Genomic DNA, 144,179 nt, shown 5'->3' with positions numbered 1-144,179 from the left:
TGTGTTGTCAGTAGTTCGGCGGCAAACTGGAAAGCCTGACAATAACCCTGAATATACCTTGCACTACCCTGGGTATATTCACAGTGTTGCAGTGGAGGATGAACACTGGATGAACACAGACTGAACCGGTCTCCATGTTCACTGTAACACTGGCACAAAATGTGTATGGGAAGAGTACATTGATCAACTGCTGATGCTCTGAACTGCATGACAATTTCTTTTATTGTGTGAAGGTGCTGATAGTAATACATTTGTTTTAGTTTACCTCCTGTTGAGTGCAACTTGGAAGGGCTGTTATTTATTAACACATCTATCAGATATTTGGGATAAGTCTATCTTTAGAAACAAGGCCATTATTCAGCACTTCAGCTAAATGTTCTTAGATACTGAAATTCAAATTTAAAATTTCAAAAAATGCGTGCAGTGGGTTCAGGTGACCTCAGCTTCCAGGCCCAGTAGCAAGGGGGTTGAAGGCAACTACCTTGAGGCCAGAGACCATTTGTATATTTACATACCTTTGTAAACTGGTTACCGAGGCTTAGTTCTTTTCTGGTACCAGTATCCCCTGGGCCGCCACTCTGCCTATTCCTTACATTTGAAATTTGCATTTACTGCTGTAGTGTGAGAATGCCTTTCATGAAAAGGAATATAAATTAAGCTTGCCAAAAGAAAAATGCCAACAATGTGTTGTTTAAAGTCTTGACACCAAATAGGGTTATAAATAAAGTATGTATTGATTTGTAATGTGACTTTTCTGTCTTTCTTGACTTTAATTATCAGTCATGGATCATTCAGGCAGCCCTAGCACACAATTTAAAGTGTTTTCTATTCATATTTGTTGTTCGAAGTATGCACAGATAAGTGATGAAAATACGGCTTTAGGTGATGCTTATTTTTGACCCTTCTGGGACATCAAAATAATGAGCTGGCAACCCTAATCATAAGACTGTAAGTTTGTTGCAGGATCAGCACATTATTTATTTCCTCCACCCTCGATCCCTGATTAGCGCCATAATAGCAATAGTTTAACTTATATCTGAAAACCCTTTGCCGCTGTCAATAACATGCTGAGTTACTTCAAGTGTTTGGGAATGCACCCTGCATTCAGACAACTCACTCCTCATTCTCGCCCTTCACTTGTGCGCTCACCCTGCACTCACAGCGATCACCATGTACTCACACTGATCAGCATGCACTCACACTATTCACCTGCTTACCCTACACTCACAGTGACTACACTGCATTTATGCTACTCAACATGAACTCACATCGATCTCCCTCCACTTACCCTGCAGTCACATGAGCACACCGCTCACTCTGCACTCGCAGTGATCACTCTGCACTCACAATGCACTTGCGCTGTTCACCCTGTACCCCACCCTACAGTCACACGAGCACACTACTCACCCTGCACTTATGTCACACTTCACTCCCCTGTCATCCTCACTGCTCAATCTGCAATCTCACTAAAACAAGCCCATCACTAACCATGCATTCTTCCATCCCACTCTGCACTTACATCCGCACCCAAATTAATATGGTCACCTCACTCACCCTGCAGTCAGTCCTCTTACCCTACTCTCACACTGTCGCATCACTCACCGTGCACTCATATGGTACTCCTACCACCCACAAAGTGCAGAGGGGTAATGTGCCTGCTACAAAGAACATGTATCATGCACATCACAGAACTGAGTGTGAGTAAACTATGAGTAGCGCTATAAAAAAATGAAATGTTTGTCATAAAGGTGCTATAGAGAGATGATGTGCATTGTTGGTGAGTGGTAGTGAGGGAGTTCATGGAAAAAGAAGAAATGTGGGAGGGCGTACCGAAAAAGATTGTCAGATGCCATCCAGAGACTTTTTGAGGCATGGGCAAAGTGGGCTTTCAGGGGGCCCCCTGATAAGACCAGCTCTTTTCTGTAGAGTCTTGCCCTGATGGAATTAAATGATTCTTGAACCGATTGTTTTAAATACAACTTTCCTTCGCCTTTTTTAAAATATTGGTGATGTGTGGTTCGAGCAGGTCGGTGTGGCGTCGTTGGCTCAACATACTGTGATACTGGGGATTGGGGAAAAATCATTAATCTCCCATGCCTAACAAAAAAGTATGTCGTTCTTTCCAGTGAGTCCCTGTGTAGTTTGTTCCATCATGGATGTTGCAAACTCTCTGTTAACACTGTTAGTGAGTTCGCAAAGTCCATGATGAAACAAACTGCATACTTTTTTGTTAACACACTCTTTGAAGTGCTTCAAAAAGTGTTAATATTTATATAGCAGGAATGCGACCCGAAAGTATTAGTGCGGCTGGCTTTACATGAGCGCGCCAGTCAGTGCTCGACTTGGTGTGTATGAGGACTGGAGGGAGGACACTGCCTCATACCAATTGTGTCCTCTGTGTGTACTGACTGGCGCGCTCATGTAAAGCCAGCCGGCTAATACTTTCGGATTGCGTTCCTGCTATATAAACATTAACACTATTTGAAGTGCAGAGTGACTATTTCTCTAGATTTTGCCTACAGAATTTGAACAGTACGTTAATCATAACATTTCTTCTTGAATGGTGCTTCTTTGTGACCTGTTTAGTTGTTTGCAGTTTAAATAAAAAAATCTGTGAGGTTCTCAGCATTGTATCTTGTAGTATGTTATGAAGCTCTGTGGTTATACTGAATAAGCAGCTACCATGTTGTTGTTATATGACATCCCTTTATTAATGTGATAACTGCACTTTCACAATTGCTTTACTAACCTTCTTGCTTCTCACATTTGCTTGAAAATGCACCATTTATCCACTCTTTTTTTCAAACTTTTCTCAGGCGGAGAACCCGCCTTTAATTTTTCGGGATCGCGAGCTATGCTCGCTCGCCATGGTGCTGTCCCACAGAACGTTTACGCTACACCTCTTTCAAATGTCACCCCCCACCACTGATTGTCAGTAGAGTTTTTATGGAATTGCAGGTTTGGGTTTGTCTTTCAAAGTTTCATGTTATTGTCCATTAATGTCAATTCTAATTCAGACCCTTCATAGTTATTCATAAGCCATAGGCAGTTACTGAGACAATATGACCGCTCTTTGGCATTGTTCTGATTGCTGCCATTCCTGAGACAATAGGATTGTTCCTTGGCATTGTTCTTATTGCTGCAGTTCCTGAGACAATAGGATCGCTCCTTGGCATTGTTCTCATTGCTGCCTCAGCTAAATAATCTGCTTTTGACATTATTGTTACAAATGGCGTAGCTTATATAGTAAGAGGGTTGCCCTCTTTCTCATTAGAACTTTGAGAAAGACAATATAGAGGCAATTAATTTAAATGTTGGAGGTTTCAAATCAAAATATGCCAGTTTTTTGGGCGGTGGAGCAAAGTGGTAAGTGGGGGGCCAGGCCGCCTGGGGGGCCACCTCCATGTGTTTTGCAGGGGGGGCCCCTCAAGTTTCGTTACGCTACTGGTCTGCACAGGAGCTACCGTAGTGGGGCACTGTCTGAGGCTGTGGGCATGGGCTCCAGCTTCTGTAGGACAACTGGGCTTGAGCCCCAGCAATGTTTCATCTGCGAGGCTGAGGCTTGTGAAAGCACACAAACGCACGGCTCTGCATGACAACACAAGGACCAGCATTGAAGTCTTTGTTCATCTTCCTAATCTTCTGCACCTTCACCTCTTCGCTGATTAGTCTTTGATTGTTTCCAAAAATATAGGCTGAAAATCACAACCTGAAACTGGTTTTTAAACTTTTTACATAGTTGCCCATTGTCTTTTGTGACACCTTCAGCCAGTCCTGGCTTTCCTTTTACCGCAATGCTTCATTCTGGGACATGTAGCTATATTATTTTGCATTGTTCCGTCTGACAATCCCAACATGCAGAGTGTTACTGAGTAAAAAAGCGATGGTTGCGGCGTCACTAGGGGGGTGCGGGGGGTGCGGACCGCACCGGGTGACACCCTCACACGGGGGTGACACTATCTGTAATGAGTAATGAGTAATGTTTTGTTCTTTAAAAAAGCGACCGCTATGCGACGTAAAATGCCAAAATAAACCATGCAGGCACTCAGTTTCAAAAGCCTTTCCAAAAGGCATTCACCTTTGAATAAATAAATACTTTACCGATTCCGCTCGCAGGTACAGATTTAGTTGTGTCCATTAATTCAGTATGTGCATAAGAATGAATAAATAATGCCAACATTTGGGATTTTACAGAAACTCCGTGGCTTATGGTCTTCTTGGCATCTGTGGAAATCTCAGATATAACTAAACTGAATTTAATTCCACTTACAATTCAATTTATATTTTTATATCTATATAGCAGCACTAAAGTAATATATCGCATCCAGGCACTAGAACAGGAAGGAGGTTTAACAGTCGGATGCAGGAGGAGTTTTAGTAACGTATTATTAAGGGAATAGTTGCTTTATGGCTTTTCTAAAGACAATAAGAGACGGGTGTGAACAATCATTTGAGACCTGGAAAGGAACATTTTCTGTCACTTTTGGATTCACTTCGGGAGAAAGGGTGAATCAAAAGATGCCAGCCTGGGACACGGAGGCCAAGTGGGTGAACCGAGCCCAATTCTGCAGGGTACGAGAGAACAAAAGCAAACAGCAGTATAGTTAGCAAAGAGGGGCTGGCGAGGCATAGTGTAAACCTTTGACCAAGCAGTCTTCTAGCGCTTTGCATTTATGGCAGGAAAAGAAAGAAACTTTGAAAGATTTCTTTCAGGGTAAGGAAATTCTTAATAGTCGGGCCAGCAATTGCCAGGTATATGAAGAGGGTGAGAAAATGGGTAATTTCCTGGCCTGGATGGCCAAGGAAAAAAACAATCAAAATCAAATTACTGGTATAAAAGATCCCGGTACGGGAGAGATAGAAAGAGACACCGGGAAGATGGGGCACATTTCTGAATTATTCTTACTCTCTGTATAAGGGACACAGAGTCAAGCACGTGACCTGATACAAGCCAAGCGACACAGGACCCGCAGGTTCAGGCAGACACCTGGGGCGTGTCACAAACAACGTGCGTCTGCGCAAACATTTGCACATATGTGCGCTGCGAGATGGTGCAGGCAGAGGGTGAGATGGTGCAGGCAGAGGGGAGATGGTGCAGGCAGAGGGAGTGATGGTGCACGCAGAGGGTGAGATGGTGCAGGCAGAGGGAAGGATGGTGCAGGCAGAGGGAGGGATGGTGCAGGAAGAGGGGAGAGATGGCGCAGGTGATGGGGAGATGGTGCAGGCATAGGGTAGATGGTGCAGGCAGAGGGGAGATGGTGCAGGCAGAGGGTGAGATGGTGCAGGCAGAGGGAGGGATGGTGCAGGCAGAGAGGGAGATGGTGCAGGCAGAGGGTGAGATGGTGCAGGCAGAGGGTGAGATGGTGCAGGCATAGGGAGAGATGGTGCAGGCAGAGGGGGAGATGGTGCAGGCAGAGGGGGAGATGGTGCAGGCAGAGGGGAGATGGTGCAGGAGAGGGTGAGATGGTGCAGGCAGAGGGGAGATGGTGCAGGTAGAGGGGGAGATGGTGCAGGCAGAGGGGGAGATGGTGCAGGCAGAGGGGAGATGATGCAGGCAGGGGGGAGATGGTGGAGGCAGAGGGAGAGATGGTGCAGGCAGAGGGAGAGATGGTGCAGGCAGAGGGAGAGATGGTGCAGGTAGAGGGGAGATGGTTCAGGCAGAGGGAGAGATGGTGCAGGCAGAAGGGAGATGGTGCAGGCAGAGGGTGAGATGGTGCGGGCTAAGGGAGAGATGGTGCAGGCAGGGAGTGAGATGGTGCAGGCGGAGGGGAGATGGTGCAGGCAGAGGGGACATGGTGCAGGCAGAGGATGAGATGGTCCATCCGGTAAGTTGTGAGGGGGTGACACCATGAGTTACCTGCACCGGGTGACACCAACCCTAGTGACGCCACTGGGAGTCAGTATTTCATAAAATCAACTGGATGCTGTGATATTACATGATATAAAGTAGATTAGTTTATTTATTTTTATTTACAGGTTTTATATAGCGCCTGAATCACCCCTAAAGGGGTATCTCTGCTCTTTGGACTGTGCTGCTAGACAGGCTGACGACATTAAAGAAATAGAGAGGTCTTGAGAAGTTTCCTGAAGCGCACGTAGTCGGGGAATTGGAGGTTCCAGAGGAAGGGATCGAGGTAGGAAAATGATTCCCCCCCCAGGCTAGTTTTCCTGATCCGGGGGACTAAGAGGAGCACTTTGTTTCCTGACCTGAGGGTCCTAGAAGGGGCGGAAGGCTTGAGTTTCGAAGAGATGTAAAGAGGACCTTTGTTATGCAGAGCCTTGTGGACGATGCAGCAAACTTTAAATTTAACACGCTTGCGGATTGGAAGCCAGTGAAGCTGTTGAAAAAGGGGAAGGGAGGAAGTCCTCGGAGGGGTATTCATGACAAGGCGCGCTGCAGTATTCTGGACCACCTGCAATCTGCTGAGCGAGTACTCATTGCAGTAGTCTAGCCGGCTCATTACCATAGCCTGAATGAGGGTTTTATGAGTGGAATCCATTAGGAGAGGGAAAACTCCTTGTAACAGACCCAGCACATAAAAACCGGATCCGGCGGTGTGAGCAGCGTGCTCCTTCAAGGACAAGGCGCAATCAAGGCGATTGCCCAGGTTTTTAACAAGGGCCTTAGGGCTGTGGGGGGGCCAAAAGCTACCAGCCACCAGTCTGGTGTCCACAGCAATGGTGCATCTCCCAAGAGCATAATCTCTGTCTTACCTGTGTCAAGTTGGAGAAAATTGCTTTTCATCCAAGTTGCGATGGCTGTCATTCCCGCAGCAGAATGTAGACTGAACCGTCATGTCAGATTTGCTAAATGAGAAGAGGTGCTGGGTGTCATCAACACATGAAATGGGCGTTAAGCCACAGGATCTGAGAAGGTTGGCCAAGGGAGCAATGTAGATGTCAAACAGAGTAGGGCTCTAACATGAGCCCTGGGGAACTCCCTTGGTCAATTCCACCGACCTCGACCGAAAAGGGCCAAGATTGACGATCTGGGTGCAGGAGGACAGGAAGCTCCTCTTCCACTTAAGACCAGGTCCTCTAAGTCCAAACTCCTCCAACCTCCTGTGCATGACCTGGTGGGATTCCGTGTCGAACGCTGCAGTAAGGTCCAACAGCACGAGAATCGTTAAATGGTTACTGTTCATCCTGATGTTGTCCGTGACCTCCAACTCCGTGCTGTATTTGGGCCTGAAACCAGATTGAGAGGAATCCCAAACTGCCTGTATTTTCGACATGGTAAGAGAGCTGTTTATTAATGTATTTTTCCAATACTTTGCTCAGGTGAGGTAGTAAGGAGATGGGGCGTAGATTAGAAAGCTCTTCCACAGGGACCTTGGGGTTCTTACAAATAGGGATGCCCTGTGCCGCCTTCCATTCCCGGGTAAGGTGTCCCTCTCGCATAGAGAGGTTGAGAATTGTACCTATGTGCGAGGACAGTTGTTTGGAGAGGGAGGTGACTACTTTGGCTGGAATAACGTCAAGGGGGATCCTGATTTTATTGTGTGAAGTAAGGCTTCCACCTCTTTGATGGATATAGAGGGAAAGCTCTCCAGCAATTGTGTAATTACGGAGGCTGGCGGATCAAGAGGCGGAGCAACCGGTAGCTGGCTCCTGGAGTGGGAGATCTTGTCATAGATAAGATCAATTTTCTGCGTGAAATACTGGGCAATATCATCACAGAGAGCTTGGAATGGGGTCTCAGGATTGTCACAAACCTTAGGGCTAGAAAAGGATTTAAGTATCTGAAATAAGGTTTTGGGAGCGTTCTCTGCCTAAGCTAGCTGTAGGGCAATAAAAGCTTTCCGTGCACCCTTAATATTTTTATGATTGGTGGAGAGGGCTCTCTTAAAACTGTCTTTGTCCCTCGCCTCCTGGGACCTACGCCAACGTCTCTTCAGATTTTTTCACTGCCGTTTTTCGGCACAGAGCTCGGAAAAATTCAGACTGTCTGAGGGTGCCTGGCTAAATTAGGTAATGGCATAAGGGCCGCACGCAGGTCAATGGCACTTTTTACAGCAGAATTAAACTGGGCTAGACCCTCCTCCGTGTAAGAGGGTTCCACCTCCCAGGGTGCCAGAAAAGCAGCCTGGAAAATGTCCTGGCAGATCTTATGGCATTGTCTGTCATAGTTAGTTTCCAGAACTGTACCTGATTGAGCCACACGTGAAACCAAATTTAAATATGGTACAACTATTTTAAGGAAGTCCACTTCTTTATTCATACTTGTAACATGCATTGACATGGATTTTTGAATATTGTATGGAGAATACGTTTTTTCTGAGCTTCGCTTAAAGGCAAGACATGTATATCAGAGGAAGCAGAACTGCAGGCTTTTCTAGCACAATACAAGCAGGGTGGCAGATGGGAAAATGAGTAGCAATGTGTGTGAGTGTGACAGAGTAGAACTATACGAAAGGGTGCAAGTGATATAGTAGGAATGAATGTGAAAGTGTGTAAAACTGACTGTGTGGCGAGAATGAGTGTCTGTGAGAGAATGTGTATGTGTGTGGGGGTGAATGTGTTATGCTTGCAAGTATGCTGCTGGTCTGGCATACTGGAGGTTAATCTTGCCTTGTAGACGAGTATACTAATGGCATATGGATGTGAGTTGACCACATGTACATGTACATGTACTGGTTGTAGACTGATTTACAAAATTGCAGAATTTGCGACTAGTAAATGCGTTCGAACATCTGGCCTAAAGTTGTTTAAAGTGACACTAGACTAGTCTGAGTGTCTCCAGTGGTTCTTTGCAGCTAAAATGAGGGCACTTCTCAGTGGAAACTTCCAGAGTCTAAATTTCTGCCACAATATAGCCGGGGGAGCCCATCCGTAGAGGCTGACTATGGTGTGCCGCAGGAACCCACTGTATATGTGGAGCCAAATTTGAGGAGAAAAAACTATTTGCAAATATTAAAATGAAAAAAAAACAGGTTGGGGTGTGAATTGCATAGTTCGCCTCCTGAGGGTTTTCTACAGCTGTTCCTCAATTTGATGGTATTCAAGTTATCGACCTCTGAAAGAAGTACGGTTGTGTTGAGTCTGTCTGATTCAGGTTTGTGGCTGTGCCCGCTACAAACATAATCCATTGAGTACCATAGCTGAATCAGCATGTGTTTATTGTGCAGCCTAGGGAGTTTTTTCATGTCATGCGTCACCACCCGAGTTATGTTTCGTTGCTATGCCTCTGCTTACATTTAAATGAGTGAGAGAGAAGATGCTTAACCATTAGATTGTAATTGAAGGGCAGAAGCGTGTGAGTTCTATCTGGTATATGTTTGAAGTGTTTTGGTGTGTGGATATTGCTAAAACTGCTGAAACTGTGTCATAAACAAGTATGTAGCTAATGTGTGAGGATAGATGCGGCTGCACGAGCCAATACTTGTCATCTATGGAGCGGCCTATACACATACAGTTTGCACCACATAGAATACATGGCTGAGAAAGTGTACAAACGTGAGGGGCGCTACCCATGGGAGGTGCAAACTCATGGATTCAGGAGGTTTTGAGGCTTGAGAGTGCATTCAATCACCTCCCAACCCGTCTCTGTGGAAGGAAAATCCATATAGGTCAACAACTGATCAGAAAAGCAGACTGAGGTGTTAATTAGAATCAGTGATAACACCTGATGTCACAATACATACATTTTTTGTTCAATTTCTGTTAAATAGTGCCTGATTTTATGAATGGGCTCAAATCACTGAGAAAATAAAACAAAGCAAGGTATCAGTGCTTTGGGCCCCTCAAGGGTTAGGAAAGTGCTATGCAAGAGACAATACAATATCACTGCTTCTTTCTCTTACATCCTGACGGGATTCCTGCATTTTTTTTAGTTTCAAGTGTACTGAAGTAGCCCCGCTGTGTAGTTGTAAATGTAGTGGAATCTGATAAGTGGTCATTTCATTCCTGTTGATCGATATCCAGGCACTTTAAGTAGCCTGTCATGGTCCAATTACACATTTTGCAGTACCAGAAGGTTGCAAACTCCGCACCAGCGATGAGATGGTACTGTACGGTAAAAACTCCCTGGTACCGTGCAATTTTGAGATAAAGGCACAAGGAATCAGGAATTTGTTTAGGACCCGGATTTTACCAGACAGGATTCCGTATGGCATTCCTTTTTCCTTGAGGTTTAACACACACATATACCACCTGCTTTAAGATTGTACAGGGGCTGGGAAAGAGTTTGCAGGGGACTGTTGTAAGGCAAGGGTGAACAGAAAGGTTAGGAGAGTGGAAGAAGGTCTGGAGTATGTTAGCTGGCAGGGTGGAGCATGTAATACTCCCCTGAGCCTTGTCTGAGCTTCAAGTAGGGTTTTTGGAACGGGTTCCAGGCAGAAGCGGCTCCTCCGTTATGCGGGGGACCATAGCCCCATTGCATAAAAATATGTAAATTAAATGATAATAATGCAATTAATAAAACTGCTTTATTATCATTTTTTTTTCAATGCTGAGCAGAGACTTAAGGGCTTATCCATCCTCTGACAACAGCAGGAGGAGTGGTGGGCACAGGGCACTGCAAGTGCACATGACGGTTTGGCCAGCTGTCTTACGATGGGCAAGCCGACATGCGCACTTAGCTATTTTCATGCTGTTGTAGGAGGAGCTTTAAATCAACAAAGGGTTCTGGCCCATAATCAGCAAGGCTAGGCCTATACAATAGTCTACACAACAACAGTGCCAGTGCTGATATCTATTCAACTAATCTCTCATCTCAATCACTCATAACACTCATAGTGATGTGAGGGAAAATAAATTTGTTTTTTAATTTTTAAAAAAGATTTTAATTTCAAACTTCATCTGTTCATGTTATTATTTCAGTGGACATATTCTAAGATCACCGGACCACATAAAAAATACAAACATACAACAAATTACTTATTAAACGCAACAATAGAAATACATTACATTTCATATTTAAGAGCAATTAAGAAATCTAGAAAAAGCTCGAGTTTCAAAGAAGAAATGAAGAAAGAATATATAGAAAAACTCAGTTTGAAAAGAAAAATGAAAACTGAGCCCAAGGTAAAGTTAAGAGGTAATCGTGTTATTTTTAATTTTGTGGAAACTACACAACCCTAGGACAATGTCAACCAAACAGTCCTGTATTCAGGCCTTCAAACAGCACTTTCATTTAACATTATAGGGTACTTTTCCCCTCAAGACCTGATACATTCAATTTTAGATCCCACTTGTTTAGTTTAAAATAGAAGTTCTACGCGTTTCAAACCCTTACGTTTTTTATAGGGTTCTCCTCAGGACCTTGAACAGGGAGCTAGAAAGCAACAGAAAAGAAAACGTGTACGTGTTAACATTTAGTCACAACTCACTTCCAGCACTTCGACCTAAACAACACCCTAATAGTAAAAAAACGTTGTTCACCTTATTTAAACTTTGTGGTGGCACCACCCGTGCCTCGACAAGTGCGTGGCAATTCTCACTATTAAACAAAACCAACAAAGCTTTTAATTAAATGAACAGAAAAAGCCCTTGGGCTTTTTATACAAAAGGCTACCATCTTTCCACTTCAAAGAAGTCTACTCACTTAAACAAGTATGCGCCTGATTCTTGAGAAATTTCAACTCAAATTCAAATTCAAGTTCAAAGTCCTTTATTCGGTATTTAAGAAATACCATAAAAGTGCAAATTGATACATTTAAAAACCAATGATAAACTACAATTCATGACAAGTTATATTAAGGACACTTGGCCAGAAGTTAATTCAGCACAGCCCTCTTGAGTGCCTGAGTCTTAAAGCAACCTTAATGAAATTCAAAATACATGTCAGAGTCAAAGGATCACTAGCCTTTTGCAAGAATAGAGGGCAACCTTTGCATGTCTAAACTTAGCCTGTTTTAAAATTCATACTAAAAAACTACGCCTGGGTAAAGCATAAAATGGGCATAATAATACAAAATGAAGGGTGTCCTGCAGAGACCTATTGTCGCAGCCGCAGGCACCCTTCTGCTCAACTGTAACAGTAAAACCTGGTGGATCAGCCAGTAAGTGATGTAAAAGGTTGAGCCTAAAACGGGTTATTAAAAATCTATCCTGTGCATTATACAAGAGAGCGAAATAAGGTTCCATTCCTTCCCCTGTTTTTACCATTCTATGGGTGCAGACTGTGGGCTTCCTACCTTCCATAGCAGCCCTACGTGAGGCTACCGTGGCCAGGAAAATTCTTTTAATTCTCCGTTTATCTTGGGGGACAAATAACTGTTGGATTAGTAAACAGGTCCTTACACCCGATTCCCTCAAGGGTGGTCTTCACATATTTTAGCAACGGGATGCTCATGCCTTTGTCCCTATCTATACAATCTTTAATGATTTGTCTACTCAAGTCTGTCTCCGTGTTTGACCAGATTTTTAACCAGGCCATAAGGGGTCTAGCCTTAATAAGGTCCTCGATATACACCCTGCCTAATTCCTCGTGAGTAACGTAGGCGGGTGTGCTTTATGGGGTCTTAAGTACCTTTCTCAGGTATTTATTCTCTTCTATCTGAATCTGATTAGTAGTTACAAAACCCCAAACTTCAGATTCATGTACCACTTTGCAGCAACAGATTGAGCTGTACAGATTCATTACCTGTTCCGGGGACCACCGGCCCAATCTGCGTTTAGTTCATTATGGACCCAGTGGAGGCCACTAATTTGGAACACCGCTCTTCAACTAAAAGTTTAAAATTTAAAAAGCCATCAAACAACATACCCAGGAATGAGAAGGTTTGTACCTGCTCCATTTTGTGTGTGCCTATTTTGTAAGAAAACTTCTTGCAAGGTTTGGATTTAGTTAGGTTAGCCGATAAGTCTAGTGTGTCCATAAAAGTGACGAACCCATCTATCAGGCGCTGAAGACCCTTAGGTGTGCGGGCTAAAAGAACCGCATCATCGGCATACAAAAGCACTGGGATCGAACGGGAACCAACTCTTGGGGAGTCTACTTTCAATGTGCCTAGTGCCTGGTCTAAATTATTAATGTACAAGGATAACAGGAACGGGGCCAGAATACATCCCTGTCTTACACCACTAGTACAAGGGAAAGATGCCGTTGTGCCCCCTTCGAGGTTAAAACGCACGTTAGCAGAAGTATTCCAGTGAAGGGCTCTCAGAATGTTAACCAGGCCCTGGTCAACTCCTAGTCTAATCATCAGGGCCCACAGCTTCTCTCTATTAACATGGTTAAAGGCTGCAGTGAGGTCCATAAACCCTAAATAAACTGCCTCGTTGCTAGCTAGAGTGTATTTGGCCACCAATAGATACAGGTTCAGGCACTGGTCCGTTGTGGATCTACCTGCCCTGAACCCATACTGTGTGTCTGTGATAATTAGATGTTCGTCGGCCCAATCCATAAGGCGTGTTAAAACCACTCGACCCAGAACTTTAGTTGTGACATCAATCAGCGATATGGGACGATAGCACAATTGTTGCCGTTGACCATGAGCGCGGAAGACTGGTTGCAACAGCTGCGTTTAATACTCTTGTGAGTATGGGGGCCCACAATTCTACGTTGCTTAAATAAAGGTCTGGTAGAATGCCGTCTGGGCCTGGGGCTTTGTTTTTTGTTAGACCTTTAATACCCATTACGATTTCATCCAACGTGAATTCCGTTGACGGAACCCACGGGCAGCCCTTCCCGTCATCCTGATTATTCTCGACGGTATGATTATATAAGCTTTTAAAGTGGTCAAACCATTGTTCTGGGAGGATGGATGTGCCAACTTCTGGAGCATTAGCATCCTGGAAACATGGGTTATTTATTATTTTCCAGAACACACTGATGTCCCTTCTATCTGCTACGCCCCTTAGGTCTTCCCAAGCTTGTGATTGTAGGGTGAGTTTCCTGTTTTTGATCGCCTTTCTATATGCACACCTACACTGAGCAATTCTTGTCTTTTCCCTTGGGGTGGTTTTCAGACTTACTTTGAGCTCTTTCTGGGCCCTAGAGCAATCTTTATCAAACCATCTAGATTTCCTGTTAACTTTCCCGTGCGGAATAGCCTTTAACAGCCCATCTATCAGATGCGCCACTGCCTCAAAAGTTTTAACCACAGCAGGTCCATCCATGGATAGATCCAGACACACCTCAATCTCCTCGGTGCCTTTCTCCATTAGGGATTTATAAAAGACCTCCCCGTCCAGTTTTGCCCATCTAAGTCGTCTCCCCTGGTCCGTAGCCCTCTCGCTACTAACGGCCACCACGCCTCTCCTTTCACATCAGGGGGACAGATCCTTTATATTCAAAACTAAAGGGTTATGATCGCTAAATATGCTCCGTTCGATCTTGGCCCTTCTAATCCAGTCCGTGAACAGGCTGGAAAATACCACGTAATTGATGAAGGAACGGCACCCTCTGCCCTTAAATGTTGGGTTAACCTCAGCTCCTCCTTCTGGGACCACCAAGTCGAGTGTATGCACTAAAGCATGATTTTTCAAAACCCTATTTAATTCCGTCCCCTCCATAGAATGTTCAAAGTGCGGCCCTTTTTCCACCCTACAACGGAACAAGTTGCCATTAATTGGTCTTAGATTTAGACACAAGTGGCAATTCAGGTCACCCACTAACAACACACAAGGGGCTACTGCACCCTTCTTCAAGGCAATCTCTGCAGTTAATTTCTTGTCTAGTTCGCCTATTACAGGACCCTTCCCCTTCACCGCTACTGCATTGTACGGGTTAATCAGAATCACATTTAACCCTTGTGTGTGAAACCCAAGGGCCTGCATGTTATTAGAGTTCCAATTTAGGTTAGTCCACACACCTTCTTACTGCAGATCCACATATATGAGTAACCCTCCCATGGCTCTTCCCGAGGCTGACTTCTGTGCAGGCCCGGAGAAGCACTTATACCCCGCTAAATAAAGGGGGCTACAGTCCACTGCCCAGGTTTCCTGCAAGCAAATTACCTGGAACCTGGTAATGTACTTCCTCCATTCCTGATTGTCAAATTTGGATGACAGCCCGGCTATATTCCATGATATCAGGCTGAGCCCCTGCTGCATTGATCTCTCCTTAGAGTAGGGTGTAACTGGGTTATGAATGTGTGTCCTTTCATTATTTTGATCCTCATTCGGCCCAGGCCTGTTATATACAACATCTGGGTCATGAGGCTGGTGAAAAATATAATCCGATCCCAATGAGTCCTCACACCATACTGGCCTAGCCTGCCTGCCCTCCAAATTAGCTAGAGCAGGGATAGTTATAATGGGTTCGCCAAGGGTCCTATCCAGGATCTCCACATCTTTGGTGAAAGACGTGTTCATTACCTGATGATGAGTTGAAGATATGAGCGGGGAGATAACATACGTACTACACTTTTCAAGGGGATGGGATTTAGGAGGGACACCAACACTCTTCAGTCATTCCAACTCCTCTAAAGAGGTGAGGGGATCAAATCTATTTCTCAAATTTAGCACACCCCAGTTTTCGTGCAAAGAATATGTCATTGGGCGATAATGGCTTTTCCCCCCCGGAAGAGTATCCCATCTGCTTCGACTGATGGTGTCTTTGCAAAGACCTAATGCTCCCTTTGGATAGAAGAAGCCAAGGGGCTTAGATCTAATGATGCTTGATTGGCTAGCCGGTCCCCAGCTTAATATGTGTCTACTGCTCTACGGTCCCTAAAATTTACCACCACACAATCCCCAGTGCTATCCTTCTGCCTATTACCCAGCCAACTCACCCTCCGCACCAACAAAATTTCCCCCTGTACATTCTCTGATATTGGCCTATTCCTATTTCGCCAAAACATCACTTTATTCTTGAGTTCATCATGAACTTCTGTCTGGCTAGGCTTCAACTCTGGGACCCCAGTGAGGATAATGACATATGGGGCCGCTTCTGGGGGTAAGTTTATACAGGGTAATCGATTAACTGTCCCTTTGGTCAGTGTCTCTTTCGATTGCGGTGGACGTAACAAGGATGTTGGTGGCGCGTGTCTTTCTTCACCGGAGCTCACGATCTGTCCATTAGGGACACTACTAGTGTGCGGTAAATTATCAGTTGGGGACTGTAAAGGGCCTATATTAGCAGGTGTTTTCCCAGCTAGAGGTTTGCTTGAGTGTACCACTGGCGGGTTTGTGATGATTACATCCGCAACAATAGGATTAGCCTGTGGTAAAGGCGGCGAAATACTTCCCGTGCCCGCACCCTTCGTCTTTACTAGGGTTACCACTTTGTCTAGCCTGCTCATGATTAATTTCATCTGGGTGTTAATGAGCTGCTCAAAGTGGTTCTGAAGGTCACTAATTATTTGGGACACCCAACTCAGGGGTACTTGTGGGTTTGGTGTGTGCCCCTTGTTTTCCCCTGTTACCACAGTAGTTAGGACGTTTGGGGTCGGGGTAATTTTACCTTTCTTCTGTCTGGGTTTCTTTTTGCTACACCCTTTTTCTTAGTGGCATTACCCCCCACTCCACTGGATAATCATTGTTCCCAATCTGGGCACACGGAATGTCTGAGACAGGAGTCGTTAATTAGATGATTGGGGGGTCAATGCCATCTCAATCTCCGATTCCTGGGTCAGGGAAAAAAGGTCCAATTGCGGGGTTAAAGATAGGCGCCTCTCGGTCGGCTCGATTTCGTTAGAAACCTTGCTTATAGCTTTGCGCAGCATTCTATCAATAGCTGTAGGCTGTGCACGCTGTGACGCTGTTCAACTCCGTACGTGAAGACTTCCAAACGCTAAAACATGAGATCGCTGGGGAGTTCCGGGAGCTGCGCCGAGAAGTACAAGGCCCGGGGGAGAGAGTGGCAGCCGTTGAAGGGGCAGACCAAACGAGAAGTGAAGAGGTAGAACAACTCCAACAAGAGATCATCAGATTGAAGGACCAGCAAGGCGACCTACAAGCCCATGCGGAAGATTTGGAAAATAGATTCCGAAGAAATAACATACGGGTCTGGGGTGTCCCTCTTAAGGAGGAAGGGGCAAATGTCACTGGCTTCTTGCCAGGCTTGTTTCGGCGCCCCCACCCGATATTTTTGCATTTCTCCCGGATTTCCCGTTAAAAGAAAGGATCCTTAGAGAGGCGCGACAGATACAGCCCATTCAGTACCGGGTACAACCTGTGGCTTTATATCAGGACTTATCCGCTATTACACTTAAGAAATGGAAGGCATTCCAGGTAGCCACGGACTTCCTGCGCGACAATGGGATCCCTTACTCATGGGGGCACCCCTTTAGACTAATTTTCAAATGGAATGGCACCTTGCAACAACTGAGGTCTCTCCGGGACACATGTGCCTTGCTGGGGATTACACAGAAGGAGGAGCCCGCCTCCCCAGGGCCGTCCCAGCAACACAGTAGGGGAGGTTGGCAGAAAGTCCGACGCAGGCGATACCCGTCCACAGATCTGAAACCAGACCCACAGGCTATATCTCAGGAGAGGGCCCTAGCCATCCAGGGAGTTTCTAAGGTGACGTCACCGACGGACTGAGTTGTTCGCGATGGGGGGAGCTCATTTGCATTGCGATGTTGCAAGGTCCGGGGAGGGAGCGCGCGGGGGCCGTAGAGGTTGCCACAACAGTTCGCTCCAACAAGTAATTTCACTGCGGGCCTGTGGAACGGACTTTTGGGCCTGAGACTGAGTTCATGGGGTTAGTTTTTGGTGTTGGGGTTAGGGAGGGGGAGGAGGCCGGTGTTGGGGCACTCAGGTTAAGAAAGGGGGGGCAGGGTTTGGGGGCTGGCAGCCAGTTTTGGGGGGAGGGAGGGTGGGGTGGGCTGGGGGGAGAGGCGAATGGAGCAGGGGAGGGACCAGTGTGTCGACAGGGGCTGCGGCCCACATGCAGGTGGCAGTGCGCAAGGCAGATATCGGAATGTGCAAGAGCTACAATCCTGTACTGAGATGTCTGGAGATACGTTGAAAGTTCTTACATTGAACGTGAAGGGGCTCAATAACCCCATTAAGCGGCGAGCTGTCCTGTCATATTTAGAAAACTCAGGCGCCGCAATCTATTTACTCCAAGAAACCCACTTACTCACCAAAGATTGGCATAGGATGAGGTCCTGTGCGTTCCCTCAACAATTTTTCTCCTCAACTCCTGACAAAAAGGCAGGGGTAGCGATTCTGGTTGCCAAACACTTTCATGGTCAAGTTGGGGATAAGGTTGGGAAGATCAAAGGCAGACTTCTTGCCTATAGTATCACGGTGGGAGGCATGACGATGACGGTGGGATCCCTTTATGCCCCTAATACGAATCAGGAGCCCTTTCTCAAAAATGCCCTGTCGGAGGCCCTGCGATACCCCGACCCATCCTCCTTAAGGGGGGAGACCTCAATCTGGTGATGGATAGAGAAAAGGACAGATCAGGCCACCGCTTTGGCAACTCCGGAGCCATTTCGGCGGCAGGGAAAGAGTGGTTGACGCAAAAAGGGGCTGAGGGACCTGTGGCGAGTTAAACACCCGAGATATTGCCCTACACTTTTTAATCTCATGTACACTACATGTATGCAAGATTAAATCACTTCCTAGGTTCCTCCGAGTTGGAGACTCGGGTAGTGGATGTGGATATTACTCCGGCGGCCCTTTCAGATCTGAAGCAGTGGAGATATCGTTTAGGGACCCACGCATCAAGATGCCATCCGGCCGTTGGAGGTTGAGGGAACCTCTCCTGCAGCGTAAGGAGGTCGTCCAATGACTCCAAAAATGCATCACTGACTATATTGAGCTTAATGGCCGGCCGGACACGTCTGTGGTGGCTGTGTGGGGGGCTCTAAAGGCAGTGGTGAAAGGATAATTGACAGCCATTTTGGCAGCGGAGGTTAAAGACTGCAAAGCTAAGCGGGAATCCCTGTTGGCCAAAGTGGTTGAATTGGAACGGGTGCACAGTCGCACCTGGGCCCCAAGATTTTGGAAACAGTTAAAAGTTGCCATAGCTCAACTGGCAAGTCTAGATACGGATCGGGCCGAATATGCGGCTCTTAGACTGCGCCATTGGTACTAGGTGGGTGGGAACAAAATGGAAGGCCTCTTAGCAAGCGCACTCCGGGCTAAATTTCAGCGATCGAAAATGTTGACCTTACACAAAAAGGGAGGGATGGAGATCCATGATGAAGCACAATTCGTGGGGGCGTTCAGGGAATACTATGCGGCTCTCTACCAGGCAGATCCCACATCTGTGGATGGTGCCGACACCTACCTGCACGGCGCAGCAACTACCGCGCTGAACACAGCAACTGCAGGGTCCTTAGATGCACCTATCAGAATTGAGGAGGTGATTAGCGCCATCTTCTGCCTCAAACTCCTGAAAGTGCCAGGCCCTGACGGCTTCTCCGACGGTTTTTACAAGGTTTTCTGTCCATTTCCAGCAATCAGATTCTGTGCTGCTGGCCATCAACACTGAGAAAGCGTTCGATCGAGTTGACTGGGGCTTTCTCGAGAGGGTTCTGCTGCACTTTGGCGTTGGGGAACGCTTCCGTGCATGGGTTGCAAGTTGCTACCATCATCCAAAGGTGCGGATCCGCATCAACGGGTTGAGCTCACGCCCCTTCGAAATCCAACGTGGCACCAGGCAGGGGTGCCCCCTGTCACCCCTCCTGTTTGCGCTCTATATTGAGCCGTTAACACAGAGGGTGCGCGATAACCCTAATATTCGCGGCATAACCTTTGGCGGAGAGCCACACCCTATCGGCCTATAAGCTGACGATATTTTGGTGGCGCTAGACAACCCTGAGCATTCAGTACCGGCCTTTCTAGAGGAGATGGAGGCCTTTGACATGGTGTCGGGCCTCAAGATGAACAGAGGGAAGTCGCTGATCTTACCACTTGGTAAAAATGCTCACACGCAGTTCGGAGCACTCACGTTTGGTGGGGGATTATTAGTTCAGGTGCAACTTCCTTACTTAGGTATCATCCTTACGCCATCCACTGTGGCCCTAAACTACGCCAAAGTAACGTTGCAGATCCACAGCGATATTAGGCGATGGCAAGCACAACCATTGTCCTTGCTAGAGAGGATTCCGGCTGTGAAAATGTCAGCACTCCCCATGATATTATGTATCCTTCAGACTATTCCAGTACTACCCCCGGCCGGGACTATCAAGACGCTGCAGGAGGCGCTTCAGCACTTTATCTGGGTGGGGAAGAGACCACGTATGAACAGGCAACTGGCTTTTCGTGGGATGGATGAGGGGGGCCTAGGGATTCCCAATTTGCATCAATACTTTCAAGCGGCAAAACTGAGATATTTGGTGGAATGGTACAGGCCCGAATCAGAGAAGAGGTGGCTCTTTCAAGACAGGGCTATGGCCCAGACCTCCTTATGGAAAATACCATTCCTCCGCCACACACACCGGCCGCGCTACCTACAGAAATCACTCATTGCGCGTACGATATTGGGAGTTTGGGACTCGGTGGCTATCAAGCTCACATCATTCCGGTCCCCGCTAACTTCCTTACTAGATAACCCCGTCTTCCCTCCGGGAACCAACGCCCACATGTTTCCGCAATGGCGAGGCTCCAACTGCAGATCGCTGGGACATCTTTTTGACCTAGAGGGCTTCCTACCTTTCGCCACACTGTCACAGTTCTACGATGTCAAGTCACCACAGCTCTACCAATATTTTCAACTCCGGCATTGGCTCACGCAGCCCGAGATCAGTCCCTTAGTCGGGAGGCGCATGACGGGATCTGAAAAATGGCTAGTCACAAAAGAATCGGACTGTGGTTTAATTACGGATCTCTATAAGATGCTTTTTCCCCCCTCCGAGTCTCACCGTTCGGCCAGTTAGAGGCGATGGGAAGAGGAATTAGGGAGAACGCTCACAACCCAGGAGTGGCAGTCAATCTACTACAGGGCCAATCACACGGCTAGGAACACAGGGGGTAGGAAGTCAGCCGTGAAAATAGCTACATACTGCTACTTAACCCCAGCTAGGTTACACAGGAGCAATCCATCCCGAAGTCCGACCTGTTAGAGGGGGTGTGGTGAGATAGGTACTCTGACGCACCTTTTGTGGGACTGCAAAGAGCTCACATCCTACTGGACGTCCGTCCTCAACGACATAGACCTCTCCCTTGCTACCGAAATGCCACGGTTTCTGGCTTACACCATTCTAGGACTCCCGAATGCGCTCACTTTCCCGCTGAAATTCATTAGGGGGCAACAAATGGTTCTAGCATTGCAGGCAGCCTCCCAACATATCCTGACTCTTTGGAGGACTAACACACAACCCACTCACACGGGCTGGTTACACAAACTTTGGTACACACTGGGGATGGACTGCATTCAAGCCACACTTACGCAGAACACGGCCACCTTTCACACGATCTGGCAACCACTATTAACACTTTTATCCCAGAAATTCAATTAAATAACGTGCCCAAGATACCTCCGCCTGCTACGCCTAACAGATGCAAACCTTGCCAAAGCAGAATCCGAGTCTGAGGCACGGTGAACGCTCCGCACTTAGGCTCTACTTAATCCACACGTGTCGGCACACTGGTTGGGGCAGGGGTGGTTCAGGGGGGGGGGTTGTTGGTCTTGTTTCTCTTTGCTTGGGTACACGGGAGTTTCTGGTCTAGCTTCGCAAATTATCCTGGGGGCACACACCGAGGGCCATTGTGGGGCCCGAAAGCCCTTATAGGTAATGTGCAGCTTTATGTAAAGAGGCTACTCCAGGTTGCCATCGGCACTCTCTCGTGGGCTCCATACTGTTTTGTACTGTATCTGTTTTTCTCTGAAACTAATAAAACACATTTAAACCCTCCCCCAAAAAAACAGCTATACTCTGGAACTCTATGCCTGAGCATCTGAGGAAGACCAAATCGGAATCCAGGTTTAAGAAAGCTCTAAAAATATGGCTCTTCGGCCTACCCTAGAGCCCCCTGTCTCCTTGATCTCTCTCCATAGGTTAAATGCACTACTAGCACCAGGACACTTCCGTTGGAGGCAGCTGTGCGCGCTACAAGCTGTAATAATAAAATAATAATAATGCAGACGTTCTGTATCAGAGAACTGAACTTAATTGGCTTCTCTGGATTAAACATAATATACATAGGATTTCTGATGTAGTTATGCAATCTCACTCTATAAATTAATTTTCCAGTTTACAACAGAAACTTGATTTGCCTTCATCATACTTTACCAGTAAACATTCAACTAAATTCACCCCTTCCTTTACGTGTGACCAAAAGTCCTGACATAACATCTCACTCTCCAATGACACTGTATATTCATACTTGGAGGCATCTTAAGGGTGCAGTTTCCGCTCTATATGCCATTCTAATTGATTCTTCATTCTTCACTGAAACTTCCCATAAGTCATGGTGGTCCACATGTTTGAATATAGATTCCTACGAGGAGGAATGTGATATAATCCTAGACAGCTGTGTAGGAAGCTGGCTCTGTATATACTATACCCAAATGAGGTATAGGGTGCACAGAGTCCTGTTGAACCCCAAAGGTAAGCAGAGGTAAAAGTAGATAGCACCTTACTCTCTATTTGTGGTAGTGTGGGCTTCTCACGGGCAGTTCATAAGGTGGAGTGAGCAAAGCTAACACCAGGGTGTTAGGCTCATGGCAAAGGGGGATCAGAGTTAGCACCCTAAGTACACCTCCCGGGTGCAGGGGCGGCGGGGTGCAAGGTGCTATTTTGGAGTCAGGTGCCCTGTTGGTTTCATCTAGGATTCTCCGGGTGCAACAAAGACTTCAGGCTCGGGGACGAAGATCTTCTGGAAGTGTCTTTAGGCATCGGATTTCCTTACAAGCACCGGTCGCGGTCGTGGAGGCCCTCCAGAAAGAGATTGCAGTACAGGCTTCATTTGGAAAATCAAGGCAGGTCAGAGATCACCAGACCTTAGGTAAGGATCGCCGGGGAGACCTCCTCGTGGTGTTGGGCCACTCGAACTAGGGCTGTGGGCGTCTGGTGCAGACTTGCACTTTTGGCTGGGGCCAGAGTCTTTTGGTGAGTAAATCCGGTGCTTACGGGGGAAAACGTATTTGGCTTGGAAGGTAGGGAATGTCCTTCGGGTTCTTGAAGCTGCTGGCTGCAGGACACACTGGGATTTTTCTTGAGCAGGTTCGAGGTGGGGACAGGCCGGTAGGGCTTGGGCCAAGTCAGTGGGAGTCCTCCTATTCTTAGTTTCAGCACAGCTTCTTCGGCCTTTCTTCTTCTTCTCTTCTTCTTGTCGATTCGTGTCTGAGGAGGCAAGGTCAGGGTTTCCCCTAAATACTAGATTTAGGGGCGTAACAGTTAGGTAAAGGTTGGGACCAATGGGTCCCTTCCTTGGGGTGGGTATACCCACTATTATGCCACCCTCCAATGGGAGGTGGGCATATGCCTCAGTCCCACAATCTTCAAGATGGCAGAGACTGAGAGTTGTGCGTCACCTCGTCTCCCCCACCTCAGGGGTGGGGTTGGAACAGGTGGGCACACCTCCCTTCCTCACATGGTTTTTCTGCCCAAATTGGGGGGTCAGACCTGATAGGGCCGGTTGCTGGAAGCAGCAAAGACCTGGGGTAGCTCACAAAGGCGGTAAGCTTCTGAAGCTTCCCCTTCGTGGGCCCCACCCATCCTGGGGGAGGAGGCTTGGCAGCTCGGCCCAGGATGTGCATTGTTTCAGACCCCCAAGAGCAGCAGGCTCTCGTCCCAGGAGTCGAGAAACATGTCTGGAGGTGGCAGCTGGCAAGCTGTCACTCAGCCTGGAAACTAGTGTTAGATCGTTTTTCATGGGACATCTCTAAGATGCCCTCTAAGTGTGTTTTTCATTAAATCCCACACTGGCATGAGTAGGGGTTTAATGTGCTGAGAAGTTTGATACCAAACTTCCCAGGTTTCAGTAAAGCCATCATGGTGCTGTGGAGTTCGTAATGACAAACTCCCAGCACCATATACTTTTAATGGCAGTACTGCACTTACAATGTCTAGGAATTGGTTTAGACACTGTAGGAGTACAGGGCTCATGCACCTGTACCCTCACCACTGGTATAGTGCACCCAGCTAGAGGTGTGGCTGACCTATGCCAGGGCAGTGGGTTGTAGGCATGGAACACAGGGAACTGTGCTGTGTCGACTCTTCACTTTGTTCTGCACCAAAACACGTAGCCTGCAAGGCAGTGTGTGTGTGTATAAAGGTGCAGGGCCTCTAAGGGTGAAAATTGCAAAAAACACAGTTGATGGACAGAATGTAGAACAATGTCATACATTCACCCCAGTACAAGGATCTGGGCCTAAATCCATCGTTTTTTTGCATCCACACCACCCTGGGTTAGACACTGGCTATATGCAAATCAGCTCTGACCCTGTGCCTCATGGGAACAGTCCAGTGTGAACTACCAAGCCATGTCTTTCCCAGACCGGAATCAAGCATCCAAGGACCGGTTTCTGGCTATCAGCCTTCATCAGCCTGGATAGCTTGACTCCAGTGATGTGGAGAGCCTGGGACTCACGTCTGAGCATACCCAGCCCACTCTGGGTGAAAATTGCAAAAAACACAGTTGATGGACAGAATGTAGAACAATGTCATACATTCACCCCAGTACAAGGATCTGGGCCTAAATCCATCTAAGGGTAGCACAATAAGAGCTGCAACCCTTGGAGGCCTTCCCTGGCTACAGTGCCCATGGTATCTATGGTACTATTTACAAGGGACTGACGTGGCCAAAGAGTGCCAATTGGGTTTTGCTTAAATGTAGTCTTAAAGGGAAACATAGGCCATGGGTACCTGTTTGGCAGGATCCCAGGTCATACTCAGTCAAAGTACATCAGCAGTTTAGCAAAAAGTGGGGGCAACAATACAAAAAGAGGGCACTTTCTTACACAACGCCCGCCCTCCCAAACGAAAGAGTATTAGACTAAACTTTCACTAGAGAGCCTTCATTGTCTAAGTGGAAGAACCTGGAAAGTCCATCTGGATTGGCATGGGCAGTCCCAGGTCAATGTTCTACTATAAAGTCCATTCCCTGTAAGGGGTTGGACCACCTCAAACGTTTAGGATTTTCACCTTTCATTTGCATTAGCCATTTTAGAGGCCTGTGGTCAGTTTCAACTAGGAAGTGGGTACCAAACAAGTATTGTCTCAGCTTCTTCAGGGACCAACCACAGCAAAGGCCTCCCTCTCAATGGCACTCCAAACCTGCTCCCAGGGGCGTAACCTCCTACTTATAAAAGAAACATGTTGGTCTTGGCCTTCATTATTGTTCTGGGATAAGACCGCTCCTATCCCTATCTCAGAGGAATCAGTCTGCACAATGAACTGCTTGGCATAGTTTGGAACCTTGAGAATTGGTGTTGAGCACATTGCCTCTTTTAGGGTGTCAAAAGCTTTTTGACAGCTAACTGTCCAGATTACCTTTTCGGGCAACTTTTTGGAGGTGAGTTCTGTGAGGGTAGTCACAATGACCCCATATCCCTTCACAAACCTCCTGTAGTACCCAGTCAAGCCAAAAAGGAATGCCCTGACTTGGGTCTGGGTTGTTGGAGCTATCCAGTCCAGGAGGGCCTGGATCTTGAGCTGTAAGGGTTGCACTTGGCCTCCACCAACATGGTGGCCCAAGTATACCACTGTTCCCTGCCCTATATGGCATTTGGATGTCTTGATAGTTAGGCCTGCAGTTTCCAGGGCTTTTAAAACCTTCCCCAGGTGGATCAGGTGATCTTCCCAGGTGGAGGTAAAGACAACAATATCATCTAGATATGCTGCACTAAAGTAAGATATCCTATCCAATGTGTTTGATGTATGATGAGATTGTGGAATTTTTCATTATGGATAACATTCAAACACTTGCAAATGTACGTTATGATATGTTAATGATGCAGTATCAACTTGTAACATGAAATGTAAAATCCCAATAAACAAATGTAAACAAAAATAAAATCTAGGTATGCTGCAGTAAAGGCTTCCATTCCAGCACAGACTTGATTCACCAACCTTTGGAAGGTGGCAGGGGCATTATTTAAACCAAAAGGCATAACAGTAAACTGATAATGCCCATCAGGTGTGGAGAATGCTTTCTTTTGCTCCTGTTGCCATGCCAATCTGTCAGTACCCCGCAGTTAAGTCAAAGGTACTTAGAAATTTGGCTGCACCCAATTTGTCTAGGACAAGTAGCATCTCCAGTTAAGTGTCCCAACTTCTTACAGTTGAAACACCAGGCCTTTTGGGGATAAAAGTTCTTCCCTTTGTATCTATTACTGGACTGGGAAGACTTTTGGGACCCACCTCCCCTGAGCAGGTTTCGGGGCCCTTTACAGGACTCAGGCTTGTTATTTTTGGGATTCTCACACTCTTTCCCCTGGGGAGATTTTGTAACCCCTTTATTTTGGTCGCCCCAGTGGTTGTTTTTGTTACACTATTCTTGACCCAGTGGTCTGCCTTCTTTCCCAATTCTTGGGGGAAAATTAGACCTTGGTCTATCAAATGCTGATGTAACTTCATTAGTGCAATTACTTAAAATATGTTCCTTCATCAACAAATAGTAAAGTCCATTGGAATAATGCACATTATTTCCAGTTAACCAACCATCTAGTGTCTTCACTGAGTAGTCAACGAAGTCAATCCAGGACTGATTTTGGGTTTTGTGAGCCCCCCTGAATCTAATTTAATATTCTTCAGTTGTGAGCCAAAGCCCACAATCGTAGTGTTCTTAGTGAGGTCATAAGAACCAGCATCTGCCCCTGTAATGGTCAGGAGTCTGTCCCTGCAGTTACCAGTGAACAGTTCCCAAAGGAGTCACTCCCCCACTGCCCTCCGGTGTGACTCATTCACCTTTCTCATTTCACAGGCCCTCTCAAAGGCTATGAACCATTTTGTGATATCATTACTCTCTTCATATTTAGGGACAATCCCTTTGGGGATTTTAAGATCATAAGATTGCTCTCTATCTTTGTTTAATTAATCGCTGCCAGCATTGATGGGAGTAAAGCCCATCTGTTCTCTCTCTTTTTCCAGAGCCAGGCATCTGGTCTCCAGATCTAATCTGTTTGTCAACCTTATTAACAGGTTGGTCTCCTCAATGAGGCTGTCCTTAATGTCCTCAGAAGCACCTGATTCACCTGTGTGGCCTCTAGGTGCTGAGACATGTACTCTTGGAGCCAGGGCCTCTGGGGCCCTTCTCTTCCTATGAAGTGGGGCAGGGGGGTTGGTAGTTAACCCCATACCTCAGATTGAAAAATATTTGAAAACACATCATTTTATTGATGTTTCTCTTTCAACCGGTTTGTCACTGTTATATAACATTTCAGAATTGCCACCCATGACCGTTCATGTGTGAGAAAGTCTTTCTTGCATAGGTATGCCCCCACTTTTTGCTGAATTGCTGATGTACTTTGACGGAGTGTGCCCTGGGCACCTGCCAACCAGGTGCTCAGGGCCTTTGTTCCTTCAATAAAAACTGTGTTGAAACTAAAACCCAATTGGCAACTCTGGCCACCTGTCAGCCCCTTGTAAATGGTACCCTAGGTACCCAGGGCATGGTGACCAGGGAAGACCTCTAAGGGCTGCAGCACTTATTGTGCCTCCCTTAGGGGCCCTGGACCCTGACACCCACACACTGCCTTTGCAGGTTGAGTGTCTAGGTACAGAACTAAACAGAGAGTCGACACTGCAAACAACCCTGTGTGCCATGCCCACAAGCTCATTACCCTGGCATCCATCAGTCACCCCTCTAGCTGGGTGCCCTATGCCAGTGGGTTGGGCACAGGTGCATGAGACCTGTGCCTCTACAGTACCCAGGGCCATTCCTGGGCACTGTAAGTGCAGTGCTGCCATTAAGAATATATGGTGCTGGGAGGTTGTCATTACGAACTCCACAGCACCATGATGGCTTCACTGAAGACTGAGAAGTTTGATATCAAACTTCTCAGCACATTAAACCCGCACTGATGCCAGTGTGGGATGTAATGTAAAATGCACGCCAGAGGGCATCTTAGAGATGCCCCCTGAAACCTAAACCAACTTCCAGTGTCCTGACTGTGTGGCTACCGAGGCTACCACCACCAGACATGTTTCTGGACCCCTGGGTCGAGAGCCTGCCGCTCTCGGGGGCCTGGAACAATGCACATCCTGGGACGAGGTGCCAAGCCTCCTCCCCCAGGATGTGTAGGGGAAGCTTCAAAGGCATACCGCCTCTGTGAGCTTCTCCAGGCCACTTGCTGTACTCAGCAACTGGCCCCCACCGGTTCTCAACAGCATAAATTTGGGACCCCCTCTCTTAATTAATTTATGGCCAGGGAAAAGAGGGGACAACATCAACAACAATATAAGACATTCCCTCGTGGCCTCACCAAAGTTTCTACAACAGTATTACTCTAATGTTTTCAAGAAAATCTCCCTTTTGATCAACACAGGTACACTTAGATCATAGTATCCTTAGTTTTTTTAATTCATTTTTTAGTATATGTATCAAAATTACTTTCAATCTTCAATATATCATTTGCATTCATTTTTTTTAAATGACATATTTCATACTCATTGTATACATAATTTAGACGTGAAATATGAAATTAATCTTCTCTTAAAAGACCCCGAGAACCACACACTAGTCACCAAACATACACTAATCATTCATACAGCTACACACACTTCTTTTGATAAACAGGACCAGCTCTTTTTCTGAAGCTGAGATGACACAGATAGTATAGATGACTCTTCACGCCAGGTCGACGCGCGTTTCGGTGGGCTTGTACCACCTTCCTCAGGACCAACAGGTAAAAGGTTTGTCCTGTTGTGGTGTGGCTACAGGGTATCTGAAATCACAAATCCAGTGTCATGTACCCGTGTCAATTATATTTTCCACATAAACTGACAATTAAATATAATACAATTTTAACTAAATAGAACAATTCTTGTTTTCTTGGAAGACACCACTAATGTGCTACAACCACCCACCGGTTCTCACCCCCACTCTTGTGGGAAGAATGGCGGGAAACCTTAAGTTAGGAAAGGGGCTGTGCCAGCCTCTGCCAAACCCAACCCTCAGGTGGGAGAGGCGAGGTGAAGCACGACTCCGGGCCCCAGCCATCTTGAAGATGGGGAGCCCTGCCCAATCACAGCTAGGCTCCTGCCCCCTCCCACAGGAGAGGAGCAAGCTAGGGGGTGTACCCACCCCAGGACAGGGACCTATTAGTCCTTGCCCTTGCCCTACCTGTGATGCCCCTAAATTTGGTATTTAGGGGCACCCTGAACCTTCTATCCTTAGATCCTGATTGCAACAAGAAGAAGAACAAGGAACAAGAAGACCTGCTGTGCAGCGGCTAACAAAAGGACGACGCCCACTGACTTGACCCAAGATCCCTACACGCCTGTTGATCCTTGAACCTGCTCCTGCGAAACTCCGGCATCTCCTGCGGACAGCAACCTCGAAAACCCCGGAAGACCTGCCTGCTTTGCACCTTCCAAAACACTGGGACTCCCACGAGCAGTGGTTCTGCTCAACAGCAATAACCCTGGTGCCAGCCAGGAACCGCGAATCGATCCCACTCTGCACCCGCCAAGCCCGGCCTGTGCCTGAGTGATCCAAGACCACAAGGGTGTCCCCCCGGCGACTGGGACCCGAAGTCCAGTGTCCAAAGACCCTCCTCGATGAACCAGATGACGCCTGCAGCCTCTGAAATAGGGACCCATCCAACCGCGACCAGCCGAGGGTACGATTTCTCGACCCCAATAGACACCCCTGCACCCGGCGCCCTGCGGCAGCCTGTGCCTTCCTTTGGGGTGCCTACCTCTTCTCCCAGATCCCAACTTACCTCTGGAAGTGGTGGTCGCACCTGAAGAATCTCCGTGCCCGAGTCTGCAGCCTTTGTCCACTTTTTAACTTTCCCATTGGATAACATTGAGCACCCAACGGCTCAAAAGCCCCCTCCACCCAGCTGCCCGAGTGCCGCTGGAAGTGCAACCACTCCTCTACTCTACTTCCCCACTTGCCCTGAGTAAGTGACCAGGAGCTCAGCTCCCACAGTCACATGGGCTGCTTGCTTGCAGCCACCAACCAAAGGCCCCCTACCCTCCATTGGATTGCATTGGGCCTACTCTCTATGCACCCGGCTGCCCCTGTGCCACTGAGGGTGTAACAGCTGTACCTTTCCTACCCTGGGAGACCCCTGAGTCTATGCCCAGAACCTTAACTCTACCAGTCGAGTACTTACCTAAAAACTGATAACTCACTTTCCTTCCATAGGTTAACATTGACTGGTTTTCACTTGAAACTTCTTCTGTGTGGAGTTTTGAAACTTTAAAATATTCATCTAAAATCAGCCGAATAACGTATTCCGAATTACTCACCTGTGATTAGAAGAGAAGCCAGTACTGTACCTTTTAGCCCAGTACTGAACCGCAAAAATAATCATCACTTTACTTACCAGTAACCTGTATTTTCTTCCATAGGAAACCATTGACTGTTTTTCTGTGAAATTTCTTCTAAGTGTCGATTTCTGCAAACTACAAATATTCTTTAAAAATCGTACTAAGTACTAAAACGTAATTACTTACCTTTCTTAGGTAGAGGTCCCAGTACTGAACCTAGCAGTCCAGTACTGGATTACAAAAGTAACGAGAACCTACTTTACCTGTGACTTGAATTTCCTCCCATAGGATAACATTGCTTGGTTTTCACTGAAAAGTTTCAGTGTCAACTTTTAAAATACATTTATATTCCTTAAAAATCAATACTGTAACCAAAACGCTTTTACTTACCTGTTTACCGTATATGTCCTGGGACTGAATGTAGGATCCAGTCCTGGGGTTAGAAAAGTAATCCATAAAGTAATCAATTGCATTTACCTAGCAAAACCCATTGAGCTCAATGTTAAATTGTGTTTGAGATTGTGTTGCCTACTGCAACCACTGTAGCTATTTGTACTTACAAAGTCTTTTTTTTATTTTTTTTATTGAACAAGCCGTAGGAAAAAACATTGGTACAATAAATTCTTCATAGTTAGACCAAAAAATTTCAGACATTATACAAGAGACAACCCTAAAAAAACTGCAATAACGTACGACTGAGCGTACCGATATTAAAGTGCGAGCACAAGAGACACAGCTGATATTTATACAACAATATTTCTACTACAATTCATACAAACCTACCAGTATAATGCAGCGAAAATAACATCAAGATTACTTTTATACGGTTCATAAAGTGCTAGTGCTATAAAGTGCGAGAGCTAACGATTAAAAGCAACAGAAGTATTGTTGCAATTCTTAAAGTGCTAGTGCAGTAACATGCAAAATTGGCATATATAAAGTGACTAGTGCAATAAAGTGCAGAAACCGTCTATATATAGCAGCAAAAATATTATTACATTTCTTAAAGTGCAAATGCAATATCGTGCAAAATTAACTAATATATACGATAAAGTGCATAAACAGCTGACATAACACAGTAGATATGTATTTGCAGTTCTTAAAGTGCAAATGCAATAACCTCTAAAAATTGATTCAAATAAAACAATCAACTTCCTTTTATCAATTCAAGATTCTCAAAATATTTCCAATTCCTTTCAAATCTGGCAATCGCGCCCACTCTACCTGCATAAGCTCTCTCAAAATTACGTGTTCTTCTCATTTTATTAACCCATTTTAATTGACATGGGATCACTGTAGATTTCCAATTTTGTAGAATCAGGGACCGTGCTACTACAGTAGAAAGAAAAATAAACACTTCCTCTGATTTATTGAACCTATTCCTTTCTTTGCAGATACCGAAAAGGGCCACCTCCGCCTCTGGTAATAGAATTTTCCCAGTTGCTATCTCCAAGTCTGCAAAAATCCCCTTCCAGAAGGATTCTAACTTTGGACAAGAGAAGAAGATATGATACCAACCACCCTGGCCCCTAGTTTTGCACCTAAAACATTTATTTTCACATTCAGGGAATATTCTCTGCAAGGCCTCCGGAGTGTAGTACGCCAGCCAGCGAGAAAGAAAGGACATTCGCTTATAATTAGCTGCTCTGAGTGTTTTGTTTCCTAAATGGCATATTACCTCCCAGTCTTTATCTGAAAAAACGCACTGTAGCGTGAGGCTTATCTTTTCTAAATGATTAGCAATTATAGGAGATGATCCAGAAGGGAATAACATTTTATACCAGAATCCAATAGCCTTGTGTTTCTCCCCATATAAAGCTGTTAACAAAACATTGGGTGTTGTATCTAAGCCTCCCATTTCTTTTCTTATAAAATAAATCAGTTGTAAGTATTCAAAAAACATAAGCCGTCTGGGATGTGCTCTATCTATAACCGTTTGCCAGCTAATTACCGTATTTTGAATGAGTTAGGGCCAGATGTAGGAGCCTACATACCGGTCGGTAACGGCCGATTTCGGCCGTTACCGACCGGTATTTAAGAATCGGCATGTAGGGGCATAATTTTACAGAATCAGTAAATTTACTGATTCGGCAAATTTACCGATTCTGTAAAATACCGAATCGGTATTTTTACCGATTCGGTAAATCCCAGATGTAGGTGGGACTCTTCTGAGTCCCAAAGGCCCTACAAATTCGGTATTTTACCACCCAATCCAATTGGGTGTTAAAATACCGAATCCAGGTGTGCGTGCACATGTATGCATGCACACCTAGCCATGTGACAGACAGACATGCCCTTAGTTTTGGGGTGCCAGAGGGTGTCAAAGTGACACCCCCTGCACCCTTGCTGGAATCGGTATTTACCGATTCGGTAATTACCGAATCGGTATTTCCCATTGATTCCTATGGGCTTGACAGCCCATAGGAATCAATGGGAAATACCGATTCGGTATTTACCGAATCGGTAAATACCGAATTTTAACGATTCGGTATTTCCACATCTGGAAATACCTACATCTCCCCCCTTCATATTTACCGATTTATAAATACCGAATCGGTAAAATTCGGTATTTATGAATCTGTAAATATAATTTACCTACATCTAGCCCTAGGTGCCTTATTTCACAAAATCCGGCAGATTCCCATTCTAACAGGTGATTCGAAGATATCTTAAGACCCATTTTAGCGCATTCCGACAATTTCAAATAAATAGATCCATCTGAACCGTATTTTTTAAATAAAAGCTGTAATCTTGATGAGTACCCTATCAATGTCTTATATCTTGTTTTCTTAGGAAGTTTTGTAGTTTTTAAAAAGAAAAAAATTTGAGAGCCTGATTCCTCAAGCATTCTATCCAAAAACAAATTGTCTCTTGTCTGTCTAATCCTTAATAATCCTGCCACTATATCGAAAAAAGCTGCTTCATAATATGTCTTAAAATGGGGAAGAGCGAGCCCACCTTGATTTACAGATAGTTGTACCACCGAGAGCTTGACTCTTGAGGCCTTTTTATTCCAAATAAACCTCCTCATCATAGATTCGAGTTCATTAAAAAAAAGCCATATTGACTTTCATTGGAATATTGCTAAACAAGAATAAAAGCAAAGGCAGTACATTCATCTTTATCAATGCCACTCTGCCAATCAAAGACAAGGGCAATAGGTCCCATTGTTCAAGTAGGCTCTTGATTTTGTTCTTCATTTTTATATAATTCAGTCGCAAAAAGTTCTTGATACTCTCTGGTCAAAAAACACCCTAGATATCTTATTGGATCCCGTTTTTGTGCTTGAGACTGAAGATCTAACGGAAGAAAATCTATATTTGAGTTTAAAATGAGAACTTCCGTTTTTTTCTCGTTGATCTTATAACCCCCGATCTTCTCATATTCCTTAAGATCTTTCAGGAGATATAAAATATTTTCTTTGTCGGGAGCCAAATACAGAATAATATCGAATAACAGTTTTAACTTTGACATTCCGGCAATTGGAGGGAATATTGCATCATTATTCCTTATTTTTATTACCAGAGGTTCGATAAAAAAGGTAAAAAGCAGGGGAGATAAGGGGCAACCTTGCCTAGTGCTACGATTTATTTTTATCTTCCCTGCTTGCCTAGCATTAATTATCACCTGGGCTGAATATTCTGTATCATACTAATAATTGGGGCAGGGAAACCAAAATAACCTAAGGAAGAGAATAACGCTGACCAGTTAACTAAATCAAATGCTTTTTCAGGATCAATCATTAAGATGCATGCAGAGATTGAATTAACATTAAAATAGTCTAACGCCTGTTTCAAGTATTCTGTGTTGGCTGCCATATATCGCCCGGCTATAAAACCCGTCTGATCTTTGTGTATTACCTCCTGGGCTGCAAACACAAATCTTTGAGCCCAGAACTTCATAAGAATCTTGTAGTCTGAGTTCAATAGACGAATTGGTCTATAGGAATTCACATCCTCCGGATTCTTATCTTTCTTCACAAAGCTAATAATTGTGGACTCTTTAAACTCGGATGGAAGCTTACCGCCTACTCTAATATAATTAAATAATTTTTTTTATGGATCCTCTAATTCCTTCAAGAAGACCTTATAAAATTCGATCGGGAATCCATCCATACCTGAAGCCTTTGCTCCCGCTGTTTCTTTTATACTATTTTGAATTTCCAGGGAACTTATTTCGCAGCCTATTTGATTGCGCCTGAAATCGGAGATTTTGGGAATATCCACATTATCAAAATATTCCTTGATCAACATTCCCTCTACTTGGATATCTGTAGAGTAGATTCTCTCATAATGATCAAGGAATATTTTCGCGATCCCCTCGCTCCGAGTATTTGTTCCACCTAGAGGGTCTTGAAATTTCAAAATGATGGAAGACTCTTGTTTTTTTCTAATTGAATTAGCCAAAAGCTTTCCCATCAGTTGACTATCTTCATACAGCCTTTGCTGAAAGGCCTTTGAGCTGTTTATCTCTTCCAAAATAAAAAAAGTCCCTGAGCATTACTTTGGCTTGTTCCCATTTATTAGGCATTTGATTCAGTTTTAATGCATGCTCCTTCTCAGCAGCACACTGGAGGGCAGATATTTTTCCCTTTCGAGCATTTGCCTTGTTACTGGAAAATGCTATAATCTGCCCCCGGGCTGCTGCTTTAAATGCTCCCCATACCGCAAAAGGCTCTGCGGAGTCCTTATTTACCAGAAAAAAATCTTTTATCCAATCTTTGAAGTCTTCTACCCATATCATATTCTGTAAAAGGGTGCGATCCATCTGCCACCTAAAACGCACCCCTTCAATACCCTCCAGTATCAGTTCAATTTCAACCCTCCCATGATCTGAAAAGGGATTACAACCTATCAATGCGCTGGAAATTTGAAGTGATCTAGAGGATAAAAAAAAATCTATTCTGGAGGCTGTATGAAACCTATTAGAATAACATGTATAGGACTCTAAATTGGGATTAAAGGAGCGCCAAGAGTCCCGCAATTGGTATTCTGTCATAAAAGCCTCCAGTACCCCTTTCGTCTTTGGTTTTAGTTGCTTCTTGTTCTTATTAGAGGTGTCCCTCTTTAGATCCTGGATGTAATTAAAATCGCCTCCTACTATAATTTGTCCCGAAGTGCCCCTCAAGATTTCACTAATTTCAGTCAGAGCCAAGGTGTCATCAAAAATTGGGCCATAGTAATTTACAAAGTTGAATACTTTTCCTCACAATTTTACTACAACCCAAAGCCATCTACCTTTAGAGTCTCTTTGCATCCGTACAATTTCCCAGGGTAAATTCCTTGAGAAATAAATAGCGACACCCCTCTGGGCAACCCCAGCTGAGGAAAAAAACCCGTGGGAAAAATATCTTGGCAGAAACAACTTTGGAGAGTTTGTTTTCAGGTGTGTCTCCTGAAGGAAGACCACCTGAGGTTTAAGGGCTATTACCCATTTCAACAGGGCTCCGTATTTCTGTTTATTAAGCAGCCCATTCGCATTAATGGACAGGATATTACATGTATCAAATCTCATCCATAAATCTGTAAAATTTTAACCATATTCTGTACCAAACAATATTAAAGATAACAAACCTACTGTACTTGTATTTTTTTGCTGCATTTACCCCCCCCCCACCCTGAACCCCCCTGGAACGTGGGAACCCCCTCCCCTTCGATGCTGCCCACATCCCTCCCTCTAGTTTCGTCTTCGGGTGTCTTCTTGTTACACCCTGGTGTGACCCAATAACCCAGGAGCACCCGCTTTCAAGCATTTCCTTTTTACTAACGTAGGGAGGAAAAAGATCATAGCTAACACATCCCTTTCAGACTAGAACCTCGGATTCCTCACATTTTATCTCCTTTAAGCCTTTAAGCCTTTAGGCCTAAGCCCTTGTGGATATCTCGTTGAGAAGAGTCTGAGCCTCCTCTAAGTCAGTGAACAGAAAGAATTTTCCCTTTACAAGAACCTTCAGCTTTGATTGCTGCGTAATCAAGGCCTGGGCGCCATTGGCTTTAAATAGCTGCAGCAATTTTACAAATTCTTTCCTTCTTTTGGCCGCAGCCGCTGTCATGTCTGAAAAAATCCTACATTTAGTAGTCTCAGAGATTGTAAACTGACGTTGTTGATAGGCTTTAGAGAGAATCTGCTCCTTAATCCTGAAATCTGCAAAATTCAATAAGATAGTTCTGGGAAATGGAGAATTCGCAAAACGCTGAGCTGGTACTCTGTGGGCCCTGGTTATCGTTAGGTCTCCCTCAAAGTCTGGTAAGACTACTTTCTGGATGAAGGAGTTAACCCATTGTACCGTGTCGGAGCCTTCTGTTCCTTCAGGGACACCCACAATCCTCAGGTTTGATCTACGAGAGTGGTTTTCTAACTCCTTGAGTTTATTTTCCATGGAGATCCTCTTCTTTGTAGCCTCTCTCGTCGCTCCTGATACCAGATTCATTTGGTCTTCCAAGACTGATATCCTCGACTCAGCTTCCTGAACCCTATTAGGGAGTGCCAGTGTTATCTCCTCCAACTTATCTATTCTAGCGTGAATGGCAGCTAGCTCCGCTCGCTGATTACTTTTAATTTTGCGGATCTCGTCGAGAATTAGATTGAGCATCTCGCGAATATCTAGCTGATATTTCGCCTCAGATCTCACTTCAGAGCCCAGTAAACTTGAGTCAAAGTCTATTGCCTTCTTGCAAAGTAATTACCTAAAGTCACTCATATTGAGAAAAGTATATGATGATACACGTTGGTTCTAAAATAAAACAACTACATCTTTTGATATAAAACAATTGGCCTAGAGTTCAGTTCTTGAGTGTGTGAGACCATTTGCTGACTGAGTTTGCACAACAAATGCTTTACACTGTCCTCTGATACTGCCCTTCTGCTCGACCAAGCTACCACTTTAGAGAGTAAGGTTATATCTAACTTTAGCCTCAGACAAACCTCTGGGGACTGGGGACTCTATACACACTGTACCTTACATTGGTCCTGTATATATAGAGCCACTTTCTTACATCATGTCTTTAAGTGGCTCTCTACTGCTTTTAGTTAAGCAAAAAATTAACATTGTATATTTTTGGGGGTCCAATGTTATTCCAACTCTTCATTCTTGGCTCGAAGATATGTTCGATGTGGTTAATTTTGAAAAAAAAAATTATAAATTGATTGATAGTTTGGTTCATTTCAACCAAAATTGGGGTCCTTTTATAAACTCACGCTGATTTTGAGTAGGTTTTATACTTTTGATGTCCTTGGGTTTACACTAGGGATTTTAATCCTGAATGTATATATTTCTCCATTTTCTGTAAACACACTGTTTTAACCTTTATGGTATTATTCACTTTATCAATGTTTGATACAGTGATTATGGTACTACATTTTGTTTTGCTTTTTATTACTGCATATTTAATTCATGAACAAAATGTTTTTTTTTACTGGTTTTGGACTGATTTGTGAAAGTTATTCAATGTTTATGTACTTTTTTTTTAAAAACGTAACATAGAATTGTGATTAAAAAACAGAATCATCACATCATGCAAGTACCTAGGATACTTCATAGCTGCCACGTTTTCTAGGTCCATGCGTTACCTGCTGCTTCAGTCCAGGATTTTAATTTTAATTCTGGGACTTATAGTCCTGTTTTATAAAGAAATAAACAAGACTACAAATCCCACAATTCAAAGAAGAAACATGGTCCGGAGAAACACAACACTGGAAATACCTGGCAGGACTACGACCTTCAGGTACCTCTGGCTGAAAAGAAAGGGAGAAGGGCCTTCTGTTTACGTATCGCATAAGCAGTGCTTCAGCTGTCTCTTCAAAACATGCTGTATTCAGGTGTAGATTGAAGCTCCGCCCATCTTTTCAATCGGCTCCTGTTACTGTCCTTTCTTAATGGTTGTTTTTGATTCATTAATAGGCGTATTAGTCCCTCCTTTTACGTGTTGTTTCTCAGTATGTTTTATTCAGTCTGTGAGCACTATTTTCTTAAATGACTTTCTCCTATTGGAGGCACAACATGCTTTCCTGCAGGGGACCACTTTTTAACTCTCTGCTGACTGTCTGCTCCTCATCTCCTGGGCACCACACTTAATGTTTCAGCACAGCACTTGCTTTCATATTAACAACAACATGGGCGCCATGTTTAATTTTTTAGCAGGCACCCGCTTTTATAAAGCAGCGTGGCACGGTGCTCCTAACTAGCAACAATGGCGAACACAACTTTTTTTTTCAGGACACAACTTCCAACGTCCCTACATTCACAGGGTCGTGTGAGCCCCCTCTATGGCCCTAGGACTTGTCTGCTGTTAAGGGTCCCTCTGGTGCCTCTCTCCAAATGGAAAAGAAGCCTGCGACCTCCTGTTTATGTGGGTGTGATCGATGGCTCTTGGGTGTGGATTGAGTATGCGCGGCGGTATCAACCGGGCATGAAGTGGGCGCAGCCTTTCTTTAGTTTTGTACGCTGTGGTGTGCTACTTGAAGCTCTTTTTGCTGTCCCCCTCCTGCTTTGCATTTTCCCCCATCCTCCTAATCAGCACAAACGCAACGTAACTGAAAGGAAGACGTTACCACGGTGTAGATCTTAGCTTCCTTTATTTACGTCCATACTACAGCTCTCCCGGCAGCAACTGCTGTCCCAGGAGTTCTACACTGAACACTCCACGAGCGCTCTCGTGGGGACTTTATTTAAAGGTACATAACATCCTAACACATCCCCTTTCCCTCAATTGATTCAAACAAAAATGAAATTAATCACAATTAACCCACCCCCTCCCTAAACAAAATAATCAGATTGAATAATTGATTAATAATTGGTAGAAACATATATAATAGAACTTAACATATGAGCAATGACTGTTCAGTATGTGACAAAATCTCGAAATTTTTCAGGAATACGTTTGTACCTGGTAGAACACCGTTTGGTAATCGTGTCACTTGATTCAACATTTGGTTTGACAGTAGTCAAAATATCTGGATTGTCATTATGAGACGTTGCACTCGAGTCAGGGGTGGTTACCTCGCTGGATTTCAATCCAAATTTGCTTCTAACAAACTCCTCTTTATGCTTAGGAATAATGGAAACACGTGATTTGTTCCAAATTTTCCCATTTTCCAGAATTACAACATGGTCCTTAACTTCTTTGACCAAAGCAGGAGGAGAAAAACGAGCTAATCCTTTACGCAACAGCATAGGTTTTCTTATCCTGACCCAATCCCCCGACTGCACTGGGGACGACCTAAAACTACTCTGAGCATATTTGGCCTGAGTACATGCTCTGACATCTGCTACTTTGCCCAGCTTGACTACATCAACTTCTTTTCTCAACATCCAATCTTTGTTTAATTCTGAGCCTGCCACTCTTCCTCTGAGTAAAGTAAAAGGTGAGACACCCGTGCTGGAATTTGGAGTAACCCTTAACGCCCACAGCATGTCTGCAATTACTTTCTTCCAATTCAAACTATTGATGTTGGCTAGTTGTAATTGATCCTTGATCACACGGTTAAGCCGTTCAACCAATCCATTACTTGAAGGATGATATAAAGAAGTGAGGATGTGCTTGATCCCATGTAATTTAAGAAAACTTTCCATTTCACTTGACACTAATTGAGTGCCATTATCGGACACTAACTCTTCAGGCCAACCTTCCCGCAAAAATACGTCATTAAAGAAATTTATGACAGTGGCTGAATTCATGCATTCTACAAATTTAACCTCCGGCCATTTTGACATGTAATCAATTAAGACCAATGCATATTTCGGAGTGACCCCAAGATTGTAAAATGGCCCGGCCACATCAAACGCCAATTTGTGCCATGGCAATTCCTTAACTTGTATAGGAGTTACTGGAGTAGGACTCGTGACTTGAGATTTATCACTGAGAACACAAGCACTACAATCACGAACACAGTGTTCGATCGCTCTGTCCACTCCAGGCCACCAAAAATCTTCACGTACTCTTCTCTTCATTGCACGAATGCCCAAATGACCCACATGAGCTAAATCCAACACCTTTTTACAAAGAGTATTCGGCACCACTAATAGACCACCCCTTCGTAAAACACCATCAATTAAAGATAGTTCATCACAAATTCTCCTGAATGGCACTAACTCTGAAGGTAAGGACCTGTCATCGGGCCACCCATTAATCAAGTAGTCCATTACACTGCATAAATTCTTATCTTCAGACATAGCCAATTTCCAATCTTCTTCAGACAATGTGATTCCAGTTTCAGATACAGAATTTACTGCACACACCATTTCTAACTCTTCACTACCGTGTTCCATGTCGACATGAGGGAGAGGCAATCTGGATAAACAATCAGCCACATTGTTTCTTATCCCAGGAACGTATTCTAGATGATAATCAAATTCATTGAGTCTGTATTGCCACTTGGCAATGCGAGGAGAAGCCCTCCCTCCACCTTTAGTAGTGAAAAGATCTACAAGGGGCTTGTGGTCAGTCTTGAGTACAATGTGATTTCCCCAAAGAAAATTTCTGAAATGTTGTACCCCCCACCATAAAGCCAACGCCTCTTTCTCAATGGTTGAATAAGTGCTTTCCGCTCCCCGGAGGGTTCTGGAGGCGAAAGCAATAACCTCTACTTTACCATCTGATCTTTTCTGTGATAGTACTGCCCCAAGACCCACATTACTGGCATCGGTAATTACAATACATTGATCATTAATGTTGAAAAGTTTGAGAGGCCGTGCCTGCACAATTGCATTCTTTAGTAACGTGAAATCACTGGCACATTCTTGTGACCAATCATACTTAACATTTTTCTTTAGTAAATTTCTTAAAGATACAGTTCTATCAGAGAAATTGCGAACAAATTTAGCGTAATATTCAACTAGCCCCAGAAAGGAACGTAATTGGTCCTTATTGGATGGTTCTGGTGCATTCTGAATGGCGTCCAACAATTTCATTTTTGGTTCCACTCCTTTAGCCGAGATGTGATGACCCAAATAATCTACACTATCCTTGAAAAATTTACACTTATCTTTTCTTAACGTCAAACCAAATTTTCTTAAAATCTCTAAAACTCTTCTTACTCTGTTGTTATGTTCATCCACTGACTTTCCATAAATGAGAATGTCGTCCTGAAAGAAGACGACTCCCGCAGTCTCTTTAAAAAGGTTACTCATAAGACGTTGAAAGACTGCGGAAGCCGACGCCAGTCCGAACGGCATTCTCAAATACCGGAATGCACCTTCCGGAGTCACAAAAGATGTAAGATGTCTTGAATTTTCGCTCAATACAACCTGGTGATATGCTGAAAAGATATCCAGTGTGGTAAAATATTTTGCACCTTCTAATGTTGATAACATTTCATTAATATTCGGTAACGGTTGTCTGTCAACCCAAATGCAAGCATTCAAATCGCGCAAATCCACACACATCCTGAGGGACTTGTCAGCTTTCCGTGCTAAAACTACGGGCGACAACCACTCTGAGGCCTCTATTGGTTCAATCACACCCAAAAGACGCAACCTCTCTAGTTCGTTTTTCAATTCATTTCGCATACTTAGCGGTACTTTACGAACTTTATGTGCCACCGCTTTAGCTCCCTCTTTCAAAATAATTTGGTGTTGAAAACCTTTGAGTTTACCCAGTTTGTCGCAAAAAACTTCTGGAAATTCATGCACCCATTCGCTATCACCATTGACACTCAGGGAATGTATAGGTTCAATATCGGGCAAAGAGGCATAATAATGCTTAGCCTCGCGTCTAGACAAAATCATCTCTTTGTGGTTAGGATCTAGGATCATGTTAAGCTCACCTTGCTCGTGCCAACCTAGTAAATTGGTACCCTCTTTGACAACATAAATGATGGAAGACGTTACATCCCCTTTGAACTCAAGATTACCCCTAAACTTTCCTAATACTTCCACTCTTTTGCCGCCATAAGCAAACATTTTTATAAAGGATTTTGACAACAAGATATGTCCTATTATGTCTAAATCTTTGATATTTACTATGGAGAAAGGAGAACCTGAATCTGCTAGAAACTTGATACACACACCATTCACACCAACGGAACAAATTGGAGATTTTCTTCTTGTAGCTCCATCAATAGATGATATTTCAACAACACCATCTGCATCCATGGTAGTAGAAGATAACATTAATAATTCATATTGCTCATCGTCATTGTCAACACAGAAACGCTCATTAATGTTCTTCACCATGTGTGGAGATCCTTTCTGCGTACTAGTGGCCTTGCATAAACGTGCCAAATGACCTTTTTTGCCACATTTGAAACAAGTCTGATTAATTGCAAAACAAAACTTAAAGTTTCCTAAATGAGCTCTACTACCACAACGATAACAAGACAATCCTTGTGCATCATTCCTGGTTTTGTTGGTATAAGGTGGAGGACGAAATGCACTGGGATTTGATGTTCTGCGTTCTGAAGTTTTGATTGCGGCTTTAGTGGTGATGGCATTGATGTCAGAGGATTCTGTTGGTGTTGAAACTGCAGCAGAAGTTATAGGAGTACTCATTTCCTTTAAACAGAATTGCGAATGTTCAACTGATTTGGCTAAAGTCAAAGCAGTCTCTAAATCGGGGTCATCGGAAGACAAAAGTTTCTCACGTACCTTCTTGTCATTTGTGCGTTCAATAAGTTGATCTCTGATTATTTCATCCCTAAACTCCCTGTAGTTGCAATTGACTGCTAGAATTCTTAAAGCAGCGACGAAGTCATCGATGGATTCACCAGACATTTGTGCACGTTGTAAAAACTTGTGACGTTCCAAGACAATGTTACGTTTGGGACTAAATCTTTTGTCCAGAGTTTTGACCAGAGAAGCATATTCATCTAACACTTGTGCATCTCCATCATCACTTGAAATTGATATCCTCACTTCTTCAATAGGTAAGGTTTCAAGAATGGACCTTCCTTCAGGTCCCAAATTGTATACTAGTAGCGCTTTCTTCTTTTTTGAAGTAAAAACGTCACCATCAATGGCTTCAATATATGCGTCAAACGTAGACTTCCATTGTTTCCAGGGCATAGGAGGAGGCCCAGGAGACTGTAAAAAGGGAGGTGGTGAGGCTACTTCCATTGCGTGGGGAGTTGCTGCCACAAAACTTCACTTAATTGTATTTACGGGTATGTATTAATATAGTAATTTTGTGGTATGTTTAACATGTAAAATGATTATATTTTAACATTTGTGATAAATTATTGAGTGTTTTATCTCTGTTTCCTTCTAAGTATTGGTTTCTTTACTTTGTTTTCCTTTTTTCTGTGAATAAATAAAGAGATTTGTGTTGAATTGTGCTTCACAATGCACTTGGAATCCCTGTATTGTAAAACGTCATAGAGCTTTGTCTTTTCTCAGGAAGTGCACGTCATAAAGCTGTCCAGAGTCTGAAATAGAATGTGCTGGGACGTGCTGACGCGCTGAAAGCAGAGGCAGGGCTCGAGATGGCAATGCTCGCGCTTAAGCGTTCGAGTTCGTTTTTTTTTTTTTTTTTTACATGCGCTTGAAGGACGCGCTGGATACAATGTTTCAATTTGGGTTGAAATGAAGTTTCTTTTGACTGGGATGATCGCGCTTGCGTTCAATATGTTCAAGGCGCTTGGGATTACTAGCGGAAGTCTTTTTAAATAAATTAAACTCACGGTTGCACGTCTTGCCGCTTTTGCCTTTTGAAGTATTTCTTGAAACACGACGTGCGGTTGCTCTGTTTACATGAAAGGCAACCCCTTGGAAGAGATGAAGCACTGGACTCGCGTCGCCAGTGAAAGGAAGACGTTACCACGGTGTAGATCTTAGCTTCCTTTATTTACGTCCATACTACAGCTCTCCCGGCAGCAACTGCTGTCCCAGGAGTTCTACACTGAACACTCCACGAGCGCTCTCGTGGGGACTTTATTTAAAGGTACATAACATCCTAACAGTAACTCTCACAGGCATACTGTATGTTGAACAGCACAATGGTGCGCTGTCGTACAGAGGCATAGTGCACAGCACAGTAGTGTGCAGTCACGTGGTCATAGTGTATAGTGCACACAACATTCCTGTAAATTGAACGTCGCAATGATGCACAGTCGCACAGAGGCATAGTGCACAACACTGTGGTGTGCAGTCACATACAGGCATAGTGTACAGTACACACAGGAATCCTGTACAGTGCACATACAGTGCAAAGTGCACTGTACAGGAGTTGTACAGAGGAATACTGCACAGAACAATGCTGTGCAGTCATGTACAGGCATGCCCAGAGAGGGAGTAGCAACCTAGAGCATAACAATGCAACGCCAATAACTCGAACTTTCAGTAATGCCAGACCTTTTGCATTGCAAATGCTTGTTTAGAGGATGGCGCGAGACAGGCTTCCGCCAGATGTCTGGCTCTGCCTCAGATTGAAGTCCTCTTGATCGCTGAAGCTGAGCTCTCATGTGGCTTCTGCTTGCCACCCAGGCACAGAGAATGAATGCAAAAAAGCAGTGAGCTTTCAGGTAAAAAAGGAGCAAGGAAGGGGCATCCGTCTCTAGTGGTTGAGTTGCAGTGTGTGAAACCAGAAAACCTGGAATCGCCCCGGCTGCCTTGGTTTTAAAACTGCAGCGTCACACTCTGCACGTGCTGCGTCTTGTATATCCGGCCTGGGTGAGGTTAGGACATACAACTTAGCGCTCACTCACGAGCGCTGCACTGTTTGCTTTGCCGTGAAAGAAAGAGAGCCCCCGGCGGGGGCGGCCCCGCTTCAATAAACACTCTCTCTGTGTAGGGGTGCAGGCGGCACGGGGAGGGCCGAGATCTGCCTGGTCATGGTGAGAAGTGACGTTCGAGTCTGCGCAGTATGCCTTTTACGGGAGGGCTGACTTTAGGAAGGTTTCTATAAAGCTGCAGAAACTCCCAGGCCTGGATGCAGCTGCTCCCCTTCCTCTGTAATCGTCCAGATTTCCAACAAGCACGAACTTTGCAGAACAAGTACAATGGCGGCCAAGAAGGTGATCACCGTGTTTGGGGCGACAGGTAAGACGAACCGGCACAAGGGAAAAGTGGACTTGAGCTGCTAAAAACTTCAGAGATGCATTGAAACGCACAGGATAAAAGGAGGGAGGGAGGGGGGGGGGAGAAACACTGGCGTCTCTACTCCCTAGAGGTGCCCCCCCCTCTAGGCAGTAGCGACCCCTCCTCAGCTGTTGAATGTGCAACGAGCAACACAGAAACAAGCATTGACAAAGCCAATAGGTCCCGCCTTCAAAAGGGAAGTGCCGACTTCATTGGCTATGCCATTGTGTTTTTTCATTGGCACTCCTTGCATATTTATATAAATATATTTTCAAAATGTACTTATCTAAAATGAATGGCCTTTAAAAAAAAAACTCAGAACTGCTGACAGTTAGTTATATAAGCAAATGGTACATACAAATGGTGTTCTGCACTTAAAGTAACCTACAAACTGGTTGTTATAATCATTACTGGGCACTGTCATTGTACTGCACATACGGCAAAAAAAAGTCAATATCGAGTTTTGAACTTCAGAATTCCTACGGCATATACAGGGGTCACTCAATGACATCTTGTTGATTGAAGTGTTTACAAATTTAGGGCTTAAGGTTGTGAGCCAGTGGCGCGCGCACACACACTCACTCACTTACTCACACACACTCTCACTCTCTCTTTCTCGTTGCTAAACGCAAACGATATTTGATTTGGTTCAATTCTAAATGTATTTTAGTGAAATCGACCCAACACACAGACACTAACATCCTCCTTGTGTGGAATTTGGGACCACATTTGACATTTAATTTCGATACTTTGCGTGAAAAGAAAAGCACTATGACTGCAACGAACGATGACGGGGCAAGCTACAATTAAAAGATGGGGAAGGGTGGGTGTATGTGGAAGCAAGGACTGGGTGGAGGGGTGGTGGGTTGGGGAAAACAAGAAACACGAGCAACAAGTTAGAAAAGCATGAACAAACACCAACAGGAAACAAAGAAAAAACAAGCATTTGCAATGCAATAGCTCTCGCATTAGGAAAGTGTGAGCTATGGGTATTGTAAATGGCAAACTATTTTATGTGTTTTGGTATTGAAAATAGCGAAATTAACAGCTTTGTCATTTACAATGCCTATAGTTTTAACTTTCGTAAACGTGACACCTATAGCATTTGTAATGCAATATGTGTTGTATATACGTGACTTAGATGTATTGATATTACAAATAACAATGGCTTTACATTTTTTTAAAATAATTAATACTTACATAAAAGTTATTGTAATTTATGGCAATAGCTTAAACTTTTGTAAATAACTTTTGTGAAGATTATGTTCAGTGTATTTTATTGTGACGAAAATCCAAGAACAGAAGTGAAATATTAACATCTTTTTGTGACATTTGTAATAAAGCTTGAAACATTGAGAGAACATATTTGAACCATTTGTTGTTGAATGGTTGAACAGAGTGATGCTGTGGCGTTCAGTGGTGCTGAGTGATGCTGTTCTGTTCAGTGGTGCTGAGTGATGCTGTGGTGTTGAGTGATGGTGTGGCGTTGAGCGATGCTGAGTGGTGCTGTGGCGTTAAGTGGTGCTGTGGCAATGTAAAATGTAGCAAGGCGAGAGCTGGAGGGGCCTTGTGAGGAACCAGAAACATTTGAAGCGAACAAGGATGGCAGAGAGCTGATGAAAGAGACGCTTGTGGGTGCCTGACGCTTGTGGATGTCTGATTTCTGACGTTTGTGGATGTCTAATGCTTGTGCATGCCTGACGCTTGTGCATGCCTGATGGTTGACGCTTGTGCATGCCTGATGGTTGACGCTTGTGCATGCCTGATGGTTGACGCTTGTGCATGCCTGATGGTTGACGCTTGTGCATGCCTGATGGTTGATGCTTGTGCATGCCTGATGGTTGATGCACGTGGATGTCTGATGGTTGACGCTTGTGGATTTCTGATGTTTGTGGATGTCTGATTTCTGACGTTTGTGGATGTCTGATTTCTGACGTTTGTGGATGTCTAATGCGTGTGGATGTCTAATGCGTGTGGATGTCTGACGCGTGTGGATGTCTGACGCGTGTGAATGCCTGACGCTAATGGTGTGTGTGTCTGCACCTATAAAGCGTGCACTGATGGCTGTTTGTGTCTGCCTGGTGGAAGCGTGCACTTACGGCTAGTAATGTGTGTGCATGGTGGAAGCGGGCACTGACGACTGGTGATGATGGCAGGTGGTGTGTGTGCCTGGTGAAAGAGTGCACTGACAACTGGTGGTGTGTATGCCTAGTGAAAACTTGCACTGATGGCTGGAGTGTGCCTGTTAAAACGTGTACTGACAGTTGGTGGTGTGCGTGTGCCTAGTGAAAGCGTGCACTAACGGCTGGTGGTGTGTGCCTGGTGAAAGTGTGCACTGACAGCTGGTAATGTGTATGCCTGGTGGAAGCGTGCACTGACGGCTGGTGGTGTGTGTGCTTGGTGGAAGCATGCAATTATAGCTGGTGGTGGCGTGTATGTTTGGTGAATATGTGCTCTGACGGCTGGCCGTTAAAACGTGCAATGACAGCTGGTGTTGTGTGTCTGTCTGGTGAAAGCGTGCACTAACGAATAGTGATGTGTGCCTGATGGAAGCGTGCACTAACGACTAGTGGCGTGTGTGCATGATGCAAGTATGCACTGACTGGTGATGATAGGTGGTGGTGTGTGTGTCTATAGGAAGCGTGCACTAATGGCTAGTGGTGGGTGTGCCTGGTGGAAGCGTGCACTGATGGCTGGTGATGTGTGTGCGCCTGGTGAAAGCGTGCACTGGAGTCTGGTGGTGTGTGTGCCTGGTGGAAGCGTGTACTGACGGCTGGTGGTGTGTCTGCCTGGTGGAAGCGTGTACTGACGGCTGGTGGTGTATGCCTGGCGAAAGTGTTCACTGACGGCTGGTAATGTGCGTGCCAAAGAAAGTGTGAAACAAAAATAACGAGTGTAAAATAAAAGTGTAGAGTGTGAGGCAAAGAGACCAAAGATGTGAGAGCAATTTTAATCTCCATTCAAGATACATAATGGAAAGTTATATACCTTTTGCGCTAATGTGACAGAAAAAAAAGAGAGAAGGAAGAGAAACAATCATCTAGTGTACTGTGTAAACTTAAAATAAGATACAAATGTGGTTTAAGCAAAATAATACAAAACCTCCTTGACGTTGCCTGTGACTAACAAAGTTTTTTGGGGGGGAAAAAAACTTACATTGGCTAAAAGCCCTAACATATTGCTAACTGGGGGAAACACTTAGATGTGCCCATCATAGTGCCGTTCCAATTTTACCACAAACACATTACTGTTTAAGATACTAAATATTTCTAAAAAAAGAGAACCTTTTGTATGTTAGGAGTTACGTGTAAAAAAAATAACTCGGCTATCAGAGGAAACAACACTGGATGTCCCCGCGTGGCTTGAGCTCTGCTGGCGCCTCAGGCATGTTTACTGCTTTCATGTGCAAATGCAAATCCATTCATCAAGCAGGATGGCAGGATGGCGCTGTCTGGCTTCAGGCCCATTGGCGACTCTTGTCTGTTAAATGCGTAGTATTCAAGAATGTAGCATTGTAAAAAAAAAAACGTAGGCAATAAAAAGATGGCTATCTACTTGGAATAATAAAGGAGTACGACAAGTGGTGTTGCGGAAATGCGTGGAGATGGTGTGAAGTGCGTGGAGATGTGTGGTGATGTCCAGCCGTATACAAATGGGCTGCGAATGCTTTGTTGTGAGGATAAAAGGGATGTATAGGAGTGGGATGCATGAGTTATTAGAAGGTATATGTGAGTAATGTTGAACGGCATGCTATAGTAAAGTAAACATACGCTTGTGTGTTCGCACCTTGAAAAACGTACCTGAAAACAAAGTATCTCTGCAACGTCCACCGGCACCTAAACAGTGCAAACATATGCTCATGTGTGCGCATCTGTAAAAAACCTACGAGAAAACGAAGCGCTGTAAAAAGTTGAGCAGTGAAAAAACATATGCTTGTGTATGCGCTTTTAAAAGGGCAAACCTACCGGATAAGAAATGTTTGTGGATAGCTTTGTACTGTCGGGTGAATATATCGCCGCACACAACATACAACCCTTTAAACCTACAACCCCAATCGTATACCGCTGCAGCTGCGCACTGAAAAGCGCCGTAAAAGCGAAGCACTGTGCAGCGGCACCTAAATAATTTCAAAAACATATGCTTGTGTCTGCGTCTCAAAAAGGTAAAGCTACTGCAGAACAAAGCGCAGTGAAAAGCGCAGCAGTGTCGGATGCGATGCAAACGCTGTACAAATTGGGCCACTGTTTATTACAAAGATTACACATAGAAATGTAAAAAATGATTATCGTCGGTTATTTGTAGCTGGTGCAGTGTACTGCTGTTGCGCTGGCAACACTAGATAGAAATTTGAATTCTGTAAATGCAGTATCGGAGGACAATGTTCCTTAAAAAATGTAAGTGACCGCTGGTTCAACAGTTATAACATTAAAGAGCCGGTACGCACCGTAACTTAATTAAACACTGTTCAATCAATCCATCATATAATTTGTAAAGCGCACTACTCACCCGTGAGGGTCTCAAGGCGCTGGGGTGGGGAATGCTGCTACTGCTCGTAAAGCCAGGTCGTGAGAAGTTTTCTGAAGGTCAGCAGGTCTTGGGTCTGCCGTAGGTGGATGGGGAGGGTGTTCCAGGTCTTGGCGGCGAGGTGGGAGAACGATCTGCCGCCTGAGGTCGCTCTTCGGAAGCGGGGGGCTGTAGTGAGGGTGAGGTCGGCGGAGCGGAGCTGGCGGGTGGGGGTGTAGAAGCTGAGTCGTCTGTTGAGGTCGTTGGTCCGGTGTTGTGGAGTGCCTTGTGTGCGTGGGTGAGGAGCTTGAAGGTTATCCTCTTGTTGACCGGGAGCCAGTGTAGGTCTCTCAGGTGCGGTGTGATGTGGCTGCAGTGAGGGATGTCGAGGATCAGGCGTGCAGAGGCATTCTGGATGCATTGGAGCCGTCTCAGGAGTTTGGCCGTGGCTCCTGTGTAGAGGGCGTTTCCATAGTCCAACCTGCTGCTGACAAGGGCCTGGGTGACTGTTCTTCTCGTTTCAGTGGGGATCCACTTGTAGATCCTACGGAGCATGCGGAGGGTGTTGAAGCAGGAGGAGGAGACGGCGTTGACCTGCTTAGTCATGGAGAGGGTGGTGTCGAGGATGACCCCTAGGTTGCGTGCGTGGTCGGTGGGTGTTGGAGCGGTTCCCAGTGCGGTCGGCCACCAGGAGTCGTCCCAGGCCGAAGGGTTGGATCCGAGGATGAGGACCTCCGTCTTGTCCGAGTCCAGCTTCAGTCGGCTGTTCCTCATCCATTCAGCAACGGCCTTCATTCCTTCGTGAAGGTTGGTTTTGGCGGTGTGGGGGTCCTTGGTTAGGGAGAGTATCAGCTGGGTGTCATCGGCGTAGGAGAGGCTGTTGAGGTTGTGGCGACTTGGGTGAGTGGTGCCATGTAGATGTTAAACGGAGTTGGGCTGAGGGATGAGCATTGGGGTACGCCGCAGATGATCTCTGTGGCTACGGAGAGGAAGGGGGGGGGGGGGAGGCGGACGCTCTGTGTTCTGCCAGAGAGGAAGGAGGTGGTCTAGTTCAGGGCCTTCTCTTGGATCCCAGCATTGTGGAGGCGTGTTCGTAGTGTGTTGTGACAGACCGTGTCGAATGCGTCTGACAGGTCCAGGAGTATGAGGGCCGCCATTTCTCCGTTGTCCAGCAGGGACTTAATGTCATCGGGGCGGCAATGAGGGCCGTCTCGGTGCTGTGGTTGCTGCGGAACCCGGACTGGGAAGGGTCCAGGATGTTGTTCTCCTCGAGGTAGCGGGTCAGCTGTTCGTTGACGGTCTTCTCGACGACCTTTGCCTGGAACGGGAGCAGGGAGATGGACCGGAAGTGCTTGAGGTCCTTGGGGTCTGCCTTGGGTTTCTTGAGTAAGGCGTTGATCTCGGCGTGCTTCCAGCTCTCCGGGAAGGTTGCTGTCTCGAAGGAGGTGTTGATAACTTTCCGGAGATGAGGTGCGATGGATGTGCTGGCTTTGTTGAAGATGTGGTGTGGGCATGGATCTGACGGAGATCCGGAGTGGATGGTGTTCATCATCTTGATGGTGTCATCGTTGTTGATGTTGGTCCAGTAGAGCAGGCGGTTGGTGTGGATGGTGGTCGTGGTGCTATCTCAGGCTCGACCTTAAAAATGAGGGGAAAACAGGAAGGATTAACCACTAGCAAGCAAGCATATCTGAATGACAAACGAAGGGACGAATAAAAAGCTAATGGGCAGGCTTTACTCCCACTGAGTGTATACATCAAATGCTCTACTCCGGGTTCCCAAGGGCAGGGCCCCGGGGCTAGATTGTATCCCCGCTGACCTCTTCCTCCAATATATAGGATTGTGGGCTGTATACATCCAGCTCCTAGCTAATGCCATTGCTAAGGGAGCCCTGGGCAGGAGCAGTAATCTTTCCTATTTTTAAAAAAGGGGATTCCGGCCAACTATAGGCCCATCAGCCTAATAGACTGCATTCGAAAAGTTATTGCAAGGGTGGTGCTTGGCAGAATTCCGGCATGGTTGGAGGAGTATGCTATCCTCTCTAACCTTCAGGCAGGGTTCCGGCAATGCACTAGCACTGTGGACCAGGTTATGAGGTTTATTCTTATCTAGTGGCGCACTGTGACCTTAGGGAGGGTTACAATTTTTGCAGCATTCGTGGACCTCAAGTCAGCTTTCGACTTGGTCCCGTGCAACAAGTTGTGGTGTACACTTAAAAGACTAGGTATGCCGTTAGATCTGCTGGCTTTTGTGGTAAAATTATACACTGATAATTTCGCCCAGGTTAGATGGGATGCAAGGGGCAATACTACACAAAAATTTCACGGTTGAAAGGGGGGTGAGACAAGGGTGTGTCCTTGCTCCCACTCTCTTCTCAATCTACATTAATGGGGTTGTACAATACTTCAAGGATTTCCCTACCGATGCCCCAACTCTAGCAAGGACTAGGATCCCGCTACTGATGTTCACGGACGACACCCTTATTCTTTCCAAAACCAGGCGGGGCCTTCAGTGTCCCCTGTCCAGATTTGAGGAGTTTTGTCGGGACCATGATCTTGTTGACAAGACCAAGTACATGGTCCTGACCAATTCCCCAAAGGCTATTGGTGTCGTCCGAGTGAACGAGGGAATTCTGGAACAAACTGAGACTTTAACTTATCTGGGCATTTTAATTGACAGAAGGGTAAGCTGGAAGCCGCCGATAGCTTGCCTAGCTGTTAGGCATGCCCAACTCACGGGTGCCTTGATGAAGGAGCATAGCCAGTCTCATACAAAACCTATAGCACCGGTGCTCCAGCTCTACAACTCTAAAATTAGTGCCTCGCTACTCTATGGGGCTGAGCTGTGGGGCTATGCGAATTTGGACTGTCTAGCCACGGCTCAGAACAAATTCCTACGATCAATAATTGGTCTCCCCCAATCTACCCCTTTAGTACCCCTGTTCCTGGATTTAGGGTGTCATTCGATCAGGGATGTGGCACAATACAGGTTGGTTGCCTATTGGAGAAGGCTTTGGGTGGCGCCAGAACTCACACATTATGCCCTGGCTTTGGTGGAAGTCAGGGATTTGGATGTAAGCAGGAAGCTGATGTCGTTCAGGTGTGTTAAAAATACACTATCAGACATGGGGTTGAGCCACTTGTGGACCTCCCTGGCTGATAGTGTATTTCCATCCAAACTGGAGTTTAAAGCTGCCTATTGGACCATGGTTAACATGAAGCGTATTGTGGTATCCCCCAGCTCTTCTTTGTCCGGTGCTTTCCTGGACTTTAAGCAGGAGCCGAAGTATGAGGGGTACTGGGATATAATTTTATCAACCCGTGATAGGAAGCTATTCCATCAGTTTAGGGTCGGAACACTCCCCACTAACACTTTTACATCTAAGTGGGGTAACCCATAATCCAGCAACTGCCCATTTTGTCTGGACATGACAGAAACATTAGGTCACATCTTTTTTTGTCTGTCCCGCTTATAGCAAACCCAGATCTAGATGGTTGAAACCCACCTGTGCCAACTTGGGTACTAGGTCCAGCCTAGAGGCTCTCAGAATCCTCAAAACATCAGTGGCTCGACCGGTCCTGGTTGCAGTAGCTAAGTACCTGGGTTGGGTATGGGTGCTTAGCTGGAAAGAGAAGAGAAGAGGCAGAGGCATCGGTCCACCCCCTGATAGGCCCCTTGTATTGTGTAACATCTATTACGTATTTCCCCCCATATAGACATGACCCCTTCACTGTAATTACAGCGCCCCAATTTTACGCCACTTGTCATGGCTCTGTTTTAATGTTTTAATTTATTTATATATATTTATTAATAATTTTATAATGGATATATACGGTGCTCAAATGGATATATTGTATTATTTCTGTTCTGTCTCTTGTCGTTACTATGAGGAGCTTCACTATTTTTATTTCTTGTATATGATGTTTTAACTTTTGTGATTTTATGCAAATCGAAATAAAGTTATAAAATTAAATGTATACATCATATCTCCAAGAGACCGCACATGCGCTGCATAGGCTCGACCTAAAAAGAGACTCTGTACCTTGCCTCCAACATTAATTTGCTCAACTATCTTTCACTACAAGGCTGGGATACTCTGTAGAGGTTGTGCAGGTCCTCAAACTTGTCAGTTTGTCCTTACTTAACTTCTTTCCCAGTTCATTCATACCAGCAAAGATCAAATATTTACTCTTGCTCAAGAAACCGTCCATTGTGCAGAAAACACCAGCTCTCTTTACATCCCTAAAAGTCACCAGCAATGGGCATTCCAGAATGTTCCTTTGTTAGATGAAGTGAGCTGGGTTTTGAGTTCTCTAGTGATACCATTCACCAGATGGTTCCTTTAAAGGTAATAGTAAATATATTTCAAGTTAGTAATGGACAGGAAACATCACCAGAATTGGCGGAATGTAGAGGAAGGAGTTACTCCAATGTGAAAAATATTTTCTCCTTCCGGAAATAAGGTAAAACTTAGCAAGTGCATTGCACTTGGATGGAGTTTTTTTTTTTTTTTACATGACAAAATATACACCTGGAAAACAGGTACTCCTGGAAAACATTTCAGAATTTCCAAGTAGTTTGAAACATACTCAAAAGATAACAAAACCTGCAGGGCAAATTCCAGCTGGTTTGAGAATCTGGTCCGATGACTGACTTTTTTCAGGACTAAGGGCTTGATTACAACTGGGCCAAACAAATCCATCCCCTGTGCAAACTTGTGTGTGTGTGTATAGGGCAAAAATATTAGTTGTGCAACTTTAGTGCAGTTGGTAATCGTGTGCGATAAACTTCGCATCTCCTGTTAAATATCGCCAGGTAAAACCTGCCGAAATGTAACGAGTGTAGAAGTCCTGGTAATTCCTGGTACATACATATTTGGTGCAGTAAACACCCCAAAATGGTGCAAAACCTGAACAGGTGCTATTTAACACACCCAGTAAAATCGGAACCCTGGAGGGGGACGGGTTTGATCATGTGTCATGAATACACAGCACCCCTCCAGGGCCCTCCTAATCAGGTCTTGAGGGGAATACTGGTCTCAAGTAGGCATTCCTGTATTTGCAGGTGAGAGCCTGGGCATGGCGTAGTTAGGTCAGGGGTGTCATGACTCACTGGGAAGGTCCTCGCGTTTGCCACTTCTTGTTCCAGATGGGTACCCCAAAAACAATGCATCTGGGAGTACTGGTGGCAGGGCTGGACCATGGGAAGGCAGGTCAGGTATTTAAGACCAGGAGACCTTGACCTTGTTTTAGTCTTTCCTGTACTCCCATCAGGTCCCATCCATGACTCTCTTGTGTCCACTACAACCTTGGAATGTGTGTCCTCCAGGGATGGGTTGTCTAGATCATGTTGTGCGGATGCCACAGAGCTCTAGCCTCTGACTCCTATGGGTAAGACCCTGCAGTATTAGTGGGAGGATTGGCTTGGGCCTTGGTTCAGTCAGGCGATTGCCAAGGATCATTCCTCAAAGAGCGACCGGCAGGTGGTTTCGCCTGTGCAGAAGTAATGGAACTGAAGCGCCCAGATTAATCCACAATGCTCTGGTAGGTGCATCAATTTACTCCCCCGGTGATGCACAAGTCGTGCTTGGAGCTCAAGCGTTTTCAAACAGAGGGGTGAGAGTGGAGAGGCTTGGCGGCATGCAATGGAGCACAAGACACCCAGAAAACAAGCATTGTCAAATACAATCAGGTTAGCATCGACTGCGCGTCTTTCGGTTTAGTCAACGTTTGTTTTTCCATAGTTATTAATAAAATGTCTTTGTTATGGGAGCTGCTGGGCCCTCGGAAAAAGAAACAAAATTTGGAAAAAAGTAAACTTATTTTGTCTCTAAAAACACATATTGCCATTGTAGTCCCTGGATTTGAAGGAAATTTATTTGTGTCTGGATGTTCTCCTTGTGACAGAGCAGACCACTGTCGCTCGCAATGATGTTAGCCAATGGCTGAAGTGGGCTGCCCCACTGCACCATGCTATGTGTGGTAGTGGATGGAAGAGAAATGTGAATGACAAAACAACAGACCAATGCATGATCAGGGCTGGATGAAAGCCCCTTTGAGTAAGTATATTAAATGTGGAATTTTACTAAAATCAAAATGTTTGGGTAACGCAAGACTTACATTTTTTTTTTTAAACATCCTTGCAAGCTGCTCCTGAAGACGCTGCCTTGTGCTAGAAAACTGTGCAGAGAGTAGATAAAAGAGAGGTGAACCAGCCCTCTTTTGCATAGAAGGCTTTTAATGTCCCTAAGTAGGCAGAAAAAAATCTTGGCTAACAGATTCTTTAGGACATATGGGTAAACAAAGATGTAACTTCCTCATCTCTTTAAAACTTGGCCAAAAGATGAGGAATGCTTCTTACATCACCGAACCTGTGAGCGTTGATACCAGAATAAGAGTTGGTGCTGCTACATTGGAACCTGTTTTTATTCCTTCAATGATATCCAGTGCATCATGATCATATGTGTACTTTCTCTAATCTGCTATTTGTACAGCACACATCCTATTTTGGTACTCAATACTGTTGTTTTCAGATTAACATTTTTTTTCAACGGCCAAAAAATGAAGTTTTACAATAACTTGCAACACATCACGATGTTGGCACCACTTGCATAGCCAATGGAAAATGTTTCTCAAGATTAGAACCTGTTACCTGCGCGCATATGTGTGCGTATGTATATGTGTATATAGTCACTTAAAAAAAAACAACGGTTAAAGGGACGTTATAGTTGGGAAATAGAATTTAAAAAACCTTTGAAATTCACTGAAAAAACCAAGCCCTGTATGGGGGGGTCCCACCTTGGGGCCCACCGAGGCCCTGGTCAGAATTTCTGAACCCAGAAGCCTCTCTGCGCCCAATGGACCCCTATCCTGGGCCCTTGGCAGTGTGCCATGCCACCCCCCCCCCCCAATAAAGTCTGCATTTGATCTGTAGTAAAAGAGGCACACATTCTGCACTTCCTTTTGCCACAGGGTATGCACAGATGAGGTTGGCAATAAGCCAGGCACCATGCCCATCCCACTAGGTGGCCTACCCCTAATGCATACAGACTTTGGAATTCAGCATCGGGAGTTGCTCAGCCAAGGCCCCTGGCTCATGGACTTTATCATCGCACAGAAAGGGCTTGTAGTCCAACCTTATATGTAAATCAACCAATCTGCCAACCCCTGTGGAGCACAGATTTTGGTTTTGTACAGTCAAGCTCTGCGTCTAACCTCCTGTGTAGCCAATCTCTGCAGTGGACTGCCTTCTAGCAGCAGTGTTTGACCGCAGGGCCCTTGCAGCAGTGGTTGGCCAGAGGCCCTGTCCTGTGGCCAGGCCCTCCTCTCAACCCAACATGCAGCCAACTTTGCAAGAGGGACCGAAACCTATGTGCAGCAGGGGTTTGCAGGGGAAATGACAAAAACATGTATTCAAAAATATTGTGACATGAATGTTTCAAAACTGCTGTCACTACAAACATATCTAAAAACAGCATTTCAAAGATAAAAATGGGGCTTACTAGAGGTAACAAGAGGGCTAATTGGCCCTCCGGGACCCTCAAGAGGCAAGGGGACTTCACTCCCCAACCAAGAGCGCGCCAAGAATCGTGTTTGCAGAGTGGTGGAGAAAAGGGGCGTGGCCTGCGTCCACCTCTCAGCAATCCCACTTTGTGGGCCTAACTGGAGGTAACCGGTAAGCTAGTTGGCCCCTAATGAGCCCCAGCAGCGAAGGAGACTTCATCCCCCAACCAAGAGCGTGCCAGGAAGCGCGTTTGCAGAGCGGTGGAGAAAGGGGGCGTGGCCTGCTATCAGAACTCAGCAATCCTGCTGTGTGGGACTCAGTGGAAGTAATAGGAGAGGCAGTTGGCCCACAAGGATGTCCTTGGGGCCAACTACCCCTCTTGCTACCTCCAATAAGACACACATAGTGGGATTGCTAAGAGGTCTTTGGAGGCCACGCTCCCTTTTTTCCACCATTCTGCAAACGCGCCTCCTGGCTCACTACTGGTTGGGGGATTAAGTACAATTTACTTCTGAGGGACCTGGGAAGCCAAGAAGCCCTCCTGGCCCATCCTGTAAGTCCTACGCAGCGGAATTTCTCCGAGCTGGTTCGAGGCCTAGCTCCTTTTCTCCGCCTCTGCAAACGTGACTGCTAGTTGAAAATTCTTGGAAATTCACTAAAACAAAGGTTACCAGAACATTATAGTTGGCAATTAGCATTTTTTTTTAAAACCTTAGAAATTCACTGAAAAAAACAAAGGTTACATGGACGTTATAGTTGGGGTTAGATTTTACTCATACACAACCAAAGAAATTCAGGGGCTTATTTACCAGCTCCATGCGCCACTTTTGTGTAATTTTTAACATGGGAAAAGTGCCATACGGGTGGCACAAGGGGTTTGTAAATAAGCCCCTCAGCCGTTCTAGTTAGCGGAGTTAACTATAACTCCCTCCCCCGCAATGCACTGCTTATGACCTCACATATTACATCACTCATGACCTGGTCACTGACATCACTAACCTCTCAAATGACATCAGTGATTATCACCCACAGCATATCTGACGCACCCACTCACACCCCTATAGAATCTTTTATACACTCCCTGCCATTGCCACTCCCACACAACCATTCACAAACTCATTCACAGAGCGATACCGCTACAGATAGTTCCTGTGCATGCCACTCACCTTTCCTCCATTTCGATTGGCTTTAGTATTTTTTCTTGTTTTTACAAATGCTTGTTCCTCATCTGCTTCTCTTTTCAGTTTCCCGCCGCTGAAATACTGTTGACATCCGCTTTGGTGGAGCCATATTTTCATAAAGGTTTGCCTTTTTCTCTTGCAGCGTATTTATATAGCAAGTTATCACCCTGTGAGAGTAAGGGCTAGTGGTACGACCCGCAAAATAGCGCCTCGCAAAATGCGAGTCTTTTGCGACTCATAATTTGCAAGGCGCTGTTTTGCTTGTACAACAGTGTGTTTAACACTATTTGTGATTCTCAATAGGGTCGGAAATTACGAGGCTCATGAATATTGATGGGCCTCTCGCAATTTGCGAGCCCATATTTTTGGAGCCAGTCGCAAAGGGAAAGGGGTCCCCTAGGGACCTCTTCACATTTGCGACTTCAGTACCCTCCTCTTGAAGAGGGCAGTAATTTGCAAGAGTTTTGCGACTGCAATTGCAGTCGCAAAACATGCATACATGGCTCTGCGGTCGCTATTAAGAAAGGACACCCCTTCCTAATAGCGAGTTGCAAAACACTATTGTACGAGGCGCAAATTATTAGCGAGTCACAAAATAGTGTAAGGACATGGCCCAGACTAAAATTGCATGCACACACGGGTCGCAAACGACTCCTTAATCTACACACATCCACGCGCTCACCCATACTGCCCCTCATAGACCCATTCACTCACTAATACAGCCACTGACATATCCACTCCTACAGCCATACAAGCACTCACACACTGAGTGAGTCACCCGTTGAACTACTCTCACAACTAGACACCCCCTCTCACAACTAGACAGCCACTTACTCACTCAGTTACACACCCACCCACATACTCATACAAAATAGTAACACATACTCTGCTATACAGTCACTGCTAGAAGCATGCACTCATTCATATAGCCACTTTCACATTCACTCACTCACGCATAGTCATTCATATACCCTGTCACTCACGTATACTGCCTTTCACATACTCAGTTACTCACCCATACTGACACATGCACTCAATCACCGACACAGCCATACAGACACTCACTCACCCATACAGGCAGAAGGGGTGTTGAATGTAGTAAAATATCTTCTTGTCCACGGGGCAGGTTAAGTCTTAAATCTACTGTAACAAAATTCACTTGTCCCTTGGTGCCATGTAGTGCAGCAACTAATTATGGCAGCAATCTCATTCTATAAGAGCGCTGATATAGCCTCTCTGATTATGCCAGGGTTCAGGGTTGAATGCTTGCAATCCCCTTATGTTGCCACGTCTCCGCAGATCTACATACTGGAGCTGAAGGTAGTGGCAAGCAATAGTTCCAGAGTTATAATGGCCTTTTGAGTCTGTGCAAACCTAGTAACCTGCATTTTTTAAGGGTTTTCAAACAACACTTCTCTAATATTTTCCCATTCGGAGAAATGTTGGAAATTTACTCCCGACAATGGCAGACGTAAACCTTCTTCCAGAGTTGGGAATAAGTGGTTGGAGGGAAAGTGAACTTGCAAACACTCAGATTTTCGCATGAGAAAATCTACACATGCATATTTCCTCATGCTAAAATGCTGTTCACAAATATTTTCTATGAGTACTATATCTTGTCTTGTCTTCTGTAAATTCTTGGGAATTCACAAAAGCCGAATAGCTGCAATTAATTCAAGGACATATAACATGGGTGCACTTTAGAGACTTTATTTAATAATTGGGCCCCTAATTTGGTCTTGCGTTGACCATGACCTTTTGCGTTTATTAAAATTATGTCTTTGTCTCTGTATCGGCTAGCTTCACTGTGAGTGACCGCAGTCTGCTCTTTCACAAGGAGCATATCGGCAAACAAAGTAGTTTTGTTCATTGCCTGTAACTATTGTGGCAGTGTGTGCTTTTTGAGACCCAACATTCTTTTGCCAATGTTTGTTATAATGGTGAGGGTTCGGCAGCTCCCACACCAATAAGGTTTTACAAAAACCATGCCAAAACAGTTCACACATTGACAAAACTAAAAAGCTGAACACCAATTTCAGACCTACTGGCTTTTCCAATGTTTGTTTATTTTTGTTTCCCATAAATTGATTGAAACTGGTGTCACTGATTTTTCCATCATGAATATTTTTGGAAAATACTAGCATGCATCAACACGTTACTAAATGATGCTGCAAAGAATTGGTACCTGACCTTTTACAGTAGTTCAGCAAAATGTATTTTTTCTTGCTTTCATTTTTTTATGAGCATTTTATTTTGAAAGCAAAGAATCGTCAATCTTCAAGTTTCAACAAATATTTACATTAAATCAGAGCATTCTGGGAGCATTATACATAGCTTTATATTGCTAAACTTTTAAAACGTCGGTACACATTTTTATACTGGAACCACTGTCCGTAGTGGAGTCAGAGCTTACAACATTTACTAAAGCGCTTAACCAAGTAATAAAGGCTTTCAATGAATGAACCATGAATAAAGGTTTGAACAGCATTAACATATGGGCAAACAGATTATCTTAACTGCAAACAGTACCCTTCCCAGATCCATAATGTGGTACTGAAAACCAAAGTGTTTGGGCTGCAGGAGGTTGTGCCTACTTGTCCCAAGGAAAAACTACACATGAAAACGTGTTGCCCTTGACCCCAAACAATATGTCCTGGGCGTTGGGCTATAGGACTTCTACATCCCTGTAGGCAGTCGCACACCTCCTCACCCACAAACAGTCACCCAGACAACCATAGACTTAGTCAGACAACCAATCAATCAGCCATATAGACATTCATGTACCCCCTAACACTCATACACCCACTTAGACATCAACTGACAGAGATATACACATTCACACAACCAGCCACTCGCCCATACATTCACTGAGACACCTAATCACTCACCTATACAGTCAGTCATGCACCCCATGAGTCATCCCTCACACACAACACCTTGGTATATATTAAACACTGAAACATTCGGTCTCTGATGATGTCATCACTGATATCATCACTGATGTCATTTGAGATGTAATCCGTGATGTCATGAGTGATGTCACTGACCATGTCATGAGTGATGTAATATGTGAAGTCATAACCAGTGCATTGCGGGGACTCGAGTTATAGTTAACTCCGCTAACTATAACAAAAATCTGACCTTAACTATAGCGTCCCTTGAACCCTTCGTTTTTTTTGTGAAACAAAATATGTATATGGTTTAAAACATATGGTTCAATACAATATCAGTACTCTTATTTCGTTATATTAGATACCAGTTTTTATTCATATATATCAGTGCTAATACTTTTGTGTTAAAATCAATAATGTAATTGCTTTACCACTTAAGTATAGCTTGTCATTTTTCATGGGTATTTTTTTTGCACTTAATTAGTAATTTATAATTTGGTAACAGGTTGTTGGATTAGCAGGTAAATAGGATGAGCTGTTAATTACATTTATTGTGTTATTTTTAATTTTATGTTAATTGAATATTTAACTGATTAGGTAAATTGATTTATATTAATAATCTAAGTGTATTTTTTTAAATTTAAATGTATTTATTATCCTATAGTTAAATAATTAATATATATTTTAGTTGCAAGTTGTTAGATTTGTAATGGGATAGGCTGGGGAATTAGTTGAAGGATGTTTTATTAATTTAAAAAGTTTTCATGTTTAATTTTATTTGTTTATATACTATATATTTTTTATTTTGAATATGTTTTAATAATTTTGCTAGCTATTTAACTGTTTGTTTGAAAATGATTAGGGTTTAGAATGGAATATGTAACCCTTCCTACAATTTCCATGTTTTCACTTCAGTTGGATTGGGCATAGTAAATGTAACCCCTCCTATGGCCAACATTTTCCCTACATTGTTTGGAATAGTAAAGGCAACCCGGCTAAATTCCAACATTTACTACTGTTTAGACTGGAGTGGGAATGATAAATCTATCTGCCCCAAAGTCTACCCTTTCCATAATTTTGCTTTCCTTGGTACATTTAACCTCTAAGTCCATCATTTTCCCTGCTGTTTGATTTGAGTGGGAATAGTAAATCTAACCATTCCAAAGTCCAATACTTTCTCTGATTTTACTTACGTTGGAGTGGGAATAGTAAATGCAACCCCTCCAAAATCCAACACTTTCCCTACTTTTGCTTACATTGTACGGGGAGTTGGAAATGTAACTCCTCCAAAGTTTAGTACTTTTTCTACTTTTACTTAAACTGGAATTAGATTAGTTTAATGTCACTCCTTTGAAGTCAAGCAATTTTGCTAGTGTTTTGTAAATAACTTTGCACTTGTTTAATGTTTATATGATTGTTAAATATATTTTATTTAAATGTACTTTTTTGAAAATACATTTTTTATTGAATAGCTATGTTACTGTTAATATCTTTGTCAATTTTAATTTTTTACTAAAATGTTATGTTATTAGTGTCTTAGTTGTTGAGAACATATTTTTAAATGTATATAAATATTATTTACTTGACAGCCATAATCATTTTTATATTGTAGTATTTAAATTAGGTTATGTATATGTTTTGTGTATGTTAATTTTTACTTTTAAATTACTGTTGACATATCTAACTTAATGTATTTTAAATATTTATTTTTTTAAATATTTTTTTAAGGTGTGTCTGTGTAAGAAATTGTATGTTATGTTTACCAAAATTTATAGAGCGCACGGGCACCAAAGGGTTTCATGGCGCTGACAGTGAGGACGGCAAATAACCTATCCGGATGCTTGCTTAAATAGCCAGGTCTTCAAGGCTCTCCGGAACTCCATAAGGTTTGCACAACTCCTGATTGTCAAAGGGAGAGTGTTCCAAACCTTCGGGGCGAGATAATCAAATCGACACCCTCCCTGTCGCTTCCATTTGAAGGAGGGTAAGGTAAGCAGAGAGATGAGCTGAGCGAAGATTGCGGGTAGGCTCATGCTGTTGATAAACCTGGGACTTTTCCTGTGCAGGGCCTTGAAAGCCAGACATCCTACTTTAAATGTCACCCATTGAGCAATAGGTAGCCAATGAAGGTCGGCCAGCAACGGTCTTGCCGATCTCCAATTAGGATGTTTGAAAATGAGTCTGGCTGCTTGATTTTGGACAATTTGCAAGCGCTTTGACAAAAATATGGGTAATCCTAAATAGATGGAATTGGAAAAATCCAGTTGGGATAAAACCAAAGCAAGCACCGCCAGTATATGAGCGGAATGGGTAAGCAAATGGGCAATTTTTTAAATTTCGCGCAATTGATGGAAGCTGGAAGAAATCACAGCTCCCACCTGTCCTTTAAGAGAGAGATCTGAGTTAATGGTGATCCCGAGGCTTTTCACCGAGGGAGAAGGAGAGGGAGGTGACCCTATTGACGGCCAGAAGTGCAGGCCCCAGCTGGCCTCACTTTTGCCAGGGAGCACCAGCTCTGTCTTCCCTGGGTTAAGTTTTAGATGGTTCAACTCCATTCACCGCTGGATGTGCAACATAGTGGCCTGGAATTCCGTGGCAGAGTCCGGGGAGTCCAATGTGAATATTAATTGCAGGTCGTCTGCATAATTAAAGGTTGTGACCTTTCTGTTTTTTAAAGACTGTAACAGGGGTTTAAGATATAAGTTAAACAGGAGTGGAGACAATGACGAGCCTTGCGTTTCACCGCAGGTAGTAACCAGTTTGGGCGCAGTAAAGTTCCCGAGCCTGACCGCCTGAGTACGGTCAGTCAGGAAGGAATTCACCCAGCTGAGAGCGGAGCCCCGGCATGCCGGCCTGTTCGACACGGTGCAATAAGATGGTGTGGTCGACTGTGCCGAATGCCGCCGACAGGTCCAGGAGCACTAGGGCCTGATGGATACCCCTATCAGCATTAGATCTCAGTGTCCAGGACTGCAAGAATCACAGACTCCGTTGAGTGCGCCGGACGAAATCCGGCTTGGTTAGGCTCCAAGTAATCCGATAGTTCGATGAAGTTGGAGAGACATCTAGCCACGTGAGCTTCCAGGATTTTTGCTCCAAAAGGAAGGAGGGATATAGGCCGATAATTAGAAAGATTGGCAGGCTCGGCACCAGGTTTTTTAATAAGCGGTACCAGTGTCGCATTTTTAAAAGCACCGGCAACCCTACCTTGTGCGAGTGACTCGTTAAGAAGGGGGAGTATGCTAAGTGGTAGTGCCAAAAAAAGTCCATTAGGACGTGAGGGGGACAACAATCATTAGGTGAGCCAGATTTGACCCGGGTCATCAGTTCGACTAGCATTGAATGGTCGATCGAAGGGATAGCCTCCAGTTCAAAGAGGTTACGAGGTGTGTCCTCTGTGGGGACCATACTGGACCTTTCCGGTATGCTTTCTTTGATGGTAACTATTTTATCCATAAAGAAGTCATTGAGCGAATTGCAGAGCTCTTGCGTCGGGACTTGGGGAGGAGAAGTTCTTTCATCGTTGCAAAGGCCATTCACAACCTTAAAAATTTCCTTTGATTTGTTTTGAGCATTTAAGATTTTCTCAGAGAAAAATGCTGCCTTAGATCTTAATATGGTATTCTTGTATTTCTTATGGGCAGTCGTATATAACACCCTGTCTTTGTCAGAGTACCCGTGTCTCCATTTCCTCTCGTGTTGACGCAGTTCCAATTTTTGTTTCTTTAGGTCAGCCGAGAACCATCTGTGCGCATCTGCGCGACGGGCGCGAGAGAATTTAGTGAGAGGTACATGTTCATTACATGCTGCCAGGAGCCAGTCAGAAAGATTCGTTTCCATGAGGTTGAGATTATGGCTAGGAGCAGGGATTGATTTGGTCAGGGAACTGAGAAAATCCTGGTTTTTCAGTGATCTCCATTTCCTAGTTACCCCTCCCACTGTGATGGAAGCTTTTGAATGGCCATGTTATGGATTATTGTTCCAGGTGGGTGACTTCCCATCTCCAGGAATAATCAGAACCCTTTTTAGGGTGAACCCTTAAAGCCACTAAAGGAACCTGAGCTCAACCTCCTGGTAGCTATGGCGCACAGCAGACAGACTGACCTTAGGGCAATGTGTAAAGTATTTATGCAGTACCAAGACAGCAATAAAGTTGAAATGCGAAAAAATAAAAATACCAAACTGAATTGTACAAATCGAGATATATTAAATGAACAAATTACACAAAACTGATAAAAATCTAATAATGGGATCTGTAGGTATGAATTTTTAAAGTTGTAAGTTGGAATAGCCCAAGAAACACAAGGGGCCAATGGTTGCGGTAGACTGGGACCTAGGCCTATTTCATGCTGACCGTGATGGAGCGCAGGTCGGATACACCAACTGGGTTCATCCAGGTCAAAAATGTTGCCTCCTGACATTAGTCCTTTAAGGCCCATTCTACCTCAGAAGCACTACATTTCCCCAGACTTATAGGGTGCCGGGAGGAGGACAACCGTAGGGTCCAGTTGCACTGGTCATCTGGGCAGTTGCTGGAAAGGTCTGTTGTATCCTTGTAGCTTGAATAGGAAGTCAGCCTTATGACCTCGGTAGCCCACTTCTTTGTCCAGGGTACAAGAGAGCAGGTCCAGTAATTCGGGGCTGTACTAAAGGCGCAGGCAGCTGGTTCAGTCCTCTTCTGATCTTACTCCGGTACTAGGAAGGTTCTGAAGTGGGTGCCTGGAGGTGCCTCATTTAGGCCTTAAAGTATGCAAAAAAGTGATGGGTAGAATGATTGATTTAGTGTCAGTCAGTGGTATTTACTTGAGACGCTTCTTAGTTCATCATTATCTTACACACCATGCCACCCCAGATTAGACACTGCTCATATGCAAACCAGTTTCGACCCTGCTCCAATATGAACAGTGCAGCCCAAACTGCCAGGTCAGGTCCTTACTGTACCAGAACACAAGCAATCCAGGACCGGTTTCACCCTAGCGACGGACCATCAGCCAGGTTTTACTTGGTTCCTGTAACCTAGTGTGCATTGGACCCACGTCTATGCATAGCCGTCCCACTTATGGCAACCCACTAAAGTATACAAAAAAGTGACACGGAAGTGCTTGAATTAATCTCCGCCTCTGGCATGTACCCGGGCCACATCCCAGTCCATCGTTATTTTGCCCATCATGCCACCTCTGATTCGACTTGGCCTTATGCAAATCAGTCTTTACTTATCACCTCGAGTGAAAACTGTTCCGCAGCATTGATAGTTATGGACACATTAACAATTTTACACCGTAGGTTTGAATACGGGAATTTGAGATGGAAATGAGATATATTTTGTACAAATGGAAGACTCCATCGATTTAACTAAAATGCAGTGACAACAGCTGAATCATGCCAGTTTTTTTTATTTAAATAGGTGCTGTACAGATGTTTGGCCCAAACTGATAACATATTTGATGAAAGGTTTTGGCATAGATACATAGAGCCGCAATTGGTCAACTTGGAGTGGCTGCTTTTCAGATCCATTTCAGGAATAATCCTTCTTTCAATTCACAACACAATAACTGATTTCTGTACTAGCCAATCACAGACCAGTTGGTCATCCTTGGCCAGGAGTAATTTTTTATCTCCAGATTGTTTAAAGAAACTTGATGAAATATGCAGAGCCAAACCATTTCAGTGTGCCTTCCTTGCAGAACCATCTTAACTAGATTGTAGCTTGCAATTCTCCCTGATTGGACCGCTCGATGAGACAGGATTTTGATGATCAACTTCTACACCTGTCCCACATCTTAACTAACCAATACTTCTAGACCTAGAGGAACAGAAAGCGGGCATAAAAAAATGCTCTCTCCGCTCTGAGCAGAGCTTGGGTCTCCCTGCGGCATGTTTCACATACAAGGAGAGGCAAATTGAGTCTGTACTGGAGAGAAATGCTCAAGTGGACACATTCCCCAAATGCAAAAAAAGTTTAGGGAGATGACCGACCCCTCAAATCCTTATGTTCTGCCCCATATAGTTCCACAACATATACCAATGGATATCCCACACTGTGCTACAGAGTAGGGCTGACCTTTCCAATGGCCTTATGCCAGTTTTCCATAACATCATCATGAGTGGTGCTGTGGGAAGGGGGTTGCAGTAGCTCAGGTAGAAGGACTTGCATCTGTAAGCCACTCAATCTGGACTGATTCAGAAAGGGGTCACTTTACATGTGCCCTCCACTGAACTTCTAGGTCTGCCTCCCATGCTACATGCCAATCGCACCCCAGTCCCGCCTGTCTGCAAGCTTGTGGAAGAATTTCTGGTGAGTGATCCTACACGGGTAAACACAAGGGGGGTCATTAGGATCGCGGTTTTTCCGCATCCTCGGGGCCGGCGGAAGGCACCGCCGGCCCAGAGGATGCGGAAAAACCGCAGCGGACTGACCAAAGACCCACCGCCACATTAGGATGGCTGGTGGGTCCTGGTTTCCGTCCGCAGCTTTTCCGCCGCGGCTGGCTTACAACCGCGGCGGAAAAGCTCTAATATGGTGATGGTGTCTGTCAGACACCGTCCACCATATTAGGATGGCCTGTAAAGTATGCTTTTCCGCGGCGGGTTTTCCGCCGTGGAAAAGCATACGGAACTTCACTGCGGGGCCCGTTGCGGGCCCCCTAGGTGAAGAGGGGGTGGGGGGTGCACATGGGGGGTACCCCCCTGCATTTGCATGCAGAAAGCGGCAGGCACCGCGCGGTGCCTGCCTCTTACTGCATGCAAATGCAATGCGTGCATTTTTAACATTGCGGCGGGTGCAGCTTGAAGCTCCACCCGCCGCAATGTTAAAAATAGAGGATGTGACCGCAACCCTGGCGGTCACATCCTAATCAGCACGGAGGGAACGCCGCAGCCCCTGCGGACGTTCCCTCCTCCTCAAGGGTGGCGGACGGACGCAAGTCCGTCCGCCATCCTAATCGGCCCCAAGGTTTGTTTCTATTAATGGTTTTTAGTGCTATCAATATTTGGTTGTATTTTTGCATTCACTGATTGTAACTTTTTTAACTTATCTATGGTCGTTTGACTTCATGCTAGTGTTTTCATATTCTCAAGTATGCTTTTTGAAATGTTTTCACGACTGCTTGCAAAAAATTGGATTATAAAATAACAGACGAAGAGGTAAAGAAATCAATTAAAGGTGAAATAGCGGTCTTCAATTATGTATATACAAAATAAATGAAGAGTAAAAAGGTATACCAGTAAATGTTTCCCTTACACTATGGCACTCTGCCATTTTATGGGGGAACACCCCTCCCCTCAATCAGTGTCCCTGTTCTTCCTACATCTTCTTATCATAACTCTTACACCATCACATACCTCTTCGATTAGCCCCCACCCCTAGTTTGCTATCCTAATCCACCTCTTACCACAACTTTAACCTCATTCCTAATGGTAACCCTTACTCCAATCCAAACTATAAGATCTTACTTTAGACTATTTCTTACTCTGACGATTCTTCTAACCTAACCCCTAAAATTAACCTATACTGTAACTCCTCCTAACCCATATACATTGCCTTACACTAACCCCTAAACATAACTTAAATCAAACCCTTCTAAACTTCTCTTTAACCTCATTGCATACCCACTTTCAGTTTTTACACTAGTTTTTCAACGTATTTGTTAATTGTTCCTTTTTCAGCCTAATATTTAACTTTTCTTTATTATTTGGTTTTACTTTTTCTTTCTTCTCTGCTTTTTCATTCTGATGTTTTATTGTAAACTGCTTTCATGCTTCTATGCACTTCCTTTCGCTTATCATGTGTGCAAAACGTTTTCTCTTACACCTCATATTTAACTTAAGCTGTGAACTTTATTTCATGATCTTGTATTAATCTTTTAAACTCTACCCGGAGTTTATTTTCCTGCTTAGTTCTAGCTCTTACTTTCCCATCTTTATGTGCGAACGACTAACGAGGTGCTGATCGCCTGTACTCACTTCGCTAAACTGTTAGTATTCTGCTGTCAAGCCTCAGTTTTACCACTCTGACGTCCTCCTATACCACTTCTGCGGTACCACAGCCTGCCCATGCACCTACCCCTGCGAATGACTAACGAGGTGCTGATCGCCTGTACTCACTTCGCTAAACTGTTAGTATTCTGCTGTCAAGCCTCAGTTTTACCACTCTGACGTCCTCCTATACCACTTCTGCGGTACCACAGCCTGCCCATGCACCTACCCCTGTTATTGTCCTACACAATGTGTCTTTTGTGCAGTTATGTACTCTGAAGTGTGGCCTATACTTTTCACTACACCATGTCTGTTCTGTACACCTAGGTGCTCAGGGCGGGTCGGTTGCGCGAGCCCTCTTGCAGAGACCTGGTTTTGCAGTGAGAGCTGTTACTCGCGATGTCACCCGGCCGGCATCTCTGGCCCTTCGTGACTTGGGAGCCACGGTGGTGAAAGGAGACCTGGACAACCAGAAGAGTATTGAGGAGGCCATGAATGGGGCTCATGGCACATTTTTGGTGACCAACTTCTTTGACAGTTTCAGCAAGGAGAAGGAAGTGCAGCAGGTAAGACCGGGGTGGCTTCCTCTGATCAACATGCCAGGTACTGCCATTCCTATAAAGGGCCTTTTCCTATGTTTATTTAAATTTCCCATTAATGGAAACTTGTGGACATGTTGCAACCTGAAATGTGTAAAATACGTACGGCCGGATTACGAGTTCGACCCATGGTGGCTGTGCGAGTACCGCTGCACCGATGGTCTGACCCCTATGTTCGGAGTTTGGCAGTTGGACTGCCATAGGACCACTGCGACTGCTGGGGATTTCAAGGGTATTTCAGCGGTGTGAGGCTGCAATATGCTGGTGTTCTGCTGCACCGCCGCCAAGCATATTATGAGTTTCCTCACTATAACTCCTCTCATGGCGGTGAGCCTGCCATAAAAAGGGTGGTGGTGAGGACACTAAGGGGGGCTCTGTGCATGGGGGTGCATTTAGGGGGGCACATGGTGTCCCCCCTGTCTGTATACACCCCCTGTTCTGCACAAAACAAAATACAAAACGTGTGCAGGAACAGACTGCGGCACTCTCACACCGGTGCCTTTCTAAGGCTCTCCTATAACCCTTAAAAGGGCACAGATGTGGTTTGCCGCCGCAGGACTGCACAACCTGTATTCCAGTCAGAATATGGTGGACGGGCTGACTATGGGTTTGGCAGTCCTGGAGTGGTGTGCTAGTATTCCCACAACCCTGACCTAAGCAGGGGCTTCCCTAATTTGCCCTTGTTCCCTCTCTACTGTGTCCAACCTTCCACAAACCTGGTTTCCAACTCACCCGCTGTGGGGAAATAACCCCTTACTGAAAAGGCTATGCCAGCCAAGTTACCCCCAATGGTGACCCGCGACCAACTTTTTTCTGTCATATCCATTATGAAATGTACCACATCGCCTCTCCTCCAATCGTTCCCATTACTTCCTCTCCTCTCTGTGCCCCAGAATACTAGAATTCTCTCCATGCCTGATCATTCACCCTTTGTGCTGATGGCGCAATTACCTATGCAGCAGTTTCAAAAGTCACACAGACCTGTTTCTCACAGCTCCAGCAACACATGAGCAGTTTCTCTTGATCCACTCCTAATGCAAGCCCACAGATTATCCTCCAGTGTGAACAAGATCAAGCATCCTCCATTCCATTGTCACTTAATGGAACATGCTTTTCCTTGAATATAATGTTGAATCGCCAACAGCCCAAGGCAAAAACTTTGAACAGCTTCAATACTTTCAAGTTTTAACTGACTGTTGGTTAACAATACTTACTGCCTCCATTATGTCCACATTAAAAAGCACTTTTTTATTGATGAATGTTGCGTCCCACAATACCATCGCTACCACCATTTGAAAAAACTCCAGGAAGGCTACGATCCCTATTTTTTCTATAGTCCAGCTATTGCTCCACACGCCACCTGCCTTAAGGAAAAAGACCAAAACTTGCTCCTCCAACCTCATCTGAGAAAATATGTATGTACCATTCTGCATCATCTCCCATACCACCAACAAGATGCTATTGAATTGCTTCACGAATGGCTTCTATATCTTCAAGTTGACCTGCACACCCAACGATTGCCTAACTCAATGAATGAGAAGCAGCAAACTAGACGGTGCCAAACCCAATCATCTCCAAAATGTCCTGACTGCTCTCACCACTCTACATGCAGAATTGTGCTGACCACGTGGTGCCTCAACATCCCGTACCTGAACCCTGGTGTTTGCCAACCTCACCTCTAGCAGCTCAATCATCGCTTTCCTCTTGTCCCCGGCAACCTGACTCAATCTTAGTAGAAACAAGCTCAATCTCTAGAAAAGATAGCACTGTAGCTGGCCTCAGCATCTTCTCTTCCACAAGTGGCATCCCTACATCCTCAAACAGCCCAGAAGAGTCTGACCTTTCTATTTTTCGGGCACACGCCAATCGGGGACATATTCAGCCAGTCCTGAAAAGGACCTCCCATTATGCCTTCCTGTGTATCCCTTTGACAATTTAGCTCCTACTATCTCGTGGTGTACCTATCAAATTCCCTGCCCACCTCTTACCCCTCGGCCCATCGTATCTCAATTTGGACCCCTATTCAAGACCTGTGAGTAACAATGGTCCGGCCACCTTGTTATACCATCACACAGTATGCTGACTGGTCCAGTTTAACTGGAGTATGTGCTCTTCCCACGGGCCCATGTACTCCTCTGGTTCAGCTGCTGCCATTCACCCCCCTGGGGCTCCTTGTTCCCCTACTATGTAACATGCAGTGTATTAGTAGGTTGCGTGCCGCACATTTTAAGCACTCCTGTCTAAATTCACAGTATTGATAGAGCTGCCCTAGTTGTAGACCCTGCAAGTGCCCCCTTGTCCTGCCTTTTCTCTACCCACTGCCTTGGGTGGGGATGTCCCCTAAAGGGACAATTTACTAACCAACGACTAGCTGTAAAATCTGTTACCGGCCTAGCGGGTGCCATTGTGTACTGCCATAAGTCATTATCCTACTTCCTCCACCCACTTTTACGCTCTGTATCCTCCAGCAGCAGTGCCCTGATGTCCTTGTTTTATCTTACCTCCAAAAGATAATATGTACCTTTCTAATAATATCCGTATTTATAAAGTGCCACGCGCAGCTCAGGGTAATGCTCACATTATAAATTGGCATACATCAGAAACACCACTGTCCAATCCTCAATTGTTATTGTGACCCTGGGCCTCCTCACTATTTCATATTCCTCCTTTTTTGAGCCCTCCTTTGCCCGCACCTGTCGGTACACTAGTTTAAAGACTTCAATGTATTCCTTGAACTATATCCTCTCCGTCGTGGCTGCCATCGAATATGCCCCAAGGGGTTCATAAATCTGACATAGTGCAGTTCCTTTCCCTTAAGCTCCTTACTTTCTTTTTTTACCTTTGTCCCCAGTCTCTCTCATTCTTTTGGGTCCCCTTCCTTTCTCTTTCTTGCGCTCCCCTCCCTTTTCCATTATCAGTCCATGCATTCCCTTCTATTTTTTCAACATCTGCCACATTCTTCTCAAAGCCTTCTGTAACCACACCTTGGTTGGGCACAAATCTGCCTTTGTGTAGTTTCACCCCAGCCATCCTGTGGCACCTCAAGCTCTCCCTAACCCCTTTTGATACCATTTCCGGCTTTGCGCTGAACTCTGTCTTTCTATCTGGCTTCAAAGTCCGGGCCTTGGCCGAAGTCTGTCATCCCGGCAGCGATCTCCTCTCCAAAGCCCATATTTTCTCAATAGCCATTGTCTTCTGCTTCCTTGTGTCCTGCAAAACGCCAATCAAATCTCATTTTACTCTGCCCGTTCCACCCTCGCCCTTGAATATATTCTGCCAAGCAGTATTGCTTCGCTGCACCTTCATTGTCCCCCAAACCTTCAACCAACTACTGTCCTCAATTGTTTCCTCTTTCTAATCCAAAACTGACCACCCCTGCATCCAGAATCCCCAAGCTTAGGTTGCTTGTCCTTAGCACTTTGCCATCACCTACACCAGCATCACTGGTCACCTGCTGGTTGCCATGCCTGCTCTGCCAAGCAGCCCACACCAGACCTTCCCCGTCTCATTGCTACGTCGTCCCACACCGAGGTCGGGCTGCTTATACCCAACTGACTGCGCTGTTGCTTCCGTTCGAGGGGGTGGAGTTGCACAAGACTCTCCAGAGTGCTGCTCCTTCTTTATCTTGACTGTCTCTATGAACCCTTGAAAGCCCAAGAGCGACTTTTCTCTACTTGTTGTTTGTTCTTGTCCTCATCCAGGACCCACACCCATCTCCCCCACTCCTGTTGTGGCCTCACTCTCTATGCTCTTTCCCCAGCCCGCTGCTTCGCTCTCCTTCCTGCACCCTCTTGTCCCACTACTTCACCCTTTGGCATAGCTCTACCCAGGTCCTACTGTAGCTGCTCTCGTGTCTTACACCTTAAGGGGTTTTTGGCCCGAGATTCGCTCTTCTACCCAAGGGTGCACCCTTCCCACTCTCTATCCTCTCCCTGTCTCCCTGCTTGTCGGCCTCCTCCTCTCCCTTGCATCATTCTATCATAGCAGCGATTACAGATGATGCGCTAAAGAAATGCAGGCTTGCCAACAGCGTCCGCTGTCCTCTCTCACTTTCCATTGTTTTTGCTGCCCGCCTCCACCAGTGTTTAATATGTAAAAAAATAAGTGCCAGGGCTCTGGTCAGGAGGCCACTGCAGCTTGCACTACAGTTGCCCCTGCTATGCTGCTAGTGATCGTACCAACACAACTACTAACCATTACACTCCTACAAGTGTAACAATGCAGGCTATTCTGGTCCCCCATCCTCTAAGAATGGCTTGGGTAGTAGGTAATAATTTTTTATTCAATATACATTAAAAATAACTATCTGCTGTTGTAGTCCTCTCAAAATTAGTCAGACAGCTCCATTTTGTGGCAGACTGTCACAGGCGCCAGTGTTGACAATAATTTGCCAGTGCCAAGCACTGGAAACCACCACCTCAAGTTAAGCACTGGCCTCCGCGATCACATTTGTGTCTGATCCAAGGGCGCAGGGGCGGTGGTCTGTTTCCTTCCTGTGCCTCTGCATCTGAAAGAGACACGTTAGTGATAGATTCCTTACCTTAGAATATCCCCAGGCGTCCGACTGGATCCGGAAATGTTTTTCATCAGCAGTACCCCTGCGCATCGGTAGGTGATGTTGTGCGGCTCCGTGACAGTCGCTAGATTCATAAGCCCCGAGATGACATCACAGAGACTACTTAGGCGCCACCCATGCGCGCTGTCAGTTCTTTCTTTTTCCGCGCCAGCAAGTGCAGATCCGGTTCGAGCATGTACCCTAGTCACTTTATGACTTATTTTTTTTAGACTTTTGTCTCTACTTTTGTTTTGAGTCTTCGACTCATGGTGCCACGTAGGGATGCCTGGGTTTAAATCCTGCCGGGCCTGCCGCCGTACGATGTCAGTGGCTGACCCCTATGGCATCTGTCTGGAGTGCGACCATGACTCCAGGTCCTGTTCCGACTGTCTGGCCATGACTCTGAAGGCTTTGCGGGAGCGGTCCCGAAAGCTACTGGAGGCCCAGTAGTCGTCTCCGCCGTTCGAGGTCCAGGGGTCGCTCGAGGGACCAACCTTGGAGCCATCATCATCTCTCCTTGGGGTCCAACTTTTCACCCTCTGAATCGGGTAAGAGGCATCACAAGAAAAAGTCGAAGAAGCATGTACGCTCGCCGACCTCCCTTCCCACCCCCACCCCCCCCTTGTTGGTCTCCGGACATGGACTAGGGGGCCAGGGGTCCTTCCACCCCCACGGCTCAGTTGGAGCCTGAGAATCCCATGGCCTACCAGGGTCCGTCGACGACTCCGGCCCAGGTGCAAGAGTTTCTTGCTGCCATGGACCGCCTTTTCAGGCCTTGGGCTCCTGCTGGCGCGCCTTCAGGCCTTGCGGTCCCTATTAAGGGCCCTTGCATGCCACCGGCAGCTCCGGCGCTGCAAGGTCCTCGGTCAGCGCCTCCGGCCCCGTGCCGCTGAGTCCTCCGGCGGCCCCGGGCCCCCTGCGGCTCCGTTCCCGGCGCCGCACTGAGTTCTGTTCGTCCCACCTCCGCCCTTGCCAGAGTTTCCGGGCAATTTGGCTCCGGCTTGGGACCCTAATTGAGACATGGAGCCGAATTGGCGCTGTCCACGGCGCCGTTGGAGCATTTCTTTTCCCCTGTGCCTCCCCCGCCACTGCAGCCTGTGCCTCGGGCCGTGGAGGAGGGGGATGACTGGGAGGGGTCGGAGGACCCTCTTAAACGGCAGTGCGAGTCCGAACATGAGTGGGCGGAGGACTCTAAGATGCAGGTGGCCTTGACGTCTCCTCTGAGCCTGGGTTTGTGTCTCCTCCAGCTGTCATGGAGGAAGGCGCCACATACACTGTGGTGCTCTGAAGAGCAGCTGAGGCTCTTGACCTTGATGTACCTACTGTTACCCTCAAGACGAACCTCCTTACTGAAGTGCTTCAGCCGGCAGCAAGTTCTATGGAACCTCTGCTTTCGTTCAATGAGGCCTTGACGGATGTTTTGATAGGCACCCGGTCTAGACCAGCCACAGGGGTTTCTGTGGATAAAAACGTGGCCAGGCGTCACCGCCCCGCACGGGTGACCCTCCCTTTTTAACAAATCATCCGACCCGGAGAGCCTGGTCATTCAGGCCTCTACTTCCCAAAGTGCATTCCCTACCGCCCCGCCGGTTAAGAAATCGAAAAAGCTGGAGCAGTTTGGTAAAAAGTTGTTTTCCTCTGCCAGCCTTGGGCTGCGGTCAGTCAACACTGCATGCCTCTTGGGCCGCTCCTCTCACTCTGTGTGGGACAAGGTGGCGCAAACTCGGCCCCAGTGCCAGAAGGAGGTTCTGACCGATGTTTCCCAAGCTGTTGCGGAGGGGAATAATGCAGCGAAGTTTGCCATTCGGTGTGGGCTGGACACCACAGACTCTTTGGGGAGCGCCATCTCCAAAACGGTGTTGATCGTGCACGCCTGCAAGGACCCCTATTGTGGACCTGCTGCCTCCATTCTTCGAAATATAATTGTGGGCATCGTCCCGACCGATCAAATTATATGTAGATCTGGACCGACATAGTTGTAGACAGCCCCTAATTGTGGCCTGTGCTAAAACTTCAATCAGCCTCTCCCCACCGTAGGGACAATATTGATTGTAAACTCTTTAGGCAATTATTCTATGTCCTGAGGATGAACCGATAATGTTTAAGGTTCGAAACGTCGTCGACTTGAGCTGCACTAAAAGCATAATTGATACTAATCTTACATGCATATGTGTACATTGTGGATTATCTGTTTTATGATTTACAATTTTTTCAGATGACCTGTTTTTGCCTATTATCTTTTCCCTTGTTTGTGTTCCCTTAGTGTGTTGGTCTGACATCGGCTGGTGTCCGGCTTCCATCACACTCCGTGTTTTATTGTCTCATGATTGTTGCTATCAAGAAAATAAATTGTCCGGCTGGACATTTCTTATAAAAATATAGTTCCATTTGGTCTATATTCATTTTTCTGATTTTCCCCTTTTTGCCGAAGGACCACTGTCTGTAAAAATAAGTATCTACCCAAGGTCCTTAGCATATTGCGCCCTGGGTCCCCTTGTTTTGTTTAAATAATAATCTCCAAAACGGTGGCCTTGCATCGCCATGCCTGGCTGCGGTCCACTGGGCTTTCGGGGGATGTCAAGAGTTCCCTCATGGACATGCCCTTTGATGGTACTCGCCTTTTTGGCGATAAGGCAGACAGTGCGCTGGAACGTTTCAAGGACTCTTGGGCTACGGCCAAGTCCTTGGGTCTCTCCACCACACGCCCGGCCATGTCTATCTTTCGTGGCCACGGAAGGGGCGCCCCTACTCGTTCGTTCATCCAGAAGCCTGCGCAGAACCTACCTCAGCGCAGGCGTGGCGGCACAGGTGGCCAGCATGCAGGTCAGTACACCTCCGCTCCCGCAGCATCTGCCTCAAAGCCTTCCTAGTCCGATCTTTGGGGTGCACCCCACACCGGTGGGCTGCAGGATTCAATATCACCTCCCCCACTGGCGTTCTGTCACTTCGGACAGGTGGGTGCTGCAAATCGTCCGAAGGGTCTACTCCCTCCCCTTAAAGTCTGCCCCTCCAGCCATGCCACCTCAGTTCCACCGCATGTCGGGGGACAACTTTGCGCTCCTCCAGCAGGAAGTCACAGCCAAGGAGGCCATAAAGCACGTTCCTGGACCAGAAGTAGGACGTGGTTGTTATTACCACTACTTTCTGGTCGCCAAGAAGGAGAAAGGGAGCCTGCGCCCAATCTTGGACCTCAGGAACGTCAATCGCTTCCTCCGGAAGGAGAAGTTCTAGATGTTGACTCTGGCTCAGGTCTTAGCTGCCCTCAACCCTGGGGACTGGACGGTAGCGTTGGACTGGCAGAACGCATATTTTCATATCCCTGTCCTGCCGGCCCACCGGCGTTACCTGCGGTTCACGGTAGGCCAGGAGCATTTTTAGTTTGCCGTGCTCCCCTTCGGCCTTACCAGCGCCCCTCGGGTGTTCATGAAACTGATGGCAGTGGTCGCACCTCATCTGCGCATGTCAGGGATGTCAGTCTTCCCCTACCTCGACGACTGGTTGTTGAAGGCGGGCTCGCCCCAGGCAGTCGTCACCCACCTTCAGACTATGGCCGACCTCATGCATTTGCTGGGGTTCTCCATCAACGTGCCAAAGTCGCACCTGAGTCCCTCTCAGAAGCTCCCCTTCATCGGAGCGGTTCTCATTCAACGCACTTTGAGGTTTATGCTCCTGAGCAGCGAGTCCGGGATATTCAGGCTATGATTCCAATCTTTCAGCCTCTATCCCGGGTTTCAGTCCGGATGACTCTCTGGCTCCTGGGCCTGATGGCCTCCTGCATCCTGCTAGTGCAACATGCCATGTGGGACTCTGAAGTGGGACCTGAAGTTCCAGTGGGCACAGCATCAGGGCAACCTATCCGATCATGTCCAGATCTCGGAGGGCACTGCACGACAATTGCAGTGGTGGCTCACAAATCGCGATTGGGTCATTGGCAGGTCCCTCTCCCTTCCCCAACCGGAGCACACACTGGTAACGGATAAATCCCTCCTGGGATGGGGCGGCCACTTGGAAGAGGCGGAGATCAGAGGCCTCTGGTCTCCGGCGGAGTCCCTGCTCCATATCCATCTTTTGAAGCTTCGGGCGATCCGACTTGCACTGAAGGCAATCCTTCCCTCTGTCTGGGGAAGTGTAGAGCAGATGTTCATGGACAACACCACCGCCATGTGATATTACAACAAACAGGTTGGGTGGGGTCGTGACCCTATGTCCGGAGGCTCTGCGCCTCTGGACATGGCTGGAACATCAAGGCATTACCTTGGTGGTTCAACACATGGCAGGTTCTCTGAACGCCAGGGCGGACAAATTCAGCTGCCGGTGCTTGATGGATCATGAATGGCGTCTGAGCTCTCACGTGGCGCAAGGTCTCTCTCTGCAGTGGGGAGAGCCTTGGTTAGATCTATTCGCCACCGAAAAGAATGTGCAATGTCATCAATTCTGCGTGTTGGAATTTCCAAGGCTACTAAACAACAAAATTGCTGACCCTTACAATAGTTTATCTCTCTAATTAGTGAGAATACAAACAAAGAAAAATCTTCGGTTTGTTGGGGTTATTTTATTTCAACCCATTTAAATTTTTAAGTCATTTTTATATATTTTTCATGAGCGAGAAAAAACACTTTACACAAAAACATTTACAATATTTACAACTATCATACAACTAGCATATATACAGATAAATCCACATTTATATACAAACTCCTTTTACATGAAAACAATGGCAATTATATATCCACAAATAATTATTCTTTGTGAAAAATGACACCACTGTAGTGCCCAAAAAGGTCAAAAAACAAGCAAGGCAACAAGCAATTGAATTAAACTCTTTCCAATTCGTTTAAAGAAATGAATGATCAACTCAAAAACTAATGGATTATGATGCCTATTTGCCGTCTGCCGACGCGTTTCGAATCTGGAAGCAATTCACAGATTCTCCTCAGGGCTCTGTCAATGTAGTAATCTATGAAAATAAAGGAAGTTCGATTTAATTGCTAAAATATAGAAATATACATTCCCCTGTGTCAAACTGAAAGTCACTGTTTGGGTTACCTTCACTAGTGTATAGTACGGTCCCGCCGTTCGTAAATTTCAGATGGGGACGGGGGCCATGGGCTTTTTGAATTTGATAGAGAAATCTGTGTTTGGAAAAAATACGTGATGGTTACTAGACCATCCACTACAGGACAGTCAGAGTGTCTCTATAGCTAAGGCTCATACTTCATACCTTCGCACGTTGTAGCGATAACGCTGCTGGTGTTTGCACCCTGAAATTATTCTGCTCGTGGAGCGATGCCGATGGAATCTGTAAAGCACAAGTATAAATTGTGCTTACTGGTAATGATTTTAAATACAGACAGTACGTTTGGATTTTCTACATTTACGTTCTTACGTGATGCCTGTCATACCTGTAGCGGGGGGAAGCGAAGTTTTGTTTGCTGGTCACATTTTCGTTAGTCTGAACACCGCCGTATATTTCACTGAAAGCGGGACGCACGTTATGGGCTTTTCAGCGGCGTGTAGAGGTGCGTGCTTGAATCGCGCTGAATTCAAAGGGTGAAATGTCGGGGATTATTAAGTTTGAAACGACATACGCTAAAATATATTTAACATAGACCGAGGTCTCTGTTTCACTCACCTCACTCAGGTTAACAAACCAGGAAATGCGAACTCATTGGTGGAGAAGCTGCCATGTGAGCTCCTACTTCACAGTAAACGTACCGCTCGGCATTGTGGTTGTTGTAGTTAAATCATTATAGGACGCTTTTGGTTTTTAAAGGCGAGAAATCTCGGACAAAGAATTCAACCCCGTTTGGGTACTGTTGAATTTTAGTATCAAGTAGGCCTCTTTCCTTAGTAAAATTTGTTCAGTATTTGCCCCAGATTTAGATTGATTAATATTGAACAAGACAGTCCATTGGAACTCGTTATCACCGTGTTTGTTATCAATGAAATGTTGCACCAGGGGCGCAGTGAGGACTTTGTTTTTGATGCGTGACCTATGTTGTGTCATGCGTGTGTTCACTTGCTGATTCGTCTTGCCTATATAAATTTTTTGACAAGGACAAATTATAGCATAAACCACAATCTTTGTTCTGCAATTGGTAAAGCCTAGGTGGGTCCATGTCATGTTAGTATGTTGAAGGATTTTACCCTCAATAGTTGTGTCGCATGCGATACAGTTCCCACATCTGTGGTGTCCCTCTATTGGTTTGAGATGCCATTGGGACAATAAATCACTTTTTGGCTTGATGGTCCGGATGTCTGCACGGACTAATTGCTGACCAATATTTTGGTGTTTTTGTCCGTTGCCTTTTTGAATAGCGACGAACAATTGCAGAACAAAGAATGTGGTTTATGCTATAATTTGTCCTTGTCAAAAAATTTATATAGGCAAGACGAATCAGCAAGTGAACACACGCATGACACAACACAGGTCACGCATCAAAAACAAAGTCCTCACTGCGCCCCTGGTGCAACATTTCATTGATAACAAACACGGTGATAACGAGTTCCAATGGACTGTCTTGTTCAATATTAATCAATCCAAATCTGGGGCAAATACTGAACAAATTTTACTAAGGAAAGAGGCCTACTTGATACTAAAATTCAACAGTACCCAAACGGGGTTGAATTCTTTGTCCGAGATTTCTCGCCTTTAAAAACCAAAAGCGTCCTATAATGATTTAACTACAACAACCACAATGCCGAGCGGTACGTTTACTGTGAAGTAGGAGCTCACATGGCAGCTTCTCCACCAATGAGTTCGCATTTCCTGGTTTGTTAACCTGAGTGAGGTGAGTGAAACAGAGACCTCGGTCTATGTTAAATATATTTTAGCGTATGTCGTTTCAAACTTAATAATCCCCGACATTTCACCCTTTGAATTCAGCGCGATTCAAGCACGCACCTCTACACGCCGCTGAAAAGCCCATAACGTGCGTCCCGCTTTCAGTGAAATATACGGCGGTGTTCAGACTAACGAAAATGTGACCAGCAAACAAAACTTCGCTTCCCCCCGCTACAGGTATGTCAGGCATCACGTAAGAACTTAAATGTAGAAAATCCAAACGTACTGTCTGTATTTAAAATCATTACCAGTAAGCACAATTTATACTTGTGCTTTACAGATTCCATCGGCATCGCTCCACGAGCAGAATAATTTCAGGGTGCAAACACCAGCAGCGTTATCGCTACAACGTGCGAAGGTATGAAGTATGAGCCTTAGCTATAGAGACACTCTGACTGTCCTGTAGTGGATGGTCTAGTAACCATCACGTATTTTTTCCAAACACAGATTTCTCTATCAAATTCAAAAAGCCCATGGCCCCCGTCCCCATCTGAAATTTACGAACGGCGGGACCGTACTATACACTAGTGAAGGTAACCCAAACAGTGACTTTCAGTTTGACACAGGGGAATGTATATTTCTATATTTTAGCAATTAAATCGAACTTCCTTTATTTTCATAGATTACTACATTGACAGAGCCCTGAGGAGAATCTGTGAATTGCTTCCAGATTCGAAACGCGTCGGCCGACGGCAAATAGGCACCATAATCCATTAGTTTTTGAGTTGATCATTCATTTCTTTAAACGAATTGGAAAGAGTTTAATTCAATTGCTTGTTGCCTTGCTTGTTGTTTGACCTTTTTGGGCACTACAGTGGTGTCATTTTTCACAAAGAATAATTATTTGTGGATATATAATTGCCATTGTTTTCATGTAAAAGGAGTTTGTATATAAATGTGGATTTATCTGTATATATGTTAGTTGTATGATAGTTGTAAATATTGTAAATGTTTTTGTGTAAAGTGTTTTTTCTCGCTCATGAAAAATATATAAAAATGACTTAAAAATTTAAATGGGTTGAAATAAAATAACCCCAACAAACCGAAGATTTTTCTTTGTTTGTATTCTCACTAATTAGAGAGATAAACTATTGTAAGGGTCAGCAATTTTGTTGTTTAGTAGTTATATTAGGTCCAGCTGCCCCTTAGACCCAGGACCAGACTCCGTTGCTTCTCAAAAAAAAAAAAAAAAAAAAAAGGAATTTCCAAGGCGGCACTCGCTCGGCGACGCTTATTGACGCAAGAGGAGCTGCGGTCTGTGGTACGCCTTTCCACCTATACTACTTCTGCCCAGAGTGCTGAAGAAGATTCGACGCGATCGGGCCCAAGTCATCCTTGTGGCTCCGGATTGGGCAGGTAGCTACTGGTATCGCAAGCTACTCAACATGGCGATCGATCCCCCGATCTGACTGCCTCTTCGGGAGGATCTTCTGTCGCAGCAGCAGGGGGCGGTCCTCCACCCGAACCTGTCCAGCCTCCACCTCCATGCGTGGAGATTGAGCGGCGACAGTTGACAGCTTTCGATCTTCCTCCCAAAGTCTGTGATATCATTCTGGCAGCCAGTCGTTCCTCCACTAAGACGGTATATGCCTGCAGGTAGAACAAGTTTGTGGCATGGTGCACAGCAAAGTCTGTGGATCCCCTTTCTGCCCCTCTTTCTGAGATCCTTCTGTTCCTACCATCCTTGGCCCAGCAGGGCTCTGCTCTGGGCACTATCAAAGGTTATCTTTTGCCCATCTCTGCCATTCTAAGGCTTCCATATCAGCCTTCTCTCTTTAAGTCCCCTGTTGTTAACCATTTCTTGAAAGGTATTACACACCCGTTTCCTCCCATGCCTTTCATAATTCCTCAATGGGACTTAAATCTTGTCTTGACCTATCTGATATGCGCTCCTTTTGAGCCCCTTCGTAACGGTCCTTTATGTCTTCTCACTCTAAAGACGGCTTTCCTGGTAGCTATCACCTCTGCCAGAAGAGTGAGTGAGATCCAGGTTCTTTCTTCTAAACCTCCTTTCCTTTCTGTTCATCCGGACAAGGTGGTTTTAAGGACCCATCCTTCTTTCTTGCCAAAGGTTGTCACGCCCTTCCACATAGGGCAGACTATCGCTTTGCCCACCTTCGTTCCGCCACCGCATCCTTTAAAATAGGAAGAGAGGTTCCACCGTCTGGACCCAAAACGTTCTACCAGAAGCGCACACAACAGTTCTGGGTGGATGACAAGCTCTTTGTTGGCTACGTGAGTACCAAAAAAGGTTTGGGCGTGCACAAACGAACCATCTCTCGATGGGTCGTTCTGTGCATCAAGGCTGTGTTACTCGTTGGCTAAGAAGGAGCCTCCTGTAGGGCTGTGTGGCCATTCTACCAGGGCGACGGCAGCCACTACTGCCTTGGGACGCGACGTTCCCTTGCAGGATATTTGTCAGGAAGCCACGTGGGCCTCTCTGCTCACGTTTACCAAGCATTGCTGCCTTGACAGTCAAGTCCGGAGAGACTGCTTCTTTGGCCGCTCTGTTCTCCGTGACTTTCTGGTGTAATCTTATTCGCAGACATACCACCGGGGTTGGTATTGCTGGGGTATCTATTCTAAGGTAAGGAATCTATCATAACGTGTCTCTTTCAGAAGCACCATTTACTACTTGTGTAACAATCTATCTGTAAGAGACATTAGTTAGTGATATATTCCTTACCACCCCACCCATCCTCCCCATTCTGCGAACTGATTCTAGGGTTAAGGTCATCCTTTTCAGGGCCCTAGTTTCATGGCACCAGTGGTCAGTTTCTTGCATGGCTCTGCGTTCCTGGCTCGGAAAGTCGTGTACAGAACTGAGGTCCGCGCGCATGGGTGGCCCCTAAGTAGTCTCTGTGATGTCATCTCAGCGCTTGCGACGGACGCGGAGCTGCACGACGCCACCTACCGGCGCGCAGGGGTACTGCTGACAAAAACTTTCTGGATCCATTCTGATGCCTGGGGATATTCGAAGGTAAGGAATCTATCACTAACTAATGTCTCTTACAGATATATCGTTACACAAGTAGTAACTTGTGCATCCGGAAGAGGTGTGTCTGAAAAGACAGTGCTTGCAGAGCTGATGTTACAGGAGTTTACACTTTGTAGTTTGCTGCTTTTGTATAAGAGAACGTGCGTTGGATTTTGTTTTGGTCCCTAGCGCATTTGGAGATTATGATGATGTATGTGGTACTGTAGTCAAAAGACTTGTTGCCTTGTCTTCTGTTTACATAGGGAAGAGATGTGTCTCCAGAGATGATGCATGCTCTGCTGATTCTGCAAGAGTGGCTGCTTTGTCTGCTGTGTTTGTATAGGATGAAGTGCGTTTGCGGAGATGATGCATGCATTGCTGGTACTGCGAGAGTTGCTGCCTCGCCTCCTGTCTTTTTATAGGTGAGATGTATGACTGTAAAAAAGATGCATGCAGTGCTGGGACTGCAAGAATTGATGCCTTGTCTTATGTGATTGTATATGGCAGGTGTCTCCAAGCAGTCGATTGTGAGCTACCAGTAGCTTCAGACACCGTCAGAGTAGCTCGCAGTCGGAAGTTCATCTCTAAATAAGCACAGGGTCATATTTTCCTTTTAAAGTTAAGGGAAGGCCCTTTTTATTTGATATTGTTATCATCAGGCCTCAGATAGCAGGGCCTGATACTGATCAGTGCTCTGTCAGATTTATGACCCAGGCTGAGTCACAGAGGGGAAGAATTGAAGCACTGAGGTATTTAACTCTTAAATAAAAGTACTTGTCATCTCCATATTGAAGGAGAGAACAAAATGATGTTTCTCAATGCTTTTAAATGAGAGGAAATGTAAGTTACTTTAATGATGAAGTTAACTCTTTAATTTTCTCCCATTTTAAAGTGTCGCATTTGCAAACAGCAGGATTTTTGCTTCTAATGGCTAGTAGACACTGTGCCATATGTAGAACTGAAAAATACAGTCCATTTGTAAATGGGAGCAATTTAAAGTGCAAAAATGTTTCCTTATTTTGACCATGTTTGCAGAACATCTTTCTGCACTTTAAATCTCCCCCATTTAAAAAAAATGGTTCTATGTTTGTATTATACATGTAATGGTGCCACACATGGCGAGAGGTATGTCCTGTGCCACAAGTACATTTGACACAGGCGCACAGTCACTCAGATATATATCCCTTTCATACAAACACATGTTCATACATCCGTAAGACCACGCTCTCACTGACGCATATTGCAATCCTCTCGTAGTACCCCATGACAAAATATATATATAGCTTTTTTAATTATAGTATCTGGCTCTATTGACATTCGCCTTAAAGTCAATGAAGATGGGCATGGGGGTGTCTGGTAACAATTGATTGGGGAGTTGTTGAGCCTTCTGTAGCTCACAATGATTTTCACTGATCAGACGTAGCTCTCCCTATAGAAAAGGTTGGAGACTCTTGGAGGTCATGCATTTAGTGCTGGTACTGCAAGAGTTCTGCCTTCTGTTCAGAATTTGCTAGGGGGAAAGTGTGCTTGCAGAGCTGGTGCTTGCAGTCAGTTCATTACATTTAAATATAGAAGTACAGCTACTCACTATTACGAATACCTGATTGCACCTGGGAAGGGCCTGTACCTGCCCATTCAAAACCCTGCTTGCAGTGCTATAGTGTGTGAGCTGCTGCCTCGTCTAGTGTTGTTTTGTTTATGAGCATATGTGCTTGCGGAGGCGATGCATGAAGTGTTGATTCTGTGAAAGTTGCTTTCTTGTCTTTTGCCTTTCTATAGGGGAGAGGTATGGCTACGGAGCCGATGCCCAGTTGATGCTGTACAAGGTATATCTGTGAATCTTCTTTGTAGAAGGGCCAAGAGTTCCAATTGGTGGGCATGACTCTAAAGTTAGCCTACTAACTTAGTATAACTTAAATAAAGAAATGCTTTTCTATACACATGCATGCTGGAGACATTGCATAATATGTTCTCTGACTGAAGCAACGTATTCTTTCTTCCACAGGGCAAAATGGTGGCTGATGTAGCAAAGCGACTGGGCACGAAGCACGTGGTCTTTAGTGGGCTGGAGAACGTGAAGGCGCTTACAAGCGGGAAGCTGGAAGTGCTGCATTTTGACAGCAAGGGCGAGGTGGAGCAGTACTTTTGGGACATAGGGGTGCCCATGACAAGTGTCCGTGTCAGCTTCTACTTTGAGAACTTCATCACTGTCATGAAGCCAGTGAAGGCGCAGGACGGAGATCATTACAACCTAGGTAGGTCACACACATGGCCCATGATATAGGGCTTATGTGGGGAGCACCTTCATGATTCTGAGACCCTTCCCACAATCTGTGTCCAAGAGAAGGTTGAGCAGTTACTTTCACAGTTACCTTCACTTTGCACAAAACTCTCAACTATGGGTACATGAGCCTTGAAGTATAGAACTAACCAGTATATATATCATGGTGCAGATAGTGAGTAAGCTAACTAGGATGCCTCCAGTTGTGATTACCATTGTTTCAGATGAAGAATGCAGCTGGATCCTGGAGGCGTTATTGTGGTACTCTGTGAGCCAGGCAAATATGCAGTAACATGAGCCGGCTCCATCCCCCTTAATCACAGTTTTGTTATACATCTGATACCCACATTGCACTTTATCATCAACTTATATCCATCTCATCTCACACTAGAAAAATAAATAGCTGCTTTGATTCCGCTAACTAAAACCGTAACTCACTGAGCTATCTCACGACCAGTACTCGGCAGAACTGAGCCATTGACCCAGTCAAGGGAAAGGCTGGCCACTGTACATAAGCAAACACAAGGAGATGATGGACTGAGTGCTGAAACCTTATAGACACTAACCACCACACCCCCCCCCCGCCACAGATCTGGGTTGAATCCATAATCAATCTTTAGCTCACTTCTCCACTCCAGTTCAGACCCAGCCATATGCAAATCAGTCTTGACCCTGTGCCTCGGGGGAACAGTCCAGCCCGAACTGCCAAGCCAGGCCTTCCCTGAATTCAAGCTAGCCTGGTTGATTAAGGCTATTACACGATACCATTCCCACAATGCTTGTTTCCGGGTCCAGGGAAGACTCTGTCCATCATCTCCTTGTGTTTGATTTGTTCGCCCTAAGTTGGCAGGGTATGCCCAGACGTGAATCCTTTGCTCACTTTGCAACTAGATTCATTCATTTTCATTTGGATTCTTTATTCGATGATTGAAAATCACCATAAAAGTACAAACATTCAATATACATTGAGTTAATTTCTTTAAAAAAAAAACAAAAAAACCCATCAAATTAACATGTAACCTGATGTAAGTACAACGACAAAGTCCCAGTGAAATAAATAAAACATTATGATCCATTAAAAACAATCACAGTTCTCACAATTCCCCCGCCCCTCTAGTTGCTCTTAGTCGGACAGCTACTTTAATAAAATTAATGATACAGCACAATGTAAGGGGGTCCGACGCCTGCTGTAAAAAAATCAAAGCCTCTTTAGCACATTTTATATTGGATTTTTTCAAAATGTCTACCAAGAATCTACGCCTGGGTTCAGAATAAAATGAACATATCAATACAAAATGAAGGGAATCCTGCGGAGACCTATTGTCGCAGCCGCAGGTACCCTTCTGCTCAATCGTAGGTGAATACCCTAATGGTGATCCCAATAAATATGGTAAAAAATTGAGCCTAAAACGGGTCATTAAAAACCTTTCCTGTGCATTGCGTAGCAAATATAGGTAAGGTTCCATTCCTTCAGTAGTCTTTACAAGGTTATATGCGCACACCGTGATTTTAGCCCTTTCTTGTTCTATTCTCTGGGCGGCATTGTGTACAAAAAAAGCTTTTTTGACAATAGTCTTATGGTGGGGGATGATCGCTGTCGGATCGATAAAGAGATTCCCTAGGCCCAGAGTTACCAGTACTGATTTTGCATAACTGAGCCACAGGATTCGCGACCATTTTTCTCTGCCCAAGCAGTCCTTCAATATATCCCGCCTCTGGGTTTGTCCAAATTTTAAGCCAGGCTAAAATTGGTCTAACCTTTATCGAATCTTCAAGGTAGGGGATCCCTAACTCCCTGTGTGCAATTGCGGCTGATAAACTGTGTGGGGCTTTCAGGACGGATCGTAAATGTTTATTCTCCTCCCGCTGGAGTTAGCAAATGTTTGCAAAGCCCCACACTTCTGCCCCATAGGTAACTTTAGAGCAACATATTGAGTTATATAGGATCATCACCTGTTCGGGGCACCACCTCCCCAGCCTTCGGCCATAACCAGCTATTGTCCCATTGGCGGCATTCATTTTACGGCAGCGATCCTCTATCAAGGCATTAAATTTTAATAACCCATCAAACAGTAAGCCTAGATATGAGAATGACTTAACCTTCTCTATCTTATGACTCCCTATTGTGAAGGTACATTTGTTGGAGGGTTTTTTACCAGCAGATAAAACATAAGATTTGCCCAAATTAACAGAAAGGTCCAATGAACCCATAAAAGAAACAAAACCATCAATTAAAATCTGTAAACTCTTTGGTGTGCGCCCAAGGAGGACCGCGTCATCTGCGTAAAGTAACACAGGAACATGACGCGACCCTACTCGTGGACAGTCCGATCCCAACTGTACGAGATGCTGTTCAAGATTATTAATATAAAGCGAGAATAAGAAAGGCGCCAGGATGCAGCCTTGACGGACCCCACTTTTACAAGAGAAGGAATCGGTGCATCCACCCTCCATGTTATACCTGACTTGAGCTGAGGTATTACTATGCAATTCCCTTAATATGTTGATGAGGTCAACCTCTATCCCCATACTGGTCATCATATTCCAGAGCTTACCTCTGTTAACATGATCAAAGGCAGCTGCCAGATCCATGAACCCCATATAAAGGGATTCATCACTGGCCATAGTGTATTTGGCTGCTATCATGTAGAGGTTCAAGCATTGGTCGCTCGTAGAACGACCCGTCCTAAAACCATACTGTGCGTCAGAGATGATATTATTCGCTTCTGTCCACTCAGACAACCGGTTTAACATCCCCCTTCCCAGGATTTTGGCGGATACATCAATCAGGGAGATGGGGCGATAGCATTGCGGGTCGTCCCTATTACCCTTTTTAAAAATGGGGACGATGGTGACAGTAGACCAGGAGGGCGGTAGGCCACAGCGGATTGCAGTGTTAATAACTCTCGTCATTATAGGGGCCCATAATTCCACTAAACTAAGGAACAAATCAGGCGGGATTCCGTCCGGGCCAGGTGCTTTATTTTTTGGATAGCCCCTCGATCCCGACCTTGATTTCCTTTAGGGAAAAAACTACGAACTGACCTTGGTCTATATTCCCTTTTTCATACTGTGTGTCTGTTTCGTGATTATATAGACCCCTATAGTGACTAATCCACATGTCAGGCGTGATGTTTGTTCCTAATTTAGGGGCCATGTCATCCTGGAATGTGGGTCTATTAATTATTTTCCAAAATTCAGTCATGTCCCTCTTTTCCCCCGCTTCTCTAAGGTCTGCCCAACCTTCTGCTTGTAATGCCTTTTTCCTCCTGCTCAACTCACTTTTATATTTTTTCCTGCAGGACGCAACCCGAGTGACGTCCCTAGGCTTTACTTTAGTACTGTCTTTGAGCTCCCTCAGGGCTTTAGAACAATCTCGGTCGAACCATCGCGGCAGCCCACCAGTCTCTTTTGGCGGGGCGCTAGTCTTTAACATCCCATCTACCAAATGCGCAATGTGTTCGAATGCTATAAGTAGCTGTCGCCCTTCAATTGTCTCATCTAAACACGCCTCAATGTCTTTTTTCCCCTTCTCCATAAGTGATTCATAAAACCTTTCCCCATCGATCTTAGACCACCTTAGGCGTCTGCCCTGGTGAGTAACCCTCTCAGATACCGCTACAAGCTTTTCCCGGGTTGGGGCAAGGTGATATAATATGTCTAACACCAAGGGATTATGATCGCTAAACGGGTTCCATTCTGTGCCAACCCTAGAGATTCTGTTTATAAAAGCCCTTGAGGCGATGATGTAGTCAATATACGATGAGCATTTTATTTATTTTATTTATTTATTGGGACATTTATTGAGCGCTGCGCTTACGCACACCGGCGTGTCCACGCGCTGAGAGTGGGAGTAGACAGATGACAGGGAGCAAAACATCACGGGCCCTTATTTGCTATAAAGATAGGTTTTTAATTTTGCCCGGAATCTGGCCTCATCTAGTTCCAGACGCAGGTCCGTTGGCAGTTTGTTCCAGTAAGTTGCCGCCAAATATCTGAAAGACCTGCCTCCCATGCGGGCCTTCTTGATTCTTGGGGTCCTCAGTAAGCCACCCCCTGTTGATCTAAGTGCCCGTGTTGGTATGTAGGCTTCGATCAAATTCGTCAGGGGGACGGGTGCCCTGCCATTCAAAATACGGTGACAGGTACATAGGGCTTTATACTCCACTCTTCTCCTTACAGGGAGCCAGTGTAGCTGCTGGAGGGCCGCCTTAGAGTGCGCCCTTTTTGGCAGTCTGAGTATCAGCCGTGCAGCCGCATTCTGCAGCACTTGCAGCCGGGCCATGCTTTTTTCTGGCGCTCCCAGGTACAGCAGGTTCCCATAGTCCGCCCGAGCTGTTACCAGGGCATGAACCAGGGTTTGACGTGCTTCCAGCGGGAGTAAGTCCAGGACCTTTCTCAGCTTCTTCAGAATCCCGAAGCAGACTCCCACCACCCGATTAATCTGGGGGCCAAAGGTGAGCCCTACGTCAAACCACACCCCCAAATTGCGCGCCTCTAGGCACGGGGTAGGGGTGGGGCCAAGGCAGGAGGGCCACCATGCCGGCGACCAGGCAGACTGGGCTCTCCCTACCACCAGCACCTCTGTCTTGCTGCCGTTCAGCTTCAAGCAATTGTTGGCCATCCATTCGGCAAGATCTTTCATACACGAACGGAAGCCATCGGCAGCAAGACAGGGCGCCTGCGACAGGGAGATTACCAGCTGCGTGTCGTCGGCATAAGAGACTAGTTGGAGGCCATGACTCTCCACGATCGATGCAACAGGCGCGACGTACAAATTAAAAAGGGTAGGGCTCAAGGACGAGCCCTGCGGCACGCCTTGGCCCAAAGGCACCCCCCTAGAATAGCAGTCTCCCTGCCTGACTTGAAAACTTCTCTCATTGAGGAAGTCTTGGATCCATCTCAGCGCGGTGCCAGAGATGCCACCTCTGTTCAGACACTGTAGCAAGATGTTGTGTGCTACAGTGTCGAACGCCGCGCTGAGGTCCAGCAAGATCAGAGCCATAGTTTGGCCTGCATCCACGCCCTCTCTCAGATGTTCCGTTGCCATGAGGAGGGCGGACTCAGTGGAATGACGTGGCCTGAAACCAAACTGCGTCGCATGGAGCAGTCCCCTTTCCTCTACGTGCTTCATAATTTGGATATTAACCACCTTTTCCGCCACTTTTGACAGAAAAGGCAGGAGGGAGATGGGCCTCAGATTTTCTAATACCTCGAAGCCTAAATGTGGTTTCTTCCTGAGCGGGAGCACCACCGCCTGTTTCCATCCGACCGGCAGCTTCCCTGACCCGAAAGATACACCGAGGATATGCCTTATATAAGGCTCCAGGACTACCAGACTGTCTGCCAAGCATTTGGGCGACACCGGGTCCCACGGGGAACCTGTTTTTACAGAGCGGCACACCACTAATAATTCCTCAGGAGGAGGGGTGCAAAAGCGTGTAATATGCCCTGCCGTCTCTGTGTGCCCTATTGCTTCCTCTAGGTCCAGCCCTATAGGCCGAATAGGGAAAGTTGAATAAATCTTCTCTACTTTAGCGGAGAAGTAGTTTGCAATTCGGTCACTAGACTCCGTAGAGCAGCTCTCCGGCTCTGTAGATGCCTGCACCGACGTCAAGGATTTATAGATGCCAAAAAGTTCCTTGGCAGAGTTTTCCGCCCCCTGAATTTGTTCCGCAAAATAGGCTGCCTTAGACTTTTTTATCAGCCTGTGGTGAATGCGCCTTTTTTCCAGAAATAGATCCCTGGCCTGGTTGTCATAAGACACCCTCCAGACTTTTTCTGCCCGCCTACAGTCTGCCTTTGTCAGTCTCAACTCAGCACTGAACCAAGGAGCTGAGCGATCTTTCCGAGCGCCTGTAGTAGTAGGGCGGCAGAGTGGGGCTGTCTGGTCAAGCGCTGCCGTAATGCGCTGATTCAGATTGAGGACAGCTGTTTCTATGTCCTCACCCCCTGGCAAACCGTCCCTAGTTAGGGCTTGGTTAAAAGCTGCCACCGAGAATTTGGCCCACTTCCTCCTAAGATAGTTAGCGGGTACCTGGCTGGTTTTGTTGGAGTTTCTACTCTGTATGGAGAATGCCACCAGGAAGTGGTCGGTCCAGGGAAAGGGTTCAACACCTGACACTTCCACACCTTCCCAATTAGCATAGACCGGGTCCAGGAGGTGTCCCAGTCGATGCGTAGGCGACTTAAGTTTCAGGTCCAGTTGCAGGGCAAGCATGTCCCGACCAAAATCCTCAACCCCGATAGCCTCAGGGCAGTTGAGGTGCAGGTTGAGATCTCCTAAAAGGAGAAATTTATCCCTGCGCAGGGTCGCCTCCATGAGGCTTTCTAACAGGCTCTCCCTAAACTTAGTGCAGGCCCCTGGGGGCCGATATACCAGGCATCCATTAAGCGTCATGGCCCCATTAATTTTAATCGAGAAGAGACCCGCCTCACTCTCCATGATCGGCGTGCGTTCTAAGCAGCAACCCAAAGTGTCCTTAAAAATAATCGCAATCCCCCCTCCCACCCCCTCAGGCCTATCTTGCCTGACCCAGGAGTAATTCTCCGGTGTAGCTTCAATAATGTCAGAGTCGGAAAACTGATCTAACCACGTTTCAGTTAGAAACAGTAAATCAAGTTTTTTTTCCGTAATCAGCTCGAACACATCGAGCCTGTGTTTACGTAACGACCTGACATTCAGGAGGCCGCAGGACAGTGCCTGCTCCGTAGTGTCCCGCGGCATAGTAGTCATGCGAAAGCTGCAATGAGGGCATACCCTGTCGCTGCTCATCATCCCGTGCATACAGGAGGAGGCAGTGTGGGGGCGGAAACCAAGTAGTTGTTCCCTAGTCCAGTAGATCTTTCGACCAGGGGTAGTAGCCCTAGGCCGCAGTCGGCCGCGGACGGGCGCTGACGGGCTTAACTCTGGCGCGACTCCGGCGCGCCACCGACGCGCCCGCTGCGCTCGTCCGCTGCGCTGACGCATGGGGAGATGTTTAAATAGGCTGATGACCAGGGTGGGCGGAGTCAGCAGGGCAGGTTGGGAGGGGTTTTTAAAAAGAGAGTAGCGTCCAGCGCTCGTAATCAGCAGGACGGCGAGGCTGGGCTGGGCTGCTTGTAGTCAGCGATGGAGAGACAAAGGTATTTTTAAAATCAAAAGTCAAATGCCACCCGCGAGCAAGTCCTCTGCCACAGGACTGCTCGAGTACAGTGGCGGGAAAGGGGGCGGAGCCTAAATAGGCTGATGACCAGGGTGGGCGGAGTCAGCAGGGCAGGTTGGGAGGGGTTTTTAAAAAGAGAGTAGCGTCCAGCGCTCGTAATCAGCAGGACGGCGAGGCTGGGCTGGGCTGCTTGTAGTCAGCGATGGAGAGACAAAGGTATTTTTAAAATCAAAAGTCAAATGCCACCCGCGAGCAAGTCCTCTGCCACAGGACTGCTCGAGTACAGTGGCGAAAAAGGGGGCGGAGCCTAAATAGGCTGATGACCAGGGTGGGCGGAGTCAGCAGGGCAGGTTGGGAGGGGTTTTTAAAAAGAGAGTAGCGTCCAGCGCTCGTAATCAGCAGGACGGCGAGGCTGGGCTGGGCTGCTTGTAGTCAGCGATGGAGAGACAAAGGTATTTTTAAAATCAAAAGTCAAATGCCACCCGCGAGCAAGTCCTCTGCCACAGGACTGCTCGAGTACAGTGGCGAAAAAGGGGGCGGAGCCTAAATAGGCTGATGACCAGGGTGGGCGGAGTCAGCAGGGCAGGTTGGGAGGGGTTTTTAAAAAGAGAGTAGCGTCCAGCGCTCGTAATCAGCAGGACGGCGAGGCTGGGCTGGGCTGCTTGTAGTCAGCGATGGAGAGACAAAGGTATTTTTAAAATCAAAAGTCAAATGCCACCCGCGAGCAAGTCCTCTGCCACAGGACTGCTCGAGCATCCTCTACCCTTGAAGGTAGGCGGCACAGTCTCGTCCTTTGACATATGCACCATATCCAGGGTGTGAACCAGATCCTGGTTCAATAAAAATGTTGTTACGGCTTCGCCTTCTGCACTGTGCTCAAAGTGGGCTCCGTTGTCCTCTGGGCATCGCGACCATGTCACATCTATTGGGAGAAGGGCTGGGCAGAGGTGACAATTAAAATCCCCCACGATTAGTCTATTTAGAACATGAGTTTTGGCTTTGTAGGTGGGGACTTGGCGCAGTCTATGCTCCAGTTCCCGTATCCGTACATTACATCCCCCACCCGGATCACTGACATAATATCGATGTCAAAAATATCGAGATACCAAAATATCGAGGAGAAAATATCGAGGGACAAAATATCGACTGCCTATCTTCAAACAGGTAAGTACTAAAATATCGACTCCAAAATATCGACTTACAAAAATATAGACTGTCAAAATATCGATGTTTTTTTAATGTCTTAAAATGAAGTTAAAAATAATATATATAAATATATTTAATATAAACCTAGAAATATTTATTAAATAAATGTAATATTAATATAAATTAAAAAATTATATCACCAAAAATAATATATATATATATATATATATATATATATATATATATATATACATATTATTAAATAAACATATTAATATAATATAATTTATTTTAATTTAATTTCATTAAATTAATTTAATTTTACTTTATTTTTACACTGTACCCCAAAAACCCAAAACTGACCCTGAACCCTAAAAAAAACCCTTTATCCAAAAACTAAAAACTGACCCTCAACCCTTAAAATACCCCTTTACCCAAAAACTAAAAACTGACCCTAAAAATACCCCTTTACCCAAAAACTGAAAACTGACCCTGAACCCTAAAAATACCCCTTTACCCAAAAACTAAAAACTGACCCTGAACCCTAAAAATACCCCTTTACCCAAAAACTAAAAACTGACTCTGAACATAAAAAATACCCCTTTACCCAAAAACTAAAAACTGACCCTGAACCCTAAAAATACCCCTTTACCAAAAAACTGAAAACTGACCCTGAACCCTAAAAATACCCCTTTACCCAAAAACTAAAAACTGACCCTGAACCCTAAAAATACCCCTTTACCCAAAAACTAAAAACTGACCATGAACCCTAAAAATACCCCTTTACCAAAAAACTGACCCTGAACCCTAAAAATACCCCTTTACCTAAAAACTGACCCTGAACCCTAAAAATACCCCTTTACCCAAAAACTAAAAACTGACCCTTTACCCAAAAACTGACCCTGAACATAAAAAATACCCCTTTACCCAAAAACTAAAAACTGACGCAGAACCCTAAAAATACCCCTTTACCCAAAAACCCAAAACTGACCCTGAACCCTAAAAATACCCCTCTACCCAAAAACCCAAAACTTAAATTTAATTTCCAAAACCAATTACTTTTATTTACGAAGTTAATTTTATTTAATGGTCAATTATTAATTAATTAACAAATGTAATTAATTTACATATTTAATTAGTTATTATTAAATTACTCCCCACCCTATCCTCCTATAAACTCACAACCCACTACAGAAATTAATTTACTAATTATTATTTATTTATTCTTTAAATATTTATAATTACCAATTATATTTTAATTATTTACAAAATAATAATTAATTAACAATTATTATTAATTTACATATTTAATTAATTAAATTTAAATTACTTCCCACCCTATTCCCCTATAAACCGACAACCCGCTACAGAAAATATTTTACGAAAATATAATTATTGATCAATTAATCAATTATTATTAATTACCAATTATATTTTAATTAATTAACAATTAATAATTAATTAACAATTACTATTCTATTACAGATTTTATTAATTATATTTAAATTACTTCCCACCCTATTCCCCTATAAACCCACAACCCGCTACAGAATAATATTACACAAAAAATTAAAAATATTATTAACTTACCTTAAATTCGATATTTTTGTTGTCTATATTATGTCTAGTCGATATTATGTACATTCTATATTTTTTACTCGATATTCTGTCCAGTCGAAAAAAACAACTCGATATTATGACTGCACACCCCCCCACCGCCACGTTATTGTACATGTTTAGTATTGTCAAGTTAAGACCTTTACCCTTGAGCCTCACCTCTTGGATATCGTGAGAATTACAATTTGTAGTTGACCATGTACCAGGGAGATTCAGGTCCACTTATACTGATAGCCCGCCCATAGCCCTGCCTGATCTAGATTTCCTTGCTGGAACAGCGAAGCATTTATACCCTTGTAAATGTAATAAGTGGTTATCAGCTGCCCAAGTTTCCTGTAAGCAGATTATGGGGAATTCGTATATATACTGACGCCATTCTTTATTAATTTTGGCGGCCAAACCAGCGATGTTCCAAGACACAATTCTAATTGCCTCATTAGCCACCCTCCCCCTTGTGTCTCCCCTGCCTGGGGCTTGTACATAAACTGGTTGCCCCTTGTCTATGGTCACACAGACAGGCACAGATTTTTGGGGACAAGTGTGCTTTTGGGGGGGGGAACATACACGTTACAAGTTGTGGTTGGCTTAACAGTTGTACTGGGGCCCTTTTCAGTGACCTCATTGTCTGCTATATCTCCTGAACAGAGTCAGTCAACACCCTCCATACCGCTAATGCTGCGAAGTGATTAAAAGTAGGCCAGTGGTAATCACCTTGATGGTGCGGAAAAGGTCTAAGATAATCATCCTGCCTCTGGGTGGGAAGTCCAAAGCCAAGATTCCGGGGGCAAAATGAGGCGGTTACATGATTGTTCTGCTGATGGTGAAAGATGGAACTAAAATAACCATCCTGCCTCTGATCAGAATTGCCCAAACCCAGATTCTGGTGGCAGAGTGGGGGGGGTTACATGGTTGTTCTGTTGATAACCCAAAGGCCTAAGGTTGGATATCGGGGCGACTATTCCTCTTGGGTAAAAGTAAGTTAAATCACGTATGGTGACAGCGTTACCTACATTTTGTGGGAACCCATTTACAATGTGCCTAACAACCCTATCATCTTGAAAATTTATGATGACAATGTCACCCGATAAATCCTTAGTTCTTTTCCCCAACCAGGCTAGACGTCTAACATTAAGTATTGTCCCATTTATTTGCGGTGGAAGTGGGCAATTCTGCCTCAGCCAGTGTATAACTTTATTTTTTAGCCCACGTTGATCTTCTCCACATCCATCCACTAGTGCTGGCACCCCGGTCAGGACTGCAACATATGGCGCCGCTTCCGGGGGCAGCTCAACTCTAAGCTTCTTAACTGGAAATGTCTTAACGGGTTTTTCTTGATCAATAGGTTTGGGGGCATTTCTGGCTGGATGTGTTAACAGGCCATTTCCTACTTTATATGAGCTTGCTTCTTCCGGTATCTTCTTGGCGTTATTTTTCCCATTTGTAGCTGCAGTGTTAATGGGTAAAATTTTACGGGGTTTTGGTTTAGGCAAGGTCGTGGTTTTTATACCATTCTGAGAAATGGTATTTGAAGGTGGTGCGGGTGGTGCGGAGGGATGATGCTCTAAATCAGGTTTGGAAAGATCTTTAATTGCCGCTTTAATTTCCCCTAACTCCCTTTCTAGCTTCTCAATTTGGCTGGTTAATCCCTTCAATCTCTCAACTAATGGCAGCGTGAACGATTTTAATAATTGCTCTATACCGCCCAATAAATTTGTGCTAGATGGGTCATGGGTATTGGATTGACCATTCGGATTGGTGTGAGTGCATTGGGGGAAGGTTTGTCAGAGAACACCCCCCCCACCCCCCCATTTTTACCACTAGCCTTGTTTTTATATAGAATCCCCCCTCTTTTTCCTTCTTTTGGGTGGTGGACCTTGGGCTCTGTGAATTTTTGGTGCTCCCTTTACTATATTTCGTGAGTCCACTCGCGTTGGGAGAATATCGTGCAGGGCTACTGCGTCTGCAATCAAACTACAGTTCAGAGATGAATCATTTCTAATCAAGTCATTGACTATAACTAGTGAGGGAGTATTTTCTTGTAAAAGTAGTGGGATAGTGATATTTAGGGATGCCTCACTATCCCCAATTACGGGGGAAGGAAGTACTATGGATTGGGGAAATTGTTAGCTTTGGGGAACCTATGGATGATCTCTTGTTTTTAATACATTCGATGGAACGGCGTCTCTCCGCCCGTCGCTCAGACAGAGCGATTTCCTTGTCAGTTCCAGTGTTCACCCTGAACAAGAAATCATCCAATGTACGCTGGTTAACTCCTCCTCCTATTGATGGGTACCTGTCTTTTATGGGAGACGACGTCATAATTTGCTAGTAAAACCAATTCTAAACAAACACAAACAACTTAAATATTTAAAACACAGTGATCCAACTACTGCGTGAGCTGCAGCTTAATTAACAATGTAGCTGAATAATTATATATTCCGCAGCTTGCTACATGTAAGGACAAATCTACTTTACCACAGATCAGTCAATGAAAGGGAGGGGGCCCAGCCCAGTCTCTTACGGTCTCTGAGGGCCTTAGAGGGCCGGCCCTTTGCCCAGGCTTAGCCCGGCGGCCGCCCGCGCGCGTCCCGGGTAGATGAGCTGAGTTTTATGCGCGTCCAGGCGCAGGGCGTGCACAAGCGGCTTCCGGCCGCAAAGGCAGCAGCAGCCCCCAGGTGTCCTGTGTGAGGGGCGGACAAGCAAATACAGGAACGGACACAAGAAATGCCAGGAAACGGCAACCAGCGCAGGTCAGCGCTACGAAACCTTGCCAGGTGAGATCCCCCACTCTGCCGGTAGATGAGCTGAGTTTTATGCGCGTCCAGGCGCAGGGCGTGCACAAGCGGCTTCCGGCCGCAAAGGCTGATGGTCCCAGTAGTCTTTACCGTTCGCGGCTCCCCCCCCAACTGCGCCGTGCTCTGATGACAGAGAGCTGCGGCGGCAGGGGAAGAGCAGCAGCAGCCCCCAGGTGTCCTGTGTGTCTGCCGGTAGGTTCAAGCTTGCCTGACTGGCGGAGCTATTGGTCTTAGAAACTGCTGTCTCCTCCGGGATCGACCCTGTGGCGGGGCACCGCTTCGGGTTGCTCTGAGATGAGTATAGGACCCTGACACGTGACAGAGCAAAGACGCAGCACGCAGAGGAGAATATATGAACACGGTGACAAGGCCGGGAAGTTGATTGCTTGGTTGGAAAAGGGTGATTGGGGTTCTCGGCTGATACCGGAACTGCGTATTGCGGGCACCGTGTCTTCGGATCCCCAGGCGATTGTGGATGATTTTGCCCGGTATTTCAAGGAGGTTTATACTTCGGCGGGGGGCTTCACGGAAGAGGAGAATGCCGACATGATTCTCGACATCCCGATGCCGGTTCTATCTATTGAGCATAGAGAGTTCTTGGATTCCGCTCTCACTAATGAGGAGGTGGCAATAGCCATCAGAGGTGTTCATTCTGGCAGGGCTTCTGGCCCGAACGGTCTTCCCATTGAATTGTTTAAATTACACACCGACCGCTTGTACCCATATTTAAAAGACATGTATCTTGAGAGCAGAGATCGTGGCGAGCTACCTTATGATCAACGCCTCGCGAATATAGTGGTCATTTTATAAGGAGGGTAAGCCACGTTTGTATTTCTCGTCATATCGCCCGATTTCCCTATTGAACGTGGAGCCTAAGGCCAAATTGCTTGCCGCCCGCCTGGTGAAGGTCATCACGACGCTGGTGCATCCGGACCAGTCCGGCTTTATGCCTCGTCGGAACACCACCCTTAATCTCCGTCGGCTCCATGGGGTGGTGGCAAGCGCACCCCACATACATGAGCCGGCGGTGTTGTTGTCCTTGGATGCCACTATGGCTTTTGACGGAGTGGAATGGTCATATCTTTTTGCGGTCCTGGAGAAGATGGGGTTTGGCCCAGAGTTTATCGGTTGGGTCCGCCTTCTCTACTCGGCCCCACTGTCTCGCGTAGTCGTGAACAACCATAAATCCAGCGACTTTTCACTTGGGAGGGGCACTCGACAGGGTTGCCCTCTTTCACCTCTTTTTTCGCCCTGGCTCTCGAGCCGCTCGCGGCCTGGGTGAGGTGGGACCGCTCGATCAGGGGATTGCGCTGGACTTCGGACTGGGAGGATAAGATCTCGTTGTACGCAGATGACATTCTATTATATTTGACCTCCCCACGCAGTTCCCTGATGGTTTTTATGGATATCCTTGCGATTTTCGGAAGGTACTCGGGCTTCGCAATTAATTGGTCGAAGTCCGTCCTCTTCGTGTTGAGTGGTGAGCCTCCCAGGGTGCCAGAGAATTGCCCAGTGAAACTGGAACTAGTTAGTTTTCGGTATTTGGGTATCCAGATCTCGAGAGACCCCAAGATTCGCTTCAGATTGAATTTATTGCCCCCACTGGCCAGATTGCGCGGTGATGTCGGTAGGTGGAATACACTCCCTCTCTCCTTACTGGGCCGTGAGGTCCTCTTTAAGATGATGACCCTCCCGTGCTTTTTATATGCTTTACTGAATTCCTGTGATCCGGTGCCCCTGTCGTACTTTAGTGAGATAGAATTGCTGCAGCGGGGCCTTTTGTGGGAGGGGAGGCCCCGTATTGCATTGTCTCAATTGATGTTGCCTTGGTACGACGGGGGTATAGGTCTGCCCAACATCAGGAAATACTATTGGGCGTCCCAGTTGGCGCCCATCAATCAAGTAATCTATGGCTCGCCGATGGATCCGGGTTCCGCTATGGATCGTGGCCAAGTGCCCGAGGGAGAGTATACTAGGGTGTTATACGCGAAATGCGGTCGTTTCCCCTTGGTGGGTCCTCCATCGACAACGACGAAGATATGGCACGAGGCTACAAGGGCCCTTAACTGGGCAGGGCGTATAACAATGGCTACTCCCTTGTGGAGCTCGGAGAAGTTGGGAACACTGTGGAAAACGAAAGGGTTTGACCAGTGGGATTTGATTGGAATTGTGCAGGTGCGAGATGTGTGGGGTAAAGATGGGATGTTGACGTTTGAGGAGCTGCAGGCCAAACACCAGCTGCATGATACTGAACGGTTTCGGTACCTTCAGATTCGTCATGCTTTACGTGCAGTGATCCCCCGTGGTGAGAAACCTCCGGTGGCCTCTCCGCTTGAGGATCGATTGCTGGACGGTCACATGCAGACCAGAGCCATATCATTAACATACAATAAGCTGATTCAGCATACTGAGGATCCCTTGGTGAAGCTTAGGGACCAGTGGGTCGCAGATGGCTTTGTTTTGGATGAGGAGGACTGGAGGGAGGCGGTGTCATCCCCTAGAATAGTGGCGGTCACAATGAGACTTCGATTGGTCCAACTTAGGATTCTGCACCGCTCTTACACCGCGGGTCTTGGATTGTTTAGGATGGGGTTGGCAGTGTCTGAGGATTGCCGAAGAGGGTGTGGGGGGCCGGGAACGTTCCTACATATACTATGGGAGTGTGAGAAGGTCCGTGATTTTTGGACGAGGATACACTTGAAGATGAGTGCAGTGTACGGATCGAGTTGGAAGCGCGTCGCTGTTTGCTGAATGTCTGGGAGCCCTCCGACCTCTCGATCCATGGCAAGATCTGGGTCACTCTTGCTTGCGCAATTGCCAAACGCAATATTGCTTAACTCTGGGGTGCGACTCAGGCACCTCGGGTTGGGAAGTGGATGGAGGACCTTGACTGGTGCATGTTCCGGGAGAGGTCTGTGTATGTATCTAGGGGGCGACCTCGCAAGTGGGGTAAGATCTGGGGTGCTTGGAACGCTTACCGTGGGGACATCTGTACACCACCTGAGATGGACCCTGCCGGTGTGGATTTGGAGGACACCTAAACCTATTCACTATATTTTGCTTTATTTGTCTATCTCCGGAAGTCTATGTTCTCTATATGTATATGTGAAGTACTCCATGCGCTCTGGTCAGTTTGAGTGGTGTAATGTCCTTTGTTTATTAAAAAGATGTTTAAAAAAAAAAAAAAAAAAAAGCTTGCCTGACTGATGAGGGGTGTTACCCCGAAACTGGTCCCAGGATGCTTGTTTCCGGTCCAAGGAAGACCTGGCTTGACATTTCAGGCTGGACTGTCCCCTTGAGGGACAGGGTCAAGACTGATTTGCATATGGCTGGGTCTGAACTGGGGTGGCGAAGTGAGCTAAAGAACGATTATGGATGCAACCAAGATCTGTGACCGGTGTGGAGTGTTTGAAAAGTTTTAGTGCTCAGTCCATCATCTGCTTCTGTTTGCACTGTACAAAAGTCTGTGTTAACAACAAGGACCCCCTGGTACGGATCAATATCCTGGGACAGGGTAAACAATATATGTAGAGTAACACTCCCAGGCATATACTTAAACAAAAACACAATAGAGTAAACAAACAAACTAGTAGAGTTTAAAAAATACTGAGTAACAAGAAGGGTGTGTGGAGGGTCAGGGGGACTGTTTATTGACCTGTCTGCTCGCTCCCCTATCTACAACTATAAAACACAAAAAAGAGCAGATCAAGTCTGAAAGAAATGTGTGCCTGCAAAGGTAACAGTGTGCCGCTACTGGTGAACAAGTGAAACACGGGGTACCAGACATATAAACTATAGGTGGTAGGGGGCTGAAAAAATTCCCATCAGACCACCCATGTGGTGGAGATTGCGTCATGTGGGAATTTAAAAATCATGCCATCCCAAAACCGACCAAATAGTGCCGGTACAGAAATAGATATCAAAGTCATTTCTGGGATCGTTAAGTGCATCCTAAAGTGATGTAAACTAAAAAAGTGCAGTGCTCAATGATTAAAATTGGCTAACCAGACTCTAAAAAATTGTTCAAAATCTGGGTGTCAAAAGTTAAAAACACGCTGGGTAGTTAAGCTACCTTATGGCGCTAGGCAGTGTGGTCGACATGTTTCAGCCTTAAAGGGCATCTAGCCCGGCTTTCTTCAGGACCTATAATAGCAAGTATGACTACTGCAACTACAAATGGAACATCATGGTGAAAAGATTTCTCACAACAGCATGTACTTAGAAAGTCACATGTATATCAAAGAATTTGAATACTTAAATGTCCACTGAAGGGGAAGTAATAAATCTTCTTCCCAGCGTTGTGTGGGTGACGGCCTCACCTCACCCGGCAACCGCTCGGGAGTATGAGGCCCCGCTCTATCCGTCGGTGCCTCAGTGTCGTAGGCACATCACTTTAGGATGCACTTAACGATCCCAGAAATGACTTTGATATCTATTTCTGTACCGGAGGTTAGATGGTATCCGGTCGACGCGTTTCAACGAAACGCGTCGACCGGATACCATCTAACCTCCTTTTTAATTCTCTTTGTGAATCCATATGTAGCAGTATAGGATTCTTTTATTAACTTTGATCAATGCACTGACTGTTATTATTTGCTTTTTTTAATCAAATTAAAAATGTATATTTTTTAAACTCTACTAGTTTGTTTGTTTACTCTATTGTGTTTTTGTTTAAGTATATGCCTGGGAGTGTTACTCTACATGCACTGTACAAAAGTCCAGTCTGCTTGTAACCGTATAAAACGGCCTTGCTACATATTAACAGTATCTAGCTCTGCAGGAGGTGGGCTGACACTCGTTCGGTAAGGATTACCTATCTGTGTTTCACAACATATTTATTTTATGAGTTTAGCGAATCTGCAGACCCACCACAAATCTACCACAATTACAGAACACGCACAAACCTCAACTTATCATTGGATACAGTAAGTCTTCACCCATACACATAGCAAAACCACACCCTAAATCACTTATTTGGGTTTCACGACTCTCTGGAGCCAAATTGAAAACCACAGCTCCATACTTTTTGGGGGATTTCCTTAAAAAGTACAGAGTTTTAAAGTCGGGATGTTTTCTACTGAAGATAGATGAGCAGGGGAAGAGTAGGGCGATGAAGAAGACTACATATCCAGCGTATCCAACAAAAACACCGGAGGCTGGTGTTCCTGGAAGAGGAGTAGCAGGAAATATTTATATGAGTGGAGTGGTGTGGCTCACTGGTTAGAGGCGGCACACCTGTAAGCAGAGAACGGTCCGGGACCAGGGTTCAATTCCCGACGCGGCAGGATCTTGGACCAGGGTCAACGGACTCGATAATTCTCCCCTCAGTGCCTACTCTAACCAGGGAACACACTCTGCAACTCTGGGCATTAAGCTTGCCTCATCTCTACAACGGCCCCCCACAGACGCCGGGGTTGCCTGGTTTCACCCTGGAGATACCCAGAAAGGGACCATCTCACTGGGAAAACCAGGATGGGTTCCCCAGCAGTCTGCAGCGCCAGGACACTCAGTTAGAGTAACAGTGCGCTTTACAAGTATCCCACATTTACTTACCACCCCCAAAGAAGTCCTTCAAAGTTTGGAAATATTTCCCCATCCCTTCAGGAGAAAAGGTAGTTCTTGCAAAAATTATCCAATGCAAAATATGCAGCAAAAATCTGTCAAGACGTACAGGGAAGAAGTATTTACATAGCACATCCTCCATGTGGAAACGTCTGAAAACCATACATACAAGGATAGATGATAGGATGATTAAAGAGAGAGGGGGACGGTGGCGCATTACCTTCATCAGCAGCAGCTGGACCATCTGTGGCAACCTTACCAACCGACCAGATGGTTACCATTCCAGCCGTTTTACCAAAACTGCAAGACATGGTGACTCATTGTGGCAAATGCCATTGCACTAAACATATAGGGGCTCATTATGATGGAGGCTTTTCCGCATCCTCCGGGCCGGCGGAAGCCACCGCCGGCCCGGAGGATGTGGAAAATCCTCAGCGGACCCACCAAAGACCCACCGCCACATTAGGATGGCTGGTGGGTCCTGATTTCAGTCCGCCGCTTTTCCGCCGCGGTTGACTTACAACCGCGGCGGATAAGCCGTAACATGGCTGGCGGTGTCTATCAGACACCGCCAGCCATATTAGGATGGAGTAAAAAGTATGCTTTTCCACAGCGGCTTTTCCACAGCGGCTTTTCCGCCGTGGAAAAGCATACGGACCTTCACTTCGGGGGCCCGTTGCGGGCCCCCTGGGTGAAGGGGGGGTGGGGGGTGCACATGGGGGGTACCTATGATACCCCCTGCATTTGCGTGAACAAAGCGGCAGGCACCGCGCGGTGCCTGCCGCTTTGTGCACGCAAATGCTGTGCATGCATTTTTAACATTGCGGCGGGTGCAGCTTGAAGCTCCACCCGCCGCAATGTTAAAAATAGAGGATGTGACCGCCACCCTGGCGGTCACATCCTAATCTGTATGGAGGGACCGCCGCTGCCCCTGCGGACGGTCCCTCCTACTCTATGGTGGCGGACGGACTCAAGTCCGTCCGCCATCATAATCGGCCCCATAATCTGTAGCACAGTTTATGGATGCTCTTTATTGGAGTTATTGATCAGACTCAAACATTTACTTGGGTAGTAGAGGACTGCCCATAGTAAAAGAAATGTGTAACACCTACAGAATTTCAGAAACACATTTGGATGTTTAGAGAAAAGAGGCACATGAAGTACTTCGAAGAACGTGAGAGGGATATGAGGCGCGCGAAGGCAAAAGGGCGATTAGTTCAAGGGATGAAAGATAGTGAAGAGATGACACGAAGCACGAAGCACTATAAGGAGGGAGCAAGCCTCGGGTACCTAGCAAGGTGATTCCTATAGCATGGGTATCATATCGAGAGAAGGCCTGTTTGCTAGTGCTCTTTGAAATGTTTGAAAATCAGATCTTGCTATTGTGAAACTATAAAATACACCTCCTGAGGATGTATTTTTTTTTAATAACCTAAGAAAGTCAGCAGACTCGCCAGGTACCAAATGGAAGATCAAATCTGACAGTGGCTTGTGTCCGCCATAAGGGTTGCACTTTTGGCCATCTGTAATTGGAGTGATACCAACATGTGTACCTTTTGTGCATGACCTCTTTCGATGGGGTCGCTTGTCTTGGTGACACAAGTGTTCTGTAAGTCGGCGTTTGAATAATGTACGGTCAGGTGCAAAGAACCAGCTATATTTGCAGTGCACTGATAAAGGTGACCCTACCTGTCTGTACCTTCAAGAAGACAACTGAGACATTTGGGAAGAACTTCATGAGCTCAGATGATCCTCTAGGTCTAGAACATCTGCAGGTTTTCTGGGCGGTAGAGAAGATGCCATTTACATGCAGACCTATGGGGTGGAAGGAGGTGAACCAATAATAGCAAAACCAATACCCAAAATAGGTGTCTCCTTCCAAACAGGAGTGTTATTTCCCTTCTTCTTCCCACCCATCTTGCTCACTTCATCTCTGCTAACATTTCACCTCTCTTCTCTTTTCTACATTAGTGCTGCCCATGGCGGACATTCCAATGGATGGGATATCCGTGGCTGACATCGGACCGGTCGTGGCAAGCATCTTCCAATCCCCTGACGGTTACCTTGGCAAGGCCATTGGACTAAGTGCTGACCGCCTGACAGTCCCGCAGTATGCAGAGATACTGTCCAAGCACATGGGGAAGACAGTGCTGGATTCCAAGGTGAGAAGCAGACTGTGTGCAAATAAAATGTGAGAGAAAAATAGAAGGATATTTTCCAGCCATGTGCTAACTGCATGTGCAAAACCAAACCCAGTGCAAAAATAATCTACTTGGTGTTGAATACATTTCCTCTCCAGAATTTAAAATTGGAGAGTAATGCATGCTAATGGTGTTTGTTGTGTGTATGTGAATTCTCCATGTGTTGCATTTGGTGCACCAATGGCAGTGGCCGAGCAAATACTAATGCAAGCACAATTTGCTTAGAGCTCCTTGCATTAAAAACTGCTGAAACCATTTGTGCCTATACTAGCCCTACCGCCCTGCTCTAAATGTCCTGTAAACCAGCAGCTACCCTTGTAAAATAACAATACAATTAAAACACTTTGGCCTTTATTACGAATTGCCAGGTTTTAGATGCAGTGATTTAGGCAACAAGGTGTTTGGAATTTATTGGATGTGACAATTATCACCTATTACTCGTTTTGCCCATGAAAGGGTAATAGCCTCTCATGGGCCAAGCAAACTCATCAGTCTTAAAAGGTTGAAGATTGGTACTGATTGTTCAGGTTCTAACTCCTAGAGAAAATGTATACGAAAAGCTCTATTTTTGGTAATTTCCTAGAGCTTGCGCTCTAGTTCAACAAGGTGGCATCGGTGGCTGCCTCACTTCTACTCTACCATCTGAGACCATTATCTGACCACTCTGTTTACTCCAAGTGAGTGAATCCAGACTGGGCTCTCTCGTCTGGAGTGAACAAAGTGTTTGGGGCAGCAAGGTCTCAGTTTGGTTTTTCAAAGCAATATGCATCATGGACCCGTCAAAATAAGGACTTCTGCAGTTGTCCTATGGTGGGAATTGAACGTATGCAGTCCCCTTTTTAATTTGAATGCCTTCCGTCACAGATACAAGGCCCAAACGCTAAGTTCCAACAAGCCCTAATGCCAAACAGAAAGGAAACCTAAAATAAAATGATACAGCAAGACCCAATCTCCAAGATCCCAGAAGCCCTCCCTCTCGTGTCACCACTCCATTGTTCTACTATCTCTGTAGACACACATTCTGTGTCCCTTTTCCTTGCCTGCAATTCCGATTAGGAAATCAAAAAATTACCCCATGTCTCCTCAAATCGGGGTAACTGGTCATTCAACGTGTATATCACTTTCTCATTAGAGGCCATCTCAAACATGCCTTTCAGCCAAGTATCACAGATTTGGGCCCTTAGAGTCTTCCACAGTCCCCTGAATAAGGCATATCAGTTGTCCTTCAAGTACTGAATCTCCATTTGCCATGCCCACTGTTGTCCGGGGTGCCGAACTGTCCAATGTGAGAAACAATGATCAGGTAGAACTTCGTAAATACCTGACACTGCTCTTATGTAGGACCACAAGTGGGTGTATATATTTCAGGAAGGGTCACTGGGCTAATTCTATTAGTGTCTGGCCCAGCAGGCCACAAAGGCATGAGTTAGTTGTCAGTACCCCCTGGTATGGTCAGGTTGGAAGTCCCTGAACAGTTTAAAATGCCCATCCACAGCCGGTCTGGATGCAATCTGGTTTCCAACTGGTGCAGGTTATGAAACACCTATTGATCAGTATTTCCACATTTAAGCACTATGGTGCCCTGTGTGTAAACTCCATCTGACTCAACTTCTTATGTACTCTGCATAAAGCAAGGACTATAGAATAAGGTTTTGGCTTTCTCCATCTCATCATGCCTTGATATACAGAGCGACTTGTCTGTCTCCTGATTAAAACACTGCTGTGAGTACCCAGGCCTACATTTTCTTGCATGTGAGCAGCTTGTACATAACCTGTGATAATTGATGTGATAGCCTGCAGTGTTCTATGTGAGGCTGGCATAAGCCTCTAGATTCTGTTGAGACATGAAGCATCATGCTTTAAATCTAGACCATGACTATCCCAAAACGTATACCTTAATTTTCCTTTCCAGGGAGCTCCTAAGGTCCAGTGGGGCATATGTGGAACCATCGCAAAACATAGTTACAATGGACACTTTGCCCGGATTTAACTATCTGTACCCTTTTACCAAAGTGAATTCGACTGGACTGGTCAGCAAAGATTCATTCTCTTGACTAATCGCTGGCTTTGTGTCCTTGAGTCCTTCTGCTGAGCTGCAGACCTAATAAACTGCCCTCCATCGCTCCCCTCTCTTAATGTTTTTCCTCGCTACGTATTCATGAGAGTTGAGATCCTATTTCGCCTATATCAGTCATCACAATACTAAGTATTGGGGATATGTATTATATTGAAATACAAAGTATTGACATGTATTATATTGAAATATTAGATCAGCAATTTCTCTTTATACTCAACTCTGTGATTTCTGGCCAACGTTTTGGCTAGTGCTGCATGGCTCATTGAGAATCTCCTTACACATGCTTTCCTAGCTGCGTACAAAAGCTGGGCCAATTTTGTAGAGCCCTCCTTATCCTCCAAGTATTGTTAGGTAAAATTGCTATCAAGTCTTGTAAGTAGGCACTCCATAGCAGTGGATTTTTATTAACCAGACTTCAGAGGCGGAACCAAAAACCTGCCTCCACCTCCACCTACACCTATATCTTGGTCCGACACCCTGTATGATCTAATGGAGTCTCCCAATACTCAACTCGGTATAGAGGCAGGAAGGAGGAAGTAATTAATACAGGAGGAGAACCAGTGCACGCATGAGGTTAAAGTGTAATCTTTCAGATCGGTGGAGCTGCCTCCATTGATCAACCATGCAATGGTCTGTCATTAAATATTTCTGCCCATCACAAACTTAGTGTTCCCCACCTCAAGTAGAATTTTGGACACTGAAGCTAGCAAATCTCCCTTGCACTAGTAAATCTCCTTTGTCACTAGTAAAAGTCATGCACTGAGCTGACCACGTTCAAGTTCAAGTTCAGGAATTTGTATAGCGCACTACTCACCCAGAGGGTCTCAAGGCGCTTGAGGGAATGATCGGTGCATTACTTATCGAAAAGCCAGGTTTTTAGGTGCTTTCTGAAGGAGAGGTGGTTCTGTGTAAGACGGAGGTGAGTGGGGAGAGAATTCCAAGTCTTGGCTGCTAGGTAGGAGAAGGATCTTCCTCCCATGGAGGATCTATGGATGCGTGGAATTGCGGCGAGGGCTTGATTGGATGATCGTAGTTGGCGGGTGGGTGTGTAGAAGGATAGTCGTATGTTGAGGCATTCTGGGCCTAGGTCGTAGAGGGCTTTGTGTGCGTGGGTGAGGAGACGGAATGTGATTCTCTTGTTTACGGGGAGCCAGTGGAGGTCTTTCAGGTGACCGGAAATGTGAGCATGACTGGGGATGTCCAGTATGAGTCTGGCTGAGGCGTTTTGGATGCGTTGGAGTTCTTTCTGTAGTTTGGCTGTGGTTCCGGCGTAAAGGGTATTTCCATAATCCAGTCGACTAGTGACCAGTGCGTGGGTGACTGTCTTTCTTGTTTCGGTGGGGATCTAACGGAATATTTTTTTGAGCATGCGTAGGATGTTGAAGCATGAAGATGAGACGGCGTTGACTTGTCTGGTCATCGAGAGGGAGGAGTCTAGGATGAAGCCCAGGTTATGTGCGTGATCTGTAGGTGTGGGTGCTGTACCCAGGGCCGGTGGCCACCATGAGTCGTCCCAGGCAGAGGGGGATGATCCTAAGATGAGGACTTCCGCTTTGTCTGAGTTTAGTTTTAAACAGCTGTTTTTCATCCAATCGGCTACTTCTTTCATTCCTTCGTGTAGATTGGTTTTGGCGGTGTTTGGGTCTTTGGTGAGGGAGAGGATCAGCTGGGTGTCGTCTGCGTAGGAGATGATGTTGAGGTTGTGTTGTCGCGCGATGGATGCGAGGGGACTCCTGTAAACGTTGAAGAGGGTGGGACTGAGCGATGATCCTTGTGGTACACCGCAGATGACTTCGGTAGCCTCTGATTTGAATGGGGGGAGGCGGACTCTCTGAGTTCTTCCGGCGAGGAACGAGATGATCCAGTCCAGAGCTTTTCCTTGTGTTCCGATGTTGCTGAGGCATTGTATGAGGGTGCTATGACAAACTGTGTCGAAGGCTGCGGAGAGGTCAAGTAAGATGAGGGCAACTGTTTCTCCGTTGTCCAGTAGTGCTCGGATGTCGTCTGTAGCTGCGATGAGGGCGGTTTCGGTGCTGTGTTTGGCTCGGAAGCCGGATGGTGAAGGGTCGAGCGATTTGTTGGATTCGAGGAAGGCGGCGAGCTGATTATTGACGACTTTCTCAATGACTTTGGCCGGGAAAGGGAGGAGTGAGATGGGGCGGTAGTTCTTAAGTTCAGAGGGGTCTGATGTGGGTTTCTTCAGGAGGGTGCTGAGTTTGGCATGTTTCCAGCTCTCCGGGAAGGTAGCGGAGTTGAAGGAGCAGTTGATGACATCGCGGAGATGGGGTGCGATGATGGAGTCTGCTTTGTTGAAAATGTGGTGGGGACATGGGTCAGTTGGTGAACCTGAGTGGATGGAGTTCATCAGGCGGATGGTGTCTTCAGTAGTGATTGGGTTCCCCCATTAGAGGTTGTGAGAGTGCGGTTTTGGTTCGGAGGTGGGTGGAGTGGTCTGTTCTTCGGTCTGGTTTTCAAAGCTGTTATGTATGTCGGCGATTTTGTTGTGGAAGAAAGAGGATAAAGAGTCGCAGAGGTCTTGGGAGGGAGTGATGTCGTTGGTGCCGGCGATGGGGTTGGTAACGTTTTTGACGATGTTGAATAGTTCCTTGCTGTTGTGGGCGTTGTTGTCGAGACTCTGTAACTTTAACTTCATTGTCACAAAACCTCCATCATTCTGTCTCCTAGTCCTGAAGATGCGCTATAGCAAACGATTTATTTATCAATAATAGCCACTAATCCTTCCATGTGGGCCACTTAGGTAGAAAGTTTGTGGTGTGACTCATGTCTGTTACTCACAGTTTACTGGCCCTCCCAGTCATATTTCAACTTGTCACTTTTGCTTATGGGAGAGGTGAGATTCTTGGAGTAGAGCTAGTTTAGGGCACTTGGAACCAAGGGCAGTAAGAACTTTTTTCCTTTTTAGGTCTCACCTGCTGATGGCGCATGCGCTGTCACTGCAGGGGGTATTTACTATAAAAGGCGCTTGGAACCTGCCCACTGCTTACCATTCTTTGCCATCATTGTCACACTGATTTGCTTCCATGCAATTGACCAGCATATGCTGGGCGTCACTTCCTTTTCTTTATGTGGATCATGGACCAAGCACAGATTGATTCATTTTAATTAGTGTTTGTCTACTGCTTGTGCTGTGATTGAGGTACATTTTTTCTTCCCCTTCCACTCCGCCAGGTCCTTGGTGCTTCTTCTCCCTCCCACCCACCCTGTGTAGGTTCTTCCCATACCACCCCTATCTACAACGTTTGATAGAATCATCCTAGCGCTTCCCGATTTTCAACTTTTAATATCTTGGGTATAAAACAAAGTCTGTTCTGCTTGCTTTTTCTCACAACAAGGTGATTGTTATTATCATTCGCTATCATGATTGAGTACTGAGCACATGTGCTACTCCTATTTAGGAAAGGCATTTAACATTTGTAGCTCCACAACACTGCAGCTACCAGGCTCCATCTCCTTTATCCCCAACCGGTACGATATAGGTTGCTCCTTCACCTACTAGCCCCTCTTGGCCAAAAATTAATGTTTTTTGTAAACAAACCAGTTTTCGCAGAAGTGTTGTACATATTAACAAGCTCCTGTATTGCATCAACGCCATTTGCTGTTTTCATGGATCTTAAGTTGAAATAATTGGTAACATATTATAATTACATGGGGATATTCTAAAAATCTGGCATGGATCCGGCCCTCCAGGACCGACTTTGGAGAATGCTGTGGTAGATAATGGGCCTTTATTTGACTTCAGCTGTTTATCCACAGCTAGTTCAACAAAGAGAAATTGTCTGGAAGGTTTCGAGGCACATATCTGTTAAGTTGCTGGTATGTTGTGGCTGACCAAAGTCCAGCAAAACAGCAAACCAGACTTTGTGTTTATGTGACTTATTAGAACCCCACACTTCTCCAGTACTGTCACTCAGAGGTACGCTCTAAGCTCACTGGGTTGGGTATCTCGTAAGCTATACATTCTTAGTAAATCTGGTCCAGAAGCAGCAGGGGGGGAGGACCAGTGTTCGCCAAGTCCATTCCATGTCTGCTGTCACCTTTCTATGCCAGGTATTATTGCCATAGGGTTGTCAGCCTGGGTCACAGAGGAGAGGCTGACTCCTGGATCACTCGTGTATCTTTTATTTGCTCCTAACTATAAGAGGGCAGTCTCAACATTTCCTAGGGAACATTTGTTTCTACAACCCCCTGTACACCCATCTTCCCTTCTCTCTGCCTTACTAATTCTGATGAATTCCTTTTGGTTGCAGTTGATGCTATAGTTACTTCTAAAATCTAGTTTCAGAGGTCCCCTTTCATGCTCTCCACTCCATCACTAGAAATCCGGGACAACACTGCCCCAAGCACTTTACCACTAGTGTCTGTGGTAATTACAGTTTTGGCCCTGGGAGCAAACCCTTGTAAGGGTATTGCCTCACAAAGGTCGATTTTAATTTCCTCAAACTGCTTCTGACATACTCTACTCCACTCAGATACCTGCAAAGAGCACAGGAGTTGCCTCAGGTGATAGTTTTCTCTACAATCCTTCCACAAACTTGGCGTAAAACGCGGCTGTCCCTAAAAATGACCTCACCTCCTCTTTATTTGATGGAGCAGGGGCATCCTTAATAGACTCTAAGACTTCCTTTTTGGGAGTAATAACACTGCCACACACCTCATGTCCTTGATATGTCACAAAATGCTTCCCAAACTTGCATGTGTTTACTTCAGCAGTCACCCTACACTTTTCAACTTCTCCAAAACTTCGTATAGCCTGCGATTGTGCTCCTCTTTGATCTTTCCCTTGATTGGTATATCATCCTGGAAGTATGCTACCCCAGGCGGATCCTTAAAGAGTCTGTGCATCAGTATTTGCAAAATTGCTGCTGCCATGGCCAGTCTAAATGCATGCAAATAAATCTGAAACACCCCACTGGCGTTATGAATGCTCTGAGATCTCTACTGTCTGGATGCAGAGACACCTGGTGGTAAGCTGAAGCTAAATTGATCGTGGAAAACCACTTGATGCCCTTGGCCATGGCCAGCAATTTGTTTATCTTAGGTAGCGGAAACTTTTCCACAACAATATTTTTGTTGAAGTCCCTCAAGTCAATGCACAAACTCATCATTTCCTTTCCTTGCCACAATGGGTAGTGCCAACCACTCTGCACATTCCACCAGTTCGATAATCCTTTTGCGTTCTAAATCGTCTAGTTTTTTCGTAACTTCATCCCTACCACTGAAGGGAATATTCCTCACCTTGTGGGTTACAGGTACACCGTTAATTGGTTTTTTCTTTTTTTTAAAAAGATCTTATGAACAAAGTTCTTAAGCTTGCCTATCCTTCTAGAAAACTCCTCTGGAAATGTTTTCCTACATTTGTCTACAAAGCTTTGGAACTTGTCCTCTGGCACTAGCGCTTGGTGTACACTGTTGGGATTTAATGTGATGTTCAAAGTGTTTTGATCTACCCATCCTAACACTGAGGGACCTAGCTTGGACACATACAGCGTACCCACCGTCACTCTACCGTTCAATTCAAAAGGTAACACACAATATCCACACAAGTATTTTCTCTCCTGTGAATGTGACTGGGTTGATATCTGACTCCGTTATCTGCATTTTTACCGCTTTTTCAAATTCAACTTCCCACACTGATTTAACAATGGTAAATGGTGACCCAGAGTCTGCGGTAATACTTCTCTCAACCCTACCAATGTTTATGTCACACATCGGTTTGCTCTTCTCTAAACCACACACATTTTGAACAGGACACATTACACATGACACCCACTTCTTCTTGACACCCATCAGATTGTTCTGAATCCAATCTATCACCCACCAGTTTAACACATTGTACACCTTTGTTTTTCTTCCTGCACACCTCAGCGTAATGAGGAATCACTCCCCAAAATAAGCATTTCACCCTTCAGGAAGGGCAAGTCTTATCCCTGGTTACATGATCTTTGCTACCACACCCATAACAAGACAAATCTTACCCTTTCCATCCACTACCGAATTTCTTTTTGTTCTCCAACCCCGCCCCCCCCCCCCCCCCCCTGTAGTTTAAGATTTGCGTGCTTTAGAACAGTTACATACCAAAGTAGTCTCTTTAGACTCCACCTCAGTAGTGGTAGAGGAATGGGCTGCTTTTGCGCATCTTTTGGCGCGCTCACTTTTTTTTTTTTTTTTTTATCAAGGCTTCAATGTCCTTGAATGAAGAATCCCCACTCACCAAAAGTATCCTGCAAATTGGAGTCATTGGTATGCATGATAACCTGAACACAAATGAGTTTGTCATGCCAACTGCCGAATATACAAGTCACAGACCACTTTTATAAGGCTGACACGCAGTCCTCAACCGGTTCAGATTTGCCCAGATGTTTAGCTGCAGATACTACTAGAGAAGAAGCGTTTTTTACGGCTGGTGCACACAGCACATGCTCATCACCAGACACCCTGTAGGCAAAAAACAAAAACATGCCTAAAGATTGCTGATAGCCAGAAACTGGTCCTAGGATGCTTGATTCCGGTCCAGGAAAGACATGGCTTGGCAGTTTGGGGTGGACTGTTCCCATGAGGCACAGGGTCAAGGCTGATTTGCATATGGCCATGTCTGAACTGGGGTGGTTTGGAGTGCAAACAAACGATGGATTTAGGCCCAGATCTCTGTACTGGGGTGAATGTATGACATTGTTCTGCATACTGTCCATCAACTGTTATTTTTGCATTTGTCACCCCGAGTGGGATGGGTATGCTCAGACGTGAGTCCCATGCTCTCCACACCACTGGAGTCCAGCTATCCTGGCTGAAGACGGCTGATAGCCAGAAACCGGTCTAGGATGCTTGATTCCGGTCCAGGAAAGACATGGCTTGGCAGTCCGGGCTGGACTGTTCCCATGAGGCACAGGGTCATGGCTGATTTACATATGGCCATGTCTGTACTGGGGTTGTGTGGAGTGCAAAAAAACGATGGATTTAGGGCCAGATCTTTGTACTGGGGAGACATTGTTCTGCATTCTGTCCATCAAGTGTTATTTTTGCATTTAAAGATTGTGGCAGACATGAAGGGAGGCATACCACCAGCCTAAAACAATAGACTGACAAATCAGGTGGGGTTATGACACAAACCATTACAATAGAAAACAAATTCAACCAAAGAAAAGGGTGGGAATCTGAGACACGGAGGAGCCAAACACAACAATGTTTTCCTTGTTGTGGCCCACATGCATAACTGCACAGTCAGTGACCATTTACTCTCCCCTGATCTGACTTTCATGCCAAAACCGAGAAGAGTTTCTGACAATTGGCCCCTGATTGACTTCTAGAGGGCATGCATTGCATACAGGTGCAGACAATTTGAGTTGGGACACTGATAGATAAATATAAAATATCCAATGATGGTGATGGAAATGTAGCATTAGATTGAACATATGCCAAATGTCAGAACTGGTGGGGAGACAGACTCATGCTTCAACAAGTAAAAATACATTTTTGTAGACAATAGACAAGTAGGGCAGCTGAATGCAAATGGAACGAAGCATGACCGAAGTTTCAAAGCAGAAGTGGAAGCCATAAGGTGGACTCAAAGGTGACCAAGTACCTCGAAGTAAGATAGTTATTAATTCATATGCTTCGCTCTTTGCAGGATCGCGTGCTAATCTTGGATCCATTTGGGTATTTGGAAGTAAAGTTTCAGCCAATAAATCAAAGGGCAAGCGAGGGATTGCAAACATGTATCGGAATCCTTCTGACATTCTGTACGTTTCCATGGCAACTGAATCCAGTGTCAAAAACAACTCAATTGCTTCCGATAAGCCTGCAGTGGCTACCTCAGTGCCAAATTAAATAATTTGATTTAAATACAGTGAGGGGCCATGTATGTATGTATGTATTTGGTGTTTTGTATAGAGTGAAGCTAGCAGAAAGGCAGCAAAGCACTTTACAGGCTAAAAGGGCGGGGTGGTTGGGTTCTTAGAGAGGAAGTTGACATGGTGTAACTGGAAGGGTGGGTGCTCTGCTTTGGACTTCCTGATCAGGGAGAGGGTAGTTTACTATCTGGTGTTCCAGTTAAGGGTGACAAGGGTTGCAGGGAGACAGATCAGTACATTTCAGTCAACCGCAAAGGGTGTGCTTCAATATCTGGTAGCCTGTTTCTTACTTTTTACAGGTTGTCAGCGGGCACCTTCTGGTATGGGGTGCATTCATCATCAGTAACGAGGATACTGGTTTAAGACGAGTGTGACCCAAAAGCTTTCTTCACTGTAACATTAGATGATTTAGCAAAAATTATCTTTAAGGATGATGAATAAAGAGGTCACTGTGTAAGTTCATACACACACACACACACACACCCTTTTACTTGTAGGCATGAAATAGGAAAAACAGGGCAGGTAATTGTTCATAGTACTGTTCAGCAGTTATACCTGTTAATATGTAAACATTCAGCAGGGGCCGGATTTACAGAAAGACTAATTGCATAGAGGGGTTGTCAATTGCACAGACTATGTGTGACTTGACATTAGATTTATGATACAGTCGCACTGCCAAATCTCTAGCCACAGCGGTTGCAAAACAGCCTGACCTATGAATATGAATCACGCAGGTCACTATTAGTGACCCCCATCTACAAACACAGGGAGAGTGGCTCCAAGGAACAGTAAACCAACAGCCCGTGTTTGCATTTCCCAATGTTCCTTAATCATACCCATGTTGCTTTAAAAAATAAAGGGTTATCTTTTTGGGAGCACTTTGGGTTGGAGCAGACCTGTTGCCACCCAGTCACTTTCCACTCACTCCCCAGGGACGCCTGACATGTTCTCCATGCTGTCCAATGGGGACGGGTTCCTCTGCTCAAACTTGCTACCACCTTATTTAAGGCGTAAGTAACTGTTCTATGGTTTGCACTAGCAATTGTAGTCTCGTAGCATTGCCACATACCATTCTCAATCGCAGTTCGGAGAGTAAGTCTTTTTCATGTCCCTTTCTAATATCAATTTGATGAGGATCGATAAGCACCTTTTGTAAGTCAAAGTTGCTTTTCTGGCTTGCAAAACGGGCTTAATACATACCATAATTCATTTCTGCACTCTCAAACCTTGTGAATTTGCAAATCTCAGGTTTGTGACCTCCATAATATGCCCTGTAAATCAAGCCCTACGTTCTAGTAGAAAAAGGCAACTGGTTTTATTGTGATGTCTTATAACCATTGTTTTGAAGAAATATTTTTACATGCAATAAGTATCCCGTTATTTAAACATTTCATATAAGAGAATACATTGTATAAAACAGAATTGCAGATTCTCCTAGATAATATTAAAAGAAAGTCCTGATTTTATTAAAGGCAAAGATTGGGAATTTTATTGTGATGTCTTATAACCATTGTTTTGAAGAAATATTTGTACATGGAATAAGTATCCCGTTATTTAAACAACATTTCATATAAGAGAATACATTATATAAAAACAGAATTGCAGATTCTCCTAGATAATATTAAAAGAAAGTCCTGATTTTATTAAAGGCAAAGATTGGGAATATTGTGCAGTCTCTTTTCTCGATTAATTGTGTGCAGCTCTTAAAAAAACACTACAGCTTCCATAATCCTGCTCCCTTGGGCAAGAAGTTATTAACACACACAACGGGCATCCCCACCTATAAACTTAAATAGTCTGCATAATGCAATTTTCACCACCCCTTTTCTAACATCTTCTAGCCTTCAAAAAGAGACCAAACATAACAACATTACCAATTTTGCTGACGAGTTTTAGGTATAACCTGCTATTGTCCTCCTATGATAGTATAAGTTGTAAAACAAACTCTACGACAAAAAAAGTCAAATACCGAAGATTTGGTGGATGTGTGTACCTGATGCCCTTCAATAATTTATAAACCAGCAGGTGCTTCCCTACCAGTTTACCTTCAACTTTCTGATGTCCTGCTGATGTAGCTGGTCTATAAGCAATAATAGATCTATTAGCCTTCTGTCCCACTTCTAAGTGTGCCAGAAAAGTTAGAACACTTGTGACGCGAGAGAAAATGGGATCCGTAGCTTTTTCCACACGCCACCAAATCCTCGTGTTCTATTCTGACTTTTAGATCATTTTGTACCTTTAACCCAGGATGCTCTGATATAAGTGGTAGCTGATTCAAAAAGGCATGGCTTGCCTGTGAGCACAATGAAAGGCTCCATGCCACCAGAGGGAGGCTGCCCTCTAAGAGCATGTTGTGAAAGTGCCCAGGAGGGTCTCATAACAGCTGTGGAAAGGTTGGAGTAAGAATTTGACAATCGACTGCCAATTCTGAGGGGATCCGACGCTGCACCCTCTACAAAGGAGTTGCCAATGTGACTTTCGGAAACAGTCTGCAGATCTTGGGAACGCATCTTGGAAAAGCATAAGGATTTCCACTGGACCAGTCGTGAAGAAACGTATCTGTTGCTAGAGCTTTTTGATCCAGTCTCTGGTTGTAAAATCTTCCTGGTAGAGCTGTCCAGCAGGACACAGAGCTCTAACCCAAATGAATCCCGTGTCTTGTTCCGTGCCTGCAATTCTTGAAGATCGCTGCTTTCATATGTAGTCCTTGAATACTTATCTGCTACTGTATTGTCGGTACCGGAACGTATTCTGCCACCAGGAATATTTTCCTGTATACAAAATTTCCAAAGGAACCTACCTACACCTGCCAGTAGCTTTAATCTTGTTCTTCCCAGTCTATGTACCTGACTACTGTAATGTTGTCCATGCAAAGGAGGATCACACATTTGACCCTGACTTTTGCAAAGCCCTGGACTGCAAAGTAGCCGTAAGAAGTTCTAAACAATTTTTATACATTCAAGAATGCTTCCTGGACCCTCCTCCAGATGAGTAGCTGCCACATCTTGCACTTCAGTCCCAAGACTTGCATCGGATTCTAAGACATGATCTGCGGACGTAGGGACGATGGGTTGTCCATCCCATGCATCTAAATGGCTTAGCCACCAACTTATCTCCTCTTTTGACTCCTGGTCTAAAGGGACTGTTTGTGAATGTTCTAGATCTATCTGAAGGTGTCTTGTCTTCATGCGCTAGAGGTCCCTGTAATAAAGGGGTCCTGGAAAAATCGCCTGAATTGAGGACCAGAGCTGGACCACCGGCCTTGCCAATTGACAGAGGGATGTCTGATTATGTTACATCACCCTCCACTCCTTCTTTATCACTTTTAACTTTGCTTATGACAACTGAAAAATCTTTTCAGAATCAACTAAAAACTCCAAGAATTCCACCCTTCTTGAGCGCACCAGCTTCATTTTTTCCACATTGATAATGAAACCCTATATCTGAATCAACTGAGCCCCCCCCAGATCTTAATTCCCCAACCTCCCTCTCTCATGTACCAGGTACTCCACCATCCACAGTTCCTGTGCTTTGAGGGGTATTTCCCCCGAGGCCTCATCACTTTTGTGAAGTACCAAGGAGCAGAGGATAGACCGATTGGAAGGAGCTTTGATCTGAACATGCCTTTGCCACAGAAACTGCAGGTACTGTCTGTGCTCTTGGCAGATTGGTACTGTCAGGTAGGTGTCTTTTAAATCCAGACACACCATCCAGTCCCCCCTAAAAGAAGATGCTCCTCCGGCATATGATTTGCTCTATTTTGAAATGGTGGTACTGAACAAATTGATTGGAGTCCCTCATTTTTTTATTGGATGATATTTTTTTGTTGTTCTTCTGCACTAGAAAGATATTTCTGAGAAAACCCTAGGGATGTAAGTGACATGGTGCTACAACCCTCATCGGCAACAACTCTTGCACCTCTGCGGTAACCAGATCCCAACCTTCCTGAGAAACGTATTGGCAAACGCCACCTGGTCTGTATTGGGGTTGCATAGAATTCGGTTTGAAACAATTTTACTGTCTAATACCTACAGATTTTTTATATTTAACCCCACTGTGGAACAAAAAGGGCCATCCTGCCTCCCACTGTCACAAGGGGACAGGACACTTACCTTGAGTTTCCCCTCCCTTTGCTTGACCTCTGCTGATGACACTGTGTCCTCCCCTTTACTTTGTGGGAAGAATGTTGAGGGTGAGTGTCTTTACTGCGGGTGATAGAAGTTTATGGAGAAGGTTCCCTGACTGGTGAAACATCCCTCATATCAACCGGCCCTGGGAAACACGCATCCGAGCCCTTTGGGGACAACCAGAAATTGCTCCCTATCCAATTGACCCCTTCTTTCTTCCCCTCTTCACCCACAAACAAAATAAGTGAAACAGGAACCTAGGGCACACATAATTTATCTGGGTACGAGGACCATGACCCATCCGCACCTTTCGTAGGGTCCTTCCCACCTTTGCTTCATAATGTTGCTATTTTAGCTTCTAATCCCAGAGTTATGGCCGCTTTCTCAGATATTATTGGTCTTCGGCACTCTGCCCTCATTTGAGATCGAACACTCCTGTCGATCAAACTTTATCTTGGACCTAATATATTCATCATTGAACAGTAGAGCCCACCTCACTGAATTTGGATGCGGAATGAACCCAGGCTCAAACATGGGCGTACCTCCGTTGTCCAAAATAAAAATTAGACTTATCTCTAGTTTCTCTTTTTCAGGACAATAAACCAATAATAACTTCCTGCCTAGGGGAGCAGGATTGTGGGAGTTGTAGTGTTCTGGTGCTGTACAAAATAAAGCAAGAAGATAGACTGCATAATAGAGGCTCCTATCTTGTAATACAAATATAGTCGAGTTGCTTGGCCTTCTGGAATGGCCACTTTGAGAGACCGTGCAGTCTCCCTACATACATACACGTCATGAGCCATTGCAGACAATTACGCCAGTTGACCTCTTGCAGTCTTTCCGTATGGTCTTATTTTGGTGATATAAGTGCTATTTAAGAAACTGACCTGAAAGATGTAACTGGCGATTGCAACAAAATTTTTGACTAATTGTATGTTTTTGCCATCTGCTATCTTCTACTAGATTTCTCCTGAAAGTTATGAGAAGCTGGGATTCCCTGGGGCCAAGGAACTTGCTGACATGTTCCGATTCTACCAAATGAAGATAGACCGCGACATCGAACTAACACACCAGCTCAACCCAAATGTCAAGAGCTTTGACCAGTTCCTCTCTGAGAACAAAGAGGCTTTGAAATGTTAATTGGAGGGATTGTTGTTTTTTTCAATTTGGATTGGGGTCAGGTAGTAATAAAGATTGTTGTTGCCGATTACTTGTTTTGCAAAAAAGTATATTTTGTCATTTCATTATTTAGTTTTTTTTCTTGTCTTTTGCTCAGTCCATCCTCTGCCTTCCTGGTGCTCACCCCATTCTTTTGCCTCCCTAGAAGTCCTAGTGGTTCTATGCGTATTGCATTCCCCATAATCTCAAATCATTGTCAGGGGTGTGGTGTGTATTATTTAATTGTAATTAATTTCTGCGTTTCTGGGCATGTTGAGTGAAGAACAACACTTCCTCAGATGGTACATGGCTTGTACTGACTTTAGCTCATTCCATATACCTGCCTTCCTAAGCTGTGCCCCAAACTCATTTGGGGGCATATCATAAAGAAGGGCGTTAAAATTATCGCCGCTTCAGAGGCAGAAAACTGCTGCTAAAGCGACGATAATGGGCTTGATAATATGTTGTTGAGAATTCCCATAGAAGCCCATGTTCACACCAGAACCTGGGCTTCTATGGGAATTCACAAGGGCATATTATCAAGCCCATTATCGCCTCATTAGCAGCAGGTTCCCACCGCTAAAGCGGCGATAACGCCGGTCCTTGATAATATGCCCCTTAATTCTTCTGCCTTTCTGGGGCATGGTATGCAATGTACCTAGAATAGTCTATCCCTCAGTCTTCACAGGGCATGGTGTGAGATGTCCTAAACATGTTCAGTTCCTGTATCTACTAGTGCCTGTTGTGTGAAGACCGTAGCTCATTCCATTCCTTTCCCTTCCTGGCGCATGCTCTGTGATGCTCTTACATTCCTCTGACTTCCTAATGCATGGTATGTGATGTTCTTAGCTCATTCCATCTCTCTGCCTTTCTGATAAACGGTGTGTAATGTTCTTAGATCATTCCATTCCTTTGCCTTCCAAAGGCATGGCTTGTGATGTTCTTAGCTCATCTCTGCCTTCCTGATAAACGGTGTGTAATGTTCTTAGATCATTCCATTCCTTTGCCTCCCAAAGGCATGGCTTGTGATGTTCTTAGCTCATTCTCTGGCTTCCTTATGCATGGTGTGTGATGTTTTTAGATCATTCCAGTACTAGGCCTTCCAGAGACATGGCTTGTGATGTTCTTAGCTCATTTTATTTCTCTTCCTTCCTGATAAACGGTGTGTAATGTTCTTAGATCATTCCATTCCTCAGCATGGTGTTTGATCCCTGTAGTGGATTGGATTGCTTCATAAATTACATTCTATGCTCTTCCCTTTCATGTCAAAGGGAATGGTGTTTGGCATTCTATGCCCATTCTATTCTTTTACCTATAGTGATATGGAGAATGATATTTTCTTATGTCCTGGTCCTGGAATGTGAACCGTCTACTCATTCATTTCCTCGACTTCCAGGCGAATGGTGTATGATGTGGCATGCTCATTGTATTCCTTTACCGCCCCATATAATGGTGTGTGATATCCTATGCTCATTGCATGCTTGTGCCTTCCACGATCATTAAAATCAAATGTTATTCTTAATGCATTCTAATTTAATTTCAGAGGTTTGCTGTGTAGTGTCCTGTGCTCCCTTCATAACTCTGGCTGACTGTGGCATGGTATGTTTTCCTACGCCCATTCCCTTATGTTCTTGGACTAGTGACCACAATCTCAAATTGGCTGGTTTACCTAATTTTTACTTTACTCCTAGTAACAGGCTGATTTTGATTTCTACTGCCTGAATAAGGCAATTCTATAGTCCTCTTAATCTCATCATCCAAGCCATTTTCAACGGCGAGCGTCTACACTTGACCATGTCTACACAATGCACTAGTGCCTTTTTAAATAAGATACACCCATATGGTGAGACCTATTGAGAACAATCATAAACATTCAGAGCTATTCTTTAAAAAAACTTGTCTCTGTACTTCTCCCTTTCTGGCTGACTGCCATTTCTATCAGCAACCCTTCACCTTTTTTTGTGATAATTCTACCCACCCTTCAACAGCTTCCAAGAATGTTGCATGTTTAATTCCAAAGAAAACTGCTGGCAAACAATCCCCCCACAATTGACCGCAGCAAAAGGGCATTCATTAGTTAAACGTCTGTAATAACCATAACTACAGTGTGGGAATTATAGACTCAGTCATATTTATATATTAAGGTGACATAGAATTTGAGATAAAAGTACATACAAAAAAAAATGTGTCTCTCTCTATCTATACACCATGGTTGTCGCCACTGTGTAGTTTTGGTTCAGGCACACTTTCCATTAAAAAGGCATTTTTTATTTGCCTGTTATTTTTCACCACATGGACGGATTTGCACGAAACTTGCCCATCCACTAACTGTATCTTAAGGTTCGACAGGTGTTTGGACAAAACATCGAAGGAAAAATATCATGTGGACAAAATATTGTGTACAGAATATCGATGGCTAAATTATTGTGATAGGAAGTTTCTATGGGTAAGTAACGTTTTACTATACTTAACTTCACATCTTTGTAGCTTGATAATGTATATTGTCAAGGTACGTAGAAGTGAAATGTTGTCAAGATACATAGATGTGAGTTAAGAATAGCAAATCGGAACATACCTACTCGATATTTTGGTCCTCAATTATTTTGACACGATATTCCGTCCCTACAATTAGTTTCCATTGATATTCTGTCAGACAACCAGTTTGGCATGCCAATTTTGTGAAGCTCTGCCAACAGGAAAAAAGTTAAATCACTCATTTTGCTTGCTTCTTATTCAGTGGTTCAACTTGTACGTATATATAGGGGACTCCTTTTTCTTTTTGCATAAACACTCCATGTAAGTGCCTGTGTTTTCCAGCTATTTCCCTTGTGTGAGCTTCTCCCCACCCCACATCACGCACTCCATGTTGCTTTCTCTCGCGTCCATGTGCTTTTCTTCCCTACACTCCGGTTTCTCTCTCTCACTTTTGTGCTTCTCTCCACGCTCGGTGTTGCTCTCACTGTGTACTTCTCCCTTTCCCCAGTGTTCTTTTGTTCCTTTTTTTTCACTCGCTCATGGGCTTCTTCCCCCCCCACCCACTTTCCTTTGGCCCCCCTCTCACCTCTCCTCGGTCGCATTTATGTTTTTTTTGTTTTAGGTTTTTGTTTTTAAGGAACCGGACACCAAATTGTTCGGTGGCCCTTCCACTTTATGAATCAAAGTTCCTTTTGCGCGACTTCATTTTTCTCATTTTTTATTATTTACTGATCCATCTTTGATCAGTAAAATAAAATGATGCCCTTGTCATGCATAAGTGATGCATCCCTGTCATTGTGCCTTTTTTTTTCCTTTTGTTCATGAAGTACCGCATCTGCATTTTTACCCACGGTTTGCAGCATGAACAAAAGTCATTGGCAGCGCCGACAGGTCTCAAAGGTGAGATCTATTGACTTTGTCAATGCTTGTGTTTCGGTGTAAATCCGTTCATTAGTTGGCGTGAAAACACATTTTCTGTGAGGGGCTTGAAGAGTTAACAGTTTTGTATATCTCTTCTGTTTTGAGCTTCTGTTGATCACAATTGAGGTTGTCCTTAAATCTGTTTGGCTGGACTAAAGAGTAGACATTTATGTAGCAGAAAAAGCCTCCATTTTATGAAGTGTCGTGATTCAGACATGGTTGATTGGACTCTCAGTACCACACAGGTCTATGTCTGCTCACACTACCACTCATTCAGGCACATGCTCAGTGATGCACTCAAGGATAGGAACACTCTGTTAGTGGGCGTCCAAAGCAGGCACAAGTTTACGCATACCGCCACTCACTCACATGCACTCTGAGCTACACTCTGGCGTATGAACGTTCCAATGATGGCAAAGGTAAAGTGAGCTGGTGAGTATCCAATGCAGGCACAGATTCACGCACATCTCCACACACTCAGATATGGTCTCGGGGCTATACTCAGGAATATAAATGCTACGATGGAGTCAAACGTACACTGTGGTGGCGGGTGTTCAATGCAGGTCTCGGTTTATGCACTCCGCCTCTCACTCAGATATGCATTCAAGGACATAAACTCTTTTGATGTAGGCAAAGGTACAGTGGGATGGTGGGTGTCCAACACAGGTCCAGTTTTAAGCACACTAGCACTCACTCCGAGCTACACTAGGGATATATATGCTCCAATAGTGGCAAGGTAGAGTGAGCAGGTGGGTGTACAATGCACGTCCAGGTTTACACACACTGCCACTCACCCAGATATTCACTTAGGACTACACTTCACTATTAGAATGATCTAATAGAGAAAAAGGTACAGCAAGGTAGTGGGTGTCCTACCAGGTCTGGGTTACGCATGCCTCCACTCACTCGCAAACACACTTTGTGATACATTCAAGAATATGAAAACTACGTTGCAGGTGGGGCTACACAGGCCCGACTTTACTCACTCGCACACTGCCTTGAAAATCCTATACGCAGTCAGAGCTACGCTCCGGAATATGAATACACTGATGGATGCAAAGGTACAGTGTGGCAGTGGGTGTCTAAAGCTTACTAAAAAAATAAATGTAAAATGATTGTGAAAGAAGTAAGAAATAAATTATACTAAATACTACATCAAATGATTATACAATGTATCAGTTGACAATCAACAGAATGCATATTTTAAATTAAAAACTTTTAAAAACATTGACATTCACTGATGTGAGGGCCGCCGGCAGTGAGAGGCAAGATGGCCGCCGGCAGTCCGTAGGGGGTAGCAGCCCTTATGCCATTCTCCCATGCTGACAGCCTGATGTAACGGTGTACTGACCTTGTCCACGCTAGATCTCCGAATATTTTATACTTTTTACTCTATACTCTATGCGATGAAATTAAGGAGAAAAGTGAGCTGCGACAACTGAGCATATTTTGGATACAGAGATGCTCGAGGGCTTTCACAGGCTGGTGATTACTGCTGTGTGGCTGCCTGTGGATGCACAGCTCAAGAGGAAGCAGAGCGACGCCTGGGAGTCAGCGGCGTCTATAATCCAGGAGACAATTGCTCTTTTTCTTGAGAGCTGGGAAGCCGTTAAGCGTGTCATGGCCCCCAAAAGCACAGAGGGCAGTGAAGGAGATTCGGGAGAGAGAGGAAGAATCTGGACTGCTGAGTGAATCCGACATCCCTGCAGCGAACCTAAGGGCCAAGGCACGACAGAGAGCTCAGGCCCGGAGGGAGGCTGCAAAGAAGCGTGAGGAAGAGCGCTACATAGCGTCTGAGAAAAGGAGAGTAGATCGGCGCAAGGAGTTACCTGGGGGAGGCATCGTGGACTTTGGTGCCGAGTCCTTGAGAGAGGCGATCCTGCGACAGCCTTTGATCTTCGAGTCCTTTTCACCGCGTGGAGAGCGAGCGCTGCCAGAGTTAACAGCGTTGGCGGTCCTGCCGCTAAAAACGATGGAGGCAGAGACGGCATCCGCAGAGGTTGAGAAGAAAGATGTAGTAGAATCAGTAGCAGTATTGGTCTCATCAGAGTGTATGGAATCGTCTGCAGAGCCCACAATGTTTGATGGGGCTGCTGAGGTGGAAGGAGCATCGACGGGATCGGAGACAGCAGTCATCACAGTGCGCCCTGCTTCAGCCGAAGTTACAGAGCAAATGACCGGAGCTCCTGTTGTAGGCGGGGCCGGCGGCAACAGAGGCGATGTTGCGAAAGATGCTGCGAAAGATGGGATCAACGACGGGGTCAACGTGTCTCTGGAACTATTCAAGGTACAGCAGACTAACGTGCAACCTGATGTAGATGTAGTTGTAGAAGTAATACAAGTAATATCAAAGTTGCAAACAAGTGAGCAACCGCGAGAAGGTGCAGTTTGTTTGGTAAAGGAAAAGAAATTACAACTGGAAGCGAGCGAACTCGATATAGCAGTGGCTAAACTTGTGATTGATCAGCGAGGTGACCCACAAGGGGACAGGTTGGTGGCATCAATAGGACATGCTGAGCATTTAAACATACAGGCGGACGTGAAAGAGGTGGAAAGGCAATCATCCTCTAGGCAAGCAGGAGCTTCATATGTAACCGAGTATGTAACCAAACATAATGGCCAGCAAAGGGAAACACTCATCCAGCAAAGAGCATCCATTGGTACTCCAGTAAACGTAGTAAGCACACCAATCATAGCAAATGCAACTGTAAATCCAAGCAGTGGTGCTATTCCCAAGGAAAATATTCAAATGAAGTCTCTCAAGCCGGCTAGATCTGTTAGATCTGATGATGTCTTATTATTAGACTCTAGGAGATTGAATCTGGAAAGAAATAAAAATATCCTCGGACAACTATCTGTCACAGGGTCATCTAACGACGAGTGCGATGATGATAAGGAGGAAGAGGAAGAGGACCACGATGAAATGGGCTCGAGTTCTACCTCGCCTGCAGAGTCAGAGCCAGATCATTCTTTATCGAGCAGTTCCGAAGAATCAGACATTTACTCCTCAGAGAGAGCAGAATATTGCTTTGAAAAGAAACCCGAAAATCAAAAAAAAAAATTATAAACCCAGGGGGAGGTCTCGCACGAGAATTAGCAGAGTAGAGAATACGTTACAAAGAGGAGTAGCTAAAAACCTGGCCTGGGATAAGACAATCATTTCGCAGAGTCATCAAGATGGGAATAGTGGTGCTGGATTGTATGAGGTAAAGGAACGGGAGCAGGTTCAGAACCAACACCAAGATTTTTCAGAATCGCACACAGATAGATTTGATCTTGTACTCTCTACATTGAAACAGATACAAGGAGAAGCTTGGTTGGAAGTAAAAGAGCCAAGCGCGCTAATAAGAAAATACAGAGATCTCTCCACAAAGTACATGAAATGTATACTGAAGTCACTAGTAGATTGACGGAGGTCGAGCAGAGGACTGGCAAAATGGAAGATGAGGTGGTAAAGCTGCAGGAGTCTAGACAGGGACAGGAGAAAACAGAATCTGATATACTTTGGAAACTTGAAGATTTTGAAAATAGGCAGAGACGTAACAACATAAGATTGCTTGGAGTGGAGGAAGGGAAAGAGGGAGGAGATGTAAGAGCTTTTGTGGTGGAGTTGTTGAAAGGTGCCTTTCCAGAGATGGATAATTGGGACTGGGATAAGGAAGTGCAACGTGCGCATCGATTTCCCCTTACGCAGAAAAAGGGCAATGTGGGCTCAAGAGCAAGAGCCATTCTTGTGTATGTGGGAAACTACCTGTTAAGAGAGGAAGTAATTATGAAGGCTAAACCAATGAAGAAACGAACATATAAGGACATAACTTTTTTTGCTCGTCCAGATTTTTGCCACACAACAGTGGAGAGAAGATGGCGCATGAGGCAACTTATAATACCATTTCAAAATGTAGGGTGTGAAGTGTATTTGCTGTTCCCTTCTCGCCTTAAAGTAGGTCGTAATGGTCAGTTCAGAGTATTTTTCTCTGAAATAGTTGCGCAAGAGTATTTGACCTTTCTTCGAGAAGAGAGAACACATAGGGAACGGAATACGCAATCCGATCGGATTGAAGGCATAAGACAAATAGCTTGCATAACCAAGAAATAAAATTCTAAAAAAAAGGACGAGTTCTTTACACCTAGAATGAATGTTTTAAGAGATGGATCACGGGGGAGTGGCTGAGGGAAAGTCCCCTGGGGGGGTGGGGGCTCGGCTGTCACACATAGGTCAAGATTGACCTATTTGCCAGTAAGGGAGGGGGGGAGGAGGGGGAGCGGGGAGTTGGGGGGAAGTTAGGGGGGGCACAGGACACGGCACGACACATAAGAGAGAGATGTATCCCAGAAGGGGCAACAGCAGAAATGAGAGAAAGGGTAGGGAGGCGAAAATCTGAAGGAAGAAAGATAAGAAATAACGATGTTAGAGTGTTTATAAGATGTTGGATAACAACAATGGCTAGGGTGTATACGAGATTAGATGTGGGGGAAAAGGAAAAAAATATAAGTTAAGTTATGGTTGTTAGGTGTGTAACATGGAATGTATGTGGTCTGAATGATGCTCAAAAAAGATCAAAAATATCAGTAGCCTTAAAACAAATGAACGTGGATTTTGTATATATCCAAGAAACACATGTTATGGTAACACAAGCATATTTTCTTAGTCATTTAGGATTTCATTTATTAATCGATTCTAGTCAACGGGTAAAAAAAAGAGGGGTAGCTATTTTAGCTAGAAATAAAAATACCCTGACTAGGAAGAAAGCACAGGATAAATGGGGAAGATGGGCCATGGTTGAGTGTCTGATAGATGGGGAGTGGACTACGCTTGTAAATGTTTATGGTTCAACGGAGGATGACCCCGAAATTTTTCAATTTTTAGATGTGGAGTTAGCTAATTGGGCACCGAAAATTATTTTGGCAGGTGATCTTAACATAAATGGGGTAGATGGATTAGGACTGGGCTCTTTTGGGAAATATAAAGGTCGGAAAAGGAGAGTTAACCAGGCACTACATAGCTTAGTCATAAATAATGCTCTCTCAGATGTATGGGGGAAAAAGAGATTGGATAATAAAGGTTTTACATATTACTCAGCCCCACACCGAACTTGTGCAAGACTGGACTATTTTTTTGTGTCAAGTACTATCATATCGAATTCAAATATTGAAAGGCTGCCACGGATCCTTAGCGATCATAATCCCTTGGTACTTACAATAGCAACAAAACAAATGCTAGACAATATACAAACTGGACTTTCGAAAAAGGGCTGTTAAAAGAGGATAAATATATAGAACATATGAACAAATGGATTAGCGATTTTTTTTCAATAATAGGGATAGCGCGGAACTGGGGGTGGTCTGGGACGCCTTTAAAGCAGGGGTACGGAGAGAAACGAAGAGCTTTAATTCTTATAAACGGAAGCAGGAGCAGTTGAGGAATTTAGAGCTATCCGAAAAGGTACTCAAGGCAGAGGAGGATTTAGAAAAATGTGTTTTGACTGGAAGTCAAATGGATAATGCCTTGATAGAACTTGTGAAAGCAAAAGGCGAAGCAGAGAGTGATATAGCTAGCAAAGCAGCGAAAATATACACTATGAAAAGGGAGAAGTGTTATGAATTGAGTGAGTCAGTAGGGAGAATTTTGGCTACCCGGACAAGGCAGCAAGAAGCAGCTGGAACAGTGAGAGAAATTAGAGATATATCAGGCAGGGGGTATACAGATACGAATGAAATGAGGGAAGTATTTAGGACTTTTTATGAGAAGTTATATGATGACGAATTAGCGGGGGGAGACACCCGGAGAGTTAAAGAGAATATGCAGGAGTATCTTCAAGAAATCCCGGTAGATATATTGGAGGAGGATGACGCAAATGGCCTAGAAGGGGTCTTGCAGACAGAAGAAATTAAGGAGGCAGTATGGAAACTTCCCTCAGGGAAAGCAGCGGGCCCTGACCAAATACCTATAGTGTGGTTCTGAAATTCTGGACCCCGCTGTTATCCCGGTATCGAGATGCAATACCCGTGCCACAAAATATCAACGTACCATGATGAATTTGGTGTCGACGGACCGGTAATGATTAGGACATCATCCCTATACATTTGCGTCATGATTGAGGGATGCCAACACCCCTAAATCGTAGTTTCCGTCCCAACCCTTAGACTCCATTTTGTGAACGACATCCATCTTGTGTCTTGCCCTCATGATAAGTCAATTGAGTAAGGTCGAGCTTGATCTAAAAGGACACGTCCACCTTCCCTGACTTCTCCCTGACCTGTCCCAACTGACTCCATTGCCTCCAGCCGAACCTGTTTGGGCAGCTCCTCGCCCAGTGGCCAAATAAGATAGCATCAATGCATAACATGCCACAAACCATTCACTACGTACAGACCGTGTTTTCTACACACACACACACACCTGTCCACGTTCCTCGTTTATGGCCAGTTTCATGACTAGGAGGTACCCTGCTTTATTGGGGTTTCATCGATATCTGATGGGAGTTCCGGGCCTGGCAGGGTAATCCGTCACGAACTGGACGTCTAAAATATGGGTTGGCCTACATGACTCCGCTCTTTGTATTATTGTAGAAATATGTGTATAACCATATCGTAAAAAGAATTCTTGCTTGCAGCTATTATTTCTGTATATAAGGAGGAAGCTGGTTCTGTAAAAACGAACAGTCTCCTGGGAATACGCGACCCGGGTTGTCGTGTTTCTAGGACACGTGTTACTTGGTAGCTGCCAATAAAACTCGATCTCTGACTTCAACTAGAAGACTCCGTGTTTCTGTGGTCCGGAACAGGGAGAACTCAGAGGTCTTCGGGTGTTATCCCCTGGCACCACCGGGTTCCTAAAAACCCGTTACCTCAGTTGGCGCCCAACTCGGGGCGGTATCAAGCGGCGACGGTCCAAGCCAGATGTTTGTGAGGAGCTTCGTGTGAAAATTCCAGAGGACGGCCAGCCACTTCAGCGACCCCTGTATGTCGACGTGGTTCCGAAGGTCTTTGCTGCGAGGTTCCCCGCGTCCCGACGGCTACGAAGGACTGCTGCCCTGACTATCGCCCTGTTTTGGACCCAGTGATCCTTGGTAGAGCGAAACGATAGACGAGTCTTCTAGTGACGTCATCGATCTTCAAATACTTCAGTTAAGTATAAGTGGAGCGTCTCCCAGTCCTTAGTTTGATCCTTAGTTTTTGGTATCCTTGAGATACGTTTTGATTTGGAACTTGCAAGCGAGAAATATCGTAATCGACAAATCGTTTGAAGCTAGACTAGTGAGCAAAGATGCCTTGTTTTAGCAGATTTGGAAACTTGTTTTGTCTTGGTTGTAGTAAGGACTCCCGATTAGAGGATTCTTGTCCAGTTCCTCCGATTGGAACTCCAACATATGAGTTATACGTAAAACATGGCGTAGGTCCTATCACATATAATGAAGTGTGGATAAAATACACCCGCAAGAATGGTGTTTTAAAATGGCCCCAATATGGTAGTTTTGACTCAGAAATTTTAGATAACCTCGAGGTCAAATTGTTAAAAAAAAAAGCCCGGCCGGCGATGTTTGACTCTTTTCGCTTATGGCGCAAAGAAGCCAAACAGAAAGAAATAAAATTAGCAAAAAGGAATAAAAGAGGTATGTCGATGGTGCAAGCTGCCGTTGCATACAAGGATAACGAGGAAGAGCAAGAAAGCGAACAAATGCTTAGGAGCAAGAAACTAGCAGTAGATAAATGCTACCCAATGTTACCTCATAAGGGACAAGGTCAAGAGGAAAGATCCGAGAAAGATCCATTGATGTCCCACTTATTAAACTCACCACCGCCGTATGCGTTAGACGCTACCGCACCCCCAAAGCATTTTATTATACCGCGCCCCGGCGCACGAAACACAGCTCTTGCACACACGCCAGCTACTCTTCAGCTGGTTCCTACTTCTCCGGCGCAGCCTTCTCAAGGGCCGCCGCCTCTGCTACATACTCCATCTACTTCTACTACTTTGCCTACCGCTCCAACTGTTCCCTATGATACTCCGTCTGCCACTGCTTCAACTTCCTCTGCTATTGCCTCGATTTCTTCTTCGCATCAACCTGTTTTTTCTGACGCATCTGCCCCTCCGCAAGCTTCTCCTTCTATTAGACAGAGAGTGGCAGGTACTGTCACTGGTCTGCTTTCACCTTTCTTTGGGCCGCCTAAAACGACCCCTAAAACAGAACGTAGACAGTTACGTAGTCAGCTGCCTGATTACGAGGAAAGAGAAGTGCTGAATGAGCTAGCACGCCAATGGATTACGGACACTGTTAGATATGATGTTCAGTCTGTTATGGAAGTTTTCCGTCAATGGGATGCACCCACTCAGAGATACGTATTCGAAGAGATGTGTGTATATCTGTGTGAAGATTTGGAGACAAATGATCCCAAACGCAAAATGAACGAACTATGGCGTACGCGTTTTAAGTTCCATGAAGGTATGATTATAGGTGCCGAAGTTGAGGAAGCAATAGATTTATTGTTCTCTTACCGGAGTAAGGGAAACGCCTCTAGATCATTGTACGAAGACGACGTATCAGGTAGAAAGAAAGCGAGACAGTACCCCATGAGAGAGGTTCCTCCGGTTTGGAGGGAAGGTGATGCGAATGTAAACCCACCAATTCTGCCACATTTCCAGCGTGTATGGGTACATGTCCCCTGGAAAAGATCCGAAGTTTTAGCACTCAAGCAGACATTACCAGATCCCTGTAAAAATCCGACTGGGTATTATAAGGAGTTATCGCAGACTGCCAGCTCATGTATAATGAATTTAGCGGATGTAGATATGTTGTTTGGGAATGTTGTTCCACATCCTTTATGGAGTAAAATCCGCCATACGGATCATGATCGAGAACTAGGTGACTCATGGGCTAATATTACCGCTATAGATGCTAGACAAATAGGTGGTTCTAAACCTGAGCCGTTAATAGCCGAACTTCCCGGTAGGATTATCGCGTACATGAAAACATTAATGCCTGAATTACGCGTAAATTGGGACAAGCTGTCTGCGTGCAAGCAGAAGAAAGATGAGAATGTGTCTGACTTTTTCACGAGATTTGAGGAGATTTTCACGGATCATAGTGGTCAGGATATGGCTACCGAGGGTGGTCAAAGATTGTTTGTAGACAAATTTGTACATAATCTGCTTCCTGAACTGTGTAATAAACTGAAAGATTCAGAGAGTGCTTGGGCTGTCTCTACGTCAGCACAGATTTTAGCTACAGCCCAGTACTATGAAAATAGGCGCAAAGACGAGCTAGATAAGGTAGACAAAAAGACGAAAGATTTAAAAACTAAAGTTCTTCTCCAGCAGGCCTATCCGCCTCGTACGGCTAGTCAGCCTAATTATCACCAACCACAGCAGTATTCGAGAAACGCGCAAGGAAACGAGTTTTCCCATCAGTGTCTTCCGTATGGCCCGAATCAATGTGCATATTGCAAGGAAGAGGGTCACTTTAAAGGTAATTGTCCGGCTCTTGCGCGACGTTTAAACGGTATTTCAGGTATAAGGGGTAGAGGTGTTCAACATGCTCCTAGGGGTAGGGGCCGTGGAAATTTCCCCCAGAATACAACTCCTTTTCCGCCTCAGAATTCCATGAACAACTTTGACCAACAGAATAATGCATCGTCTAGGTCAGCTCAGTACTATGCTGACGACTATTACACCGAAAACGAGAATGAGGGAAATAATTGCTAGGACAGCCATGGACAAAGAGAGGGAGTCGTTTCAGTTCCAGTAGATCAGAATGGACCTTATGTCGAGGTGATTACCTCAGGAGTGTCAGAGACATTTCTGCTGGATACTGGTGCTACAAAAAGTTCTATCATGCACTCAACTTCCTGGCGCACCTTTGTCTGGCGAAATGAATATTTCAGTAGGTTTCTCTGGCGCCCCTGTTAGAAACCCGATCTCTAGTCCCATGTCCCTTTCTGTTGGCCCATGCGAATTAGAAGCACCCCTCATTCTTACAACAGGTTGCGGTGAAAATTTGTTAGGTTTGGATTTGCTAAAGAGGTTATATGCGACTCTGTACTGTTCTCCCTTGGGAGTACAACTTACCTTAGGTAAGAAAGTCATTTCTCCAATGTATTTGTCAAAGGAAAATATTCCAACTGAACTGTCATCTCTTCCGGATATACTCTGGGCTAATGGTTCCAATGATGTAGGCCGTTTAGAGAGCACCGTATGTCATAACATTGAAAGCCAACGTTAGGTTGCCACGTATTCCCCAAAACAAAATATCTAGCGAATGCGAAAAGGCGTTGTTGACGATTGTTTATGATCTGATCGAGAAAGATGTCATCGAAGAAACAACAGGCAACGTTTGTAACAGTCCAGTTTTGCCCGTTTTAAAGCGTACCGATCCTTCACAGCCCCCTGTGTACAGGTTTGTGATCGACCTCAGAGAAGTGAATAAGGTGGTTATTCCACAGTTTCCAGTTGTCCCCGACATTACTGCCCTGTTGACAATGGTTCCAGCTTCAGCAACTTGGTTTTCGGTGATTGACCTGAAGAACGCTTTCTTCAGCATCCCGATTGCTGAGGAGAGTAGAGATATTTTCGGCTTCAATTTAGGAGGACGAAGCTTCCGCTTCAAGTGCGCTCCTCAAGGCTACTGCGAAAGCCCATCAATATTCAGTCAGGCCCAGAAAACACAGCTAGACACAATTATTCTACCTAATGGGTCAACTCTGATTCAGTATGTCGACGATCTGCTGATCGCTGCAGACACTGAAGAAATGTGCAAGCGAGCTACATTGTCCTTATTGCGTCACTTATGTGACATGAAGCACAAAGTCTCTCTTTCAAAACTGCAATTTTGTCGACAAGAAGTAACCTACCTAGGTCACATCTTATCGAAGGAGGGAAGGAGACTGACACCAGAAAGAATACAGGCAATTGCAGAACTGAGTGCCCCAAGGACACAGAGAGAGGTTTGGGCCTTCTTGGGCATTACATCATACTGTAGACAATGGATACCGAATTTCTCACTACTAGCTAAACCCTTGCTGGCACTACTCTGTAAAGACACACCCAATCCTATGCCCTGGTCTGAAGATTGTCAAACAAGTTTCCACAAGTTGCGTGATGCATTATGTTCGGCTCCTGTGTTGGGAAACCCCAACTACAGTAAGCCTTTTACATTATATGTCCACGAAAAGGAAGGTTGTGCATTATCAGTCCTAACACAATACTTTGGGGACAAACAGCGCCCATGTGCATATTTTTCGGCAACTCTAGATCCTGTGGCTAAGGCACTACCAAGTTGTCTGAGGGCCACCGCCGCAGCGGCTGTCTGCATTCGACAGTCCGCTGGGTTAGTCATGAATAATACTCTGATCGTTATGGTCCCGCATGCAGTAGACATTTTGCTAAACAGGACGAAGACACAACATCTTACTAGCGCTCGACGATCCAGTTACGAACTAACACTATTAGCGAGTCACATTCACATAAAGAGGTGTGATACACTCAACCCCGCTACGCTACTACCTATCTCGGCAGAGACAGACGAGGTTGGAAAACATGACTGCTGCTTTAGGACAGAAGAAGAGACATAAGGGAGAGTAGACTTACAGAACACTCCCCTTCCTGAATGCAATGATACTTTATGGGTTGATGGTTCATGTTTCAAGTTGCCGAATGGGGATACGACTGCAGCATATGCCGTAACGACATTACACACCATTATAGAGACCGCGCGCATTTCCCACAATTCCGCACAAGCCGCAGAGCTTATCGCACTTACAAGAGCATGTGTGTTGGCGAAAGGAAAGCGAGTGAATGTGTACACTGACAGCCAATACGCCTTTGGCGTGGCTCACAGTTTTGGGAGATTATGGCATGAACGTGGGTTCCTGACGTCGCATGGTGCAAAAATACAACATGGTCAGCTAGTTAATGAGCTCCTCGAGTCACTGACCTTGCCACTACAAGTTGCAATTATAAAATGCAGTGCACACAGAAAAATTCAAGACGATGTTGGCCGTGGGAATGCATTTGCAGACGAGGTTGCGAAAGAGACTGCAAGGAACACAATGAGTCGGATGTATGTTGTAGGTCCCGCTAGATGGATTACTGATGTGGGGATGTGTGAGGACACCATCGAAAGCGTGAAAACTATCCAAGCCGAGGCCACCGAGAAAGAGGTGAATGAATGGAGAGAAAGCCACGGTAGATTAGATACGAATGGTTGTTGGGTCGAATTGTCAGAACACCAGCGATGGCTATTACCTAACGCATATTCTATTCTATTCTATTCTGGGTTTGGTAAAGCGCAACAGCTACCCCAGCAAAGGGGCGTCCCGGCGCTAAGAGACAACACACAGCTTGCCCGGAGGGGAGACTAGGAGCAGCTCTAGAGAACGGGAAATAAGAGGGTCTTAATTGCCTTGCGAAAGGTCGAGAGGCAATCTATGGCGCGAATGTGAGGAGGGAGAGCGTTCCAGATCTTGGGTCCCAGGACCTTAAAGGAGCGGCCTCCCGTGCGACATAGTTTTATTCGGGGAACTTTCAGAAGAAGTTGGTTGGAGGATCGTAGCTCACGGTTAGGAACATAGGGGCAGATCAGGTTTTGTAGTAAAGGGGGATTTCCCTGTTTGACGATTTTAAAGATCGTAATGAGAGCTTTAAATTTAACTCTGTTTTCCACAGGCAGCCAATGGAGTTTGCGGATGGTAGCTCTGGCTGAACATCTACGGGGCAGACCGACCAGCGTTCTAGCCGCCGCATTTTGGACTCGTTGAAACCTAGTCGTTTCTGCTTTATTAGCACCTAGGAGGAGGACGTTAGCGTAGTCCAGGCGAGATAAGACGGTTGCCTGGATAATCAGCTGGCGAACTTTCGAATCGAAAAAGCCAAGTATGGGTCTGAGGTTTCTCAGAAGACCCATACATGTGGCAGCCATCTTTTTGGTGTGTGTCTGGAGGGTGAGGTTGGCATCTATCCAGACTCCCAGATTTTTGACGCTAGATTTAGGGAGTGGGGTGGTGCCAAGGGATGATGGCCACCAGTGTGCGTTCCATTGGCTGGTGTTTCTGCCGAGAAGGAGCACCTCGGTTTTCTCGGCGTTCAGTTGGAGATAATTGTCCGTCATCCATTGAGACACAGCTGCCAGGCCATTTCTGAACCTGGACGCAGTACTGGAAGGGCTTTCAGCGAGGGTGACGACCAACTGCGTGTCATCAGCGTAAGATACCAGCGTGAGCCCCCACTCTTTGGCCACTTCCGTAAGGGGCTGAACGTATAGATTGAAAAGAGAGGGGCTCAGCGCTGAGCCCTGGGGGACTCCCTGTGCTATCGGGTAGGGTTTTGAAAGAAAAGGGGGGGCTGACACCCGGAAAGATCTGTCTTTAAGAAAGGAGCTGAACCAGGTAAGGGCGAGGCCAGACACACCTGCCATCTCCAGACGTTTCAAAAGTATGTTGTGAGATACCGTGTCAAAGGCTGCGCTGAGATCGAGAAGAATCAGCGCAGCACTTTGACCGGAATCTAGAATCGTCCGGAGATATTCGGTGGTGGCTAATAAGGCAGATTCGGTGCTGTGGCCCGGTCTGAAGCCGTTTTGGGATGGGTCCAGAATCCCATTTAAGTCCACATGTTTGGATAGCACGCCGTTGACGTGGGCTTCTGCTATTTTAGATATCCAGGGAAGAAGGGATATGGGTCGAAAATTTTCTGGTTTTGAGGGGTCCAGGGTAGGTTTTTTGATTATGGGTGATACCCAGGCTTGCTTCCAAGCTATAGGTACAGTGGCGGATGTAAAAGAAAGATTGAGAATATCGATCATGGAAGGTAGGAAGAAGTCGAGCGAGTCCAGAAAATGGGAAGGGCTCATAGGATCTCCAGGGGAGCCAGATTTCACTTTTTTGCAGAGTTTGATCAAGTCGGTAACTGTGATGGCAGGGATTTGGGTAAGAGGGGTGATAATGGTGGTTGAGTTCTTGGATTCCCCAGAATGTGGAGAGTTTTGCAAGAAAGTTTTATATATATTCTGGACTTTCTCTACAAAGTATGTAGCCAGCTGTTCACATTGTTCGTTAGAAGCAATTTTTGGAAGGGGAGATCTGGGACTTTGAAGTTCTTTAACCAGTTTGAAAATCATTTTAGATGGGTTCGAGTTGGAGCTGATTTTGTCAGCATAAAAAGCTGCGCGGGCAGTGCTAATGGTTTTGTGATATGTTTTAAGTTTGGATAGATAGTTTGCTTTCTCCTGACAGTCAAAGTTTTTTCTCCATTGCCGCTCGGCTCTTTTACAGTCCTTACGCAAGGCTTTAAGAGTCTCATTATACCAAGGATTAGAAGGTGTGGATCGACCTTTGGTTAATTTGGCTGGGATGAGAGTGTCTAGTCCGCCAGTGATCCAGTTATTGAAGGAGGAGTATGTCGTGTCAATATCTTGATCGATTTTCCGATGAAATACTCCCAAGGTTTCATGGAGCATAGGGGTGGAGAGTTTGTGCCATGGTCTTGTGAGGCGACGGTAAGATTCAGTTATATACAGACGCCCTGGAACTGGGACGGTTAATTTAATGAGGTAGTGGTCCGTCCATCCCATGGGTATAGGGACTTCAGTGACTGCCTCTTGAATGTTGGTAAAGACTGGGTCCAGAGTGTGACCGGCTGAGTGGGTGGGAGCCTGGATGAGAGAGTTAAGCTGCAAAGCCGAGAGATCGGCAAGGAGATTAGTGATGGTATGATCATTAGTAAGATCGAAATGCAGGTTGAGGTCTCCCAAAATAGTAAAGTTGGCGGATTTAGTTATGAGCGCGGTAGAGGTTTCGAGGAGGGCCTCAATGAACCGGGAGGAAGGGCCGGGTGGGCGGTAGATGTACAAACCTGATATTGTGAATTGAGGACTAATGCCAATTTTAAATTGGGCGCATTCAGAGTCAAGGAGAGTTTCTTTGGTGAACGAGCAGCTATAGTGTTTTTTATAAATAACTGCGATGCCGCCGTTACGTGAGTCGCGGTTTAAGGTGGCCAAGTGATACTCATCTGGGAGAGTAAGGTTGGGGATGGTAGAGGTGCCATCTCGTAGCCATGTTTCGCAAAGGAAGAGGATGTCAGGGTCTTCATCCAATATGAGCGAGTTTACCTCCATGTGATGTTTGGTAAGTGACCTAACGTTAAGTTGAAGTATCGTTAGGGGCGGGGTGGTGGTACTGCCTCGGTGTCCCAGAACACGAGTTGGGTTGCCGGAAGAAAAATGGCAGGAGTTGCACTGGAGTTGCGAATGGCCAAGGACCCCTGTAGTATCTGGACATGCTGGACTACGGTTCAGGGCAAGGAGTTCCTTGCGGTCGTACCGTATGGGAATGTGGAATCTGGTAGGACCAGGGGGACTGGCGAAGGGTGATGTCGTGGCGATGACGGGCGCAGACGGGCTTGCCTTCGGCGCGCAAACGGCGCTCCCGCTGCGCTCGTCCGCTGCGCTTCCGGTGACAGCACATGATGTAGGGGGCAGGGGGGCGTGGCCTTCAGGGGGCGTGGCCTCAGTCCTCGCCGCGATGGCGTTTTGTCAGGGATTTGTTTTGGTTTACAACGAGTCAGCGCTAAATCCACTATTCGTTGTGCATGAAAAGGTGAGTGCCCTGGCGCCTTGCTAGCGCGTGATGAGTTAAAAGTACAGGAAATTAGGTGACAACAAACAAATATTTAGCAGTTTTTAAAAACTCCCGGCTTTCCGCCTCAGGAGTGCGCGTGAGTCAGACTTAGGCGCTAGTGTTCAGTGCCTTAAGTACAGCGACAGGGGGGCGTGGCCTTCAGGGGGCGTGGCCTCAGTCCTCGCCGCGATGGCGTTTTGTCAGGGATTTGTTTTGGTTTACAACGAGTCAGCGCTAAATCCGCTATTCGTTGTGCATGAAAAGGTGAGTGCCCTGGCGCCTTGCTAGCGCGTGATGAGTTAAAAGTACAGGAAATTAGGTGACAACAAACAAATATTTAGCAGTTTTTAAAAACTCCCGGCTTTCCGCCTCAGGAGTGCGCGTGAGTCAGACTTAGGCGCTAGTGTTCAGTGCCTTAAGTACAGCGACAGGGGGGCGTGGCCTTCAGGGGGCGTGGCCTCAGTCCTCGCCGCGATGGCGTTTTGTCAGGGATTTGTTTTGGTTTACAACGAGTCAGCGCTAAATCCGCTATTCGTTGTGCATGAAAAGGTGAGTGCCCTGGCGCCTTGCTAGTGCGTGATGAGTTAAAAGTACAGGAAATTAGGTGACATCAAACAAATATTTAGCAGTTTTTAAAAACTCCCGGCTATCCGCCTCAGGAGTGCGCGTGAGTCAGACTTAGGCGCTAGTGTTCAGTGCCTTAAGTACAGCGACAGGGGGGCGTGGCCTTCAGGGGGCGTGGCCTCAGTCCTCGCCGCGATGGCGTTTTGTCAGGGATTTGTTTTGGTTTACAACGAGTCAGCGCTAAATCCGCTATTCGTTGTGCATGAAAAGGTGAGTGCCCTGGCGCCTTGCTAGCGCGTGATGAGTTAAAAGTACAGGAAATTAGGTGACATCAAACAAATATTTAGCAGTTTTTAAAAACTCCCGGCTATCCGCCTCAGGAGTGCGCGTGAGTCAGACTTAGGCGCTAGTGTTCAGTGCCTTAAGTACAGCGACAGGGGGGCGTGGCCTTCAGGGGGCGTGGCCTCAGTCCTCGCCGCGATGGCGTTTTGTCAGGGATTTGTTTTGGTTTACAACGAGTCAGCGCTAAATCCGGTATTCGTTGTGCATGTAAAGGTGAGTGCCCTGGCGCCTTGCTAGCGCGTGATGAGTTAAAAGTACAGGAAATTAGGTGACAACAAACAAATATTTAGCAGTTTTTAAAAACTCCCGGCTTTCCGCCTCAGGAGTGCGCGTGAGTCAGCTTGCAGTGGTAACAATGGCCCATGGAATTGCGCACATCAGTACGAAAGGAATCTGTAAACTATTGGCCCCAGTATGGCAGAATAGTAATATCCCAAAATGTGCAGAGAATGTGGTCAGAAACTGTATGGTGTGTTTAAAGCACAATCCCGGTAGGGGAACCCCAACTCCAGCTGGTCATTTCGCGCCTCCAACGTATCCGTTCGAGATTTTGCAGCTCGATTTCATCCACATGGAGAGGTGCAACAATCTGAAGTATGTGCTCGTTGTTGTTTGCGCTTTCTCCAGGTGGGTGGAAGCGTACCCCCTTAAGGACAACACCGCCTTGTCAACTGCCAAATCCCTTGTCAAGGAGTTCTTCCCTAGATTCGGTATGCCTAGAATCGTTTGGAGTGATAATGGAAGTGAATTCGTGGGACGTGTGATGAGGAGAGTGTGTGAGTGTCTAGGCATACACCAGAAATTCCACGCTGCAAATCACCCCCAATCAGCTGGATTAGTGGAGTGCTACAATGGCACGTTAAAACTCAAACTAGCCAAGATCCAAGCTAGTACAGGCCTTAAATGGCCTGACGCCCTGCCTCTAGCACTCCGGTCGACCAGAACGACTGTCCATTCCAGATTAGGACTTAGCCCCCATGAAATAGTGTTTGGCTGCCCAGCCAACGTCTGGGGCGTGCCAAGGCCAAAGAAACTCAGCGAAATAGAGCACCCCGTACTGCTTGACTATTTGTGCGAATTAACAACTAAATTGCGTGTTTTACACCAACAGGTTCACAGTTCCTCTCCGCCAGCCTCTGATGATCCAGGTCACTCCATCGAACCAGGCACCTGGGTGCTGGTGCGGAATTTTCAGCGCACGAACAACGAACAGCCTACGTGGACCGGACCATACCTTGTTCTTCTGTCCACGAGATCAGCCGTTCGGGTGGAAGGAAAGAAGAACTGGATCCACGGGACCCATTGTAAACGGGTCCCTCTGCCCCTTCCATACGACCGGTGGGTCAAGGAAGGAATTGCCGACTCCGAGACAGAGTCCATACCTCGCTTCATCTCTTTCAGCGATGCACGTTTGGAAGGAACTGGTACCGAAAAGGAGAGTGATTATATTTTACAAGGACTTGTGCCACCGTCAATGCAGTTGGACACTACAGAACCTGAGACATTGTTTGAAGACCACACCGTACCTGGGAAAGAACGATATAATCTAAGGTCGAGACAAAGAGACTAATAAAAAAAATGGCAACTTAATGCGATTTTCCTTTCCCCCAAGAACTATTTTTGATTTTTCAGCTCTCTCGCCCAGGGAACTTGCTCATTTTTGATTTTCGAACCGCCATCCGGTTCTGCTGCTAGGGTCGCGGTTGAAGTCTGGGGAGTGCAGCTGGGGACGTTTAGGTCAACGGTTCTGGTTGGTCCAAGGGTGTTACCCCGGACTGAACGGAGCGCACTCCCTGGCAGAATCAATCTCCCACCGCGGGCAGCAACTAGAGGATGGAGTTTCCATGGGTAGAGAGACCTACCAGATTCACGAACTTTGAAAGACAATTGTGCACAGTACTGGCCAGAAAAAGGTTTCTGATAATATGTATTTTAATGTTGTGCAGCATAACGATGTTTTTGATTGGTTATACTCTATTCACATTTCAAGTTACCTTTACAAATGACACTCGGC

At 45.4% G+C, this 144,179-nt stretch overlaps 1 protein-coding gene across 1 annotated transcript; it reads left to right on the top strand.

Moving 5' to 3' along the window:
* Nucleotides 1–44,576: 44,576 nt before the first annotated feature.
* Nucleotides 44,577–122,303, top strand: LOC144828455 (nmrA-like family domain-containing protein 1). The gene is made up of 5 exons (XM_078686632.1): nucleotides 44,577–45,207; nucleotides 69,627–69,865; nucleotides 86,280–86,529; nucleotides 106,792–106,982; nucleotides 122,057–122,303. The coding sequence occupies exons 1-5, from the start codon at nucleotides 45,168–45,170 to the stop codon at nucleotides 122,231–122,233; spliced, it is 897 nt and encodes a 298-aa protein (XP_078542758.1). The 5' UTR covers nucleotides 44,577–45,167; the 3' UTR covers nucleotides 122,234–122,303.
* Nucleotides 122,304–144,179: the final 21,876 nt, after the last annotated feature.

Source organism: Lissotriton helveticus, chromosome 4_1, assembly GCF_964261635.1.
Source record: "Lissotriton helveticus chromosome 4_1, aLisHel1.1, whole genome shotgun sequence".
NCBI classification, from domain to species: Eukaryota; Metazoa; Chordata; class Amphibia; order Caudata; family Salamandridae; genus Lissotriton; species Lissotriton helveticus.
Note: the sequence above shows the minus strand (reverse complement) of the source record. Positions and strands in the feature narration are given on the sequence as shown.

Excerpts from the sequence above, each read along its gene's own strand:
- LOC144828455 (XM_078686632.1), top strand. The coding sequence starts at position 45,168 with ATGGCGGCCAAGAAGGTGATCACCGTGTTTGGGGCGACAG. Across the intron at positions 45,208-69,626 it reads CACCGTGTTTGGGGCGACAG|GTGCTCAGGGCGGGTCGGTT; the intron begins GTAAGACGAACC and ends CTGTACACCTAG. Across the intron at positions 86,530-106,791 it reads CGGAGATCATTACAACCTAG|TGCTGCCCATGGCGGACATT; the intron begins GTAGGTCACACA and ends TTTCTACATTAG.